General features: G+C 43.7%; 1 protein-coding gene across 1 annotated transcript; it reads right to left on the bottom strand.

Annotated features, from left to right (window-relative positions):
- Nucleotides 1-34683: 34683 nt before the first annotated feature.
- LOC126199078 (myrosinase 1-like) lies at nt 34684-94608 on the bottom strand. Its single transcript, XM_049935815.1, has 11 exons — nt 94460-94608; nt 85090-85223; nt 81576-81710; nt 72340-72462; nt 72077-72260; nt 61208-61302; nt 60074-60221; nt 49721-49836; nt 43745-43879; nt 43546-43652; nt 34684-34903 (listed from the first exon to the last, which is right to left on the bottom strand). Exons 1-11 carry the CDS (start codon nt 94593-94595, stop codon nt 34765-34767), a joined length of 1452 nt encoding a protein of 483 aa, XP_049791772.1. The 5' UTR covers nt 94596-94608; the 3' UTR covers nt 34684-34764.
- Between the last annotated feature and the right edge of the window lie 49571 nt (nt 94609-144179).

Here is a 144179-nt window from a genome sequence, read left to right as displayed (position 1 = left end):
GAATGTGATAGCGATAAAAGTGACTCTGGTGACAGAGAGGTTTGTACGGTCTTGTGAGGTCTAGGTTATTTCCTAATTCAACAATTTAGTTCTGAATTGACGAAGCCAACGAATATGATAGCAGGAGACAGAATGTTCATTCAAAACTAGCCAAGGTCTCGGAATATTACACCCTCTCACAATAGACCGGATTTTCGCTGTCACATTTGGTGGAATCACCACCCACAAAGAAATTCTTGCGTTCCAAACTATACTAGATCTCGGACGAAGATATAAACATCTGTCATCACAGTTTTTCGCTACTGCACTCCTTGGTTTCGAGAACTCGCAACCGAGCTGTTACATTTCGCCTTACCTATCCCTCAACCTACACTACAGACCAGTTACCCATCATAGACACACTTTCCGCAATCAGATTTGTATCTTTGCCAACTGACAACCAATTCCAAAATAGTCTAGGTACAGGGCTACGTTACAGACCATACCGTCACTACAGGCACATTTTTCGCTATCGTTTACGTTTGACTCACCAGCTCACAACGAAACTGTTGCATTCCAAACTATTTTCAACCTCGACTGACTTTCCGTTATCACATTCGTGGGCTTTATAAACTCACAACCAATTTGTAGCGTTCCAGTCTATACTAGAAGCAGAGCTGAGCTACAGATCAGTCTACCACACACAAACACACACGTCTTTCGATATCACTTTCGTTTGCTTTGGCATCTCGCAGGTTATCTGTTGCATCCCAAAGTAATGTGGACCTCAGCTACCAAACATATCACTCTGCGAGCATACTCACATTTGTCGCTATTAAATTCCTTCGACTCGCCTACTCACAGCAAAACTGTTGCAGTATAAACTAACCTAGACCTCGGGCTGTGATACAGACCATTCTTTCACCTCAGACACGTTATGCTACATTCGGTCGCCTCACAAAATCAGAACCATATTGCTATATTCCCAACTAACCTATACTTTGGGCTACGGCACTGAACAGTCTGTAACTACAAATACGTTTTCACTATCACATTCGTTGACTTCGCCAACACACCATCAACTGTTGAATGCCAAATAAACTTAGAGCTCGTGCAACGATACAAATTAGTCTGCAACCACAGACATGTTTTTCGCTATTACATTCGTTGCGGTCGCAAACTCACAGTCTGTTGCATTCAAAAAGAACCAAGACTTCGGGCTACGATACGGATCAATCAGTAACAACTGACAAGTCACATTACTAACTTCTCCACCTCACAACTTCTCCAACTCACACACAATTTGTTGTATTCCAGACTAAATTAGGCGTCGTGGCCCAATACAAACCAGTTTGTCACCACAGACACGATTTCCCTATCATATACATCGATTTCGGCAACTCACAAGACAGCTGCTGCATTCTTAACTAAGAACTCGGGCTATGATACAGACCTGTCTGTCACTGCAGTTACGTTTTCCGCTATCACATCCGTTCGTTACTCCAACACACTGAGAAAATTTTGCACAGCTACTAACCTAGACCTCAGTCTGCACCCGAGAGACGTTTTCCGCTATCTCGTCCACAGGCTTCGCCATCTCACAATGAAACTGTTGCGTTCAAAATTCACCAAGGACAGGGACTCAAATATCACAGATATATTTTCACTATCACATTAGCAAGCTTGGAGAATGGTGGAATTCCAGCTTAAACTATACCACAGGTTACGATACAAACAAATATCTCACAAGAGTCACCTATTTCACAAACACATTCTTTGCCTCTGCCAACTCGCAGTGAGTCATTTGCATTCCTAGATTTCGGACTACGTTACAGACCAGCCTGCCAGCACAGGTATGTTTTCCCTATCACAGAAATTGCCTTCGCCAACTATCAATCAAACGTTGCATTCCAAACTAACCAAGATCTCACACTGTCATACAGACCGGTCACCACAGACACGTTCTTGGCTATCGCATTCATTGGCTTCGCCAGCTCGCAACCAAACTGTTGCAATCCAAACTAATGAAGACCTGAGGTCCGATACGGGCCGTTCAGTCACCACACTCGCGGTTTTCGCTGTCAGATTCGATTTGCCAACTCACAACCACACTGCTGAGACCGAGCTAAGCAAGATCTTTGGATACGATACAGACAAGTCTGTCGCCACAGACCAGTTTTTAGCTATTACATTCACTGGCTTTGCCAACTCACAGCAGGGAAGGTGCATTAAAAACTAACCATGACTTTATTCTATGGTGCAGAACAATCTGTCATCACTGAAGAGTTTTTTGTATCGCGCCTGATGGATTCTCCAACTCACAAACAACCAGTTGCATTTCAGACTAATTTAGACCTGATGCTACGATATAGACCAGACTGTCATCACAGACACAATTTTCCCTACCAGATACATTGGCGTCGGCAACTCATAATCGAATTCTAACATTCCAAACTATCCTAGACCTAAGGCTACGATAGAGTAACGCCTAACACCATAGACTCGTTTCTCGCTGTGACATTAGCTATTTTCGTTAACTCTCAACCAAACTAGCTACTCTTTGGATAACGACACAGACCGATTTGTCACCACAGACAGATTTTTCACAATGACGTTTGTTCCATTCCCCAACCCACAACCAAAGTGTTGCATACCAAACTAACTTAGAACTCAGGATACGATACAGAACAGTCAAATGGACTTAATATCTGAGGTCATCAGCGCCCTAGAACTTAGAACTACTTAAACCTAACTAACCTAAGAACATCACACATATCCATGCCCGAGGCAGTTTTCGAACCTGCGACCGTAGCAGTCGCAGGGTTCCCGTCTGAAACGCCTAGAACCGCTCAGTCACCGCAGCCGGCCACAGGACAGTCATTCAGCACTGAAACGTTTTTCGCTATTACATTCGTGGGCTTCGCCATCTCACAACCATACAGTTGCATTCAGACTTAACCTAGATTTTTTTTTTTGTCATCAGTCTACTGACTGGTTTGATGCGGCCCGCCACGAATTCCTTTCCTGTGCTAACCTCTTCATCTCAGAGTAGCACTTGCAACCTGCGTCATCAGTTGTTTGCTTGACGTATTCCAGTCTCTGTCTTCCTCTACAGTTTTTGCGCTCTACAGCTCCCTCTGGTACCATGGAAGTCATTCCTTCACGTCTTAGCAGATGTCCTATCATCCCGTCCCTTCTCCTTATCAGTGTTTTCCACATATTCCTTTCCGATTCTGCGTAGGATCTCCTCATTCCTTACCTTATCAGTCCACCTAATTTTCAACATTCGTCTATAGCACCACATCTCAAATGCTTCGATTCTCTTCTCTTCCGGTTTTCCCACAGTCCATGTTTCACTACCATACAATGCTGTACTCCAGACGTACATCCTCAGAAATTTCTTCCTCAAATTAAGGCCGGTATTTGATATTAGTAGACTTCTCTTGGCCAGAAATGCCTTTTTTGCCATAGCGAGTCTGCTTTTGATGTCCTCCTTGCTCCGTCCGTCATTGGTTATTTTACTGCTTAGGTAGCAGAATTCCTTAACTTCATTGACTTCGTGACCATCAATCCTGATGTTAAGTTTATCGCTGTTCTCATTTCTACTACCTCTCATTACCTTCGTCTTTCTCCGATTTACTCTCAAACCATACCGTGTACTCATTAGACTGTTCATTCCGTTCAGCAGATCATTTAATTCTTCTTCACTTTCACTCAGGATAGCAATGTCGTCAGCGAATCGCATATTGATATCCTTTCACCTTGTATTTTACTTCCACTCCTGAACCTTTCTTTTATTTCCATCATTGCTTCCTCGATGTACAGATTGAAGAGTAGGGGCGAAAGGCTACAGCCTTGTCTTACACCCTTCTTAATACGATCACTTCGTTCTTGATCATCCACTCTTATTATTCCCACTTGGTTGTTGTACATATTGTATATGACCCGTCTCTACCTATAGCTTACCCCTACTTTTTTCAGAATCTCGAACAGCTTGCACCATTTTATATTGTCGAACGCTTTTTCCAGGTCGACAAATCCTATGAAAGTGTCTTGATTTTTCTTTAGCCTTGCTTCCATTATTAGCCGTAACGTCAGAATTGCCTCTCTCGTCCCTTTGCTTTTCCTAAAGCCAAACCGATCTTCACCTAGCGCATTCTCAATTTTCTTTTCCATTCTTCTGTCTATTATTCTTGTAAGAAGCTTCCATGCATGAGCTGTTAAGCTGATTGTACGATAATTCTCGCACTTGTCAGCTCTTGCCGTCTTCGGAATTGTGTGGATGATGTTTTTCCGAAAGACAGGTGGTATCTCTCCAGACTCATGTATTCTACACACCAACGTGAATAGTCGTTTTGTTGCCACCTCCCCCAATGATTTTAGAAATTCTGATGGAATGTTATCTATCCATTCTGCCTTATATGACCGTAAGTCCTCCAAAGCTCTTTTAAATTCCGATTCTAATACTGGATCCTCTATCTCTTCTAAATCGACTCCTGTTTTTTCTTCTATCACATCAGACAAATCTTCACCCTCATAGAGGCTTTGAATGTATTCTTTCCACCTATCTGCTCTCTCCTCTGCATTTAACAGTGGAATTCCCGTTGCACTCTTAATGTTACCACAGTTGCTTTTAATGTCACCAAAGGTTGTTTTGACTTTCCTATATGCTGAGTCTGTCCTTCCGACAATCATATCTTTTTCGATGTCTTCACATTTTTCCTGCACTTCCTATTTATTTCATTCCTCAGCGATTTGTATTTCTGTATTCCTGATTTTCCCGGAACATGGTTGTACTTCCTCCTTTCATCAATCAACTGAAGTATTTCTTCTGTTACCCATAGCTTCTTCGCAGCTACCTTCTTTGTACCTATGTTTTCCTTCCCAACTTCTGTGATGGCCCTTTTTAGAGATGTCCATTCCTCTTCAAATGTACTGCCTACTGCGCTATTCCTTATTGCTGTATCTATAGCGTTAGAGAACTTCAAACGTATCTCGTCATTCCTTAGTACTTCCGTATCCCACCTTTGCGTATTGATTCTTCCTGACTAATGTCTTGAACTTCAGCGTACTCTTCATCACTACTATATTGTGATCTGAGTCTATATCTGCTCCTGGGTACGCCTTACAATCCAGTATCTGATTTCGGAATCTCTGTCTGACCATGATGCAATCTAATTGAAATCTTCCCGTATCTCCCGGCATTTTCCAAGTATACCTCCTCCTCTTGTGATTCTTGAACAGGGTATTCGCTATTATAGCTGAAACTTACTACAGAACTCAATTAGTCTTTCTCCTCTTTCATTCCTTGTCCCAAGCCCATATTCTCCTGTAACCTTTTCTTCTACTCCTTCTCCTACAATTGCATTCCAGTCGCCGATGACTATTAGATTTTCGTCCCCCTTTACATACTGCATTACCCTTTCAATATCCTCATACACTTTCTCTATCTGTTCAGCTTGCGACGTCGGCATGTATACCTGAACTATCGTTGTCGGCGTTGGTCTGCTGTCTATTCTGATTAGAACAACCCGGTCACTGAACTGTTCACAGTAACACACCCTCTGCCCTACCTTCCTATTCATAACGAATCCTACACCTGTTATACCATTTTCTGCTGCTGTTGATATTACCCGATACTCATCTGACCAGAAATCCTTGTCTTCCATCCACTTCACTTCACTGAACCCTACTATATCTAGACTGAGCCTTTGCATTTCCCTTTTCAGATTTTCTAGTTTCCCTACCACGTTCAAGCTTCTGACATTCCACGCCCCGACTCGTAGAACGTTATCCTTTCGTTGATTATTCAATCTTTTTCTTATGGTAACCTCCCTCTTGGCAGTCCCCTCCCGGAAATCCGAATGGGGGACTATTCCGGAATCTTTTGCCAATGGAGAGATCATCATGACACTTCTTCAATTACAGGCCACCTGTCCTGTGGATACACGTTACGTGTCTTTAATGCAGTGGTTTCCATTTCCTTCTGCATCCTCATGTCGTTGATCATTGCTGATTCTTCCGCCTTTAGGGGCAATTTCCCACCCCTAGGACAAGAGAGTGCCCTGAACATCCATCCGCTCCTCCGCCCTCTTTGACAAGGCCGTTGGCAGAATGAGGCTGACTTCTTATGCCGGAAGTCTTCGGCCGCCAATGTTGATTATTTATCAAAATTTAGGCAGTGGCGGGGTTCGAACCCGGGACCGAAGACGTTTTGATTATGAATCAAAGACGCTACCCCTAGACCTATATGTATGAGAACGATTGAGAAGTCAGTGTCGACACAAACACGTTTTTCGCTGTCACATTCATTGGCTCCGCCAATTCACAAGATGTTCCAATACGATGTAACACAGACCTTGGGCTACGAAACAGAACGCATGAAGCAAAATCACCAACTCACAAACTCGTTTTCCCATTCCAAACTAACCAGCCCGAAATGCAGAACAGTCTCATACCTCAGACGCTTACTTTGCTATTGCATTTGCTGGCCTCACCAAACCACATCCAATCTTCTGGGCTACGGTTACAACAGAGAATTTGGTTACGATAGAGACAGAGCTGTCATCACAAACACCTTGTACACTATTGCATTCTTAGCATTTAGCAACTCACAACCCAACTGTTGCATCACAAACTAACCTAAACCTCGGCTGCGACACAGACAAGAATATGACCACACACATGATTTTTCGTTACCACATTCGTTGGATTCGCCATGTCACAAGCTATTTGCAGCATTTCAGACTAATATAGTCCTCATGGACTCGATACTGACCAGTCTCTTACCATAGACAAGCTTTTCGCTGTCTCATTCGTTCGCTTCACCAGCTCACTATGAAACCGCCGCATACAAAAGAACACAAGAACTAAGGCTTTGATAAAGACCAGTCTTTCACCAAAGACACGCTTTTCGTAATAATATACACTCCTGGAAATGGAAAAAAGAACACATTGACACCGGTGTGTCAGACCCACCATACTTGCTCCGGACACTGCGAGAGGGCTGTACAAGCAATGATCACACGCACGGCACAGCGGACACACCAGGAACCGCGGTGTTGGCCGTCGAATGGCGCTAGCTGCGCAGCATTTGTGCACCGCCGCCGTCAGTGTCAGCCAGTTTGCCGTGGCATACGGAGCTCCATCGCAGTCTTTAACACTGGTAGCATGCCGCGACAGCGTGGACGTGAACCGTATGTGCAGTTGACGGACTTTGAGCGAGGGCCTATAGTGGGCATGCGGGAGGCCGGGTGGACGTACCGCCGAATTGCTCAACACGTGGGGCGTGAGGTCTCCACAGTACATCGATGTTGTCGCCAGTGGTCGGCGGAAGGTGCACGTGCCCGTCGACCTGGGACCGGACCGCAGCGACGCACGGATGCACGCCAAGACCGTAGGATCCTACGCAGTGCCGTAGGGGACCGCACCGCCACTTCCCAACAAATTAGGGACACTGTTGCTCCTGGGGTATCGGCGAGGACCATTCGCAACCGTCTCCATGAAGCTGGGCTACGGTCCCGCACACCGTTAGGCCGTCTTCCGCTCACGCCCCAACATCGTGCAGCCCGCCTCCAGTGGTGTCGCGACAGGCGTGAATGGAGGGACGAATGGAGACGTGTCGTCTTCAGCGATGAAAGTCGCTTCTGCCTTGGTGCCAATGATGGTCGTATGCGTGTTTGGCGCCGTGCAGGTGAGCGCCACAATCAGGACTGCATACGACCGAGGCACACAGGGCCAACACCCGGCATCATGGTGTGGGGAGCGATCTCCTACACTGGCCGTACACCACTGGTGATCGTCGAGGGGACACTGAATAGTGCACGGTACATCCAAACCGTCATCGAACCCATCGTTCTACCATTCCTAGACCGGCAAGGGAACTTGCTGTTCCAACAGGACAATGCACGTCCGCATGTATCCCGTGCCACCCAACGTGCTCTAGAAGGTGTAAGTCAACTACCCTGGCCAGCAGGATCTCCGGATCTGTCCCCCATTGAGCATGTTTGGGACTGGATGAAGCGTCGTCTCACGCGGTCTGCACGTCCAGCACGAACGCTGGTCCAACTGAGGCGCCAGGTGGAAATGGCATGGCAAGCCGTTCCACAGGACTACATCCAGCATCTCTACGATCGTCTCCATGGGAGAATAGCAGCCTGCATTGCTGCGAAAGGTGGATATACACTGTACTAGTGCCGACATTGTGCATGCTCTGTTGCCTGTGTCTATGTGCCTGTGGTTCTGTCAGTGTGATCATGTGATGTATCTGACCCCAGGAATGTGTCAATAAAGTTTCCCCTTCCTGCGACAATGAATTCACGGTGTTCTTATTTCAATTTCCAGGAGTGTACATTGGACTCGCCAACTCACAAGGAAACTGTTGCATTAATAAATACACAAGATCTTGGGTAAGGGTAGTGACCAGACTGTCACCACAGACACGCTTGCGCTACAAAATTCCTTCGATTCCTCATCTCACAGACATATCCTTGCAACCGAACCTAACCTAGACTTCAGACTATAACAATGACATGTCTGGCGCCACAGACAGTTTTTATCCAAGACACACGCTGATTTCGAGAACTCACATCCGAAGTGTTGTGTTCCAACCCGACGTATACTTCGGCCAATAATAAAGACCAATCTGTCAGTACCGATCACATTCCTTGGCTTAGAGAACTCACTACCAAATTGTTGCTCTCTAAACTAAACTAACACTTGCCCACGATACAGACCAGTCTCTCACCTCACACACATTTTTCGCTATCACATTGCCCGACTTCGCTAACTCACAACCAAATTCTTTTATTCCAGACTAACCTACAACTCTGTGTACGATACAGATCTCTTTGTGGCCACGGACACATTTTCACAATCACGTCTTTTCCATTCGTCAATTCACTATCGTAGTGTTGCGTTCGAGACTAATATAGACCTCAGGCTATGATACAGACCAGTCCGTCACCATAGACACCTTTCCGCAATGACATTCTATGGCTCTGCCAACTCACCTGATCCCGATCGACCTTAGAACTTCGGCATTGATACTGGCAAGTCTGCTACCTCAGACGGATTTTTCGTTATCAGTTTGTTTACATCAACATCCGACGACAAAACTGTTGCAATCCAAAGTAAGCTACACTTCAGGCTACTCTGTCATCACAGACACATTCCTCTCTATCACATTCGTTGACTTCTCTACCCACACCAATTCCGTTGCATCCCAAACCAATTTAGACGTCGGTCTACGTTACAGACAGTCTCTCACCAGAGACACGTTTTTCCCTGTCACGTTTGTTGGCTTCACCGTTTCACAAGTGAACTGTTGCATTCCAAACTAACGCAGAATTCGGTCTACACTTTATACCATTCTGTCACCACAGACACGTTTTACACTAATACACTAACTGGCTTCGCTAACTCACAGCCAAGCTGTTGCTTTTAACCTAATACAGACTTAAGGCGACGATGCAGACGAGCTATGACATTTGATGGCTTCGCCATTTCACAAACTGTTGGTTTCCTATGTAACCTAGACACGTTTTTCCTTATCTTCGGCTACAAATAAGCTAACTGTGGCATGCCAAACTAATCTACGCCTCTGACAGCGATACAGGCACATCTGACACCAAAGACAAGTTGTTCTATCACATTCGTTGTCTGTACCACCTCACAATTAGACTGTTACCTATGATATCAACTAGTCTGTCATCTCAGAACCATTTTTCGCAGTGACATTAGTTGGCTTCGCCAAGACACGACCAAACCGTTGCATTCCAGCCTGACCTATACCTCGAGCAACGCTACAGATCAGTCTCTCGCCACACATCGGTTTCTCGCGTCCACATATATTGACTTTGCCAACAGACAATCAAACTGTTGCATTCGGAACTAAATAGCCTTCGAGATACAATACATATCAGTCTGTCACCGCAGACACATTTTTCACCACCACATCCGTTGCTAGGGAGAAATCACTAACTGTTACATTTCAAACTAAATTAGACTCTGGGCAACAACACACACCAGTCTATCACCACAGACATATATTCGCTATTATATACTTTGGGATTCACAACCAAACTTTTGCTTTCAAAAATAACAAAGACCTCAGGCGACGAAATAGTCTAGTTTGCTACTATAGACACTTTTATCGAAATCTCTATCATTGACTTTTTGAACTCACAATTAAACTATTGTGTTCCTAACTGACATATGTTCGAACTATGATGCAAATCTGTCTGTCACCAGAGACATGTTTTTCTCTACCAAATTCGTTGGCTTTGCGAGATCGTAACCAAACTGTTGCATATCTTACTCGTCAATCTGTCGTCAAATACACGCTTTTCACCTTCATATTCGGTTGCTACGGCAAATGGCAATCAAATAGTTTCACTCTAAGCTAACTTAGACCTCACGATCAGCAAATGTGTTGCATTCGAAGCTAACCTAGACCTCAGGCAACGATACAGACGAGTTTGTAGCCACAGAAACTGTTTTCGCTATCACAGTCGTTGGTTTCACTCACATACAACAAAACTGTTGCTTTCCTATTTAACCTAGATCTTGGGCAACGATACAGGCCGGTCTGCCACCATATACCAGTTTTTCACTATCGTATTCTTTGGCTTCGAGAACTCACAAGCAACCTGTTGCATTCTAGTCAACCTTAGAACCCGACTAAAATATAGACCAAACTTTCACTACAGACACGTTTTTCGCTATCACATTCGCTGGCTTCTCCAACTTTCAAACAATCTGTGGAATTACAAGCTAACCTAGGCCACAGGCTGTCGTCACAGACCCGCTTGTCACTATCACATCGTTGGTTTTGTCAACTAACAACCAAGCTGTTGCATTCTCAACTGTCCCAGAACTCGGGCTATGATGCAGCCCAGTCTGACAACAACGACGCGTTTTCCGATGTCACATTTGTTGCATTTCCCAACTCGCAACCCAATTGTTGCATTTCAATTTGTTGTAGATCGTGGGCTATGTAACAAATACTCGTAATCTGTTATCACCAACAAGATTTCCTCTATTATATTCGTTGGTTTTGCGAACTCACAACCAAGATTTTGCTTTTCAAAATAACGAAGACATCAGGTTTCGATACAGGTCATTGTGTCACCACAGACACGTTTTTCACAATCACATTTGGTGGATTATGCAACTCAGAAGAAAACTGTTGCATTCATAAATAAAGTTTGTGGCTATCACATTCGTTGGGATCGCCATATCACAACAAAGCTCTGCTCCTCAAACTGTTATAGCTCTCAGGCTACAATAAAGATCAGTCGTTCCCACTGACTGGTTTTTAATTAACACATTCGTTGACTTGGAAAACTCAAACACAAAATATTGCATTCCAAACTAATTTATACCTCGGGCCGCGATACACAATAATTTGTTACCACAGCCACGTTTTTCGCTATCGTATTCCTTGGATTCGCTAACGCACGACCAGACTGCTACATTCGCAACTTACCTACACCTTGGACTACTCTATAGACATGTCAATCAATACAGACAGGTTTTTCGCCATCACATGCGTTCGCTTCACCAACTGACAACCAGACAGTTGAATTCCAACCTAACGTAGACCTCTGGCTGTGATACGGGTCTGGCTGTCACAACAGATATGTTTTTCAATATCACGTAAGTTGGCTTCTGCAACTCTAAAAGAAATTGTTGCGTTCCTAACTAACAAGGACCTGGGGCTATAACACAGTCCAGTCTGTCCCCATACCATTCGTTGGATGCGATGTGCCAACTGACAACGAAACTGTTGCATTCCAAAGTAACCCGGAAATATGGCCACGATACAGACCACTCAGATGCCACAGACAAGTTTTTCATTATCACGTCCTATGGATTGAGGAACCTACAACCAGTCTGTTGCATTCCAAATAAAGGTAGATCTCGGCTACGGTACAAAGGAGTCTGTCACCATACACAAGTTTTGCACTATGACGTTCGTTGGATACGTTAACACACAACCAAACAGTTGCATTCCAAACCAGCCTACACCTCGGACTACGTTACATACCTTATTCGTTGGATTCGCAAGTTCAGAAAGAAACTGTTGCACTCGAAACTAACTTAGAACTCCAGCTACGTTACATTCTGTCTGTCACCGCAGACACGTTTTTCGCTATCACATTCGTTGAACTCTCCAACTCATTGACAAACCGTTGCACTCCAGACTGACTTAGAACTGGGGTTGCCATACGCAGTAGCGCATCACCACAGTCACGTATTTCGCTACCGTATTTGTTAGCTTTTCCTATGTACTACAAACTGTCATATTCCAAACCAACCGCCGGCCGGAGTGGCCGTGAGGTTCTAGGCGCTACAGTCTGGAACCGAGCGACCGCTACGGTCGCAGGTTCGAATCCTGCGCCGGCCGAAGTGGCCGTGCGGTTAAAGGCGCTGCAGTCTGGAACCGCAAGACCGCTACGGTCGCAGGTTCGAATCCTGCCTCGGGCATGGATGTGTGTGATGTCCTTAGGTTAGTTAGGTTTAAGTAGTTCTAAGTTCTAGGGGACTGATGACCTCAGCAGTTGCGTCCCATAGTGCTCAGAGCCATTTGAACCATTTTTCGAATCCTGCCTCGGGCATGGATGTGTATGATGTCCTTAGGTTAGTTAGGTTTAATTAGTTCTGAGTTCTAGGCGACTGATGACCTCGGAAGTTAAGTCGCATAGTACTCAGAGCCATTTGAAACATTTTTTCCAAACCAACCTAGAACGCTGGATGCGAGACAGATCAGTATGTCACGCGAGACGCTGTTTTCTCTAACAAATACGTTGGATTCGCCATCTGCCTGTCAATCTCTTGCATTCCAAACTCACCTGGACCACGGGCTCCGATTCAGACAATTCCGCCACCACAGACACATATTTCGCTGTCGCATCTGTTGACTTTGCAAACTCACAAGCTGCTGCAAATTGCAAACAACCTAGAACTCGGGCTACAACAGACAGCAGTCTGTCACCGCAGCCACGTTTATTCGCTGTTACATTCCTTAGTGAAGTGTACAGGTCGTCTGGGTAGGATGGCTCGCACACGTTGTATTAGGTTTAGGTGCTCTGAGGTGGATGGAGGAACTGTGACAGTGCAAAGAAATTAGTGACACCCAAATATATACTTAACTTGTACAGCAACTGGTTCGATGTCCTTTGCAGACAGATTCAGCTGAGCAGTGGACTGTCAAGGCGTTCGCTACTGAATACAAGACTATCTCCGTCCTGGGTACCATACAGTCAATTACTGTAGCAAACACTTGACCTTACGCGACAGCTATAGGCAACTTCACCTGTAGGCTAAATCCCGTAAGCTGGTCTTCACGACCAACTGTAGCTATGAACAGTTACCCTGGAACTCTGTACTACGAGGGGCGTTCAGAAAGTAAGCTCCGATCGGTCGCGAAATGGAAACGACTATGAAAATCCGATAAAGCTTTGCACAGATGTGTTGGGTAGTGTCTCTAGTATAACCCCAGTTAGCATCACGTCGCTCTTCTCATTTCTGAGCTCGCAGTGAGTGCGTAAAGATGTCTAGAAAATAGTGTCTGCCGCCAAGTACGAGGGCCTGGTGAGAAATTTCGCCTGAAGCTATGCAGCTAACATTACATAACTGTCGTGCTGTTTCTTCTTCAAGACAATTCTCAGCCGCATTCTGCAGGGGCAATGAAGATGCTCCTGCATCGTTTTCAAATGGAAATGTGAGATTACCCACAATACAGTCCGCAATTGTCTCCCCCTGAGTTTCATCTCTGGTCACATGAACTGCTGTCTTTGAAGACAACATTTTGACACAGACAACGAGGTGTAGGCCAGCGTGGAGAATTGGCGGAAAGCACTGGCGGCTGCCTTCTATGATGAGGCTATAGAAAAGTTGGTACAACGCTATGACAAAAGTCTAAGTCAGAACGGCGACTACGTAGAGAAGTAGCTGAAAGGTGTAGCTAATTGTTACAAGTAAAACATTTCTGATGTTCACTGTGGTTTCAATTTGGCAATCAATCGGAGCTTACTTTCTGAACAGGCCTCGTAGAACTGTGGTATTCCAACGCCGAACACGACCCTGTTGCCTGTCGCCGCCGTGAATCAGAACGCCGAAATCCGCCTCATTGGTGGCGGTGCGTGGTTTGCTGATTGGGCCGCGTTTGTAGCTGGCGGCGAACTTAAAAGCACCACCCGTGTAGCCCGTCGGAAACTGTCTCAGAGTGCCAGCTCCGGCTACACCCATTGGCGAGGACACAACACTCCTTGCTCCCAATCCTCCTTACTGCCATCGTGTACTGTCGGCAACTGCTACGAGGGTGGGAGGTGGGGGTGTGGAATCAAGGAACGGGAGCCGAGTCTGTAGCTGGTGCTGAGCCCCCACTCGTGGCCCGACATTCGCCTTGTGACCGCCCCCGGATGCCAGCCGAAAAACGAGGCGGAGGACGCACTCCAGCATCCGACAGTAGCGTGCAATCATCGTGGTGTTGACCTGCAATGGTGTTATCATGTTGGATGACGGCCCTTTGGTGGGCCACGGCGTGGAGTGGATCACCCCTGGAAGGCGTCTGTTGTCCACGTGGTGCTGGCTGAGGCGTTGGGTGCATCTCCGTGGGTTTGGGGCCTGGTAGTGGGGACCACGGGTCGCCAGCTGGAGTGCGGGCTGCATCATCTGGGCAGGCAAAGATCTGTAAACAGAGACTCTGCGGCAGGATCACGCAATTACGAGGACGAAGTTTGTTCCAGTGCCGCCATGCAAACTTCCTGGGGCTGCAAACCTCCTGGACCCTGTATAAATAACATGGATCTACCTAATGATTTTACAATTCTGCCACGCTTCCAGCGCTTGTGTCTGCCGCACAATCTGAAAAAAATTGTTGGCTAGTTCTATACATTGCCTGAGTGGGAGGACCAGGCATCAGCCGTCATGGGTGGTGCAGTAGCTTAATCAGTGTGCAGAGGCGCCATCCACGGAGTAACACCACTGGTGAAAAGCTGTTGTGGGACTGTTAGCAGCAACACGACAACAGCAGCAAAGCTTGTTCCTGCATGTTGTGGGTCCGTAGAGTGTCCATCTGCTTTTTGATAGAGGGTGAAAGGGCGCATGCCGCTGGGTGCAAGAAGTCCTCAAATGCTGCCGACAAAAAAAGAGGTCTCTCGTCAGTCACTAGAAAGAATTTCAATGCCAAATATGGACTGTTAAAACAGGGAAGTGCAACGTGTAGATTTTGAATTTATGGACATGACAAAGGAAAGCCTGCTATATATGCCGACGACAATCAGCCAACGAATGTTGCAGTAAAGCCCAGCAAAGTCCAAATGAACGTGCAGCCAAGGTGCTTCTCAAGAAACTTTGAGGAGGGGCTGCCTGATATTCAAAACAAGCACGGCACTGCGTCGTTATCTGTTCCATTTGGTCACCCATGCCGAACCAGATGTAGTATCTGTGAGCAAACTGTTTCGTGCGGACCACGCTGCAGTAGTCCTGGTGGAGCAAGCTGAGTACACGTCTCTGGTGAGCCTTTGGGATCTTCACACGCGATTGCTCTGATTCAGTGCGCAGCAAAATAACACCTTGAACTTCTGTAAAGTTTGGAAGGTAGGAGACGAGATACTGGCAGAACTAAAGCTGTGAGTACCGGGCGTGAGTCGTGCTTCGGTAGTTCAGATGGTAGAGCACTTGTCCGCGAAAGGCAAAGGTCCCGAGTTCGAGTCTCGGTCGGGCACACAGTTTTAATCTGCCAGGAAGTTTCATATCAGCGCACACTCCGCTGCAGAGTGAAAATCTCATTCTGGAAACATCCCCCAGGCTGTGGCTAAGCCATGTCTCCGCTATATCCTTTCTTTCAGGAGTGCTAGTTCTGCATGGTTCGCAGGAGAGCTTCTGTGAAGTTTGGAAGGTAGGAGACGAGATACTGGCAGAAGAAAAGCTGTGAGGACCGGGCGTGAGTCGTGCTTCGGTAGCTCAGATGGTAGAGCACTTGCCCACGAAAGGCAAAGGTCCCGAGTTCGAGTCTCGGTCGGGCACACAGTTTTAATCTGCCAGGAAGTTTCATATCAGCGCACACTCCGCTGCAGCGTGAAAATCTCATTCTGGAAACACCTTGAACCACTGACAGGGGATACCGATGTGCAAAGCATCGGCGAATCGCCGGGCTAATGATCTGTTTCACTGAGCAAGGCCAAACCGTGCAGATGTAGCACAAAGAAGTCCTCGAATCTGGGACCGCTGGCGTTGCCTGGGCGATCTTCCCGTGATTTAGTGGAAATTGGTCAAGAACATTTAACTCCTGTACATCCATGTGACATCACGATGCTTCCAATGTGTCCACGTCTGTATTCGGTCCACGGAAATATGCGAGAGCCTGTATGTATTGGCATACACGGATGTGGGCCTGTAAATTATCTCGTACTGATAATGCGAGAGAATAAGAGCCTGTCGTTGCAATTTTTGTGTAGTCCAATATGGAACAGGCTTGGTTGTGTTCAAAACTTCAAAAAATGGTTCAAATGGCTCTGAGCACTATGGGACTTAACTTCAGAGGTCATCAGTCCCCTAGAACTTAGTACTTAAACCTAACTAACCTTAGGACATCACACACATCCATGAGCGAGGCAGGATTCGAACCTGCGACCGTAGCGGTCACGCCGTCCCAGACTGTAGCGCCTAAAACCGCTCGGCCAATTCGGCCGGCTTGTTGAAAAGTGACTGCAGCGGTTTCTGGTCAGTGACCAAGTAGAATTCCCTTACATGCGTGTACTGCTGAAATTTAGTCACTCCATAAATGATTACATGAGCCTCCTTCTTTGTATGCGTCTTGTTAAGAAGTTTGTTGGTGGAGAGGAATCGGATTTTGTAGTGCAGATTTGGCTGCGCTGTCATACCGTTATGAGGGATTACCTGGGTTTGTGTGGGTGAGGAGGTTCAGACAAAGGTTGTGAGATGGGTGAAGATGAAATGAATCTGGTTGCAGGAGTGGGTAGCTTACGTGTCGAGATGGGAGATGGAGTGGGCAGCAAAGGAGATTTGTTGCTATGTGTATGGATACAGATGGACGTTTGGAGGACGACTGAAATGAATCTGTTACGATCTTCAGCAGTGGGAGCTGGACAGAAAATTACTAGGGTGAGTGGGAGTATCAATACATCACAGTGGGTCAGTGAGCACAGATTTGGTAGGTTGTGAGCAGTTCAGGTGTTGTAGGTAGGAGGGGATGCCAGGTTATGGCACTCTTTAAGAAAAGGGAAGCTTTGCAGTATGGAGAAGTAGAGAAGTAGGTGAGTTTTACAATTTGCAGTAATGTGGTCACTGTAATGGAGACAGTTTTGGCATAGATAGGACTAAGGATGGGATTTCAAAGGTTCGACTCTTTGATAGTGGTGGTATTATCCAGGCTCCCTCTTTAAGGAGGTCTGTGATGGCAGTGGTGTCAGAGAACACACTGATGAGTCAAACTGGGTCAAGGTCATTACTGACCTGAATAGCTTTTCAGACTTCTAAATCTAGATGGATGTTCAATTCAGTTGCAACTTCCCCATCTGTGATCTCAAGGTCAACCTTTAGGATCAATGTGGTGAGGTGGGTGGCAGAGAGGTTAGAGTTGTTTTGCCCTGGGTGTGGCGGTGAGAGGTGAGAGGGAAGCTTTGGGGCCAAGAGTAATACGAGGAATTTAAGAGAGGAGTGCAATACGAAAGTTGAGGTTCATGGACTTTAGTAATGTGGAATCTTTTCTTGGAATGATTTGTTGTATGTGGAGACTTGTTAATTATTTTTGTATTTTGAGGGTGATGGATTTGGCTTAAAGTAACTTTGGCTCAGGATTGGAGAGGATGAATGTGTGGATGGTAGGGGGAAGCTGGGGGATGAGGATTTGTGTCCATATGCTGAGTGTCGTTAGGTTCAGTTTACGATTTTTGAGGTGTGGGATAGGAGAGTCAGTGTTTCGTCGTTTTGGAGTTTCTTGATGGCTGCTGAAGGGAAAGTTATGGGATGGGGTGGCAGGATATGGAGTTGTTGATGGTTACCTGGGAGCTGTGCAGGTCCTTCAGCAGTGATGCTTGGTGAGGTGATGCTTGTGGAGTCATGTGCTGCAACTGTTACTCGGTGGGCTGTGACATGGGTGGCAGTGGTGGAGGTGTGTGGTCAGTCTAGGTTGAAAGAGATAAGGTAGAGGAAGCTGGGAACATAGAGAGATGCATGTGTAACTGCTGCAATAGGACAGGGTATGGTAGGTAATGGGGATGGACTGGAGGACACGCTCCATGTGGTGACAGTGGGAGCAGGAGATATTGCGTGGGATGTATTGACGGTATGCATATTGGAGTGATTAAAGTTGTTGGTGATGTCAATGTGTACTGCACAACTTTGTGAGGGAAAATTGTCGGTATAAATTTGAGGACACGTTATCGTGTCCTCTGGACAGAATTCTGATTTGAATTTGTGAGCCAACTTAACCTCGCTTCTTAACCAGAATAACTGACTTTTCCTTGTTACTATTTGTGCACTGAAACAACTAGTATGTATGAAGATCTTAATGTATGCATGAACAAGGTTTGTTGAATTTAATTATGAACTGACTGGACATAATGCACCTCCTCATTTCATAGAGTGCATTAACCTCCTTCCTCACCCAACTAGGTTTGAAAAAATATTGCAGACTGAGAGTCCTGCTAGAGGTAGGCTACCATCATGACAAATATTATAACAATACTCTAAAGATGTTGATTGCTAAAGAAATCTCGTTGCTGTTTTTGAAGATTTTATATTTACACACTCACAACATGTTTCGGGCGCAGTCCATCATCTGGTGACCTGTCAGTAATTAAAATTTGAGATTAAAAACTCTTTCCATTATACAAATGCAAATATAAAAAATTGCAAGCTTTAAAAAATTAAAAAATAATTAAGAAACTTTATTATACTTGTTATGATGATTGCCTACCTCTACCAGCATTTTTGGTCTGGAATAAATAACATGATAATTTCTCATGTTCCTGAGACACACTGATTTTCGCTGAAGATACGCCTTGGTGTGACAGAATGTATGATCTTGATGTAGACAAATCGCCACACTAGAGTCGTGAACGAACAGAGTGAGCCCTACCCACTTTAAGAACAACATGGTATTTGATAGGAACCTATCAGTTCATTCATAATTTCCGCTTAAAAATTCTGTATTTTGCTCATATTGTAGCATCTCGCAATTCAACACTGAATTTTGCTGTGTTGATCCACCTCTATGCAGTGTCGCGATTCTGTATTAGATAGATCAGACAGCACTTGATACGTTGAAAGGGAAGGAATACATGTCATCGTTATTCTGTCCTCAGAAAGAGCATAAGACATTCTCCAAAAGTAAACAGCCGACTAGCGCTAGCGATGTAGACGTTTGGTAGTATGAATCAACCTGATGGTATTCTTCACGGTTCATTTTACTTTTCTACAATAGTTTCAAACTCGCTGAACAGGTGTTGTGTTGACATATAGTAGTACTATCTATCGAATTATCATATTAAGGTATTCGCAGTCCTCTGCCCCCTGGTGTCTACCTCTCTACCTCCAGCCCACTGCCAGGCCTTTACCATTGTGTCCTGCCCTCTCTCCATGCTGTCCACCTCATTTCCCAACATACCTTCCAGGGCCTACCCCTCCTGGATGATGAGCTCCGCCCTGATATCTAACCCTCCTACCAACTGTAGCCCCGCCTTCCCCCTCCCCCTCCTCAGGGCCCCCTCTCCCCACCCCACCCCCTGAGCTGCTTTTTCCTCCCTCCTATGCCCACTCCCTTTCCAGAGCACCACTTCTGCGCCTCTGCACTCCCTCCTGACTTGCCTTTCCTCTCCCTCGCCCTCCCCACCCATATCCTACCCTTTAGTGCACCCCCTGACCCCATTTCTTCTCATTCCACCCCCTCCAGCCCTACTCTCTCGCTATCCCATCCTCTCCCCTCTCTTCCCTCCTCTCAGGCCTCCCTTCCCTCGGCAGGTTCCTCCCAGTAGTCTTTATACTTCGTCCTGTGTGCATCTCATGCAGTGGTTTATAGTTTCATCATTTTGGTGTGTTTTAATACTGTGACCAACTTGTTAACTTGTGTGTGTGTGTCTTCAGTGTACTTTACATGCTCTGCAAATCGCCAACTGTGTTTTTATCTTCATGTAAATTTCACTAACTCTCCTACAATGAATCTGTCCGTTCCATTGTCTAACCCACACTATTTACCGTTATTCTGCTCTTATGTCCCCCTTCATTATCGCCTATTATGTGTTTCATTCCATTCTTTTATTTGTACTGGCTGAAGAGAGGCGGACTGTGCCACTAACAGTCTTCCCCTGCCCATATCGGGCCGTGTAATGAAATTACAATAAAGAAAAAAATGGGGCACTCAGTCATTAGTGTAGTTTGTCTGATGCACACTATCCCCACCGTAATACTGACTATTCGGAGACGGTTTCAGTTGATATTTGCATTCCTCTTTAGTCTCTATTTGGATTGTGGGTGGCACTTGACCTATTGACAGCATTGTGTCGAATTCGTTGCACCTCGTTGTTGCATATGTTTCTATTGACCTGCTCTTGTTGTGTCGGGTCCAGTGTTTGGTCCACATTGTTGCTCGATTCCAGTGTGGGTTTTTCTGACGTGTGCACCAGTATCTGGCTACTCGCCGATACAACAATTTCATAAACAGTGATGTGTAATTACGTTCTCTTTCGCCATCGATGTTACATCTAACCCACTGTCCCAAAGTATTTTCTTTTCTAAGGCTAACATTTAAGTTCGGTTTACATAGCAACCTTTCAGTTTTATCAGAAGTTATGCTACGGTATGTCATGCTGAAAAAAAGCACATTTTTTCCTTAATTTAGTTTCGTGTTATCTACGCTTTACTTTATTGCATATACACGTAACTATAGAGGTGCTACATCCATTTACTCCCACAACTATGTGACTGACACCCTGAAATCTATGTCTGCTCTGTGCAATTCGTTCCTTGGGTCATTCTTTCAGCTACAAACAACGATTATTGTCGGAATATATGCCCATCCATTTATCTCTTAGTATCCGTATAGCACTCCGTCTTCAGGCCACGAGTTGCCTACCGGGACCATCCGACCGCCATGTCGTCCTCAGTAGAGGATGCGGATAGGAGGGGCGTGGGGTCAGCACACCACTCTCCCGGTCGTTATGATGGTATTCTTGACTGAAGCTGCTATTATTCGGTCGAGTAGTTCCTCAATTGGCATCACTAGGCTGAGTGCACCCCGAAAAATGGCAACAGTGCATGGCGGCCTGGATGGTCACCCATCCAAGTGCCGACCACGCCCGACAGCGCTTAACTTCTGTGATCTCAAGGGAACCGGTGTACCCACTGTGGCAAGGCCGATGCCCAGTTACCGTATAGCCCTTATTAGATATCTCTACTCATTTGCACATTGCAGTACATCGTTCCTTTCTCAATGAACCCATATGCTCTTCTGTTCCCACAACATTTAAGAGGCTTTTAATCATTACGTTTCTGACTGCCCCATTGCCCACGACTCGGATCATTACTATGTTGTTCTCCAATCGTAACTTTCAGTGATTTTTAGGGTCCCAGTGTTTATTTGATTGAGCCAAACGTAACTTTGTTACTCTTTAACTTCTTACTTGGCACACACAGAAACATTGTGAAGAAAAAATATTAAGATACTTAACTTAGATATTTACGGACTTGTGAACAATTTCACATATACGTTATTTCAATGTACAGTGTGTTACCTTTGTCATCGCCCACAAAAGTACCACAGCGTTGTTCCTGTGGATGAAAATGGTTCCATTTTATATTATTGCATGTGAAAGGTCTTAAAGCAATTCCTTTTTGCTACAAAGCACAGAACAGTTTCACATTTTCCGCATTTTATAGTCACCTACCCCTGAGGGCGAAGTCTGCATCTTTGCTTTTGGCCCATGCTCTGATCAGTGACCCAAATTGTCATATCTTATACCATTCACAGGAGATGCTGTTAACTTCTTCTTCTGGCCTTGTTGTCCATCCAACACTCAAAGCTAGACCTCCTCTTCCCCGGGAAGATAAGTCCATTTGCAAAGTAAAGGTAAGTATTTGCTAAAACATTTGTATAGTAACTCACCTTCAACACTTCATATTTTCGTTCAAGTGTGGTTTTCTTTGCACAGTTATAAACAGTGCCTCAAAACTGAATAAAACCGCTACACCGATCAATGATGCTCACATAATCTTGAAAGATGTCAGCAAAACATGCACTCTATCCCAAACTTCACACCAGAGCCAATAGAATATTGCTGTACACGAGAGCTTAAAGGTTGCTTGCAAGCACCATTACCCATCCAAGAACGAAATTTGTAACAAGTTACAGGAAACAATGGGCAATTTAGATGTTGCTTAACATCAACATTGCCAAATAAAGGGTTAGTGTATGACTCGGAACGTACCTGCGTTAAAATCATCACCTTATTCAAACAGGAACTGCCATGTGACGTAAGAGAATTGTTAAAGCATTATATTAGTATTTGTGTTAGACCTTACCAAATTCTTTTAAAACACTTCAGGTGAAGGTGAAAACGTTCTCTACAAGAAAGCTATTATCTGACTGCCTATTAACTTTGTACTCATTATGTATGACTGCCTATTAACTTTGTACTCATTATGAAGTAGTCCACTGGTCGTTAAACACCTCCATGTATTGACAGACATCTTGCTATTGCAGACATAGAAGTTGCCTCAGCGGCTGCCTCATTTTAGGGGCGCTACATTGCCCCAGAACGATAATGTAAAAAAAAGTAAAGTAAGAACTGCAAAAGTGTTTTCAGCAACAAGTCAGAGTAATATTATGATTCAGCATCGGTTACCTGATTCAACTGCACGTTATTTTCTATTGCCAGTCACTACGATATGTTCAGATTTTCAGTGCAGAGGTTGTGTGCTCATGCATGATAAGTAGCTAGCTTCTAAACAAAAAATTCAGAAATAATTGCACAATTGCTTCATTTTACTCTGGAGAAACCTAGATGATTCTTTCAGAATATTTATCCTACAGGCAAATACAAAGTAAAAAATTTACATTTGGACGAAGAATTTAGCTTCAGATTTACTGTCGAGAATATTAGACATCATTTTGTGATTTGACATTGCACTTCTGTTGAATCGACAAAGTGAACTGTGGAATATGTGTTGCTTAGTCATTCAAGTGACTGTGTCTGTTGCAGTTTATCTTTGAGGAATCATGATATACTAAATTACGATGTCAAAATCAGACGCATTAAGCGATTACTCATCTTGCACTTATCTGATGTGGTGTAGACCATATCGCTTCTCGCATGTACGTGATTTGATGTGGTAGCGTCGTAATGAGACATCTATTTGAAATTCTAGTACAATTTCTTTACTTTAAAGTACAATGGTATAGTGTTGGTAAGAGACCCGTCAATGTCAGTTCACACAAATCTTACGTTTCCTGCACTCTTTAAACTTCTTTCTTTCGTATGCATTTTAGTTTCTATGGACGAAATACCCATATCGCTACACCTATTCTTACACAAATACCTCTCAGTCACTAACTGGACTGGTGCGGTTTGTGTTCCATCACTTGCCAGCTCGGTACCTTCTTTCAGCGGCGTCTGGTGGGTGTTGATTGCAGCGACTGGTAGCTATGGCGCTGAATGCACCTCGTCTGAAGCCACCTTCATGTGTTCACAAGCTTGTCTGAACAACGATAACAGTGAGGTATCGGCCGCAAACCTGCCGGCCGCACTTCCCAATACGCTTGTCGCCAGTTCCGCAGTCGTGTTTCCTGCAGCCGCCGCGGTGCACGGGCGCGCTGCCTGCCACGAACGATTACACCGCTGTCAATGAGCTGCAGGCATCCCCTCTCCGGAGCTCCAGCGGCAGGTGTGCGTGAAGTTCGATCATTCATGCACAGAGCCCATATTGTTTGTCTGTCAGTTGAATAACATTTACACACTTTCATAGTGACCAGGACTCGACATCTTCCGAATACACATTATTCTGAAGAGTGACAGATTTATAAATGCTTGATATCTGTATATATTTCTACGTTCAGATTTACTTTTAGGAAATGATGCTGCCACTTCAGCAACAAAGTTATGTATTATTTTTACTATTTGATATGAGCTATAGGATAAATTAATATCTGAATTCTCTGTTCATGAACGACATAGGTCCTCACTCCTGTATCCACTAAAGAACCACTCAGCTGCAAAGGAAGACATAACAAATGCAAAGAGACAGAAACGTATTTCCTGTGGCCTCGTAGTTGGTGGGTCGTATGGTGGCGGCTCTTGTGGTGGGAAGTACTACATCTCACTCCCGCACAGTTTCATAAGCTTATAGTATCCTAACATCACCAATTTCCTGCCATTGGTTGTCCACATCTACGACCTCACGAAGTAAACATAATCGGCGAGTCACGTAAGACGTAATACAAATGTTCAAATGTGTGTGAAATGTTATGGGACTTAACCGCTAAGGTCATCAGTCCCTAAGCTTACACACTACTTAACCTAAATTATCCTAAGGGCAAACACACACACCCATGCCCGAGGGAGGACTCGAACCTCCGCCGGGACCAGCCGCACAGTCTATGACTGCAGCGTCTTAGACAGACGTAATATCCATTTTATTTCATGAACGGTTACAGATGTCGAAAGAACGGTTTTCGGCCAGTGTTCGAGGGTGGAAGGGCACGCATTTTATTTCCGATTAATGTTTTTAGTGTTGGCAGAGCAAGTACTTTTTCTTTTCTTTTTCATTTTTTTTTAAATTATGAATGGAACCGATACGTTTTATAACTGCATTCGATAGATTTTGAGAAGACAGTTATAGTGATACTGAGTTCGTTAAAGTTGACGTTGAAACCTGTCGTAAAAAAAAAAAAAATCGAGAATTGTCCTGGAATTTGAGAACACGATGGCCGGAATCGGCATTAGCGGTACAAACACCGTCAAACAGTTCAGGCGCTATGCTGTGTCAGAATGTCAACACATTTGCCTATTCTCTTGTCTGTACTGCAGGCCGCTCATTTCTTCTTCGACATTCGCTGCGTGCAGACTTGTAGACCAGTGAGGAGAAGTTGGGCATACTACTTTTATATGGTAAACGTAAAAGAAATGCCGTGAAAACAGTATAGGAGTGTCTAACCTGGTCGCCATTGTCAGGTGCGACAGGCAATTGCACGAATTATTAAACGCTAGTGCGGGCAGGCTGCTTGGACGTCAAATGGAGGACAAAGAAGAATACTGCAACTGACAGAGAACGTGAAGAAGCTGTTCTGGCTACGACGTTAATGAATCCGCACAGTGGTACGAGACATACTGCCAAGGAATGTGGAATCAGCCAGACGAATGTTATTCGCATCCTGCACCGACAGAATTTCCATCCCTATCATCTGTCAGTATAACATCCACTCGACTACCGTGATTTGGAACGTCATACCGAATTTTGTCGGTTTGTCCTTCAGCAACTGAGATACAACCCTGCGTTTCTCCAATTTGTGCTATTTACCTATGAAGCAACGTTTACTTACCATACAAATGTAAATTTGCATAACCTGCAATACTGGGCAGCCGAAAATCCACACTGGCTTCGTCAGGTGCAATATCAACGGCCGTGGAGAATAAACTTATGATGCGTCATCTAAGGAAATTACATTGTGGGACCTTACTTCATATCAGGCGTTCTAAATGGATATTCGTACTCAGTTTCTGACGAACATTCTTCCGGTTCTTTTCGTAGAGGTATCACTGGATATTCGTGTATGTGTCTGCAACACGCTACTGTCACCGGTTCGAATCCTGCCTCGGGCATGGATGTGTGTGATGTCCTTAGGTTAGTTATGTTTCGTAGTTCTACCTTATAAGGGACTGATGATCTCAGCAGTTAAGTTCAAAAATGTTCAAATGTGTGTGAAATCTTATGGAACTTAACTGCTAAGGTCATCAGTCCCTAAGCTTACACACTACTTAACCGAAATTATCCTAAGGACAAACACACACACCCATACCTGAGGGAGGACTCGAACCCCCGTCGGGACCAGCCACACAGGCCATGATCAGGAGTTAAGTCCCATAGTGCTCAGAGCCATTTGAACCATTTGTCTGCAACATGACGTTTGTTCAACTCACTCGTCCCGCGCTGCAATGCAAATACTAAATGAGAAATTCCCTGGATAGGCCGAAATTCGGTTGTCAAACGTCCCCAGATTTGGCTCCTCTGGATTTCTTTCTTTGGGGAGCACTCAAATACGCAGCCTATGACGAATCCCAAATTACGCCAGACGATATGTGTCGTCGAAACGCCAGTGCATTCTCTACCATATCATACACTGTACTCACATATTTTCACCGTTCTTTGCGATTTCAGTGGTTAAAAAACCTTCTTAGTAAATTATTTCTTTCATTCACGTGTGCATGAAATTGCACTGCAGTGTCAAATAAGTCGACAGCGTGTACTACTGGTAACACATTACGTTCAGCATGAAACGAGGTTTCGTTAAGAAGAATAATCATTTTGCGGTGTACTGATGGTCGCCAAATTATTTTTAACAAAATATTTAGTTGAACGAATGTACCCCATATTATATAATTTAGAGCAATGTAGTTGGAGACAACTGTCCGACAGCATGTATTTTACCTTTTAAGAAACACGGAGGGCCACGCGGAGTGGCCGCGCTGTTAGAGGTGCCATGTCACGGATTGCGCGGCCCCTCCCGCTGGAGGTTCGATTCCTCCCTCTGGCATATGTGTGTGTGTGTCTGTGTGTGTGTGTGTGTGCGTGTGTGTGTTGTTCTTAGCATAAGAACAAAGTTTTCCTCATAACCAAAGGTCGGAAACATACAGTTGTGGAGTTACAGCCACGAAACGGTGGAAGAAAGTTGAATGTCTGCTGCGAAAAATTATATTTCAGAAAATAGCGCTGTTTAAATGTTAGTTTCTGTGATAAATATCCTACACTGTCGTCCTGAGAACGATTTTACATAAGTTCTTTTTGTCGCACCCACAGAGAACGGGTTATGATCCCATGCTGTGCGGTAAACAGCACGTTCGTATTCGTCCCACGATTATAGACTGAGAGTTTGAAATATAACAAAGTTACCTTTACATGATTTATTATAGTAAATGTACAAATACCAATATATGCCTCATATAACATTACCTCATACTAAAAAGACAGCAGAACTTTAAAAATTACAGTTGTGTGTTCATGGTAAGGCAGAGTCATACAAGTGCGGTACATCAATAAATGCAGCATGTGTCTGTTTTCCCTGCCCACTACATGCTGCCGGATGACATTCAGGCTGACAGGGTAATACGGAGGAATAGCACCAGATGGCAGCAGTCTCTTTACTAACAATAATAAATATTGTGTACGATTTTTAAAAACGTATGTGTAACAGTATTTGAAAGAATGCTAAGGGAATCATATAAAATGGGAAATAGTACAATTTCAGTCATATAAAACGGAAGATAGACTATATAAAAATATTTCGCCAGTTTCTAAGACTGTAAAAATTATTTCCAATAAGGAGTACAGTCTGTAGCTTATATCTAGAAAAAGCTGCATTATAGACTGGATAATGCCCTTAAGTTTTATTAAAATATTGATGATAATTTTGTTCTTTTTTCATAACATTGGAATGCAATCATAGTAATTAGTAGTTCTGTACCTGCTTTCTTTCCACTCTTGTAATCAATTATATCTCTATTTATCTACATTTACATATCACTGTGTATTGCCTTATGAAGCCAGCAAGTGTGAAAGTATGTCTCTGTAAATTATTATAGTATCGCATCTCAGTAACACACTATTGCGCTATTACCAATGTAGCTGACTTTACAACTTACCGCTTTACTGCTTTAAGCGGTAAATATCAAAAATGAATGAAGTCCAGCGAAACTCAATGTGAATAAGATTTTAAGCTTGTATAGTTTTAGTTACAAATTCAACATATACGCATGGATAAATTAGCCAGTAACAGCGCTCTTCAGCACAAACTGTTTTAGGAGACTGACTGCCGCCTTACGGCAACACGCAGATCACCGAACTGTGCTTGTCCGGCAAATTTTACTGAACCCCCGATACCCTGCTCTGATCCCGTTAAAGGAATCTCTTCTTTTCTGCAGGCCGTTTAGAGTCACTACCGCCATCTAGGATCATCTCATGTCTGTCTCACGTAATCTTAGTGTATGTACGGGTCAGTGACAGACCTAAATTCTTTTTAATTCGGCCCCAGTTCAGTATAGGACTTCCATTTCTTGTACTTCACATGAATACATCGTTATTACTGATGTAATCATATGAAGAAGCAAAACTCCACTGACATTGAAAAGCTGGGTTAAATTGTTGGTCCTTGCAGAGGACGCTGGTGGAGAAAATTGGTAGAATGTCATTGCAAACCTCACTTCCGCGCGCCATAGACTTTAATGAAAAAGTCAGGAATTGTTTCACTGTGGCCGGCAAAGGGATCCCAAAGACATTGTCGCAGTGTTTGGACGAGATACGCAAAATGGCTTCGCGGCGACTGGCGAGAAACAGCGGAGAGTACACCCTTGACTGCGTGACTAGGCAAAGGCCAAACCCGGCAGCAGGACAGAGCTGCAAGACGCAATCAGATATGGTAATGGAAGAGCACTGTGTGCGTACCAGTGGATCGAAAAATTCGGGAAGCAAGCACACGAGCCATATGAATGGGGGTTCCTCAGTACCCAAGGTAGAGCAGGGCAGCACAGACACCAGTGGACGCCGTCTGCATATCGCAGGGCGCCGGTAGCTGGACTTTGTTATTTTCCACTACCTACGTGCCAATCAGCATTGGCGGCCGAAGACTTCCGGCATAAGAGCCTCATTCTGCCAATGGCCTTGTCAAAGAGGGCGGAGGAGCGGATAAGAGTTTCAGGGCACTCTCTTGTCCTAGGGGTGGGAAATTGCCCCTAAAGGCGGAAGAATCAGCAATGATCAACGACATGAGGATGCAGAAGGCAATGGAAACCACTGCATTAAAGACACGTAATGTGTACCCACAGGACATGTGGCCTGTAATTGAAGAAGTGTCATGATGATCTCTCCATTGGCATAAGATTCCGGAATAGTCCCCCATTCGGATCTCCGGGAGGGGATTGCCGAGGGGGAGGTTACCATGAGAAAAAGATTGAATAATCAACGATAGGACAACGTTCTACGAGTCGGGGCGTGGAATGTCAGAAGCTTGAACGTGGTAGGGAAACTAGAAAATCTGAAAAGGGAAATACAAAGGCTCAATCTAGATATAGTACGGGTCAGTGAAGTGAAGTGGAAGGGAGACAAGGATTCCTGGTCAGATGAGTATCGGGTAATATCAACAGCAGCAGAAAATGGTATAACAAGTGTAGGATTCGTTATGAATAGGAAGGTAGGGCGGAGGGTGTGTTACTGTGAACAGTTCAGTGACCGGGTTGTTCTAATCAGAATCGACAGCAGGCCAACACCGACAACGACAGTTCAGGTATACATGCCGACGTCGCAAGCTGAAGATGAACAGATAGAGAAAGTGTATGAGGATATTTAAAGGGTAATGAAGTATGTAAAGGGGGACGAAAATCTAATAGTCATGGGCGACTGGAATGCAGTTGAAGGGGAAGGAGTAGAAGAAAAGGTTACAGGAGAATATGGGTTTGGGACAAGGAATGAAAGAGGAGAAAGACTAATGGAGTTCTGTAACAAGTTTCAGCTAGTAATAGCGAATACCCTGTTCAAGAATCACAAGAGGAGGAGGTATACTTGGAAAAGGCCGGGAGATACGGGAAGATTTCAATTAGATTACATCATGGTCAGACAGAGATTCCGAAATCAGATACTGGATTGTAAGGCGTACCCAGGAGCAGATATAGACTCAGATCACAATATAGTAGTGATGAAGAGTAGGCTGAAGTTCAAGACATTAGTCAGGAAGAATCAATACGCAAAGAAGTGGGAAACGGAAGTACTAAGGAATGACGAGATACGTTTGAAGTTCTCTAACGATATACACTCCTGGAAATGGAAAAAAGAACACATTGACACCGGTGTGTCAGACCCACCATACTTGCTCCGGACACTGCGAGAGGGCTGTACAAGCAATGATCACACGCACGGCACAGCGGACACACCAGGACCCGCGGTGTTGGCCGTCGAATGGCGCTAGCTGCGCAGCAATTGTGCACCGCCGCCGTCAGTGTCAGCCAGTTTGCCGTGGCATACGGAGCTCCATCGCAGTCTTTAACACTGGTAGCATGCCGCGAAAGCGTGGACGTGAACCGTATGTGCAGTTGACGGACTTTGAGCGAGGGCGTATAGTGGGCATGCGGGAGGCCGGGTGGACGTACCGCCGAATTGCTCAACACGTGGGGCGTGAGGTCTCCACAGTACATCGATGTTGTCGCCAGTGGTCGGCGGAAGGTGCACGTGCCCGTCGACCTGGGACCGGACCGCAGCGACGCACGGATGCACGCCAAGACCGTAGGATCCTACGCAGTGCCGTAGGGGACCGCACCGCCACTTCCCAGCAAATTAGGGACACTGTTGCTCCTGGGGTATCGGCGAGGACCATTCGCAACCGTCTCCATGAAGCTGGGCTACGGTCCCGCACACCGTTAGGCCGTCTTCCGCTCACGCCCCAACATCGTGCAGCCCGCCTCCAGTGGTGTCGCGACAGGCGTGAATGGAGGGACGAATGGAGACGTGACGTCTTCAGCGATGAGAGTCGCTTCTGCCTTGGTGCCAATGATGGTCGTATGCGTGTTTGGCGCCGTGCAGGTGAGCGCCACAATCAGGACTGCATACGACCGAGGCACACAGGGCCAACACCCGGCATCATGGTGTGGGGAGCGATCTCCTACACTGGCCGTACACCACTGGTGATCGTCGAGGGGACACTGAATAGTGCACGGTACATCCAAACCGTCATCGAACCCATCGTTCTACCATTCCTAGACCGGCAAGGGAACTTGCTGTTCCAACAGGACAATGCACGTCCGCATGTATCCCGTGCCACCCAACGTGCTCTAGAAGGTGTAAGTCAGCTACCCTGGCCAGCAAGATCTCCGGATCTGTCCCCCATTGAGCATGTTTGGGACTGGATGAAGCGTCGTCTCACGCGGTCTGCACGTCCAGCACGAACGCTGGTCCAACTGAGGCGCCAGGTGGAAATCGCATGGCAAGCCGTTCCACAGGACTACATCCAGCACCTCTACGATCGTCTCCATGGGAGAATAGCAGCCTGCATTGCTGCGAAAGGTGGATATACACTGTACTAGTGCCGACATTGTGCATGCTCTGTTGCCTGTGTCTATGTGGCTGTGGTTCTGTCAGTGTGATCATGTGATGTATCTGACCCCAGGAATGTGTCAATAAAGTTTCCCCTTCCTGGGACAATGAATTCACGGTGTTCTTATTTCAATTTCCAGGAGTGTAGATACAGCAATAAGAAATAGCGCAGTAGGCAGTACAGTTGAAGAGGAATGGACATCTCTAAAAAGGGACATCACAGAAGTTGGGAAGGAAAATATAGGTACAAAGAAGGTAGCTGCGAAGAAACCATGGGTAACCGAAGAAATACTTCAGTTGATTGATGAAAGGAGGAAGTGCAAACATGTTCCGGGAAAATCAGGAATACAGAAATACAAGTCACTGAGGAATGAAATAAATAGGAAGTGCAGGGAAGCTAAGGCGCAATGGCTGCAGGAAAAATGTGAAGACATCGAAAAAGATATGATTGTCGGAAGGACAGACTCAGCATACAGGAAAGTCAAAACAACCTTTGGTGACATTAAAAGCAACGGTGGTAACATTAAGGGTGCAACGGGAATTCCACTGTTAAATGCGGAGGAGAGAGCAGATAGGTGGAAAGAATACATTGAAAGCCTCTATGAGGGTGAAGATTTGTCTGATGTGATAGAAGAAGAAACAGGAGTCGATTTAGAAGAGATAGGGGATCCAGTATTAGAATCGGAATTTAAAAGAGCTTTGGAGGACTTACGGTCAAATAAGGCAGAAGGGATAGATAACATTCCATCAGAATTTCTAAAATCATTGGGGGAAGTGGCAACAAAACGACTATTCACGTTGGTGTGTAGAATATATGGGTCTGGCGATATACCATCTGACTTTCGGAAAAGCATCATCCACACAATTCCGAAGACGGCAAGAGCTGACAAATGCGAGAATTATCGCACAATCAGCTTAACAGCTCTGGCATCGAAGCTGCTTACAAGAATAGTGTACAGAAGAATGGAAAAGAAAATTGAGAATGCGCTAGGTGTAGATCAGTTTGGCTTTAGGAAAAGCAAAGGGACGAGAGAGGCAATTCTGACGTTACGGCTAATAATGGAAGCAAGGGTAAAGAAAAATCAAGACACTTTCATACGATTTGTCGACCTGGAAAAAGCGTTCGACAATATAAAATGGTGCAAGCTGTTCGAGATTCTGAAAAAAGTAGGGATAAGCTATAGGGAGAGACGGGTCATATACAATATGTACAACAACCAAGAGGGAATAATAAGAGTGGACGATCAAGAACGAAGTGCTCGTATTAAGAAGGGTGTAAGACAAGGCTGTAGCCTTTCGCCCCTACTCGTCAATCTGTACATCGAGGAAGCAATGATGGAAATAAAAGAAAGGTTCAGGAGTGGAATTAAAATACAAGGTGAAAGGATATCAATGATACGATTCGCTGATGACATTGCTATCCTGAGTGAAAGTGAAGAAGAATTAAATGATCTGCTGAACGGAATGAACAGTCTAATGAGTACACAGTATGGTTTGAGAGTAAATCGGAGAAAGACGAAGGTAATGAGAAGTAGTAGAAATGAGAACAGCGAGAAACTTAACATCAGGATAGATGGTCACAAAGTGAATGAAGTTAAGGAATTCTGCTACCTAGGCAGTAAAATAACCAATGACGGACGGAGCAAGGAGGACATCAAAATCAGAATCGCTATGGCAAAAAAGGCATTTCTGGCCAAGAGAAGTCTACTAATATCAAATACCGGCCTTAATTTGAGGAAGAAATTTCTGAGAATGTACGTCTGGAGTACAGCATTGTATGGTAGTGAAACATGGACTGTGGGAAAACCGGAACAGAAGAGAATCGAAGCATTTGAGATGTGGTGCTATAGACGAATGTTGAAAATCAGGTGGACTGATAAGGTAAGGAATGAGGAGGTTCTACGCAGAATCGGAGAGGAAAGGAATATGTGGAAAACACTGATAAGGAGAAGGGACAGGATGATAGGACATCTGTTAAGACATGAGGGAATGACTTCCATGGTACTAGAGGGAGCTGTAGAGGGCAAAAACTGTAGAGGAAGACAGAGATTGGAATACGTCAAGCAAATAATTGAGGACGTAGGTTGCAAGTGCTACTCTGAGATGAAGAGGTTAGCACAGGAAAGGAATTCGTGGCGGGCCGCATCAAATCAGTCAGTAGACTGATGACCAAAAAGAAAGTGTGCCAGTCTTTGCTAAAAAATGGTTCAAATGGCTCTGAGCACTATGGGACTTAACATCTATGGTCATCAGTCCCCTAGAACTTAGAACTACTTAAACCTAACTAACCTAAGGACAGCACACAACACCCAGCCATCACGAGGCAGAGAAAATCCCTGACCCCGCCGGGAATCGAACCCGGGAACCCGGGCGTGGGAAGCGAGGACGCTACCGCACGACCACGAGATGCAGGCAGTCTTTGCTACCGAGATGTCTTCCAGAGCTGCAGAGCGGCTATTAATGAGCAGTTGTGTCGAGCATTAGTGCCAGAGCAGCCTTCTGAAGTTGTACGGCAGAGGGCACTTCTGCAGATTTCTACCCCGATTCCTTAATCAATCTCACCGTGTTCATACTCCGTAGCACTTACAGCCTGCAGGCCAGCATTAGTTGGAGGTCTACAGGCAGCCCTCATTATCTTCCACTCAGAGAATAGTGAGATAAGAACCCTGTAATCGCAGATATGTGTCCTTCACTCTCCCTCTCGGTGCACTTCACTGTGGCGTTCGAAGCAGCCTTAGCGTCCATGAGAAGCTGATGTTAACTTACTGGTTGCCAGGTAGTCTCTCCTTGCCAACTCGCTTCTTTATTTTTTCCTCATATTTCCTACCTGGTTGTAATTTAGGGCCGGCCGGCGTGGTTGAGCGGTTCTAGGCGCTACAGTTTGGAACCGCGCAACCGCTACGGTCCCAGGTTCTAATCCTGCCTCGGGCATGGATGTGTGTGATGTCCTTAGGTTAGTTAGGTTTAAGTAGTTCTAAGTTCTAGGGGACTGATGACTTCAGCAGTTAAGTCCCATAGTGCTCAGAGCCATTTTTGTAATTTAGGACGTGGAACTACTTCTGAATTTCGATGAGTAAACAATTAAAGGCAGGTCCATGCCAAATGAAATGGGCCATATCTAATTTCCGTAGAAGTGATTTAGTATAGATTCAAGAATCACCTACAAGATAAGGTAACTGGAATTAAAAACACTGTCGGATCTGTAACATATAAGCTGCTGAGTCTCGTCTTTAAACATCGATATGTCTTCGTGGATTGATGTGACACGTGTTTCTCGTTCTGGTTTGCTATACAAAGTACAAAAGGATATAAAAATCTGAATAACAAAGCATAGTGCTTTTGCATAATGCATTCATTAACACCCAAGGAAATAACTTCACTGATTAGTAGAGTGAGCCGAAGTGCTTTATTTCTTCATTACAGACATACAGTGTATAGCAGAGAACAAAGCAAGTTGTAGTAACAAATTCAAGAAACAATATAGCGGAAGTATTCCTCAGGCACTTCCCTGCTCCCGTAGATCTGCGATATGAGAGACACAGACTCCTTCGGCGTCCTGGTTCTGTTAGGGCTGTCGAAATCCACCTCGTATAGTCCGTATTTTACGCTGCAAACAGTGACAAACAGTAAGTCTTTGACATGCATGTATATTAGATCTACTGTCACTTCTGCAATCTTCACTGTAAGCTATGTACACACAGTACATAAATCAACAGGAATGTGTGATACAGGGAAAACGAAGATAACGGTTTTCAAGATCTTGTAGTCAGGGTCATAATTACGATTTGTTGCGGAACCGATTGAAGGAAATGTGTGAATTGTTTACAGAGAAATGTGTAGCCTGTGTGCAGTGATTACAACAATTTAAGAAGGCAACATCCTTGTATATGGTCTTGTCGGTGTATGTACCATGTCAAACCGAAGTTAAACTCGAGCTTTCGAAGGTAATCACAAATTCCTTCGTCAGAAGACGTTTGCTGGGAGCAAATTCAGCCTCCATAATAGTGGCGTTCAGGCTTGCCTTTCATCGGATGTTGTTGCCTGGAATTCTGACTTCCGATGGCGAAGCGACGTCACCTGAAGAGCAGGACTGTTATTACTGTTGTGGTCTTTAATCCAAAAACAATTTGATGCAGCCCTCCACGCTACTCTATCCAGCGCAAGCCTCTTAATCTCTGAATAACTACTGCAGCCAACAATCTGGTTGAACCTCCTTAATGGACTCGTCCCTCTGCAAATGGTCCTTCCTACACTTAGATCTAAAGCCAAACTGACAATTCATCGACGTTAAGAATGCCTTATTTTATTCAAGTTGTGCCACAGCGGGATTAGCATGCACAGATGCTGCAAATCGATAACATCAGGTGTATATTAGGTAAGTATAGCATTACACTAGTATTACAATCTCTGTGGAGAATTAAGACCTTTATACGTCCTGTCAAAGATAGCCTGGACGTGAAAGTAGCTGGTATGCACAATGTGACATGTGGAAGTGACGCAAATTACGTAGGACAGGCATTCCACTTCGTCTACGAGCACTGCATTGGACACAGCCAGCACACCCAGTACAGAAAACGAAAAATCAGCCATTGCAGAACACAGATTTACGGAAGTGCGTACGTTCAACTTTGTGAATACGAAGACTATCTCTAACGCATCGACCAACTGGGATTTCGTAATAAAAGAAGCGGTAGAAATTCTGATGCGCATCAACAAATTTTACAGAGACGGATTTTACAATGACAGCAGTGCCTGCTAAACTAGCACTTGACACGAAGCATCTTCAAGGAAATAAAACCAATCAGCACCCCTCACACTTGGCAGTTGGCGAAGGGTGGGGCCAGGTGCTACCTCCCTCATTTATGCACATGAATCCCGCCCTCCAGGTGAAGTTAGAATTCGAAGCAAAGGTACCCGACTCACGACAAGCTTTAACGCCACTACAAAGGTGGTGTACATTGCTCGCGACAGTCAGTCACGTCCTGATGACGAAGATGCTGATCTTCATAGAAAGACCGAGTTTTAACTCAGATTTGAAGTGGCCCGCACAGAGAGATAAGATTCTACACAAGTACAGTAATTAGTTTCGTGGGTGATGATGAGAAACAAAATCTCAAACGTACTGTCTGCTTCATTGGCGGCCACAAGTGTTAGATTGCTGTTTAAGTCAAAGTACTGGGCAGGCCTAGGGGCATACAAGAACATGGCGCCCTGTGTCTGACAGCGACAAAATGCTTTTCTTGGCTAAAAAAAGAAAAATGGCTAGTCGTTTTACATGTAGTTTCATACTAGGGCCAACGCACTTCACTGAAGTATTTAAATAAGGAGATTCTAGTACCCCCTTATGCCGCCAGATGGTTTTCGTTGAATACAAATCGTTGTGCACCCACAAAACATCTATGTAGATGTGGCAGTAATTGATCCTCAAAGGATGCAAATCTGGCGCATAGGATGAATGATCTTATAATTTGAACTTATAATCTCTGAATTTTCCAATCATCAAAGAAGCTTTTGTGGAGATGGCCACTGCCTTGTCCTAACTGAAACTTTTTGATATCAAAGCCAGGCTTCCCCTCACATTATTACTTATTTTCATCTTATTGGACCGTAACACATGCCTAAATTTCTGCAATTACATTTTTCCTTCTCCGCAGCAAGAAGAAATCATTTTGCATCCAGAAAAACAATGCACATGCCACTGCTGGTTGATGAGATCGACGTTTGCTTCTTCGCTGCATGGACCTATTTTTTTCCACGTTGTTTCATCGGTTTCTCGTTTCATACGGAAATTGACGGACCCGGATTGACAGTACAAAGCAGCAGACTAAATTAGTTTGTTCTTACAATAGTCCAAAAATTGCTCAGACTTCCGTTTTTATCATTCAAGAAGAGTTGTTGCCATCTTGAACCAAGCTGTCTCACAGCAATTACTCATATAAAACGTGCCATGGTATTTCCCCAGTAAATACTTTCGTGCCATTTCATACACTTTCATGCGCCTGACTTCCATTAGCACATATAGGCTATTTCTGGACCTCACCGACAAGCTTTCAGGAACGGCAGGCCACGTGACAGGATAATTCTGTGCGCTGGACCGTGCTTCTAACACGGAAAAGTATACAGGCAGAAAAGCTCACCCTGCGTGCAGTGCTGAATTAGTAGTTCTGAGGAAAGAGAGACTGGAAAGTATCCCTGTTCTAATGGACAATCAATTGTGGAGAAAGCGCGATGCCATACTCTTCAGCGCTGGCACACGATTGTTAAATTAATTAGGGATTAACAAGCGTTTGAGGCTAGCAATGATCGTCCAATATGAAATAATAAACTCTGACTACAGCCTTGATATGCGCATTACGAGAGTGAACGAAAAACAGGAAAAGGAAGCTTGGGATACAACGTCCCGTCGATATCGAGGTCATTAGAGATGGAGAGGCGGAGGAGGAATACCAAATAGACATAACCACAAACCCCCTGCCCCCCTTCCGCTGTCCAGTGATCTTAAATACTGGATGAGTATTCTCTTTGTAAACTGCACTCCGTTTTAAGAAAAGGTATTTTTTCTCGCATCTCAATATTTCTGGATATCACGTCGTTCGAAATCCCCTGCAGAAATACTGAGCTAAGCTGACTCTATAGCCACCTATATTTGCGAAAGTGTTGCCCGAGCAGGTTTTTGTGCACAAACTGAGATCTCCAGTATGTCTAATAAATGTTTGATGGGATTCATGACGGGCGATTCTCTCGAATTTCCCAGAACCAGTCGCGAACACTTGTGCCCCAGTGACATGACGTCTCTGTTTGGAAACATGAAGTCAATGAATGGCTGAAAATGGTCTACAGGTATCCGAACATAGCCATTTACAGTCAATGATCGGTTCAGTTGGAAGAGAGGACTCTGTCCATTGCAAGTAAACGCAGCCCTCACCGTTATGGAGCGATTACGAACTCGCACACTGCCTTGTTGACAACTTGGGTCCTTGGCTTCTTGATGTCTGTGCGACACTCGGAACCAACCATCAGCTCTTACCAACTGATTCGGGACCCATCCGACCAGGCCATGTTTTTCCAGTCGTCTGGGGCCCAACCGATGTGGTCTCGACCCTAGGAGAGGCACTGCAGGCGACGTCGCGCTGTCAGCAAAGGCAGTCGCGACCAAATGCCACCGCACTGTCCTAACGTACACGTTCGTCGTACGTCCCACATTGACATCTGTGGTTATTTCTCTCCGGCCGCTGTGGACGAGCGGTTCTGGGCGCTTCAGTCCGGAACCGTGCTGCTGCTACGGGCGCAGGTTCGAATCCTGCCTCGGGCATGAATGTACGTGATGTCCTTAGGTTAGTTAGGTTTAACTAGTTCTAAGTCTAGAGGACTGATGACCTCAGATGTTGTCCCATAGTGCTCAGAGCCATTTTTGGTTATTTCACGCAGTGTTTCTTGTCTGTTAGCACTGACATCTCTACTCACATTCCGCTGCTGTTGGTCTCTGAGTGAAGGTCGACGACCACTGAGTTGTCCGTGGTGAGGTACTGAGCGGTAACGCCTGATTTTGATTTTCTCGGCACGCTCTTGACGCTGTGGATCTTAAATGGTAAATTCCGGAATGGAATGTACGATGCTTCTAGCTCCAACTATTATTCCACGTTGAAAGTTTGTTAATTCCAGTCAAGCGGCTATAATCACATCGGAAACTTTTCACATGAACCAAGTTAGTAATTTCGTCCGGGTGCCGTTTTTCGGTGTAAAAGAGCTCTTTGTGCGAAATTCGACCGGTACTTTAAGCATGAAAACACAAGATAGGTGCCACAGATGAGGTTCTGGCCCTAAGACTTTAGTGTATTGTAACCAAAGTACACTACTGGTCATAAAAATTGCTACACCACGAAGATGACGTGCTACAGACGCGAAATTTAACCGACAGAGCATTTACACAAGGTTGGCGCAGGTGGCGATACCTACAACATGCTGGCATGAGAAATGTTTCCAGTCGATTTCTCACACACAAACAGCAGTTGACCGGCGTTGCCTGGTGAAACGTTGTTGTGATGCCTCGTGTAAGGAAGAGAAATGCGTACCATCACGTTTCCGTCCTTGATAAAGGTCGTGATTGCGGTTTATCGTATCGCGACATTGCTGCTGGATCCCAAAGGCCTCGAATCACTACGAGTCGAGATGACAGGCATCTTATCCGCATGGCTGTAACGGATCGTGCAGCCACGTCTCGATCTCTGAGTCAACAAATGGGGACGTTTGTAAGACAACAACCATCTGCACGAACAGTTCGACGACGTTTGCAGCAGCATGGACTACCAGCTCGGAGACCATGGCTGCATCACAGACAGGAGCGCCTGCGATGGTGTACTTAACGACGAACCTGGGTGCACGAATGGCAAAACGTCATTTTTTTGGATGAATCCAGGTTCTGTTTACAGCATCATGATGGTCGCATCCGTGTTTGGCGATATCCCGGTGAACGCACATTGGAAGCGTATATTCGTCATCGCCATACTGGCGTATCACCCGTGATGGTATGGGGTGCCATTGGTTACACGTCTCGGTCATCTCTTGTTCGCATTGACGGCACTTTGAACAGTGGACGTTACATTTCAGATCTGTTACGACCCGCGGCTCTACCCTTCATTCGATCCCTGCGAAACCCTACATTTCAGCAGGATAATGCACGACCGCATGTTGCAGGTCCTGTACGGGCCTTTCTGGATATAGAAAATATTCAACTGCTGCCCTGTCTAGCACAGATCCCTCACCAATTGAAAACGTCTGGTCAATGGTGGCCGAGCAACTGGCTCGTCACAATACGCCAGTTACTACTCTTGATGAACTGTGGTACCGTGTTGAAGCTGCATGGGCAGCTGTACCTGTACACGCCATCCAAGCTCTGTTTGACTCAATGCCCATGCGTATCAAGGCCGTTATTACGGCCAGAGGTGGTTGTTCTGGGTACTGATTTCTCAGGATCTATGCACCCAAACTGCGTGAAAATGTAATCACATGTCAGTTCTAGTATAATATTTTTGTCCAATGATTACCCGTTTATCATCTGCATTTCTTCTTGGTGTAGCAATTTTAATGGCCATTACGCTACACTGGCACTGCAACTGCCACCGCTGCATGGTCTACCGCAGGACACCTTCTTCCACAATACAAACTCCTGCTCACGCCTCAGTCCATTTCTGTTTCCCATCTAAGCTTGTTTCAGTATTGGGAAAACTCTCCAGTATTGGATAGTACCTTACCAACGAGCGAAATGGAGTTAATGCTGCCTGTATCTGAGATGTAGGGGATACATTAATCATATACAGTTGAAGTACAATATCGTGGACGCACTGCTGTGTCAAGACGGTCACCGTTTACAATCAAAGGGGCCTGCTTTGAAGTGAAGATCCCTCGGAACTCCTTATTGTCGGGGCGTACAGAGGCCGACGGTCAAGTTGGTATCCCACCACTGTGAAAGGCGCCTCGAGACATGTTTTCGCTGGTCAGCGGAGCTCAGTTCGAAGTGAGGCTATTCTGCTCCTGTCAATGAGATTCCACGCCGAAGGCTGGTCAGGAGACGCCTCGTACAGCGGTGAGGTACCAGTCTGACTGTAGCCTGCCACACGACCTGACAACCGAGAGTAATGGTCTGCGTTGCCATTCCTGCGTTTAGCAGGATCTCTTTGGTTGTCATCGGCGGCACCCTCACACCACAGCGGTACGCCGATGATATTCAGCGCCGTGTCTTGTTGCCCTCCATGACAAACAATCCTGGGTTTTCATTTCAGCAAGATAATTCCTACCCGCACATGGCGAGAGTTTCTTCTGCTCGTCTGTGTGTTCGCGGACCCTACACTGGCCAGCGAAAACGCCACATCTCTACTGAATGGAGAGCAATTGGAGCATTATGGACAGGACTCTCCAACCTCTTCTGGATTTTGATGACCTAACGCGCCAATTGTACGGAATTTGAACGATATTCATCAGGAGGTCATCCAATCGATTCCAAGCTGAATAACTACTTGCATAAGAGCCAGAAGTGCACCAAAGTGTTTTTGGCTTCTTGAGTTTGCGAAACTCGAGATCGTGAATAACTCATACAATTTTTATGAAATTTTTAGCATTTGTTTGTCTGTACATGAACATTATACCTACAGATTTCCGTCCCATTTGGATTACTCCTTCGTGGTGCGACGTTCTTTTCTTTGTCTTAGATTGTATTTTTGTATTTCAGGGCCTTTTTCTTTCTATGTTCAGTCGTGTAAAACTCATTATGTTTCCACAGTGTATTCCAAATTGCCCTTAGTCTTATAGTTTTCACTGTACGGTAAAGTGACATTTCCAGGCGCTTACTCAGTTGCCGATGTCTGTGGTGTTCATCCTGTGCCACTATGCCAGCACAACGTCGACCAGGGCTAGTCACTATACAACATGACAGAGCCCTTAGCGTATCTCCACATCACAAAGAAATCCAGTGAAGTCTGCTAGACGATCGTCTGCACAGCTTCGAGGTTACTGGGCAGTTGCAGTTTGCCTAAGAACCGTATATTAGAGGAGCTGACCTGGATTCCAGATTTTGTGTTTCGCTCGCATGCCTATAGTGAAATACCTGTTTAAGGTGGAGTCAGCAACGTCAATGAATGAAAGGAAATATGTTCTCTCACAGTACCCAGCTACAGTTTGCAAGTTCTCACTCGTCGCGCATTGTTATTTGGTCCTAGAAAGATGGAGGAATAACAGGGAACCGTCACTACCAAAATGAAAATTAGCATTAGACGAGATGGTGGAGGAAAGAAGCAAAACGGTATAGATGGGAAAGCTGAAATATTGTTACCTACAGCCGGCCGAAGTGGCCGTGCGGTTAAAGGCGCTGCAGTCTGGAACCGCAAGACCGCTACGGTCGCAGGTTCGAATCCTGCCTCGGGCATGGGTGTTTGTGATGTCCTTAGGTTAGTTAGGTTTAACTAGTTCTAAGTTCTAGGGGACTAATAACCTCAGCAGTTGAGTCCCATAGTGCTCAGAGCCATTTGAACCATTGTTACCTGCAAATTGTTGCACAAGAGGAATACCTAGGTGTTTTAATAAGGGAGCTACAATAATGAACCCAGGAGAAGTATTAGAATCGGGCTTCTGGTCAGAATGTTTCAAAAGACGTATGGCTGATATAAAAGAATATTTAGAGCTATACTTTGATTCGGCCAAGATGCTGGACGTATAAGTACTTGTGCTTCAGATTTGCAATAATTTCTGAAGAGGTATTGAGAAGAGGAGTTTCTACGAAACCGATAAACAAAACAGAACTAGTAAAAAAATCACATTGCTTTGCTGGTTGCCTCACACTATCTGACCACAAGGACAACATGACCAAATAACCGACCGTTACAAACACATGCAAGCATTTATTGCTAGCTGGAATCGGGTGTAGTTTGAGATCCAAATTTTGAACCAATCTTGATGTTGTTCGCAGGTGATACAAAAGAAGCAATTTTTTAAGTGTTAGCACTCTGCTGCAGTTGGATACAGTCAGGATTGAGATACATTTACAATAATATAACATAGTTAACGAATTGACAATTGGCCTACACAGGAAGAAAAGCGGAACCGTCTGTTAACTTCTAAAGCACCCTTGAGAAGACATTTTACCATGACAACTTTTCCAATCCTTAAATAACTGATTCGTTGTTTCTTTTTCACCTGTCTGTTGCACCCCGTAAGTGCACTATCTGAGAAATTCAACTGTTTAATTTTCGAACCTAATGTAACGAAACGATACGCCTCAAATACTGAGATGAGAGTAAGCAATGTTCTGTCAGTCCATGGGTTAAGATACTCAGTCACGTTAATTAATGTACTTGTTGTCGTAATGCGTTTTTGGAAGCCTGATTGACTTGTATCGCACTGGTAAATATTAAGATAATCCAGTGTCTGTTCCTGAACATGACACTAAGTCTTTGACAATGTTGACAATATTCTGATCAGCCAGTGAAAGCATGGTGATTTTCGGTTATTATTATTCGGCGTAGGTCGAATTAAGCATCGTTTCCACTCAAAGGAATTTGTGTGGCCAACAAGAGTGAAATAGAACGCCTCTTCAAGAACTGAAATAATTGTTTGGCCCATGGTTTCAATCCAGCTAATTTTCATTTCATCATTTCCTGTCGCCTCTGAAGAGATCCCCATGATGAATAAATCGCTTCAGATCTGTATCTCTTCAACAGGAATAAACAAAATGGAGCAAGAAAATACACAAAGACTCACGTGAAACCACTGTTCCATTCTAGGTTGTCCATGAGACTCCAGGCAGTGTAGCCAATCACTGGAACGCCATCGATGTTGACAGCTTGCAGAAGCGCCGTCAAGTAAGACTGCAATCAATATTTAACATATTTAAAGATCTGGCTTTATGGAGATAAGCTCCTAATGTTATCAATATTTGAAAGCAATGATCGGAACTCACCGTAAGGTAATTCATTCTATCTGTGTCATTGAGACCTCCACCATTTGCCAAGCCGTTTTCGGTCACAATAATAGGATAACCTGGGTATTCATTGGCAATCCAGTTCAGTAAGTTGCGAAACGCCCAAGGAAATTGCTGGAACAGGAAAAAATGACGATGCATATGTAACGTAGGATTGAGTATAAGAAAACGGAAGCAAAGTTATCTTAAAAGATCAGAAAAGAATGCTCACGACGAGTGAGGCATGGCTACAAACTGGTTTCAGAATTGTGGAATCTCTCTTTCCCTTGCCGTCTTGGAAAACTGAATGCAAAATGCAGAGAAAGTTCATATGTCTCCTGATGACAAATCTTTAGTGAAACCATTGCAAGCCAAAGAACAGACAAATACAGGTGTCTTTCAGGGTAGTGTACTGGGTCCAGTTCTGTTCTAAACACATACATCAATGGCTATCCAGAAAGTATAGGACACGCTGGAAAAGTTCTCATTGCTGATATCATTAACATCATACTCAGTGATAAACTCTTGTTAGAGAAAACAAATGTAACTCTCATATATGTTTACGATTGGGTAGTATTTAATAAATTGAATCGTTTATTTCACTTATGGACATTCCATAAGTTATTCATATTGTCGTGATTATAAATAGCTATAGTTTTATGTAGAAAGAAGATGTCTACTATATATCCCTGGCCTACGGATCGACACTTCTCCTGGAGAAGTGCTGTTTCTGCTTTAAATATGTGCACTAGATGTCAGTACAAGAAGCATTCTACAGTAGACAACTCACCACTAATTTAGTTAGTATTTACTACATGAGGGGCAATACCGCAAAATATACATGGGCGCCAAAAAAATATTTTCATACTCTGAGGAGAAACTTGGTGACTCTGTATTCAAAACGTGCACTCACACCAAGTGCTCTTTTCTCTTGGCAATAATCAGGTTTCTTTTACACATGAACCAAACTGTTGTCAGAAGCTGCAAATAATGTCGTTTCCGCTTCACAAAAATGCAACTAGTCCATACGACATACTCCCCCGACAGTCGTGTGCCTGCAGAACACGTTCAACAACAAAAAACGCAGACAACACCAGTTACTACTTCGTTCGAATTTTATTAGTGGAATTTTTGTGTATTCTGTTTTCTATTACACACTGAGCCAGAACTATCTACCAGCACATGTTCTCCGCTAACACTGGAGCTCTTACAGTCGTACATAATAAATTTGAATTTTGAATCCTACACACTCCTTGCGATGGAAATATACCTGAGAACTTCGGAAGGTAAGTTACACAGTTCGTATCACGGTAAGAGCATTGCGAAATTAGAGTGAGAATTGTCAATACAAGGTACACTTTCCGGGTTTCCTGCAGATAACTTTGGTGTAGTGTGGATAAAAGGATCATCTCAGTGCCCGCCTGAAATGGTGCAACAACTAGAAATGTACTTCAAAGCTGAAGTACGCGTGACAGTAACATCCTTGTTGGAAAAAAATGGAAATGAGCATATGACATCGTTGGCCGGGAGGCTCCTATGCGCGGAAATGCAAGTCTCACTTCATTCAAATGGCTCTGAGCACTATGGGACTAAACATCTATGGTCATCAGTCCCCTAGAACTTAGAACTACTTAAACCTAACTAATCTAAGGACATCACACAACACCCAGCCATCACGAGGCAGAGAAAATCCCTGACCCCGCCGGGAATCGAACCCGTGAACCCGAGCGTGGGAAGCGAGAACGCTACCGCACGACCACGAGATGCGGCCTCATTTCATTCGACGCCACATTGGGCAACTCGTGCTCTGGTAATGACGATGAAATGATAATGACGACAACATAACACCCAGTCCACGAGCGGAGAAAATCTCCAACCCGGTCGGGAATCGAACCTGGGCCCGCTTGCATGAGAGGCAACTACGTTACCACCCACCTGAGGGGCCGGACTACTATTGCTGGGGAGACGTCCAAATTGCACGTAGATTCGCCACGATGTCTGCGCCGGATCGCTGATTGCCATCAGCTATCGGCTAGTTTATCTTTCCTATTTACGGTTAATGATCTTTCTCAGAGAGGTTAGTGAGCGCACGGGGAGAGTCTTAGGAGGGATGTGGAGTAGAGAGCCGCGTCTCGGCTGTCAGTGCGAACAGTCTTGCAGTGAGTTCTGCATAGGCTTGACACTTGTTAGCGTACGGCGTGTGCTTTTAGCGGGAAGTAGTGGCCTGTATGAGGAAGTAAACACGCCCGGCCTTGCAGGAGAGGAAAGAGTACGCCGTATGCCGCTACTTGCGAAGGTTTCAGTACGAGCTGTTGGCACGGTACAACGTGCTAGTTGCAACCCGTAAGGAATTAGGGAATGACGGCCTCGGTGTTTCTGTGAGACGCACGGGCGAGATTCGTTAGAGGCTATCCATTCCGATTTTGCTAAATCAGCATTGAAATCAGCAGCCTGGTGCAAAGTTGAGCATTATTATTTGCTTGTGCAGACTACTACGAAAGTGAGTGCCACCTCCTCAAGACTCTTCCACTATCGCCAGCTGTTCTAGTTAGTCGTTACGGAATTTGAATTGCCTGACTGTACATCTTGATTTGATCTCTGTGTCGGCTCAATCTACTCCTCCCTATATTAATAAATATTTTATGCTCTGTTTCGTTAAAAACTTCACGGAGAGAGTGTTTGCGATTTGTGTGTACGATTTGTCTGGTGTGTTGGTATCTCACGTGCGTTTGTTTAACTGTCGGCTAGGGCCCTCGAATTGTATTCAGTAACAAAATGTTTCCTTGCGCTGCCAGCTTATTAACGTAGGGCCAGCATAATTCAGTTTGGTTCTAATTTCTGTTATTATTGTATTTAATTGCCAGTACCGGCCGGTAATTGAATGTTTTAGTCTGTTGTAGAATTGTGGACACTCCCACTCTAAACTAGTGGTTCGCGAGCCGGCTGTAGCGTACCGGCAAAGTCATGTATGAGCGAAAAAGCATCTCCCTCTAATTTAGAGTTGGCAAACAAATCTTCAGTTATTTTATTGCCGAATGTAATTATAATCTGTGGAAATTTTGATGTCTACCTATTTCAGTGATTCGTTTCGTAAACCTTTTGCTTCTGTTTAAAGTGTCTAAGTGTCTTGTTAATTATTCAGTCAAATATCTTGTTGTTAAATATCGTATGTTTGAGATAGACCTTCAGGCCTGTTCCAAAATTAACTTTTCAAATATCAGTTAATTATTGAATTTTTAATCGCACTTCTTAAATTACCCCGTCAGGTGTTAAAAATGGTTCAGATGGCTCTGAGCACTATGAGACTTAACATCTGAGGTCTTCAGTCCCATAGAACTTAGAACTACTTAAACTTAAGGACATCACACACATCCATGCCCGAAGCAGGATTCGAAACTGCGACCGTAGCAACAGCGCGGTTCTGGACTGAAGCGCCTAGAACCGCTAGGCCACCGCGGCCGGCCCTTCAGGTGTTATTGGGTGTTGTTTGCTGTTCTTTAAAATCAGCCCTTCTGACGTTTGCTTTGGGAATTTGTTGTATTTCGCCGGCCGGTGTGGCCGTGCGGTTAAAGGCGCTTCAGTCTGGAACCGCGTGACCGCTACGGTCGCAGGTTCGAATCCTGCCTCGGGCATGGATGTGTGTGATGTCCTTAGGTTAGTTAGGTTTAATTAGTTCTAAGTTCTAGGCGACTGATGACCTCAGAAGTTGAGTCGCATAGTGCTCAGAGCCATTTTGTTGTATTTCCGTCTTAGTTTGTTTTTTATATTAGCTGTGTGGGAAAAAATTTATGTGGCTAGGTTGTTACCAGTGTTGTTAAGATAATTTATAAATTGTTAAAGACCACTTGCATATGCTGTCAAGGCTAACTTGATGTTAAATAAAGTTTGTGTTACCTACCCATCAACTATGTGCAAATGAACAAAACCCGGCCCAGTCCTTCCTTTTGTTATTTGGACTCCTGGCACCGGTTTCGATACCTGTCTGGGTCTATCAATGTTCTTGCCTTATATAGCCCCTATGGAATGTAGCCCCGAGCCGGCGTGAAATGGTGCCAACAATTAAATCACGGACGCTCATCGGAGGGTACAAACCCTGCGTCATACGATCTTTTATTCGAGCTGAAAGGACACCTAGGGGCAAAAAGAATTTCTAACCTTCACACAGAGGTTCTCCAATGGCTTCGTCACCAAGGAGTGGAATCCTGTCGTCGAGGAACTGAATGATTGGTAGGACGTTACGACCCTTGTTTACACAAAATCGGTAACTGTATTGATGAAAAGTGTCGTGCACCTGTGTCACTTTTAAGTGTAGTTCATCATTCAGTAAAAGTTACTCGGCCTACCATAATAATGTGTGACATACAGGGGACAGGCGAAATAATGTGAATAGTTGTAGAAATGGGATGGCTATGTTTGACAGTCAGCAACACAGGTAAGGCACGTATCACGCTAGACTATGCGTGTTCAGTACGGACTAGGCATCAGTGTAGGTTAGTGCCGACTTCGTATTTGCATTCAGAGACCGAGATGCCGGCCGGGATGGCCAAGCGGTTATAGGCGCTACAGTCTGGAACCGCACGACCGCTACGGTCGCAGGTTCGAATCCTGCCTCGGGCATGGATGTGTGTGATGTCCTTAGGTTAGTTAGGTTTAAGTAGTTCTAAGTTCTAGGGGACTGATGACCTCAGAAGTTAAGCCCCATAGTTCTCAGAGCCATTTGAACCATTTTTGAGACGGAGATCCACGTGCGATGAAAAACCTAACAGAGTTCCAAACAGGGTAGATGGTGGGCGCCCGATTAGCTGGAGCATCAGTAACCAAGTAAGCCAACTTACCGAACGTTTCAAGAGCACCTTTTTCAACAGTCATGAGAGCCTTCAATAAATATGGAAAGATATAATCGTGTAAACGTAATAGTGGGCGCAAATCAAAACTAAATGACAGAGATAGACGTACGCTAACACGAATTGTGCCAAAACAACACAAAACTACGGCGGTTTAAGTGACTGTAGAGCTCCATAGCCATCTTCGAGGCCCCGTATCTATCGAGTCCATAAAGCTGCTATACCAAAACCATTAGTGACAACAACCAACGCAAAAAAGCGCATAACATGGTGTCAGGAACATAAATACTGGACGGTTGATCAGTGGAAAGACGAGTCAGCGTCGGGCAGGGCTTACGTCTGGAGAACGCCTAAGTAAGCCTACAACCCTGATTGCTTGATTCCATCGGTTAAGCATGGAGGTGGAAGTGTGATGGTGTGGCCAGCCATATCATCGTATTCTACTGCTGCAATCATTACTCTCAAAGGCCGTGTTACAGCTAAATATTATGTGAACATTATAGGTGATCAGGTGCACCCCATGATTCAAATTTCCATATTTCAGGACGATAATGCACCAATTCTCACAGCCAGGACAGTACAATCGTGGTATGAGGAGCATGCAACTCAACTGCTGCGTCTTCTTTGGCCAGCACAGTTCTCGGATTTGAGCATTTTCGAACCCTTGTAGGTAGTATTGGAGGGCAGACTCCGGAGCAGATTTCCGCCTCCCTCGTTACTACAGGAGTTAGAAGAGATTCTGATCGAAGAGTGGCATAATATTCCACTAGAAGCTATACAATCACTGTACACCACTATTCCAAGAAGAATCGCAGCTGCATTGTGAGCAAAAGGGAGTCCAACGTCTTATTGATAAACCATTCCCAAGTACAGGTATTCACATTATTTCACCTATCCTCTCTACTTGGTGAGGTCCTTCGTACTTGACTATAGCAGTAAATAAGAAATGTGTGCCCTATCTACCATACTGAATTATGTGATATGTCATCAATGCATATTGATGGCAAGCAGCGTCTACACAGTAATTGCTGTCGTGTATAAAGTACTTCAACTGATCTAAATACCACTTTAAATTATTTATCGTCGCGCATTTAGCTGAATACTTAGTGTCAGACTTCCACAGCTAACGTACCCCAACGTTGACACTGACGACGCCGGAATCTCTTTTCTTGGATGGAGATATTCCAGATTCACCTGACGTCACCATGGTTGTGAAATAATGGTTAACTCCGAAAAAGTCAGACGAACCTGTAACAGAGGTTTGTTGCTGTCAAATGTATACATTACGGAAGAAATAATTACGCGAAAAGTATAACGAATTAATCTACGGATAATTACAGAGCCTAAAACATTGCAGGTAATGCTTGTAAATAACAAATAGTTTCAAAACCGTGGAATGAAGCCGCATAAAAAACACATAGGTACAATTCAAATGAAACTTTACTGACGTAGTAAAGTCGTGGGATAGCGGAACGCACATATACAGATGGCAGTAGCGTCCCGTACACAACGAATAAAAGTGTAGCTCAATGGCGGCGCTACTTTTTGTACTCAATTGATTCATGTAAAAAGGTTTTCGACGTGATTATGGAAGCACGACAGGAATTAACAAATCTTTACTGCGGGATGGTAGTTGGAGCTAGACGCATAGGGCATTCAGTTTCCTAAATCGTCAGGGAATTCATTATTCTGAGGTCCACAGTAGCAAGAGAGTGTGGAGAATAACAAATTTCAGGCCCTACCTCTCACCACGGTAAGCATACTGGCCAACGGTCTTCACTTACCGACCGAGAGCAGAGGCGTTTGCGTAGTGTTGTCAGTGCTAAAAGATAAGCAACGCTGCGTGAAATAGCCACAGAAACCAATGTGAGACGTACGAAGAACGTATACGTTAGGACAGTCGGCGAAATTTGGCGTTTATAGGCCATGGCGTCAGACGATCGACGCGAGTGTCATTGCTAACAGCACGATATGGTCTGCAGCGCCTCTCCTGGGGTCTTGATCATATCGGTTGGATCATAGACGACTGGAAAACGCTGTCCTGGTGTGATAAGTCCAGATTTCAGTTGGTAAGAGTTGATGGTAAGGTTTCAGTGTGACGCAGATTCCACAAAGCAATGGACCCCTGTTGTCAACAAGATACTGTGCAAGCTGCTAGTGGCTCCACAGTATTGTGGGATGATTTTACATGGGATGGTCTGGGTCCTCTCGTCCAACAGAATCAATGATTGACTGTTTTATGTTCGGCTGCTTGGCTACCGTTTGCAACCACTCATGGACTTCATTTTGCCAAACAACAACGGAATTTTTATGGATGACAATGCGACATATTACAGGGCCACAATTGTTCGCGATTGATTCGATGAACATTCTGGACAATTCGAGCGAATGATTTCGCCACCCATATCGTTCAACATGAATCCCATCGAAAATTTATGGGACATAAACGAGAGGTCAGTTCGTGCACAAAATCATGCACAGGCAACACTTTCGCAATTACGGATATTATAGAGGCAGCATGGCTCATTATTTCTGCAGGGGACTTGGAACGAGTTGTTGAGTCCATGCCACGTCGAGTTGGTGCACTAAGCTGGGCAATCGGAGGTCAGACACGAAATTAGTAGGTATGTCATGGCTTTTGTCACCTTAGTGTAAATGGTTCCAAAGACCTTTTCAAGTTCAAACATTATGATGTAAATATCCAGGCGCACTGACCACTGGGCTCCACTGGCACAGTGGCTTTGTGAAACTGCACCGACTCCTCGATTCCAATTCCCATTCACGCCTCAGCCCACTTGGTTTTCCCTTTAAGCTTGAACAGCACAGCACGATCTCTGCAACTAACTATATTGGAACAGTACCTCTCCTTTGAACGAAACGGGGGACCCTGCCCGAAACCCAGGCATATCTACTTTAATGAGATGAAACTTTATGGCTCCAGCGAGCTTTGCTACTCTTAAACTATGATGTGTACATACAGCCTGAAGCGACGAATGAAAATTTGTGCGAAGGATTCGAACGAAGGTCCCTGTTCACTAGGCAGATGCGCTAACCACTACTCCACCCTGGCACGATGACTTTCCAAGTACACTAGCATGCCTCCCTTCTTAACCCATTCATTCCTTGCTTCAGTCTGCATGCATACGTTATAGACGTTTGAGACTTGAAAAGGTCTCTGGGACCATGTACTGCAATTGGTTAAAGCACCTATCTCTGAGTTTTAGGCAGGATCCCCGTTTCGTTCATCTACATCTACGTTTATACTCCGCAAGCCACCCAACGGTCTGTGGCAGAGGGCACTTTACGTGCCACTGTCATTACCTCCCTTTCCTGTTCCAGTCGCGTATGGTTCGCAGGAAGAACAACTGCCGGAAAGCCTCCGTGCGCGCTCGAATCTCTCTAATTTGACATTCGTGATCTCCTCGGAAGGTATAAGTAGAGGGAAGCAATATATTCGATACGTCATCCAGAAACGCACCCTCTCGAAACCTGGCCAACAAGCTACATCGCCATGCAGAGTCTGCCACTTGAGTTTGCTAAACATATCCGTAACGCTATCACGCTTACCAGATAACCCTGTGACGAAACGCGCCGCTCTTCTTTCGATCTTCTCTATCTCCTCTGTCAACCCGACCTAGTATGGATCCCACACTGATGAGCAATACTCAAGTATACGACGAACGAGTGATTTGTAAGGCACCTCCTTTGTCGTCGACTACATTTTCTAAGGACTCTCCCAATGAATCTCAACCTGGCACCCGCCTTACCAACAATTAATTTTATATGATCATTCCACTTCAAATCGTTCCGTACGCATACTCCCAGATATTTTACATAAGTAACTGCTACTAGTGTTTGTTCTGCTATCATATAATCATACAATAAAGGATCCCTCTTTCTATGTATTCGCAATACATTACATTTGTCTATCTTAAGGGTCAGTTGTCACTCCCTGCACCAAGTGCCTATCCGCTGCAGATCTTCCTGCATTTTGCTGCAGTTTTCTAATGCTGTAACTTCTCTGTATACTACAGCATCATCCGCGAAAAGCCGCATGGAACATCCGACACTATCTACTACGTAATTTATATATATTATGAAAACAAATGGTTCCATAACACTCCCCTGCGGCACGACAGAGGTTACTTCAACGTCTGTAGACGTCTCTCCATTGAGAACAACATGCTGTGTTTTGTTTGCTAAAAACTCTCCACCTAAGACTATAAAATACTGAGGAAATTTATGTGAAATTTATTCCAGATTTTCTCTCAGTTGTTTTGCCACTAATGCTGCTGAGTCGGGAGGTCGGTAAAAGGAGCCAATTATTAACCTAGCCCGGTTGTTGAGTGTAATCTCCACCCATAATAATTCACAGGAACTATCCACTTCTGTTTCACTACAGGATAAGCTACTACTAACAGCGACGAACACGCCACCACCGATTGCATGCAATCTATCGTTTCTAAACACCGTCTGTGCCTTTGTAAAAATTTCGGCTGAATTTATCTCTGGCTTCAGCCAGCTTTCCGTACCTATAACGATTTCAGCTTCGGTGCTTTCTATCAGCGCTTGAAGTTCCGGTACATTACCAATGCAGCTTCGACAGTTTACAATTACAATACCGATTGCTGCTTGGTACCCGCATGTCCTAACTTTGCCCCACACCCTTTGAGGCTGTTGCCCTTTCTGTACTTGCCCGAGGCCATCTAACCTAAAAAAAACCGCCCAGTCCACGCCACACAACCCCTGCTACCCGTGTAGCCGCTTGCTGCGTGTATTGGACTCCTGACCTATCCAGCAGAACCCGAAACCCCACCACCCTATGGCGCAAGTCGAGGAATCTGCAGCCCCCACGGTCGCAGAACCGTCTCAGCCTCTGATTCAGACCCTCCACTCGGCTCTGTACCAAAGGTCCTCAGTCAGTCCTGTCGACGATGCTGCAGATGGTGAGCTCTGCTTTCATCCCGCTAGCGAGACTGGCAGACTTCACCAAATCAGATAGCCGTCAGAAGCCAGAGAAGATTTCCTCCGATCCATAGCGACACACATCATTGGTGCCGACATGAGCGACCACCTGCAGATGGGTGCACCCTGTACCCTTCATGGCATCAGGAAGGACCTTTTCCACATCTGGAATGACTCCCCCCGGTATGCACACGGAGTGCACATTGGTTTTCTTCCCCTCTCTTGCTGCCATATCCCTGAGGGGCCCGATTACGCGCCTGACGTTGGAGCTCCAAACTACCAGTAAGCTCACACCGCCCGGATCTTGCAGACTGGAACAGGACAAGCAGCCATGTCCGGCCGAAGATCACTATCAGCCTGAGACAGAGTCTGAAACCGGTTCTTCAGACAAACTGGAGAGGCCTTCCGTTCAGCCCTCTGGAATGTCTTTCGCCCCCTGCCACACCTCGAGACGACCTCCCACTCTACCACAGGTGAGGGATCAGCCTCAATGTGGGCAGTATCCCGGGCAGCCACAGCTGTAGTCCGATCGGGGGATGCGTGGGACGAGCTGGCCGTCCCCAACAAACCCCTGTCCGGACCCCCACAGTAATGCCCATTGGCAACAGCCTCAAGCTGTGTGACCGAAGCCAACACTGCCGGAAGCTGGGAGTGAAGGGATGCCAACTCAGCCTGCATCCGAACACAGCAGTCGCAGTCCCTATCCATGCTAAATGCTGTTGTGCAAAGAACGTCTAAACTAATCTACAGAGAGCACAAACAATTCGACACAAAATTTAAACGGTTATTAAAATACAAGACTACCTAGTAAATGCAGTAATGCTGCTACCTGCGCACTGCTGACACACTGCTCGGCGGCAGAAGGCTAACTGTTGGGGTGCATTTCCAGTACAGCTGGAGAGCCTCTGCAATGATTTTTGGGTTTAAGGGGAACGAGAAGAGGGCTGAGGCGTGAAAGGCGTGAATGGGAACTTTGATTGTGGAGGAAATCGTGCTAGGGTAGTCCATGCAGTTATGCAAAGGCACTGTGTCAGGGTGACGTAGTGGTTAGCGCATCTGCCTTGTAAGCAGAATACCCTGGTTCGAATCCTGGCCTAGGTATAAATTTTCATTCGTCGCCTCAGTCTGCATATGTGCATAATCTTAAAGTAACATGTAATAATTCTGACTGTTGATCAAAAATATGTACGAGGACCACTATTAGCAAAAATCTTTTACATGTAAAGATATTTGATATCTTAATATTCATATTATTTGACGACAGTGCTTTTAACTTATTTTGGTGGGACCTAAATAAACTTTATTATAGTGGATTGGAAACGCATTTGGACTGACTTAAACAGCATTGCAAAAAAAATCACGTCTCAAAATCATCACAATGGTGCAAAAAGCTTTCTACTAGTGCACTGTGCTTATTACGAAATGTGATTTTCCATTGTATTTCTCTTCAATGCTTAATTTAAATATGTGTATTTCTTTGAAAGTAAGGCAACCATTCAATAACTGGTAAACTTCGTAACTCTGTCGTCTTTCGGATTATCGTTGGCAATTCGCTTTTTACGCCAAAATTCGGACAGATTTTATGAAACACCCATTTGAAGAAGATTGCATACGCTGTTCAATCTATCAGTAGACCTAATAGGGTCATTTCAAGGATATACTACCGGCGCATCGTCACCAGCGGCAGGAAGAATGGTCTGTGTGGGAAGCTGACCATCAAGTTGGCGAACACCACTGCGACGTCCTTTGTACATTTAGCTTCTCCGCTGTAGTGATACGCTTGACAATGAACTTAATTATATACCTCTTTCTTGTCGTGCTTGGAACAGCACCAGTTCATGGCCGCTACCAGAACTTACACACTCCGAGGTGTGCTCCATCCTTTTGGAAAGGAATGGAATTGCTAAGCCGTTTCACATAGTAAGCAATCGTCTCTACACGATGAATTTGTCCTCCAGGCACTCACTACGAAACAGAATTAAAAAACAACCGCAGAACCACGTCGAGTGAAGAATGTAAGCAAGAGAAAACCTGAAATCGAATCTGGATCAGTGGTATCAGAATCACAGGCGATTGTGTGGTTCGTGCGGTGCCTGACCATCGTCGTAAAGAGGATGGAGGCGACCGTGTTCCAACGAATGTGTCAGACATTCAGTGCCACTTGTTCAGTTGGGAGGCAGGTCAGCCATGTTTTTGGTCAGTATAATGCTGATCGGTAAGTTGATAGCCATGTAGCACAGCTGTCTACGCATAACATACGCAAAACCTACAAGTTATGGGCCAACAGTATTTGTCATATCGGGTTCATTTCAGTTGGGTTGGTGGACAAGACATAAACGCAAGTTCTCTGTCATGCTCCTTAAACCTCAGTTGCACGATTATGACCTAATGAAATGGCAGATATCCTGCTGGAGATTTTGTCGCTTTCAGGAAAAACATCACGCATGCAAGGATGTGTGTAGTCTGTAATAACGTTCACGCAGTACACAACTGTTATGCTGCCTTCAATTACTATCACATGTCCCACGGAAGCCCCGGTAAATGTCCTCGATAGTACGAGGTGCATTCAAGTTCTAAGGCCTCCGATTTTTTTTTCTCCAGACTGGAAAGAGATAGAAACATGCGCATTGTTTTAAAATGAGGCCGCGTTCATTGTAAATACATCCCAGAGATGGCAGCACCGTACGGCAGATGGAATTTTAGCGCCAGCGGCGAGAATGAGAACTGTTTTAAATACTTAAAATGGCGACGTTTTCCTTACTTGAACAGCGTGCAATCATTCGTTTTCTGAATTTGCGTGGTGTGAAACCAACTGAAATTCATCAACAGTTGAAGGAGACATGTGGTGATAGAGTTATAGATGTGTCGAAAGTGCGTTCATGGGTGCGACAGTTTAATGAAGGCAGAACATCGTGTGACAACAAACCGAAACAACCTCGGGCTCGCACAAGCCGGTCTGACGACATGATCGAGAAAGTAGAGAATTGTTTTGGGGGATCGCCGAATGACTGTTGAACAGATCGCCTCCAGAGTTGGCATTTCTGTGGGTTCTGTGCACACAATCCTGCATGACGACCTGAAAATGCGAAAAGTGTCATCTAGGTGGGTGCCACGAATGCTGACGGACGACCACGTGGCTGCCCGTGTCGCATGTTGCCAAGCAATGTTGACGCGCAACGACAGCATGAATGGGAGTTTCTTTTCGTCGGTTGTGACAATGGATGAGACGTGGATGCCATTTTTCAATCCAGAAACAAAGCACCAGTCAGCTCAATGGAAGCACACAGATTCACCGCCACCAAAAAAATTTCGGGTAACTGCCAGTGCTGAAAAAATGATGGTGTCCATGTTCTGGGACAGCGAGGGCGTAATCCTTACCCATTGCGTTCCAAAGGGCACTACGGTAACAGGTGCATCCTACGAAAATGTTTTGAAGAACAAATTCCTTCCTGCACTGCAACAAAAACGTCCGGGAAGGTCTGCGCGTGTGCTGTTTCACCAAGACAACGCACCCGCACATCGAGCTAACGTTACGCAATAGTTTCTTCGTGATAACAACTTTGAAGTGATTCATCATGCTCCCTACTCACCTGACCTGGCTCCTAGTGACTTTTGGCTTTTTCCAACAATGAAATACACTCTCCGTGGCCGCACATTTACCAGCCGTGCTACTATTACCTCAGCGATTTTCCAGTGGTCAAAACAGACTCCTAAAGAAGCCTTCGCCGCTGCCATGGAATCATGGCGTCAGCGTTGTGAGAAATGTGTACGTCTGCAGGGCGATTACGTTGAGAAGTAACGCCAGTTTCATCGATTTCGGGTGAGTAGTTAATTAGAAAAAAAATCGGAGGCCTTAGAACTTGAATGCACCTCGTATAATAAGACTGTCCCCAGCAGCCTGCATCTGTAGCGCAGTTCACGTTTCGAGTGGCTTTTCATATGGACAGTGACGTATCCAGACACGACCATCGACCTGGTGTAACGATAAACTTGATTCTTCAGAGCAAAGGGAGACATTTCTCTTTATCCACGGTCCAGTCCCGATGAGCCGTCGCTCAGTGCCATCGTAACTGACTATGTCGACGCTTCAAAATGGGAACACGGAAGTGTCATCTCCTGTGGAAGCCCAAACTGAACAATGTGTGCTGCAGAGTGTATTCCAAAACACTACTGTCTGAAACAGCAATTTACTTTGCCACCAAAGCTGCCACAGCCCACCACCTATTCTACTTTATAGAGGAGGCAAGCCCTTCGTCTTCTACATTCTGTGACGAGGCAGGCACGTCCAGACCTCTCTCGTCTATTACTGGTTTCACCATACTCCAACCACTTTCCACAGATTCCAGATCGCAAACTGTCGACGAGCTTCGCTGTTTACGAGATCCTCGTTTCTAGGCACCAGGCCATAGCTTTCTGCCCTTTTCCACAGTCGCTTACGACAGAGAATTTTGTAGACCGTATCACCGCTGTAGTTATTCGTCCCTACCGTTTTGTATTTTTTCCTTACCATATCACGTACCCACAGCGCACCAGGCGGCATTCGATCTCGCGGTCGCCGGTGATCATATCTTCGCTCATCAGTCTATAACTACTGTAGCTCAAATGGTCTTATAAATTCACATTTGGCTGTCACCAATCCGTATAACATTTTCTTGTGGCCTTCTACCATGTCCGTAGCAAAAGTTCCGAGACTGACGCACAAGCAAAGTCCGCATAGTAGTGGATGCTTGAACTAACAACGTTAAAGAGTCCACTAGTGCGTTTTTAACAGGCAGTGTTAAGTAGTGAACATGCAGCGATTATGTGTGAGTGTTCTTGACTTACAAAGCACAACAGAGCAACTTAAGAAAAGTGCGCGTGAAATCTGTCCCACACATCTTACCCCTGAACAAAAACAACGATGCCTTGACGTCTGCCGCTACATTGTTGAAATGCAAAATTCGGAAAAAAATTTCTGGAAAAAAAAGGCTCATCACATGTGATGAGAATTGGTGTTACAAATGCGAATCTACCACAGAACGACAAAGTGGAAAACGTCTCACGAACCGTCACCGCTCTCGCAACATAACGGGCATTCCAGCCAGTGTGACCTTCGAGTTGGAAAACATCCTAAAGAAGGACTTTGCTGATAACTTCACGTCGCTGTATGGACGGTTTTTGCGTTGTACCCACTTGAGACTATGTAGAAGACCTGAAGTATTAAAATCACCATCTTAACTTTCCTCCATTTTACTGATCCCGTTTGGACTAACAGGGGTATATACTGCTCGTAAATCACAATTTTTCTGAATATTACTCGTAATATTCCATGAGACAATGAAAAAGTTTGAAAATTACCGTGTGATAACGTGCCGGCATGCAATCGGGAAATATTTGCGCTTACCCCACTTTCCGTTCGCCGCTGGTAGCTGAGTGGTCAGCGTGATGGAATGTCATACCTAATGACCTGGGTTCGATCCCCGGCATGGGCGGCAGATTTTCTCCGCTCAGGGACTGGGTGTTATGTTCTCCTTATCATCGTCATTTCATCCCCATCGACACCCAAGTCGCCGAAGTGGCGTCAGCTAGAAAGACTTGCACCAGGCGAACGGGAGGCCCTAGTCACACAGCATTTTCATTTTTTTACCCCACTTTCCTATATTTTCCAACCAAATTCTAGGGTGAGGGATGGGGTGAGTTTTCTTCCATTGAAAAGTCTCACACCTCGAAATGCAGATTTATGTTTATCCCATCAATAATTAGTTGATTGGAAATGGAGCAAAGGGGTAGGGATGGAAATGTCTTTTCCGATGATATATCTATCTTCAATTCAGGTGATTTAGGTAACCCTTGGAACATCTACCACCTGGATGAGGATGTGTCCCTCCTTGACCCATGGACTGACATGGGGAAGTACAGATAGCAACAACAAATACAGAGACAGGTAGTATATAAGGTAGGACAGCAGTGCAGATGTGGCAAATCACCTTAGGAGCATTCAAGATATGTTTGCTACAATGTGAAGCGTGTACAGGCAGATACATAGCATCACATGAATTAAGTCTCTGAATGAGAGTGGTCGTGCCAGTAGTGACACATTACAATGTGGCTTACAAGTTAGTAGATCGAAATGTATTTTACATTTGAGGTATTATTTAGGAGTATTTTACCCCATACTTGGATCGTTAGAGAACTGAAAACTAGTAATCATATCCTAGTGTGGTCGGTGAGTGACATTTTAAGAAACTTAAACGAAGCACATGTCTCATGAACAGGAATGAAGAAAGGGGGCGTTCGAATTTAGCATACAAATATAGACTAATTGGAAGAGTGCATACTCTGGAAGGGAAAGCAGCTGGTTCTTTTGGCACTGCTGTTGAAGTATATGAAGAAGAAGCAAGGAACAAGAATTTGAACAAGAAGACAAAATGTACAAATAAAAGATTATTTTAAACTTGCTAAATCTGGCATTATGTTGGAAATATCATGGCATGTACTCTGCACTGATGAATGTAAAGGCGGTAGGACGACATAAGCTTACCTCTGAGGTATGCTATCTCTTCCTCAGTGAAAGTTGGCAACCGTGAGCGGGGTCGTCCCTCAGCTGCACTGTTGGCATCTACCCTCTGACGCACTATGGTCGGGTAATCCCCATCTTGGCTGAAGATAGGGTGTGCGTAGAGTCCAGCCTAATCAACAACAGATAAAAATAATCAGTACTTTTCCCTTATAATCAGATTATCGATGTTCGCGGCGACATTTTGACCAGAAAACTGGTGACTGTATAATCGAAAAGTATGCAAACTGGATTTTAAATATATCTAGAGATATCAGACATAGACACAGTGCCATATTGTCGACTGTTTAACGAAGGTCCGAGTGTATTTCATCGGCTCCTAGATAAGTGAGTGGCTCCAAGACTGTTTAAGTCATACACCCCAGTGCGTTGCTCTAGACGATGAGTGTTGATCAGAGACAAAGGAATTGCCAGGAGTGCCTTTGGGAAATGTGACAGGACTGCTCTAGTCCTTTAAATACATTAACTAAATCAGGGATTGGGTGAGAGCATTCTGCAACTGTTTGCTAATGACACTGCAGTGTATGGGAAAGTGTCTCAAAGCTGAGTGCCTGCAGCTTGCTCTAAAGGTGGGGAAATGAAGAGAAGTAGGAAAACATACCTGTAATGCTTGTGTACAATAGTACAATGTACCAATGTAGTGAACCCTCTTAGTACTGCATTTAGTCTTGTAGGCAACAAATAATGTGAGCGTTACCTCTCCAAATTCACGCGACAAATATCAATTAGCAAAATTATTTATCAATAATAAACGGTCGTCCGTGTGCGTAACAAATGTTCTTTCACGTATTGCTCATCTGGACATTAATATGATCCACTTATAGGTTTCTAGGTTCACAGTGAAAACAATGTAATCCATTAAAAGTAACCAGTAAATAAAATCTTTGCATAACTGTAGACTCTAATCCTCAACGACTATAAGAACTTTGAAGGATGTATAGCTCAGTTTTTCACAAATAATGCATGTACACTGGAGACAGGGATTTATACTTCCTCCCACAAGGTCTAAACCATACCAGTAGCTTCCTCTAGTATTCACTCCAGCATCACAGCAACTGAATGACATGAACGGAACTATGTGGCAGTTACAGTACTTACATCGAACTGAAGCCTTCTCTCTGCAGCTTCCAAGTCTTCAGTCGAATTTGAAGCTGGCTCTCTTCCCGAAATATTCAACGTGATTCCTACGCTGCCTGTAACAGATTTTCATTCGGAAAATTAATAAAATACACTACTAATGTTAGGCATTATTAAGTTACACAGGAGTTTACTGTGCATTGTTTCTTCGTCGTAGCCAATAACTCCATGATCATCTACTGAAGCATACTGGCAAATGCCTCTAATATCACAAGAAGAGCAAGAGGGTTAATTTACTACCATAAATTAGTGAGGGATGAAAGCTGATGAAATAGCTAGTTATCAGTTATCAGTAACTTGTAAAAGCATTGTACTGTCAGACAGGATAGATCACTCCTGCTAAATAAATGGAAAAATGATTTAACGTGGAAACCTGTTCGAGACAAAAGAAAATAGGACACTGATATTCACTAGCAACCTACTGAATACACAATTGTGGCGATGACAGTTGTAGTTAATATATTCTACATTCCAATCAAACTGGAAGGTGACGTTACTGGAAGAGAATTGCACTCTTGTCAACATATTACTTATATTGTTTTTCAACATTACATGAGAGCCATGTAAATGAATTGCTTTTGTTATTGTTTTTGCTAGCATGGAGTTATATACTCGCCGCATTTGAAGTTTCTGTACTGCAAAGTTACATAAATATGTTCTGGAAATACGTGAAAAATTTAAATGCTGTACTCTCTTGTTAATTAATGGCAATCAATCAAAAAATCTTGTTGCTGTATATGCAGTATTCCGCGTTTTGTGAAATGTGCAGTCACTTTGAAAATCGCGTCGTCAAATGACTGTTAGGAAGACAATAGTTACAGAAGCGAGGGTCACTCTCTTTGGGAGAGAAAAGTGTCAGTTCTTCAAGAATACACAATATCAAGAATTTGTCAACCATACAAATTGTAACTGAGATACAATAAAATTTAGTAGGTACATAAGGGATACAGTGTTGATCAACATCTCATACTCCACTGATGAATTTTTTAGCAGAACAGAATACTGTATGTCTTATTATCTATGTCCTACAACACACATGCCACGTAATGCCTGATGCTGGGACAGGTCCAGTACAATACTGCGATTAATTTAAGGAAGCATCGTAAACAGTTATTCTTTGCGATGCTTGTCTACAACGGTCCAGTAATTATATTATGAACTTTGGTTGGTATAAACTAGAATTAAATATTTGCCATAAGGGGCACTGGAAAGGTTCAAAATCACAAAATGTTCAATTTTTATTTTTATGCATTTTAAAACTGTAGAGACTTTCCCTTTCAACAGATATTAATTTATTCAGTTCAGAACACTACAGCTTTTTTAAAAGTATTTTTGAAATATATTCCACATGGGCGTGACCCATTGTGGTACTGTTAAACTGCTGTCAAATGTTGTGCTCATGAATTTACATACTCATCACGCACATTTTAGTGATGTGAGAGAAAATCAGTGTTACAAAATAAGTGTTGCGACTAACATGTGATAGTTCGATATATATATATATATATATATATATATATATATATATATATATCGCTCGCTCGAGTGTTGTGTGCTTAATGTTTATTTACTCTTTTGTAGTCCTGCAAATATTCATAGTGAGTTCTGTTCATTGAATCTCTGTTTTATTGAAGAATAACCATGGTTGTACGTAAAGTGGCTAGAAATCCTATCAAGGCTTTTAAGAAAATGAGAAATGTTGGAAATCCAAAGGTAGATGTAAACAGTAAAGGTGATAACCAAGTGTGTGAACCTAACTTTGCTGGTACACCTGCCCATTGCAATGAAAGTGAGTAAGAAAGTACTTCGCAGAGGAAATTTGGTTCAGTATGAATCTTTTATAAGCGAAACTAGTGGATGAAATATTTGATCTCAGCTCTCAATGGAAGTTTTGCAAACTGCGTAAGACATAGTCAGTGTAGTGAAGTCGGTCTGGAACTCCTTGTAAAAATCACGTAGGACTTGCCGGTGACATGGAAGTGAAGTGTGGTAAAAGTTCATACATGACCACCTTTTGAACAGTGTTGCAGTATCTCCAAATGAAGATAATGACAGCAAAATCCATGAACACAACATTAGGTTTGTTTTGCCTTGCGTACAATTGGTAAGGGTGCTACTGCAGGTGCAATTTTTTGTGGCACGATGTATCTTCCAAATCCCCCAACCAAGTTTACGAACTAAAATACATTTATACAGACTTGACTGCAGATTTCGATAGTACCTGACATAAATGGGACACACATCTCTTCATAATGTAGTATCTGCCACCAGTATGTATTAAGAGGAAGTTGTAGATATAGCAGTAATATCTAAATATTGTAGGTACCTACAAAAAAATAAAGATAAACATGAAAATAATTGCACAGCTAACTATAGTGGCAGTAGTGGAGGAATGGAAGTGGCTGGTGTTGCTAGCATATTTCAACGTTCTGTTGTGTGTGATATGGTGCGATATGTGAAGTACCTTCGTGTGTAGAAATGTGAGTGTACTGGACATGTACAGAAACGAATGGGATCAAGACTTCGGCGACAAATCGTCGTACAAAAAACAAAAACTCAGTGATGGTAAAGGGTTGGATGGAAAGGGAAGGTACTTGGCAAAATACAGAACGATTATGAGATGGCTATTAGGCAAAACACACGCGGTGCCGATGAAATAAATAATGCTGTTTGGGTTCTTTTTTTTTCATACTTTTTCAACCGATGAAAGTCCCCGTCATTACTTGTGTCTCAAAGGGGAAAACAGTTGGTGCAAGTACAAAAAGGGATTGTTAACTGGTGAACTGTACACTCATAAACATAGTATGCCTCATGCTGTAGTAGAAGTGATAAAACCTATTTTCAGAGACTGAACAGCACCTAAACTGTGGAAAAAGTGTGTTCACGGAAAAACGCAAAACCCCAATGAAAGTGTAAATAGTGTCACATGGTCAAGAATCCTGAAGACCTTGTTTGTTGGAACAGAGACACTTCACTGTGGTGTTTATGATGCTGTTGCTACTGTCAATGGCGGCAGCGTTGTAAGGTGCAAAGTATTTCGAAATGTGGGAATGAAGATAGGTTTCATCATGGTACGAACGATGCTTGCTTTAGACAAGCAACGACTTCGGGCTGCTGACAGGGTTTTGAGGAGCCTATAAATACAAGCCAGGGTAAACAGGAGGAGGACAAAGAGGAAGCTGGAGGAGGAGGCTGCAGAAACTAATCCATCCTATGGACCTGGAATGCACTATAAAAGTATTCCAAACTTTGTCGCCCGATTCCCAATATTTTTATTTTTTCATAAAAATTAAGTGTTTTCGCAGGATCTACCAAACAATTTGCTTCAAATTATCGGGAAATGTTACGCAGTCCCATCTGAGTCACTTAACGCAGCCTTTTCCCAAAAACCTCTATATTGTTGAATTTCAACAAAAAATGGCACGAAAAGTAGTGAATTTTCATAGAAAATTTTCATAGAAAAAATTAATCTCTAACAAGTGAATTCAAAATTTTAAAAATGCCTGTTTTGCACAGTAGCCAACACTAATAAATAACCTGCAAAAATTTCAACTTCCTAACTCAAATACTTTCTGAGAAAACATGTAGTTTATAAGCGCTACTTAAAAGACAGGGGTTTCCAGAGCCCCATAAAACAAAGTAAACTAGTTTTTCTAAACTTTTTTACGTCCTTGAGAGTATGATACAGAGGATGAGAGGAATGAACACCAGCATATTAGATCTTTTGTAAATATGTTTTTTCCTTACGTCTTCAAAAAAATGGTTCAAATGGCTCTGAGCACTATGGGACTCAACTGCTGTGGTCATAAGTCCCCTAGAACTTAGAACTACTTAAACCTAACTAACCTAAGGACATCACACACATCCATGCCCGAGGCAGGATTCGAACCTGCGACCGTAGCAGTCGCACGGTTCCGGACTGCGCGCCTAGAACCGCGAGACCACCGCGGCCGGCCTTACGTCTTCCAAACACTTCTGGATCTCCTCACAAGTAAACAGTAACTGAAACTAAACTATAGTCTAGGGGAAGAAAGAGATGTAAAACATGATAATACCGTATAGTTTTCGTATGATCGAAGAAAAAATGAATTATTCACAGCGAAAGAGATCTTCGTTTTTGTTAGGGATTTGTGGAATGTGTTAACTATCACTTTCTGATGATTCTTGCAAAGAAAATTTCCGTTGGTGGTTCTCCGTATTTGGACTTTTTCAGTGCGGTAGGGTACCTAAATATTTATCGAAGAAGAGTGAAGTGTACAGAGTGTTCTGAATGCAGTGGTGTCCGAATATACAGGGTGGAGAAAAACTGTGGCACGAAATTTTAACCCTGGATAACTGATGCCAGTAGGAACCAAAATTACTGATCTTGTGTAGGTCGACAACGCACCATTTTCAAACTACGGAAACTTGCCACCACGCGCTCCGATTGGCCGTGGGATTGTGCTGTTGCCGTTCGTCGGTTGATGGGCAGCGCTACGGTTGTCGGTTCACACATACAAACGTCAATCGTGGCGTCACTGTGTAAGTAGGCTGTTTCTGTTTTCTTATTGGTAACGCCACGTAGCGCTATGTATGACAACCACTGGCTGTGCTGTGTGCAGTCTGTGGCTAGTTTGCATTGTTGTCTGCCATTGTAGTGTTGGGCAGCGGCAGCTGGATGTGAAAAGCGCGTAGCATTGCGCAGTTGGAGGTGAGCCGCTAGCAGTGGTGGATGTGGGGAGAGAGATGGCGGAGTTTTGTAATTTCTCATGAACTGCTATATATATTATGACTATTAAGGTAAATACATTGTTTGTTCTCTATTAATATCTTTCATTTGCTAACTATCCCTATCAGTAGTTAGTGCCTTCTGTAGTTTGAATCTTTTATTTAGCTGGCAGTAGTGGCGCTCGCTTTATTGCAGTAGCTCGAGTAACCAAGATTTTTGTGAGGTAAGTGATTTGTGAAACGTATAGGTTAATGTTAGTCAGGGCCATTCTTTTGTAGGCATTTTTGAAAGTCAGATTGCGTTGCGCTAAAAATATTGTGTCAGTTTAAGCACAGTCTTGTATAATTGTTAAAAGGGGACGTTTCATATGGCGACCCTGCCAGGATACCTCACTGGAATCTTCTGATTTTTTCTTGTAGTTTGTGTAATTAGTGTAGATTTTGTTTATTGCTAGCGCATAATTGTAGAGAGAATCTCCTTTGTAGTTGCAGTCTTTCATTGTTGTACAGTAAAACAGTTGTGGCATGCATGTAGATTTGCACCAAGTATTTCGTAGCTGCAATTAACTAGATATTATTTTAAGTGCTATGTTAATGTGTTCTCTTATTTTTGCTCTTCAAATTGTGCTTTTCTGTGTTATCGTGTGAAATATTGTGACAATAATGGCGTGTGAAAAACGTAACACTAGGCTCCAAAGTAAACTGAGAAATAATAGTGACGACGAGCGTAACTTGCCAGCACCACTGTGTAATGAATTAACAGACGTTCAAAGTAGTAATTTGGTAATTGTGCATAGGGAAATGGAGTGGGCTGCAAACAATGGCGTAGACAGTGAAACAATTAGTGAAGAGGGAAGCATTATCGATCGATTGGTCGGCAACAGCTCGCCTCAGGAATCGGGAATGACAGAACACAATATTGCAACTACTGTAGACTCAGGTTTTGGGTTCTCACCGTTTTCTTAAATGAGTCAAGACACATTTTCCGCTTGTCAAAATGTGAATGTTGCCGGTGCAAATTCACTGCCGAAAAGCACTGAGGAACATGTTTCAGACACCAGTGCATTGTTATTACAGTTAATGCAACATATGAGACAATAGCTTGAAAAGTTAGACACAATGGAACAACACCAGAGACAAACACAGCAACAGTTAGACACAGTGGAACAAAATCTTAAAAAGTTAGACACAGTGGAACAAAATGAGAGACAAACACAGCAACAGTTAGACACAATGGAACAAAATCAGAGACAAACACAGCAAAAGCTTCAAAAGTTAGACACCACACTTGAACAAACACGTGAAGATTTAACTAGTGAGTTACATAACATTGAATCGAAATGTCAAAAAGTCTGTAATGACGTAAAAACACAAATTTGTGAGCATTTTCAACCCATTTTTTCGCGGCATGAAAATGCATTACAGAATCACGAAGCAGCCATAAAAGAACTGCAAACCATTGTTCATGAAAATCACGACACCTTGCAAGCTAAAATTGACTCAGTTGCATCTACCGATTCGGTTACGCAACTTGCAAAAACTCAGGAAAACTTAAAGGACACAGTAGATACTCTGAAACTTGGTTCACAAAAACACACTGAGGAAATAAGTACACTATCGGAGAAAGTAGCTGATCTTTCGGATCAGTTCACTAACTTATCTACAAAGGTAGATGATGATCTGAATGACACAAGACCTGTAGCCATCACTGACACAGAAGAGTATGAACAAATTAAGAAATTCAAACAAAATCAGAATCAAATTAATACGCAATACAAAAGAGAAATCCGGGAAGTACAAGATCAGTTGGCGCAAGTAATACAAAAATTTCATATTTCAGAGGACACTCGCGCTCCAACACGGGAAGAGGGACTTAGAAATACTGGACACCCACAAAATAATAACACAGGACACTTCGGAAATTATGAAAGAAATTGGCAAGGTACACCGAATTATGAGATGGAACCGCCGAAACGACGTAACAATGACCGACATGCGACTCGCCGACATGATGATTTTGACTATAAGCTGTTCATTACTACACGTAAATTCAAAACATTTAAGAATTCTGCCAACGACATTCATCCACAAGCGTGGCTCCATCAATTCTCTCATTGTTTTCCTCCCAACTGGTCATTGGAGCACAGGTTAGAATTTATGTGTGGCTATTTAGAGAATGAACCAGCTGTAAGAATGCGATCGATCATTCACGATTGCCACAGTGAAGGAGAATTTTACGATGCCTTCCTCTCAGGATATTGGTCTCAAGCTACACAAGACCGAGTAAAACATAGCATCATAATGATGAAACATTTCGAACAATCTGAATTTTCCAGTCTTGTGAAATATTTTGAAGACATGTTGCACAAGAATCAGTACCTGTCAAACCCATACAGCCCCTCAGAACTCATCCGCATTTGCTTAATCAAATTACCTGAACATTTACGACATATTATTTTAGCAGGACGTTGCAAAGACGACACTGAAGCTTTTCAGGGAAAGTTACAAGAACTGGAAATTGACACTGACAATCGGGGAACGCGGAAACAGGAGCACAACAATTACAGGTCACATCTGTCACAATTCCGCGATGAAAGACATAATAACTGGACACGACAAGGCTATTCTTACAACGCAAATCGTGACCAAAACAGACACCAACCATATGACAACCACTGGCAGAGTAATAATAGTTACAGAGAAAGATCGCATTTCCGTAGCAATGAATATGACAGAGATTACCATAGAAACAGACAATATGGGTACCAAAACAATTATTATCAAGGGAGACAGAATAACTTCAGACGCAACAGTTCAGCGCGCAGTTACGATTCAGGAAGAAATTCTCCACCACATGACCGACAAGAAAGAAATTATGAAATCTACCGACATGACGACAGACGAGATAATCATAACGACAGACCTGAATTTCATCAGAACTGGCGGGATTCAAACAGAGCAGGGCACTTTCGACAATGTGAATTTGTAGAAGCTAGGTCTCCTAATCCCAATAACGACGCGCGCCAACAAAGGGACAGACAATGACCCGCACAGCAGGCAGCCGCGTGTGTGCAGTCTGTGGCTAGTTTGCATTGTTGTCTGCCATTGTAGTGTTGGGCAGCGGCAGCTGGATGTGAAAAGCGCGTAGCGTTGCGCAGTTGGAGGTGAGCCGCCAGCAGTGGTGGATGTGGGGAGAGAGATGGCGGAGTTTTGTAATTTGTCATGAACTGCTATATATATTATGACTATTAAGGTAAATACATTGTTTGTTCTCTATTAATATCTTTCATTTGCTAACTATCCCTATCAGTAGTTAGTGCCTTCTGTAGTTTGAATCTTTTATTTAGCTGGCAGTAGTGGCGCTCGCTTTATTGCAGTAGCTCGAGTAACCAAGATTTTTGTGAGGTAAGTGATTTGTGAAACGTATAGGTTAATGTTAGTCAGGGCCATTCTTTTGTAGGGATTTTTGAAAGTCAGATTGCGTTGCGCTAAAAATATTGTGTGTCAGTTTAAGCACAGTCTTGTATAATTGTTAAAAGGGGACGTTTCAACTGCCCCAATGTGAGGCGCACACGTGTCGTATAGGTCTTGCTGTTTCTCTCCACCTCACGTCAGAGGCATTCACACATAAGCGTCGCTTCAGAGCGTACACACGTCACCTGTGATTTAGTCATACAGTAAGCATGGCGGCACAGTATTCGTTTCAAGGACAACGAGATACGGTTTTTGTTTACGAACTTCCCGAGGGAAATGCGCATGAAGCTCGACGGTTGTATGAGGAACGGTACCCAGCAAGACGCCACCCACACCCACAAACGTTTACAGAAATTCATCGGCGACTTGGCGAAACAGGCTCGTTGGTGGGGTATCATGGTGAGGTTGGAAGGCCTCGAACACGACGGGATGCTGCGTTTGAAGAAACTGTTCTCGAGCGTTGTCCAGTGCAACCGACAACAGGGAAATCCCGCGGCCAATTGAAGCGCGTGGCGCCAAGTTTCCGCAGTTTACAAATTTTGCGGTGTGGACCTACACAACATTAGTAATTTTGGTTCCTACTGCCATCCTCTATCCAGGGTTAAAATTTCGTGACACAATTTTTCTCTATCCTGCATTTGATTGTAGAAAAGATGAGGAAAGTGGGAGGTTTATCAGAGATGTAAATTTTTTTATGAATTTATGCATATGGAAGTTATACACTACTGGCCATTAAAATTGCTACACAACGAAGATGACGTGCTACAGACGTAAAATTTAACCGACATGAAGATGATGCTGTGATATGCAATTGATTAGCTTTTCAGAGCATTCACACAGGGTTGGCGCCAGTGGCGACACCTACAACGTGCTGACATGATGGAAGTTTCCAACCGATTTCTCATACACAAACATCAGTTGATCGGGGTTGCCTGGTGAAACGTTGTTGGGATGCTTCGTGTACGGAGGAGAAATGCGTACCATCACGTTTCCGACTTCGATAAAGGTCAAAATGGTTCAAATGGCTCTGAGCACTATGGGACTCAACTGCTGAGGTCATTAGTCCCCTAGAACTTAGAACTAGTTAAACCTAACTAACCTAAGGACATCACAAACATCCATGTCCGAGGCAGGATTCGAACCTGCGACCGTGGAGGTCTTGCGGTTCCAGACTGCAGCGCCTTTAACCGCACGGCCACTTTGGCCGGCGATAAAGGTCAGATTGTGGGCAATCGCGATTGCGGTTTATCGTATAGCGACATTGCTCCTCGTGTTGGTCGAGATCCAATGACTGTTAGCAGAATATTGAATCTGTGGGTTCAGGAGGGTAATACGGAACGCCGTGCTGGATCCCAGTGGCCCCGTATCACTAGCAGTCGAGATGACAGGCATCTTATCGGCATGGCTGTAACGGATCGTGCAGCCACGTCTCGATCTCTGAGTCAACAGATGGGGACGTTTGCAAGACAACAACTATCTGCACTAACAGTTCGACGACATTTGCAGCAGCTTGGACTATCAGCTCGGAGACCATCGCTGAGATTACCCTTGACGCTGCATTACAGACAGGAGCGCCTGCAATGGTGTACTCAACGAGGAACCTGGGTGCACGAATGGCAAAACGTCATGTTTTCGAATGAATCCACGTTCTGTTTACAGCATCATGACGGTCGCATCCGTGTTTGGCGACATCGAGGTGAACGCACATTGGAAGCGTGTATTCGTCATCGCCATACTGTCTTATCACCCGTGATGGTATGGGGTGCCATTGGTTACACGTCTCGGTCACCTCTTGTTCGCATTGACGGCACTTTAAACAGTGAACGTTACATTTCAGATGTGTTACGACCCGTGGCTCTACCCTTCATTCGATGCCTGCGAAATCTTACATTTCTGCAGGATAATGCACGACCGCATGTTGCAGGTCCTGCACGGGCCTTTCTGGACACAGAAATGGTTCGACTGCTGCCCTGGTCAGCACATTCTCCAGATCTTTCACCAACTGAAAACGTCTGGTCAAAGGTGGACGAGCAACTGGCTCGTCACAATACGCCAGGCACTACTCTTGATGAACTGTGGTATCGTGTTGGAGATGCATGGGCAGCTGTACCTGTACACGCCATCCAAGCTGTATTTGACTCAATGGCCAGACGTATCAAGGCCGTTATTACGGCCAGAGGTGGTTGTTCTGGGTACTGATTTCTCAGGATCTATGCACCCAAATTGCGTGAAAATGTAATCACATGTCAGTTCTAGTATAATATATTAATCCAATGAATACCCGTTTACTGCAGTCTGGAACCGCGAGACCGCTACGGTCGCAGGTTCGAATCCTGCCTCGGGCATGGATGTGTGTGATGTCCTTAGGTTAGTTAGGTTTAACTAGTTCTAAGTTCTAGGGGACTAATGACCTCAGCAGTTGAGTCCCATAGTGCTCAGAGCCATTTGAACCAATACCCGTTTATCATCCGCATTTCTTCTTGGTGTAGTAATTTTAATGGCCAGTAGTGTATTTGCTCCGTCCTCTGTGGTATACTGTATACTTGTGACGAAAATGGTTAGGTTAATTATGTACAATGACTAAATGTATAATAATAATAAAATAATACCGATCAATTGGAAACTCAGTACTAGGGACGTTTAACGCACCGTTCTGTGTTGCCCTGTACTGTTCGTCGTAGAGGCGATACACTAGTCCATGGGCCCTGATCACAGTGTGGGAGGCCAGGTAGTCGCCAATGCCAGACGCGTTCTGCGAGGGCGCCTGGCCGCCAGAAGAGGCGTAGCCACCGGTGAAGACCTCCGGCTCGTTGAACGTGATCCACCACTTCACCTGAAGAACAACGGCTGTCAGAGGTGTGTCACAACAGGTAGAAACCCGCGTAGGAAACAGTGTAACTGTCGCTACTCACTCTGTCTCCAAAGTTGTCAAACAGCACTCTGGCGTACTCCACGAAGTAGTCGGCGAGGAGCGGGTTTGGCCATCCACCGATGTATTGCAATGCTTGCGGTAGGTCCCAGTGGTACATCGTCACCTGTACAGCATACACTTTATCATTAAATTTGTATTTCGAAACCCACTCCATATCGTATTCTGACTACCTTCCTCAGTTTTATGTTTAGAGGTTCTTATTAAATCTGAAATCAGTTTCTTTCTGTACATATATTATATTGACAGACATGAAAAATACATTCATTGGAAATTTCCAAATTAATCGTGTTGCAAGACTGACTCCTTTACGATTGACTAAAAATGTATTGCACCAGCACTGTGTAGATAGTCCCTTCAACTGGACGCTCCCAGAGAAATCACTCATGTGGGCTGCTGCAGAGACGCGAAAATGGGCCATCTCTTCGCATTTGCCTCACTTCTTTACCTGCCACATATTCGCCTACAGAATTCTACGGAATTACTGAGAACTTATCGTGAAAATAGAATTCGCATATAATTATCTACTATGGACTGAGTGGATTGGGCACGGCCGACTTCCTTCCCCATCCTTCCCTAATCCGATGAGACCGATGACCTCGCTGTTTAGTCTCTTCCCCCAAACAATCCAATCCTACTGAGTGGATTGCTGCGTTTAAATGCCTGTGTTGTGCTTCTACATCTACATCTACATTTATACTCCGCAAGCCACCCAACGGTGTGTGCAGAGAGCACTCTACGTGCCACTGTCATTACCTCCCTTTCCTGTTCCAGTCGCGTATGGTTCGCAGGAAGAACGACTGTCTGAAAGCCTCCGTGCGCGCCCGAATCTCTCTAATTTTATATTCGTGATGCCCTCGGGAGGTATAAGTAGGGGGAAGCAATATATTCGATACCTCATCCAGAAACGCACCCTCTCGAAACCTGGACAGCAAGCTACACCGCGATGCAGAGCGCCTCTCTTGCAGAGTCTGCCACTTGAGTTTGCTAAACATCTCCGTAACGCTATCACGCTTGCCAAATAACCCTGTGACGAAACGCGCCGCTCTTCTTTGGATCTTCTCTATCTCCTCTGTCAATCCGACCTGGTATGGATCCCACACTGATGAGCAATACTCAAGTATAGGTCGAACTAGTGTTTTGTAAACCACCTCCTTTGTTGATGGACTACATTTTCTAAGGACTTTCCCAATGAATCTCAACCTGGCACCCGCCTTACCAAAAATTAAATCTGTATGGTCATTCCACTTCAAGTCGTCCCGTACGCATACTACCAGATATTTTACAGAAGTAACTGCTACCAGTGTTTGTTCCGCTATCATATAATCATACAATGAAGGATCCTTCTTTCTATGTATTCGCAATACATTACATTTGTCTATGTTAAGGGTCAGTTGCCAATCCCTGCTCCAAGTGCCTATCCGCGGCAGATCTTCCTGCATTTCGCTGCAATTTTCTAATGCTGCAACTTCTCTGTATACTACAGCATCATCCGCGAAAAGCTGCATGGAACTTCCGACACTATCTACTAGGTCATTTATATACGTATATTGTGAAAAGCAATGCGCTCAGTCCGGAACCGCGCGACTGCTACGGTCGCAGGTTCGAATCCTGCCTCGGGCATGAATGTGTGTGATGTCCTTAGGTTAGTTAGGTTTAAGTAGTTCTAAATTCTAGGGGACTGTTGACCGCCGGCCGAAGTGGCCGTGCGGTTAAAGGCGCTGCAGTCTGGAACCGCAAGACCACTACGGTCGCAGGTTCGAATCCTGCCTCGGGCATGGATGTGTGTGATGTCCTTAGGTTAGTTAGATTTAACTAGTTCTAAGTTCTAGGGGACTAATGACGTCAGCAGTTGAGTCCCATAGTGCTCAGAGCCATTTGAACCATTTGACTGTTGACCACAGATGTTAAGTCCCATAGTGCTCAGAGCCATTTTTGAAAAGCAATGGTCCCATAACACTCCCCTGTGGCACGCCTCTGGACTTCATTCCTAGAGCGTTTGAGAACTAGGATGCGCCCTTGGTCCTTTATCTGGTTTATATGTACTTAAGTTGTAGTGTCACAGATCTATGACACAAACAAAGGCTAGCCTCTATTGCAAAGATCAACACCATTCGCAATGATCGAGGTGAACCTACATCTGTTCTTCACTAGTAACAGGAGTTCCACTCCGCTGCAACTTTTTTTCCAGATTCTAAAAGCCCTTTGGCTTCACATACGCTGTTGTCCCAAAGTATAATCATGAAATCACGAAAATGAAACGAAAAAAGTAAGCTATCACCCAACATCGCAGTAAATATTAGTATTTGTCTACTTGTTCGTTCAGTGTAGGTAAGGAGTACATCGTGCTGTGAACAGCGACGTAACCGAAATGTAGGCACAGACAGTGCATGATACCACTCATGCCTCAGTGAGGGGAGTGTAATCTCTTCGTGAAGCTGACAGGGTAGAATACTCGGCTGCCTGAAAGCAGTGCAGACGCAGTCCGAAGTTCAGTATCCTTGGATATTCCGCAGAGTGTCATTTCGAGGCTTTGTCGACGATTTCGAGATGCAGGAGATATTCGTCGTACGCTTGCGCAATGTCGAGCAAGAACAACCACCCTCCAGCAGGACCGATATCTGGCCGTAATTGCCCGGCAGAATTGGAGTACACTTGCAACACAAATGGCTGCAGTGCTTGTAGCTGCCTCAGGACTTGCTGTTTCCCGACAAACCCGGTACCGAAGGCTCAGAACAGCAGGGCTGTTTGCCAGACGTCCGGTCGCGTGCATTTGGCTCACTCCAACACAGAGACGGGCCCGTGTATTGTGGAGTCGCAACGTCAAAATTGGACCGTGAATGGATGGAGGACAGTGCTATTCGCAGATGACTCCCGCTTCAGTTTGCAATATGAGTCTCGTCGCACGTATGTCTGGAGACCACCTGATAGGCGATACAACTTTAGGAACATAGTGAAAAGAGAACGGTTTGGTGGTGATGGCATCATGGTGTGGGGAGGCATCGTGTTGAATGGGCATACTGAGATGTACAACTTCGCTCGTGGTCGGAGGAATACTGTACACGTTCAGAGGTACAAAGATGAAGTGCAGCTACGACATGTTTGCCTTTTGACAGTTGGTCCAGATTTCCTATTTATGGACGTTAATGCCCGCCCACACTGAGTTGCTGCTGGCCAGCGACATCCCTGGATCCGAATACTATAGAAGATGCCTGGGATGCATTCGGCAGGCGGACTGCATCCTATCAGTCTCCACCAAGGACGCTTTCAGACCCCCACACCGCTCTTGCTGGGGAATGGGATCGACTGCCAAGGTAACTTTTGAACCATCTCGTACAGAGCATGCCACGTCACTGTGCAGTGTCTAGGGGTAAGCATGTCCCCTATTAACAGCTTCTATTGTCGTGGAAGAGATTTCCCATTTGTGTCATTTCCTTACAAATGCGTATCTTAACATTCAAAACTTTTCTAACATCGTGTTTCGGGCACTATTGTACGCCACATATCTTGTAATTAAACTGTAGCTTGTTCAATAATCCTTCAGACATCTTGATAACGCAATATGTACAAATTCTTCCAATCCATCTATGGCATGAATCAGCAAACCAGAGTTAAATAGTACTAGCTGAAAACAGTCTTGTTTTTTTTATTTATCAACTACGCGTTTTACCTTATTTAGGCATCTTCAGGCAGACCTTAATTTGGTGTTTCTTAGGACGATCCATTAGACAGTGTAGCTAAAGGGCATCGTCAAATACATCAGGCCAACATCGCCATCGTTAACCTCTGTTTTACCGAGACTGTTTCAAACTAATACAATAAAATGCAATATGTCCTCTTTTCGTGATTATGCTTAACTTTCTGACGATATTGTTCATTTCGGGACCAAGTCAAACGTACCATGTTTATCGTATGCTATAAGTGTATGAGCGCTTCTTGCATTGTTTGGGAGTATCGGTAATGATTTTATTACGATATCTGACTACGTTGCCTATACCAGTAGATGGTGCATTACGAAATGAAGCTTGCGTGGTGCACTTGTATATTCACTAATGTGCAACAAGAGGACGAGACAGTTTATTCCAGTCACTCACTTTCCACAACACATAGACTGAAAACGTTCACTGTCAACGCTGTAACAGATCTACCTGAAAATTAGGTAGCAGAGCAAGTTCCGAATAACATAGCCCAAACGCGAAAACACACTCACATATTATTTGAAAATACCCGAATGGAAATAACCAGTTACATTTTACATTTGTTAATAGTTAATCACACGTGTGTGGCCAAAGGTATTTACTGTTGTTAATTATTGTACGATGAAGTTCAGATTACTTTCTTTGGAATTTAATAATTCCAGGTCCCAACACAGCAGGTGTTGTCAGATGTGAATGTTACTGAACTATCAGTTTAATAAGTCATAGTGACAAAACACTGACACAAGTTATGTACATAAGAACGGAAAAACTGTTAAAAGCCACCTCAGGGAAGATCAGTTTGGGTGCCAGGGAAATACTCAAAGCGATAGAGCCTACGACTTTTCTTAGGAGATAGGTTAAAGAAAAGCAGAAATATGTCTAGACATTTTGTGTACTTAGAGAAAGCTTTTGACAATGTTGGCTAGAATTCTTGTTCGTAATTCTGAAAGTAACAGGGCTAAGATATAGAAAGCAGAAGGTTATATACAACTTGCACAGAAACCAGATGGCAATTATAAGAGTCAAAGTACATGAATGGGAATCAGTGTTGGAGAAGGAGGGGCTGTCGCCTGTCCTGGACGCTATTCATTCAGTATATTGAGCAAAAAGTAAAGGATACCAAAGAAAAATCAGGAGGAGAACGTATAGTTCTGGGAGAATAAATAAAATCTTCGAGGTTTACCGTTGACGATGTAATTCTGTCAGGGTCAGCAGAGCAATTGGAAGAGCAGTTGAACGGAATGGACAGTGTCTTCAAACGTGGCTACAAGATGAAAATTAGTAAAAGCAAAATAATGGTAATGAAATTTAATCAAATTAAATCAGGTGCGCTGGGGAATTTGATTAGGAAATGAAACACTAGAACTAGTATATGAGCTCTGCAGCATGTGCAGTAAAATGACTGACGTTGGCCGAAGTAGAGAACATATAAAATGTAGAATGGTAATGGAAAAGAAAACGTTTCTAAAGAAGAGAAACTTTTTAACATCAAAAATAAATTTCAGTTTCAGCAAATCATTTCTGAAGGCTGGAGTGTAGCCTTGTACAAAACTGAAACATCGATGATAAGCATTTCATACAACAGGAGAATGGAAGATTATGAAATGTATAGTGATACAGAAGAATGCTGTGGTTTGGGGATGGTGGAGAGGGGGGGGGGGCTTAGGTCAGGTAACTAATGAAGAGATACTGAATAGAATTGAAGAAGAAAGGAATTTGTGGTATATGGTAACTAAACGATGGGATCAGTTGGCAGGGCACATTCTCGTAGACCACGAAATCGTCAGTTTAGTATTGGAGGGGAGAGCGTGAGAAAAATATTTCACAGAGAGTCAAAGAGACGAGTACAGCAAGCAGATATTCAAATGTATGTGGATTGCAGCAGTTGTTCGGAGAGGAAGAGCCTTGCACAGGATGGAGTAGCGTGGAGAGCTGCATCAAACCACGCTTCGGACTGAAAATCGAAACAACAATAACAAGTTAAGGATATTTTTGCGGCTTCTTACCATCGGTAAAAGCATTGATACACAAGAACCACAGGTAAGTTTCCTAACGATACAGAAGTTTCGCAGTGATACGTACACAAATATCTTAATATCACGTTCAGATGTATATAAACACTGTGTGAAAATAATACTTTCCACTCGTTTGCAAGTATAGTACTTCTATAAAAATACTTCTGTCCGATTGTTCCCAGTAATCAAACCACACTGCAATAGAGCATTATTTGAAAATTGACCACTTTTCCCATAGCGGTTTTAACTTTACTTTTCGGCAGTGCCCACCTGGTGGGAAATTCGTTGACTTATCATATTATGTGGACGATATGTACGTATTCGAATAAAGATTAATGATATTCCTTGAGAGCAGGTAGAGTTACTTACTCTGGGATCTCGTTTGTCGGCTTGTCTATATGTGATGGTATTAGAAGCTCCACTACTAAGATAACTGTCTGCACTGACGGCATGCTGTCTCTATGGGGTGAGGGTCAAAGGAAATACTCACAAAGGTGATCTTGGACTCACTTTAAACTATGAGCATGATGAGGACAGCGCGAACAACGTGCTCATCGACTATCGAAGATCGAGGTGAGACACAGTTTGCTTCGATAAATCAGTTTGACTTGACCCAGGCCGAAATTTTACTCTGGGCGACACCCATGGCTCCAAACATTCGATAAAAAAAAATCACCTTTTGCCCAGATCTTCACGGCGCATCCCACGCACATTTTATAGCTCAATTGATAGGAGGAGATCCTTCAAAAAGGCGTTAAACGGTCAGAATTTCTAGGCATAGATAGACGACAAATACACATATTTTCGAAGCCAAATCATGCAGATGTTGTCCTACCTATATCTGAATAGTATGCCAGCACTGGATAATGATATTCATCAAACAGCCTAGCAATATATTCATGGAAGGGTCAACGAATGTTACAGAAACGATCTTCCAAATGTATCAACGTTCGGACTTACGGCAGCCAATTTACATCAGGCGAGTTATATAAAAGTTACATATATGCCTGCATCTATTATATTGAAGTCAGCCACATAACAGAGGACACGTTAAGGCAGTCCGCAAGAGACCGTCAACTTTTAATGCAATGCGCTACTAAATTTCCTAGGGCTGTCAAATGTCGACACACATATTAGTCACAAGTGCCAAGATTTATCTAGGTGAAGATTTTACCCCTAACACTAGAGCTGTTTGGTTAAACGTCATAACAGGAACTACCCAAACCTTGCTAAACCGTACATAAGTAAACTGAACCCCTCATCATTATATGAAGAATGTATTGTTGAACCGAATGTGGTAAACATACACCTACACAAGAATATGATCAACATGAGAACTGCGATAAATTTCGTCAACTATATTTTACCGTCTGAATAGATTTTTGTTTATTGACGGTAAACAATACTAGCAAGTCTCCTCTTTGATGTGTAAATAGGCTACATTTAGTCCGAACATTGACAGATTTCGAAGATAGCTTCTGTAACATTTTTCTTTTTTTCTTGACGCTAAACAATTGTATGTGATATGTATGTTGATGCATTGAAGCCTAAGTAGAGATTTTGTGATCTGAGTATGTCAATGACTAGCTAGCCTCATGTTTTCACAAGGCTTCTTCCTCTCCCTTCCAATAAGATTTAGGCATCGTTCCCAGAATATGTGAAAGCATACTACTCGATAGACCATACCATCCAGACGATGTTGTGCAGGAAATGTTGGGGAATTGTAAAAACGAGACTTAAATACTTGCTCTAGACGTAAGTTCACATTTGCTAGAAGAGGTAGATTGTTTTAATTTGCTAGATACAAGGGATAGGCAAAATAATGTAAACACCTGTACTTACTTTGGAATGGCTTATTAATAACGGGTTGAGCCCTCATTAGCCCATAATACAGCTGCGATTCTTGTTGAAATATTGGCATATAATGATCGTATAGTCTCCAGTGGAATGTTATGCCACTCTTCGATCAGAACCTCTTCTAACTGCTGTTGTGACGAGGGAGACGGAAATCTGCTCCGGAGTCGGCGCTCTGATACTACCCACAAAGGTTCTACAAAGTTCAAGTCCGGGGACTGTGCTCAGGGAAGACGCTGCAGTTGTGTTGCATGTTCGTCATACCACAATTGTGCTGTTCTGGCAGTGTGAATGCGTACATTATCGTCCGGAAATATGGTATCATTGTTGGGGAGCAACATTTGAATCATAGGGTGCGCCTGATCGCCTACAATGTTCACGTAATCGTTCACTGTAACACGGCCTTTGAGAGTAATGATGGGAGCAGTAAAATACGATGATATGGCTGCCCACACCATCACACTTCCACCTCCATGCTTAACTGTTCGAATGAAGCAATCAGGATTGTAGGCTTCTTTTACGTTCTCCAGACGTAATCCCGGCCCGACGTTGTCGCGTCGGACCATATGACGTGTTTCCATTGATCAACCGTCCAGGATTTATGCTCCTGACACCATGTTTTACGCTTCTTTGCGTTGGTTGTCGTCGCTAATGGTTTCGGTTAGCAGCTTGTACACGAATATTCGCTTTATGGAGTTCTTGGCGCACAGTGTCGATAGATACGAGGTGTCGAAGGTGGTTATTGAGCTCTGCAGTCACTTTCGTCGCCGTAGTTTCGTGTTGTTTTGACACAACTCATGTTAGCGTACGATGATCTCGTCAGTTAGTTTTGATTTGCGCCCACTATTACATTTACACGCTGATGTGTTTCCATGTTTTGTGTGGGCTGTTATGACTCTTGAAACATTAAATAAGTTGGCTTCCTTGGTTACTGATGCTCTAGCTAATCGGGCACCGACAATCTACCCTCTTTGGAACTCTGTTAGGTTTTCCATTGCACGTAGACCTCGGGGTCTGAATGCAAATACAAAGTGTGCACTACTCGTAAACAACCTGTACTGATGCCAAGTTCATACCGAACACGAGCAGTCCAGAGCGACAAAGACTTATCTGCATTGTTGACTGTCAAACACAACCATCTCATTACTATCACTGTTCACATTATTTTGGCTATCAAATGGCTCTGAGCACTATGGGACTTAACTTCTGAGGTCATCAGTCCCTTAGAACTTAGAACTACTTAAACCTAACTAACCTAAGGACATCACACACATCATGCCCGAGGCAGGATTCTAACCTGCAACCGTAGCGGTCGCGCGGTTCCAGACTGTAGCGTTTTGGCTATCCCCTGTATGTCTGACCAGTGAATTACCAAAGGAAGCTGAGAGAACAACGTGCGGGGGCAACGACGAAGTAAACTAGCAAGTGGCCCACAGGCGTGGCTGTCTCTATGCAAGAGGCCGACTATAGCGCTACTTTCACAACACCGTAACGTGCTGCTGCCTGCCGGCTCGTCCTACAACTATTCACTGAGCCCAGCCACCAACTGGGTCGAGGTATTCTTTCCCCTCCTAACTCTCACATATTCCTGAGGAATTGATCTATGCCGGAACTGATGATGACGAACACGTATATGTATGTGTCACTCTTACCATGGGCTGGATGCCGTTTGCTAGCAGCTCGTCGATGAGGTTGTTGTAGTAGTCGATGCCTGGCTGGTTGATGACGTCAAGGTCTCCAGTGGGCAGGATGCGCGCCCAGGAGATGGAGAAGCGGTACACGTCCGCCTGTTCATAAATGAGGAGAATAACATGCTTTATGAAACTAGTAAGTCTGTTCGTGTGGAAGACAACACTGTAAGAATGTGAGACGAATATCATTAGGATTGTTTAAATTACAAACGACAGATGACACATACAATTGAACAGGAATTGATGGTACACTTTTGTAAATGTAAGATTTCAGCTGAAGGTACGTTTTGTAATTTCTTATTCGACAGGAAGAGATTCCTCAGGAGGATTTTGTTACGAAGCACAAAGGCCTCTCCCATACTAATTTTCCACCCAGCATTGTTTAATGATACTTTATTTACCGCATTATCTACATCATTTAGGCGCAGCTATAGAAATGATATAAATCTACATACGCAGATGTGGTAAACGTAAAGGGGATACATTCAAGCCACGACACTTTGGGTTACAACGCGAGACGTACCCATGAACAGAAAGTGTCAACGTTTTAAAAGAAACGCCAGAAAAAATTAAAACGGGTATAAAAAGTGAATTGAGGTAAGGATACTTGTGGGCCTACTTACACTACCTGATGCAAAATACACTACTGGCCATTAAAATTGCTACACCACGAAGATGACGTGCTACAGACGCGAAATTTAACCGACAGGATGAGGATGCTGTGATATGCAAATGATTAACTTTTCAGAGCATTCACACAAGGTTCGTGCCAGTAGCGTGGCGACACCTACAACGTGCTAACATGAGGAAAGTTTCCAACCGACTTCTCATACACAAACAGCAGTTGACCGGGGGTTGCCTGGTGAAACGTTGTTGTGATGCCTCGCATTGACGGCGCTCTGAACAGTGGACGTTACATTTCAGGTGTGTTAACGACCCGTGGCTCTACCCTTCATTCGATCCCTGCGAAACCCTACATTTCAGCAGGATAACGCACGTCCGCATGTTGCACGTCCTGCACGGGCCTTTCTGGATACAGAAAATATTCGACTGCTGCCCTGGCCAGCACATTCTCCAACTCTCACACCAACTGAAAGCGTCTGGTCAATGGTGGCCGAGCAACTGGCTCGTCTGAATACGCCAGTCTTGATCAACTGTGGTATCGTGTTGAAGCTGCATGGGCAGCTTACCTGTACACGCCATCCAAGCTCTGTTTGACTCAATGCCCAGGCGTCAGTTCTAGTATAATATATTTGTCGAATGGATACTCGTTTATCATCTGCATTTCTTCTTGGTTTGGCAATTTTAATGGCCAGTATTTTTTTTTTTTTTTTTTTTTTTTTTGGGTCATCAGTCTACTGACTGGTTTGATGCGGCTCGCCACGAATTCCTTTCCTGTGCTAACCTCTTCATCTCAGAGTAGCACTTGCAACCTACGTCCTCAATTATTTGCTTGACGTATTCCAATCTCTGTCTTCCTCTACTGTTTTTGCCCTCTACAGCTCCCTCTAGTACCATGGAAGTCATTCCCTCATGTCTTAGCAGATGTCCTATCATCCTGTCCCTTCTCCTTATCAGTGTTTTCCACATATTCCTTTCCTCTCCGATTCTGCGTAGGACCTCCTCATTCCTTACCTTATCAGTCCACCCATTTTTCAACATTCGTCTATAGCACCACATCTCAAATTCTTCGATTCTCTTCTGTTCCGGTTTTCCCACAGTCCATGTTTCACTACCATACAATGCTGTACTCCAGACGTACATCCTCAGAAACTTCTTCCTCAAATTAAGGCCGGTATTTGATATTAGTAGACTTCTCTTGACCAGAAATGCCTTTTTTGCCATAGCGAGTCTGCTTTTGATGTCCTCGTTGCTCCGTCCGTCATTGGTTATTTTACTGCCTAGGTAGCAGAAATCCTTAACTTCATTGACTTCGTGACCATCTATCCTGATGTTAAGTTTCTCGCTGTTCTCATTTCTACTACTTCTCATTACCTTCATCTTTCTCCGATTTACTCTCAAAACATACTGTGTACTCATTAGACTGTTCATTCCGTTCAGCAGATCATTTAATTCTTCTTCACTTTCACTCAGGATAGCAATGTCATCAGCGAATCGTATCGTTGATATCCTTTCACCTTGTATTTTAATTCCACTCCTGAACCTTTCTTTTATTTCCATCATTGCTTCCTCGATACACAGATTGAAGAGTAGGGGCGAAAGGCTACAGCCTTGTCTTACACCCTTCTTAATACGAGCACTTCGTTCTTGATCGTCCACTCTTATTATTCCCTCTTGGTTGTTGTACATATTGTATATGACCCGTCTCTACCTACAGCTTACCCCTACTTTTTTCAGATTCTCGGACAGCTTGCACCATTCTATATTGTCGAACGCTTTTTCCAAGTCGACAAATCCTATGAAAGTGTCTTGATTTTTCTTTAGCCTTGCTTCCGTTATTAGCCGTAACGTCAGAATTGCCTCTCTCGTCCCTTTACTTTTCCTAAAGCCAAACTGATCGTCACCTAGCGCATTCTCAATTTTCTTTTCCATTCTTCTGTATATTATTCTTGTAAGCAGCTTCGATGCCTGAGCTGTTAAGCTGATTGTGCGATAATTCTCGCACTTGTCAGCTCTTGCCGTCTTCGGAATTGTGTGGATGATGTTTTTCCGTAAGTCAGATGGTATATCGCCAGACTCATATATTCTACACACCATCGTGAATAGTCGTTTTCTTGCCACTTCCCCCAATGATTTTAGAAATTCTGATGAAAGGTTATCTATCCCTTCTGCATTATTTGACCGTAAGTCCTCCGAAGCTCTTTTAAATTCCGATTCTAATACGGGATCCCCTATCTCTTCTAAATCGACTCCTGTTTCTTCTTCTATCACATCAGACAAATCTTCACCCTCATAGAGGCTTTGAATGTATTCTTTCCACCTATCTGCTCTCTCCTCTGCATTTAACAGTGGAATTCCCGTTGCGCTCTTAATGCCACCACCGTTGCTTTTAATGTCACCAAAGGTTGTTTTGACTTTCCTGTATGCTGAGTCTGTCCGTCCGACAATCATATCTTTTTCGATGTCTTCACATTTTTCCTGCAGCCATTTCGTCTTAGCTTCCCTGCACTTCCTATTTATTTCATTCCTCAGCGACTTGTATTTCTGTATTCCTGATTTTCCCGGAACGTGTTTGTACTTCCTCCTTTCATCAATCAACTGAAGTATTTCTTCTGTTACCCGTGGTTTGTAAAATGCTATAATACACGTCGATGAAACAGTGTTACATTAATTTTTGTCTGAGTACAACAAAAGACGAAAACAGTTGAATCAGATACTGTTGACAGTATAGATTGCTAGAAATCTGGGAAAATATATTAATGTGTAGATAGGGTCTCTTTGCTGCAATTGAAACGCATCAAAACAGTGTAGATTCACCGAGTACCACACCTGCGTAACGCCAGCTAGTACTCACGTTGAGAGCCTTCAGCATCTGCACGTCCTCCTGGTACTTGTGGTACGAGTCGCAGGCCACGTCACCGTTGTCGCCATTCGTGCCGTACTCCGGGTGTTCGTGGAGCATGTAGTCCCAGATGTTCTCTCCCTTGCCTGCGTACACGAATAGGTATCGTTGCAGAGTGGGTAATATTTCTATCGAATGACAGGAGCTATACATAATACATGTCATTTCCGAGAAGTAGCTAGTATGAAACAATTATTTTACGAGTACCAAGAGATTATCAGCAGGACGCTCTCAATACCGGTTCTTCAATCATCTTTCAATCAAACATAAATCCATACTGTAATGAATTGCCCTGCGAACAGTCGCATACAACTGATCTATTGGTTTATTGTCATTATCAGCTGCCAAGGTGGTTACGATTCTTCAACACAGGCAACACAATGACCTATGATGCTACAAATCTTCTGAAGTTCAGTACTGAATTTTGAAATCACATATATAGCATTTTTAAGCATCTGAATATGGGCTTGTCGAAATATTGTCACATAGCAAACGGATGCTTGTCCGTCCTTTTCTGCTGCGCGCGTGGGATCCTTACCAGATTGGATCGATTGGATCGACGGGGTACATCGAAAGAGTTCAAAGAAGGGCAGCACGTTTTTTATTATCGCGAAATAGGGAGGACGGTGTCACTGAAATGATAGACTTGGGGTGGACATGATTAAAACAAAGGCGTTTATCGTTGTGGCAGAATCTTGTGCAGTTCAGAGGGAGTTCAAAGAAGGGCAGCACGTTTTTTATTATCGCGAAATAGGGAGGACGGTGTCACTGAAATGATACAGGACTGGAGGAGGACATCATTAAAACAAAGGTGTTTATCGTTGTGGCAGAATCTTGTGCACACCATCTTTCTCCCCGAATGCGAAAATATTTTGTTGACACCGACCTACATAGGGAGAAACGATCACCATAATAAAATAAGGGAAATCAGATCTAGCACTTAAAGAAATACGTGTTCGTTTTTTTGGCGCGCTATACGAGATTGCAATAAGAGAGAATTGTGAAGGTGGTTCGATGAATCCTCTGCCAGGTACTTACATGCAGAGTATCGATGTAGGTGTAGAACTGGATGTACCAGGAACGATACACAGGCAACACAGGCAGTCTTGGTCTGAATGACGCTTCACAGAGAGGATGTCACATGTTGGCCATGAAACGAAACCAGCGTCTGCTACCAATCTGTAACCCTCACTATCGTTTCTCCGCGGGAAAGTGACTGGCTACAGTGGTAAGGCAGAGCCTAAATGTACAACAGCTGCATGAGAGCAGGGGAATATATGAAATATTCTATACAATTTGGCAGTATGAAAGATAAAATAACTGCTCGACCAAGTAATGGCATCTGAGAAAGGAGGGGCAAACATTTAAAAAAAGAAAAAACGTTCGTGCCAGTGGGGGAGAACGCTGAAGTATGCAAATTATACTGAAAACTGCAGACATTGTTAAAGAAGGAACGACGAGGTAGTCTATTTACAACTGTCCAAGTCGTTAATTTCCAATCTCTGATGCAGGCCGTCGCTCTGATGATTCATGTGTCGGCAGTAAAACTGTGTCTGGACTCCGGCCACAACACAGTTCCATTCGTGAGTGTGTGTAGTGTTCATCACGTCAGAGCATTCATCGTAGTCACTCCAGATGCGATTATTTTCAGTTGAGCGACATTTTTGGCAGCAGAGACAACGATCGATAAGCGCATGACTTCACAGTTTCTCCCAGCGCATCGACAGTGCACAAATCCTACGCGATTACAGCTACACAAGTACACTGTACAGTCAAGAATAGGCACTACGTTCAGCTGCTCAAAAATGGTTCAAATGGCTCTGAGCACTATGGGACTTAACATCTGAGATCATCAGTCCCCTAGACTTAGAACTACTTAAACCTAACTAACCTAACTACATCACACACATCAATGTCCGAGGTAGGATTCGAACCTGCGACCGTAGCTGAAACGCGATTCAGGACTGAAGCCCCTAGATCCGCTCGGCCACAGCAGCCGGCTCAGCTGCTCAGTGTTACATTAAAACTGAGAAGAAAAATATTTTCTTATTATACACTCCTGGAAATGGAGTCAGACCCACCATACTTGCTCCGGACACTGCGAGAGGGCTGTACAAGCAATGATCACACGCACGGCACAGCGGACACACCAGGAACCGCGGTGTTGGCCGTCGAATGGCGCTAGCTGCGCAGCATTTGTGCACCGCCGCCGTCAGTGTCAGCCAGTTTGCCGTGGCATACGGAGCTCCATCGCAGTCTTTAACACTGGTAGCATGCCGCGACAGCGTGGACGTGAACTGTATGTGCAGTTGACGGACTTTGAGCGAGGGCGTATAGTGGGCATGCGGGAGGCCGGGTGGACGTACCGCCGAATTGCTCAACACGTGGGGCGTGAGGTCTCCACAGCACATCGATGTTGTCGCCAGTGGTCGGCGGAAGGTGCACGTGCTCGTCGACCTGGGACCGGACCGCAGCGACGCACGGATGCACGCCAAGACCGTAGGATCCTACGCAGTGCCGTAGGGGACCGCACCGCCACTTCCCAGCAAATTAGGGACACTGTTGCTCCTGGGGTATCGGCGAGGACCATTCGCAACCGTCTCCATGAAGCTGGGCTACGGTCCCGCACACCGTTAGGCCGTCTTCCGCTCACGCCCCAACATCGTGCAGCCCGCCTCCAGTGGTGTCGCGACAGGCGTGAATGGAGGGACGAATGGAGACGTGTCGTCTTCAGCGATGAGAGTCGCTTCTGCCTTGGTGCCAATGATGGTCGTATGCGTGTTTGGCGCCGTGCAGGTGAGCGCCACAATCAGGACTGCATACGACCGAGGCACACAGGGCCAACACCCGGCATCATGGTGTGGGGAGCGAACTCCTACACTGGCCGTACACCACTGGTGATCGTCGAGGGGACACTGAATAGTGCACGGTACATCCAAACCGTCATCGAACCCATCGTTCTACCATTCCTAGACCGGCAGGACAATGCACGTCCGCATGTATCCCGTGCCACTCAACGTGCTCTAGAAGGTGTAAGTCAACTACCCTGGCCAGCAATATCTCCGGATCTGTCCCCCATTGAGCATGTTTGGGACTGGATGAAGCGTCGTCTCACGCGGTCTGCACGTCCAGCACGAACGCTGGTCCAACTGAGGCGCCAGGTGGAAATGGCATGGCAAGCCGTTCCACAGGACTGCATCCAGCATCTCTACGATCGTCTCCATGGGAGAATAGCAGCCTGCATTGCTGCGAAAGGTGGATATACACTGTACTAGTGCCGACATTGTGCATGCTCTGTTGCCTGTGTCTATGTGCCTGTGGTTCTGTCAGTGTGATCATGTGATGTATCTGACCCCAGGAATGTGTCAATAAAGTTTCCCCTTCCTGGGACAATGAATTCACGGTGTTCTTATTTCAATTTCCAGGAGTGTATTATACTTATGTGGGTTTTTCAAATAAAATCTTTGGGAATTTTTTTTCACACTGAATTCTATTTCTCTCATGCGTAGACCTGTAAGCTAATGTACCAGAGTAAAAATCATTTGAACAAACTGGTAGCCGAACGATGTTGAAAAAAAACATATCCATGTCAGCAGATGCTGCGACTCTGCAGTCGATTATTCACAAATCATTACACTACCTGACAAATAGATGCCAGGAGTGAACATAGAAATACAGAATGTAAGACGCCTTCAGTGTTTGCACAATTTGGAGAGGAAGGCGCTTACCGTCAGTTGCAAGGAAAATATCGTCCGCCATACTGCGCTGACACATTCGGAAAACAAGAAGGACGACAGGAAGGACACCCTTGGAATGATTTCATGTGTATCTAACGGCAAATCACTGCACAGATTTCAGCAGACCCAGATAGGTACCAGATTAATCTTAATCTACGAAAACGTGTTTAAAAAATATTAATTGCTCGTACAATGATGTCACAGACTACTGCTCACATGTAAATGGATACTTATAAGATGGCATACTAGAGTATATCGTCTGTATGAAGAGTGAAGCGTGTAACTTGTATACGACTCTGAAAAACAATTCGTGACCACTGTAAGATATTTCTATTAACAGCTGTCTGGTACCGCGCGTCGCGGAATTTGAATCCCCGCTAGACGTCATGGACGTTGGAGACCCCTAGAGGTCTCTGCACCATCGCGCCTCCTGGCCCGCATATTAGTGTGGGGGCGCCACAGTGGAACACGTGGTTCCAGCGACCAATAGCAGAGCCCCCGATAGAGTACTTAAGCGTCTGCCTCTCGCTCAGCCAGTCCCGGTCTCCTGTTTAAACTCCAGACCTACGCCCTTCCTATCAACTACATCCGTCTGATGGCCTCCTTCCTCTCCCACTGCCCCTCCTATGTTACCATCCATAATGCCACTTCCCACACCTTCTACCCCTCTGCAGGTGTGCCCCAGGGCTCTGTCCTCTCCCTTCTCTTCTACCTCCTGTACACGGCAGATATGCCCCCCCCCCTCCAGTACACCTCTTGCAATATGCTGATGACACCGCATTCCTCGCCCTCGCTCCTACCCTCCAACGGTCCCAACGCCTTCTCCAGAATCACATTGACCTTTTTGCTGCATTGTGTAACCAGTGGCTCCTGAAAATCAATCCTTCCAAGACCCAGGCAATCATCGTAGGTCGTACCACTCACTCCTTCCGGCTCCTGGATTTCTCCCTTACTGTCTGCGCCCGTCCTGTCCGCCTCACCCCCACCCTCACCATACCTTGGCCTCACCATTGACCGTCACCTCACTGGATCCTCAAACTCCTCTCTGGCCGGACATGGGGGTTGCACCCCTCTACCATGCTCCACACCTACAAATCCTTAATCTGTCCCATCCTCTGTTATGCCAGTCCTGCCTGGATATCTGCCCCCCCCCCCTCCAGAGCCTTGAGCGTCATGCACCCCGCCTCGCCTTCCATATACGCCTCCCGTCCCTCACGCGGATCCTCTATGATCTCATTCCTTTCCCCCATCTGCTCCTATTCCTCGAACATATCCACATCCTCTGCACCTCCCGCCGCCTTGAACCCCCTCACCCCCTGGTTCCTCCTCTCCTCTCCCATACCCGCCCCCTGCCACGTCTTCATTGTTGTGTCCCCCCTACCCTCCATCTCTACACCCTACATCTCCTTTCCCAAGGTGGCTTCCATCAACTCCCCCTCCGAGATGATACCCTCTCTCCCTCCATTTATCCCTCCTATCAACTCTGATCCTCACTCCCCCTCCTTTCCTCTGTCCTTTTCCCGGGCTCCCTCTCCCTCCCTTCCATCCTCTTTCTTCCCCACCTCCCCTCTCTTTGCCCCCTTCTCTCCCCCAAGTCCTTTCACATTTCCCTCCTCTGCCTCCTCTCATTCCCTCTCGCGTCTGCCCTTCTCCCCCTTTATTAGTCCTCTCCCTACTTGGTTCCCCCCCTCTTTTTCGTTTTTTTCCTTCCTCCCTCCTTGTTCTTCCCCCTCCTCCAGGCCCCCCCACCTCCCCCAACTGCCTTTGGCTCGGGAGTGTCATCTTTGTGCCGCCACTTTCGTGCAGTGTTCTACAGTGAGTGTTCTACAGTGAGTGTTCCGTGTTGTGTTTTTTGGGAAGTGTTGCGAACGGCCATCATACTGTCGCTGGGTGTGCCTTTTATCTCTTGCAAACAGAAACCAGACTGTCGCCGTGTTTTTTAATTGTATGTGTACTATGTTACTTGTCTGATTCCTGTGTCTTTTATTAACGTTGCCAACCGCTTTTGCTTTCTGTTTTAACTTTCCGCATTTTTTCCGCCATTTTACACTTGACGTCACCGTTTTATCGCCTGTTTTATCGCCAAGAAAAGCTCAGCCAGCGAGTCTAACCTTGCGTACGTCTCTGGACATACCACCTAGCCTTAGGCAGCTTATTTATTTTCCTGTTCCGTGTACGAGTGGACGTTGTTGTTAAGTTTTCTTGTGACTCCGTTGTTTCGAACTTGTCGTTGTTCGTTCTGTCCTTCGTTGGTCGTGTCCGTCCTCTCCCTGTGTTGTTGTTCGCGGGCCGCTCCGCGGGTCCCGCCGCGCTTTCCGTCACATCAACCCCGCGACTGTTCCGGTCGCCGTTACAACAAGCTCAGTATCCGGTGTTGCCCAGGTGTGTGTTTATGCCAGTCTTGTATTATATGACCTCTCTCTATTCCACCCACTACACTCCATCTCTCTGTCCACCTCTTCCACACTACACTCACTCTCGCTCTCCTTCTGTTCCCCCCTCCGGACATCTCCTGCTACACTTCCCTGTGTCTATCGGCTCTTAACCCCTCCCTCTGTCCATCTGTTCGTGTTCCTCTGTTCATGTGCTCCTTCCGCGTCTGTCAATCTCCTCCTATCCCCTCATAATCAATCTTCTCCTCCCCTCTTTTCGTTCACTTCGTTCTCCCCCACTCTGCCCATCCCTTCCTTTCTCCCTGTCCACTGCCTCCACCTCTCGCTGTTCATCTCCTCAGTACTCTACTGTCCCCTCTTTTTGTCAATCAAGTCCTCTTCCCTTTCTCTGTCCATTTCCTCCTCTCCCTATCGCTATCTACTTCCTTCTTCTCCTTCTCAGTGCCCATCTCTTCCTATCCCCTATTTCTCTTTTCTTTCTTTGTCTACTTCTTCCACCCCTCGAACTCTGTCCATCTCACCGTTACTCTGTCCATCTACGTCTGCATCTACATAGATACTCCGCAAACCATCTCCTATCTATGCCCATCTCCTTTTCTCCCCTCTTTGCTCGTCCACCCCCTCTCTTCTTCTTTCTTCACGTTATCAAATCTACCCCAGTCGGCTTCTGGCGGTTTTCACATTTTATTCCAGTTCGGAACTAATATGTGCACGAAATTTCGCTGAAGTCGCACCAGGCATTTAACATGAGCTACAGACACGTGACTTTGATCGCGTACGTACATGCCAAATACATTTCGCACATATTTAACACATTCACACGTATTTGTGTACATATTTCCCCCGTATCTCTAATTAATTTCGCATTGCAATGTCATTTTGAGGCAGCTCAATGTTTATGGTGTCGTATCTCCTGAACTATTGTAGGTGCATTCAGCGGAACATGTGGATACTGCTGCGAAATATTTTACGAATAGATTTAGTAACAAAGAAGTAATAAAGCTAAACGTCATCCACGATGCGGCAGTTTTTCACGCATCTCAGTGTTTACGACGTCATATTTCCTGAACTAAGCGTTATGCAAAGCCATAAATTTGTTGGTACTTTCTGTGGTATATGTGAATACTGTCTGGAAAATTTGTCGCGAATGCAGTTATTAGTAAAGAAGTACTAAATGAAAACGTCATGCTTAACGCTGCATGCGTCAAACCTTTTTCCTTTCGTCATTTTTCTGGGGGTTGATAGCTAGGAAATGTTTCTTAATGGTTTGACATTATGTCTAATGTTTTCTGCAAGTCACTAAGCGCTATCTCAAATACAGGATGAATGAAGTATGGAATTCGCACGTCGCGGCCTACACTGCTTTTTTACCCCCATCCCCTCCCACCTGATAGGCAGGTGGTTCTTATCTTTTTAGAGATTAACTTCTGACAATAGGTGATATGTGTACCAAGTTTGTTTGAAGTCGGTCGAGTGGTTTAGGGCAAACATACGTACATAACTGAGGTGACAAACGTCGTGGGAGACCTAATATCGTGCTGGACCTCCTTTTGCCCCGAGCAGTGCAACAACTCCATGTGGCACAGGCTCAACAAGTCGATGGAAGTCCCCTGCAGAAATACTGAGCCACGTGGCCTCTAATGCCGTCCATAATTGTGAAAGTGTTGCCGGTGTATGATTTTGTGCACAAACGGACCTCTCTATTAGGTTCCATAAATTTTCGATGGGTTTCTTGTCGGGCAATCTGCGTGGCCAAACCATTCACTCGAATTATCCGCAATGTTCTTCAGACCAATCGCAAACAATTATGGGCCTGAGACATGGCACATTGCCATCCACAAAAATTCCACCATCGTTTGTGGACATGAAGTGCATGAATGGATGCAAATCCTCTCCAAGTAGCCGAACATAAGCATTTCCAGTGAATGACCGGTTCAGTTGTTTCAGAGGCCCCCGCCCGTTCCAGTAAACACATCCCACACCGTTATGGAGCCACCAGCAGCTTGCACAGTGGTTTGTTGACAACTTGGGTCCATGGCTTCCTGGGGTCTGCGCACCACTCGAACCCCACCATCAGGTCCTAGCAACTGAAAATGGAGACGTATCTGACGAGGCCACTGTTTTTCAATTGTCTAGGGTCCATCTGATATGGTCACGAGGCCTGGAGAGGCGCTGCAGGCGGTGTCGTGTTATTAGCAAAGGCACTCGAGTTCGGTCGTCTGCTGCCATAGTTCATTAACACCCAATTTTGCCGCACTGTTGTAACAGATACGTACGTCGTACGCCGCACATTGATTTCTATGGTTATTTAATGATATAATGTGTGTGAAATCTTATGGGACTTAACTACTAAGGCCATCAGTCCCTAAGCTTACACACTACTTAACCTAAATTATCCTAAGGACAAACACACACACCCATGCCCGAGGGAGGACTCGAACCTCCGCCGGGATCAGCCGCACATACCATGACTGCTGCGCCCTAGACCGCTCGGCTAATCCCGCGCGGCTCTATGGTTATTTCACGCAGTTTTGTTTATCTGTTAGCAGTGACTATGCAAATGTCGCTACTCTGTGTCGTCAAAGTGACTTTTGTCACCTCAATGTACACGCGTTCACACACATAAATACATAAATCCATTTTTATAATTAGTATAGGTTATCCACAAAATTCAAGTAACAACTTTGCTATAAATATTCGGATTTCCGTACTGTTGCGATTTTCTCTTAGCTATATACCTCCATTGTTACAAGATCAACACAAAAGCTTTTACACACAATGAAGATTTATAGACCATTAATTTTTACAGAATCTCGATAATAATGTAGATACAGTACTCTAAAACATGTCGTGCAGTTACAAATGAAGTGATCAATTGTTGGCATATTTTATCTCCATCGATATTCGTAAAACAAACCACTGTAAAGGATAATCTAAAATGTATGCCATTCAAAGTTACACGGAATTACTACATCACATCATTTTGAGTTTGTTTAAATATTAGCAAATGACAGGTTTATAATACTGGAAGTGAACATATGTGTAGTGAAAGGTCTATGCAGGTTACTCTTTTAAGCTATTATCAAGTTCCAAATGGAAAAGACTGTTTGCAGATATTATGCTAATAGCAGCGGTACATCGATGTTGGCAGCCTGACGGTACAGAATTCATTGACGTCTGTGATACACTCACCATCTTCATTCCAGCCTCCTTCGATCTGGTAAGCAGCTGTGGCGGTCCCTAGAAGGAAACCTTCCGGAAACTGGTTGACTGCTGTCTGTGCCGCAGCAACAGCTAACACGGCTGCCAACAGTGCCGGTTTCAGCATTTTGAGAGGTAAGTGTCGCCACAAAGCGTTTACGGTCGGTATCTTATATATACGCTGTAAACCACTTCATAACATTACTCATCGCGAAAGAGACAAAGCGATAAACCTCGGCTATCGCTGATTATTACCGTGGGAATATGATTACTACTTGGTTCTTGTGCAACAACGATTTCCGGATGGTACAGCAGGTTATCAGTAAGTGATAGAGGAAAAATACTAGTACGTTTGAGTAGCAATAGTGCGGTTGGTAAAAACTATTACTAAATGGTAGGCATCAGACAATTTCACAATGGGTAAAGACTTCGATAAGTAATATGTCTGCTACGATGTAACATCCCGTCAATACTACTTGAGAAGCGAACATCGAATCCTTGTGCAGTCGTCGTGACTTAGCTGCTTATTGTTCTCCTTGAACAAGTTGAGACCACTTCTCAGTACTGTGTTTGTGTTTACGGAACGTTACACCCTATCCTAATTTCCTTTTATAGAACGCCGTTTCCCTTTCGGCCACGTCAGATTAGCAAATGTTGTACAGTAGCTTTGAGCGCCTGGTGTCGTATGTTAAGTCTTTTACGAAGCTTGAGAGCACGCTTGTGCTCTGATAGAATAATATCTGCGAGCTCATTTGACCGGTGGGAGGAATAGCAGGAAGAGAAGGAAAATAAGCTGCAGAAGCAGGAAGATTATGGTCTGCCATGTTATTCCATCTTACCGTCAATGAGATGGGATATAGAAGTGTTGTGACTCAACTCTGTTAGGTTATTGTACCTTATGAGGCGTTTTCCTCCGACGAAAAGTTATATCCCCTTTCTGCGCTGGGCGTGAATGTAACTTTTTTTCTGTTTCAGTCAATATCGATTCATCTTCTGAGAAGCAGGAACTGGTACAGTTAACTAGCGACCTGTTGTGTATTTTAACTAACGGCAGTACGATACAGATGGCCGTACCGTAGGTGCAACCACAACGGAGGGGTATCTGTTGAGAGGCCAGACAAACATGTGCTTCCTGAAGAGGGGCAGCAGCCTTTTCAGTAGTTGCAGGGGCAACAGTCTGGATGATTGACTGATCTGGCCTTGCAACATTAACCAAAACGGCCTTGCTGTGCTGGTACTGCGAACGGCTGAAAGCAAGGGAAAACTACAGCCGTAATTTTTCACGAGGACATGCAGCTTTACTGTATGATTAAATGATGATGGCGTCCTCTTGGGTAAAATATTCCGCAGGCAAAATAGTGCCCCATTCGGATCTCCGGGCGGGGACTACTCAAGAGGACGTCGTTATCAGGAGAAAGAAAACTGGCATTCTACGGATCGGAGCGTGGAATGTCAGATCCCTTAATCGGGCAGGTGGGTTAGAAAATTTAAAAAGGGAAATGGATAGGTTAAAGTTAGATATAGTGGGAATTAGTGAAGTTCGGTGGCAGGAGGAACAAGACTTTTGGTCAGGTGATTACAGGGTTATAAATACAAAATCAAATAGGGGTAATGCAGGAGTAGGTTTAATAATGAATAAAAAAATAGGAGTGCGGGTTAGCTACTACAAACAGCATAGTGAACGCATTATTGTGGCCAAGATAGACACAAAGCCCATGCCTACTACAGTAGTACAAGTTTATATGCCAACTAGCTCTGCAGATGATGAAGAAATTGATGAAATGTATGACGAGATAAAAGAAATTATTCAGGTAGTGAAGGGAGACGAAAATTTAATAGTCATGGGTGACTGGAATTCGTCAGTAGGAAAAGGGAGAGAAGGAAACATAGTAGGTGAATATGGATTGGGGGGAAGAAATGAAAGAGGAAGCCGCCTTGTAGAATTTTGCACAGAGCATAACTTAATCATAGCTAACACTTGGTTCAAGAATCATAAAAGAAGGTTGTATACCTGGAAATGAAACAGGCGAAATACCCTCAGACTTCAAGAAGAATATAATAATTCCAATCCCAAAGAAAGCAGGTGTTGACAGATGTGAAAATTACCGAACTATCAGTTTAATAAGTCACAGCTGCAAAATACTAACGCGAATTCTTTACAGACGAATGGAAAAACTGGTAGAAGCGGACCTCGGGGAAGATCAGTTTGGATTCCGTAGAAATGTTGGAACACGTGAGGCAATACTAACCTTACGACTTATCTTAGAAGAAAGATTAAGAAAAGGCAAACCTACGCATTTGTAGACTTAGAGAAAGCTTTTGACAACGTTAACTGAAATACTCTCTTTCAAATTCTGAAGGTGGCAGGGGTAAAATACAGGGAGCGAAAGGCTATTTACAATTTGTACAGAAACCAGATGGCAGTTATAAGAATCGAGGGGCATGAAAGGGAAGCAGTGGTTGGGAAGGGAGTGAGACAGGGTTGTAGCCTCTCCCCGATGTTATTCAATCTGTATATTGAGCAAGCAGTAAAGGAAACAAAAGAAAAATTCGGAGTAGGTATTAAAATTCATGGAGAAGAAATAAAAACTTTGAGGTTCGCCGATGACATTGTAATTCTGTCAGAGACAGCAAAGGACTTGAAAGAGCAGTTGAACGGAATGGACAGTGTCTTGAAAGGAGGATATAAGATGAACATCAACAAAAGCAAAACGAGGATAATGGAATGTAGTCAAATTAAACCGGGTGATGCTGAGGGGATTAGATTAGGAAATGAGACACTTAAAGTAGTAAAGGAGTTTTGCTATTTGGGGAGCAAAACAACTGATGATGGTCGAAGTAGAGAGGATATAAAATGTAGACTGGCAATGGCAAGGAAATCGTTTCTGAAGAAGAGAAATTTGTTAACATCGAGTATAGATTTAAGTGTCAGGAAGTCGTTTCTGAAAGTATTTGTATGGAGTGTAGCCATGTATGGAAGTGAAACATGGACGATAACCAGTTTGGACAAGAAGAGAATAGAAGATTTCGAAATGTGGTGCTACAGAAGAATGCTGAAGATAAGGTGGGTAGATCACGTAACTAATGAGGAGGTATTGAATAGGATTGGGGAGAAGAGAAGTTTGTGGCACGACTAGAAGAAGGGATCGGTTGGTAGGACATGTGGCTCAAATGGTTCAAATGGCTCTGAGCACTATGGGACTCAACATCTTAGGTCATAAGTCCCCTAGAACTTAGAACTACTTAAACCTAACTAACCTAAGGACATCACACACACCCATGCCCGAAGCAGGATTCGAACCTGCGACCGTAGCAGTCCCGCGGATCCGGACTGCAGCGCCAGAACCGCTAGACCACCGCGGCCGGCGGTAGGACATGTTTTGAGGCATCAAGGGATCACGAATTTAGCATTGGAGGGCAGCGTGGAGGGTAAAAATCGTAGAGGGAGACCAAGAGATCAATACACTAAGCAGATTCAGAAGGATGTAGGTTGCAGTAGGTACTGGGAGATGAAGAAGCTTGCACAGGATAGAGTAGCATGGAGAGCTGCATCAAACCAGTCTCAGGACTGAAGACCACAACAACAACAACAGTACGACTACAGTACAGACGTTAGTATTATTTCTGTGACTGAGCGAGGTGGAACAAGAGTTTATTACGTAGATTGTCGTTGCCGAATAAATCGTTTACAGATTAACGACTCGCTGTGCTGCTTTTTTCTAAACCTTACGAGACAGCTCAACCTTGTGCTCACAAGGGAAACTCCTCATCCCATCCCCGTCATAACTAGTGGTAAAGTAGCTAAGTCGACATCCCGCCAAAAACTGAACGCAAATCAAGCATAAAAACAGGAAGAAGGTCTACTGAACTGTGAACAAAGAAGCAAAATCGAAACCGTGAACAGTTCAAGCTCAAGATGTGCAGTATCGTGCGATTTAGAATAACCGTGTCGCCGTAGTAGTGTGGCTTCGGTGTTAGACTGTGTAACAGAAGATCCGTGTTCAAATCTCCTTTCTACCCCCAAATAATTTCTTTTTTTTTTTTTTTTCAGAAAATTCTGAACCGCCCGTCCGGTCATTGACGTGTTTCTTTGCTTCACTTAAATCTGTATTTGTGTCGTGGTGTAACGACCGTTAGCAGTTGCGAGGTGTTAGGAAGGTATTCCAAACGCACGTGCCTCCTGTTTTTTCTACACAAGTCATGACTCCTGCGTTCCGTCTTGGAATTTTGACTGTTAAATTCCTTTGTTGTAACAACGTCAGATCCGGTTTTTTGTTATTTCTGTGAGACGTCTATGGGTCGTCTCACTTCCTCTTAATATTCGTCATATTTACTTGCGACGGTAATATATTCTCACCGCATGACTCAAGTTCAGTAATCTATGTATACTATGACAATTGTCAAGACTGCAGAAGAAGACCGCATTCGTCAACGGCCGGTAAAAAAAAAGGAAAGAAAGAAAGAGGCTCTGGGGAGATTCGAACACAGATCTCCCCCTTTACAGTCCCACACGGTCACCACGCAACAACGGTCCCGGGATTCTTGCAATTCGCTCGATGTTGCACATTTTGAGCTTCGGCGGTTCACTGTTGATACCTTGTTTACTTTTTCACATTTTTCCTGTTCTGAATGCTAGACCTGTGTTCAGTTTTTGACGGACTGTTCAATGGGCCATTTTACCACTATATCTGAGAGGGGTAAGGCGGGCAGTTTCCCTTGTTAATGTTCCCTGTCGTCATTCTTCCTACACTATGTCAGTCATAATTAGTCATTTGACACCGTATATCCTTTACGAAATACTCTCCATTGTTGTTGCTGCGATCTTCAGTCCTAGACTGATCTGGTGGAGTTCCCTACATTATTATATCCTATGCAAGCCTCTTCATCTTTGAATAACTACTGCAACTTCCACCCATTATAAACTAATAACCGTATTCATACCTATGTCTCCCCTTTTAGAATTTTTACCTTTCACACTTCCTAGGCAGCTGCTTACTCCGTGACGGAGCTGATCCTCCTTGGTACACGAAACGGGTTAGAACACAGTTGCAGAAACAACGAAACAAACACTCCAAATTTAAACAGATGCAAAATCCCCAAGATTGGCGATCATTTACAGAAGCTCAAAATTTAGCGTTGACTTCAGTGCGAGATGCTTATAACAGTTTCTACAACGAAACTTTATCTCGAAACCTGGCAGAAAATCCAAAGATATTCTGATCGTATGTGACGTTTGTTAGCGGCAAGAAACAATCAATGCCTTCTCTGCGCGATAGTAATGGAGATACTATCGAAGACAGTGCTGCCAAAGCAGAGTTACTGAACACAGCCTTCCGAATGCTTTCACAAAAGAAGACGAATAAATATTCCAGAATTTGAACCAAGAACAGCTGAAAACTTGGGTAAATTAGAAGTTAATATCCTCGGAGTAGTGAAGCAAATTAAATCACTTAATAAAAGCAAGTCTTCTGGTCCAGACTGTATACCAATTAGATTCCTTTCAGATTATGCTGATGCATTAGCTGCATACTTGACAATCAATCGTTCGCTCGACGAAAGATCCGTACCCAAAGACCGGAAAGTTGCACAGGTCACACCAACATTCAAGAAAGGTAGTAGGAGTAATCCACTTAATTACAAGCCCATATTATTAACGTCGATATGCGGCAGGATTCTGGAACATATATTGTGTTCGAACATTATGAATTACCTCGAAGTAAACGGTCTATTGACACACAGTCAACATGGGTTTAGAAAACATCGTTCTTGTGAAACACTAGCTCTTCATTTACATGAAGTGTTGAGTGCTACTGGCAAGGGCTTTCAGGTCGATTCTGTATTTCTGGATTTCCAGAGGGCTTTTGACACTGTACCATAAAAGCGGCTTATAGTGAGATTTTGTGCTTATGGAATATCGTCTCAGTTATGTGACTGTGAGGTCACAGTTCGTATTAATTGACGGAAAGTCATCGAGTAAAACAGAAGTGATTTCTGGCGTTCCCCAAGGTAGTGTTAAAGGCCCTTTGCTGTTCCTTATCTATATACACGGTTTGAGAGACAATCTGAGCAGCCGTCTTAGGTTGTTTGCAGATGACGCTGTCGTTCATCGACTAATAAAGTCATCAGAAGATCAAAACAAACTGCAGAACGATTTAGAAAATATATCTGAATGGTGGGAAAACTGGCAGTTGACCCTAAATAACGAAAAGTGTGAGGTTATCCAAATGAGTGCTAAAAGGATTACTCGATAAATCAGTCAACTACAAAGGCCGTAAATTCAACTAAATACCTATGAATTACAATTACGAACAACTTAAATCTGAAGGAACACATAGAAAATGTTGTGGGGAAGCCTAACCAAAGACAGAGTTTTATTGGCAGGACACTTAGAAAAGGTAACAAATCTATCAAGAAAACTGCCTACACTACGCTTGTCCGTCCTCTTTTAGAATATTGCTGCACGGTGTGGGATCCTTATCAGACAGGACTGACGGAGTACATCGAAAAAGTTCAGAGAGGGGCAGCACATTTTGTAATATCGCGAAATATGGGAGAGAGTGTCACAGAAATGATACAAGATTTAGGCTGGACATCATTAAAAGAAAGGCGTTTTTCGTTGCGACGGAATCTTCTCACGAAATACCAGTCACCAACTTTCTCCTTCGAATGTGAAAATATTTTGTTGGCACTGACCTACATAGGGAGGAACGATCACCACGATAAAATAAGGGAAATGTATGGAAAGATATAAGTGTTCGGCGCGCTCTATGAGATTAAAATAATAGAGAAATGTGAAGGTGGTCGATGAACCCTCTGCCAGGCGCTTAAATGTGATTTGCAGAGTATCCATGTAGATGTAGATGTAGATGCTTCAGGATGTGTCCGAAAAACCGAACCTTCTTTTTCCGATTCCATTCAGTAGATCCCCGTTAGTTTTTCGATCCTACCATGTAATTTTCAACTTTCTTCTGTGACATCGCATTTTGAAACCTGCTACTCTTTTCGTCCATGGTTCACCTATGTAGAAGACAAATAACTGTAAAAAAACGTCTTCCTAACACTTAAATGTATATAGGATGTTAACGTACTCCCAGAAATCCTTTTTTCCCCACAGTATACACTATATATTCCCTCTACATTGGCATTATCGGTTACATCGCTGCCCAAATAGCAAAACTCCACCACTTGTTTTAGTGCATGTTTTCCAATCTAACTGCCTCAGTATCGACTCAATTAATTGAACTACGTTTTATCACCATTGTTTTTCTTTTGTTGATGTTCATTTTATAATCTCTTGTCAAGACACTATCCATTTCGAAGAACTATTCTTTTAAGTCCCTTATGCTCTCTGACAGAATTACAATTTCATCAGAAATCCTCGAAGTTTTCAATTATATTCCTTGAATTTTAGTTTTCTTTCTAAATTTCTCCTTGATTTGCTTTACTGGTTGCTGACTGTACAGACTGAATAACATGGGGAACAGGTTACAACCTGTCCGACTCCCTTTTCAACTATTGCTTCCGTATCATATATTCCACTCTTCCAATAGCAGTCTGGTTTCTGTACAAGTGTAAACAACCTATTATCTCTGCTACCCTCAAAATTTCGAAGAGTGTAGTCCATTAAAGATTTTCAAAAGATTTATGGAAATCTACACATGCTACAGACGTACGTTTTCTTTCCTTTGGCCTATCTTTTAAGATAAGATCCAACATCAGAATGTTTCACTTGTGCCTGTATTCCTCCGACACTCGAATTTATCTCCTCAGAGGCCGGTTGCTATCAGTTTTTCCATTGTAAAAAATTCGTATCAACGATTTGCACCCTTGACTTATTAAACTTATGGTTCTACAGCATTCATACCTGTCAGCAACTGCCTTCTTTGGAATTGGGCTCATTGCATTTCTCTTCAAGTCTCAAAGTATTTCTCCTGTCTCATATATTTGCCACGACGGATATTGGTGACGCTACTAGAACGAATGTGTCACTGTCTTCACAGAAAACACAGTCACGCATGCAACTTATTTGGATTATGAAATTTTGCCCAATGACGCGTGACAATACAGTGACGGACTAACAGTACCATTTGGATGTAGTGTTCTGCTTCATGTGACCTCGCCAAATTCCTGTGCAGACAACCTTTCTTGCCAAAGCGTGTACATCTTAAGCTAAAAATTTTCCGTCGAGGCAGGTTGATAGATTGAACTGTTGCACGTGTTTATTTTAAACTGTGCAGCATCATCTGACTCCCTAGTGTCTATTGCAAGTGAGGGACACTAATGTCAGTTCGCTTGTATACTCTCAGGTACCCCTCCTGTTTTTTGTACAATGTGACTGGTAGACAGGACCCTGACGAGCTGTTCTCCTTTGAGTTTCGCAAACAACGGCTTCACATAAGGCCACAAGACAAATGTTCTGGGAGTGTGATACAACGATTGTATCCAGCGATCAGGATATGTGTTGTTCGGGTTGTGACAGATGTTCTTCCCGAAGTCGGTTGGTGCACTGTCGTGTTCTCTCGCGGTCAACGACGGGTACAGTACCCAAGACCGGTGGCGAGCACATCTCGAATGAACACAAAGCAACACGAGCATGTCCTACAGGGTCGCAGGTAACAAACTCCTGTTGCTTGAACTCTTACAACTGCAGTCGAAAAGTCGCTAGACAATATTTCCTGGTTTTCTTACACGGGTGCGGTGTGTGGATTTTCTGCAGTCCAGGACATGGCTTTTGGGGCAGCACCAGCATAGAGTAGTGGAACAGGACTCAGTCGTACACAATACAAACTGTAGAGAGTTTGGACTGCAGTACCTCGCTGGATATTTCACTGAGAAGATTAAAATTCGGGTTCAAAATCATTTGGCTCATTTGTTACACATGCTTTCTCTACACACTACATTCTTGTAAGTGTATACTTTAAGGGCAAGTTAGCTGATATTTTTTGATAAAGCTTTTCCAATACGATACAACAGCATTTAATCCAATTCTTCTACGTGAACAACTCTTCGTGGAGACGTTGTTTAATATTACTGGTATTTAAAAAAAGTAATAATGCAATATTAAATTTATTGCTGTTACTGGCGGCAAGCTTCTAAAATAATATAATGGTGCATAGAAAATTTTTACTTGTGGATGATGAAATTCCCCATCCAGCATCAGATTCCCATCAGACCGACGAGAACGTTAACCGATGGCATTGTTTAGAGGCCGGTGAGATCTAAAAATTGCGCATTTTGCGTAATTACATTGCCAGGATACTGATAGAAAAGACCGGTAAACGATATCAGGGACGCAGAAATAAAAGTTTGATAAAGTAATAGCCGTTTGAACACTAGTACCGTTCGGCTGTGGCCACCATACAATTCGTCAGCAACTTCCCTTCACTGCAGCCTGGAAAATTTCTGAAATGTAGCATAATAATTTGATATGTGGAATTAATGAAAAAGGAAAGTATAGTCTTTTAAAATTAAATTAGCGTAATTATTTGCCAAACGTTACAGAGAGGTACTTACATTTGTGAAACAGGCAACTAAAACAAACGAGAGAGAGAGACAGAGAGCTCACAGCTCATACTTGTATATAATCCAAAAACAAATTACGGCGAGTGTCTTCAACTTGCTTCAAAGTTTTGATAGATGAACATTTCTCTGGAACATTCGTTAGCAGAACCGCAATAAAAAATACATTCCTTACTTTAAATCGTGACTCTTTTCCTTACTTTACAGAGTTATTTACACAGAAAAAATAAATTCTTAATGTATTTTAGCCTTAATTAAAAACTTGGAACATATTCTATTAATAATTCAAACAAGTAACATTTTAGTTGGCCCAGATTTCTGTGATCTGAATTGTACAGTTTCTCGTAAGACAGACGTCGTTCTGTAAAAGTGTTGCCTATAGCGAAATATTTCTCCGTACATACGTCCGGCTTTCGGGGACTGTTATTCTGATGCTTCATCTTAAAATTCTGAGATCAGAATCCTCAACTACAAACACCGTTTTACCACGGAAGGCTTGAGACACCACGTATGCGGAGGAACAAAATGAAATGATGGTATTGCACTATTGGCGAGAAGACCGCACATGGGGTTGTTTCGGCCGCCTTTCTGTTTGTCGCCACTCCAGAGATTTGCGCGTCTTTGTGACGAAGATGAGATGAAATGATTAAGACAACACACCTTGTTCCAAATGGCTCAAATGGCTCTGAGCACTATGGGACTTAACATCTGAGGTCATGAGTCTCCTAGAACTTAGAACTACTTAAACCTAACTAAAGACATCAGACACATCCATGCCCGAGACAGGATTCGAACCTGCGATCGTAGCGGTCGCACATTTCCAGACTGAAGCGCCTAGAACCGCTCAGGCACACTTTGTTCCATAGCGAAGAAAATCTTCTACCTGACCGGAAGCTGAAGTATTAATCCTGCAATCTAGAGGCAGTTTTGCTAACCAGTAGACCACGAACTGTAGGCTCTGGAGGAATAGTGCGTCAGAAAGATTCAGAGGAGTGATTTCTAAAAGGCAAGAGTGTTGACGCCCACAAATATGGGTCATAGAGAATTCACGAGAGCTTCACGTGCCTGGGTACACCGTTTGCGATATGACTGCAAAGCGGTAATGTCAAGAGAGTGGTAAGGTAAAACCATGTTTCTTTTTTTTTAAAGTATTAACGTATAAATGCTGCTGACCTGTAACAGTAAAACATACGAAATTTTTGTGAGAGATCCTTGCAGGCCGCAGGTAGTAGGGGTTACACTGAAGGTGAGAGAGAAATCAGTGAGAGAATCTTTAGTGGAGAGACGTTGTAGCTCTGTTTTAATCTCGAGGGAGGAGGTGCAGTGGTTAAGACACTGACATCGCTTGCGGGAAGGCCGGAGATCCGGTCGAGGCCTGGTTTTCAGTGGCTTTAATAAACCATCAGCCGGCCGCTGTGGCCGAGCGGTTCTAGGCGCTTCAGCATGGAACCGCGCGACCGCCACGGTCGCAGGTTCGAATCCTGCCTCGGGCATGGATGTGTGTGATGTCCTTAGGTTCGTTAGGTTTAAGTAGTTCTAAGTTCTAGGGGACTGATGACATATGTTGTCCCATAGTGCTTAGAGCCATTTGAACCGTTTGAATAAACCATTTAAGTCGAATATCGGGATACTTCCTCTAACAACTACACGGTAGATGTCCTCCACCATCCTTGTTAAATAAGGGTCCGTGATCTGCCTACAGCGAACACTTTAACGATACATTAGTCTTTAGTTTTCCGTTATTATCTTGTTTTGGTTTTCGTAGTTCCTCTTCTGCCGATATGTTAATGAGGAGAGGAGCAGTGCGTGGTACGGTGAATCAGAGAACGTCTTGGTTGGGTCTTGAGTCGTGCAAAAAGGATGTTCGGTGTGAGAAAACAGGTACCTTACCTGGCACCCAGACAGGCGTGCGTAGTTCTAACGGATGGTGCGTGAACGGTAATATCCAACAGTATCGTGGCGACAGTGGAATGGAATGATGGTCTGGAGGTGTTTCTCCAGTTACTCGGTGGGACCTTTAGTTTTAGTTGGTAAAAATACGCATGCATACAGTTACGAAATAATTTTAAACCGTACCTTTCCTTCCGGACGGCGATGTGAAGCGGAAATTTTATTATAGAAACAAAATGATGTTCATATTCAGAATGAGGAACCGTTGTACTGGTATTTCCATGAAATTCAGTGGACGTACAGGAACATCCTGCATAATGTGCCGACCTTAAGCCTAGTCAAAGTTTTTCAGATGACGTTTAACCATTGCTGTACCATATCGTTTCCCACCAACACTCGGGAACTACAGCTGGTCTGTAATTACGAAGTAACTGACAACTGGTGGTTAACAGAACAGCTACCTTAGCGACAACCAATCACAGTCTGTGTCTGGCCGTGAACTTCCGTTCTGTTCACCGTTGTCGTACCGCTCTGCTCCCTCAGGTGATAAACTTCCACACAAAATTGCAGACGACGGTATGGAGCGGTAACGGAGAAACTGTGGGTCTTCGTTAACATTGTCTCTCTGTGTGGTGTGTTAGTTTCACGCGAAAGGATGTCGACAACTATTTGTGAAAGCGCGCAGTAGAGTGATACGGCTGTCGGTACCATGCTGAACAGAAGCCACTACTACACGCCACAGTGTGAATGTATCGAACCGACAGTATCAATCCCTCCCAAGCTCAACTGTCAATTATTTTATTTTGAACGAAGTATATTATTCACAACGATTCGGAATTATTGGGAACTCATACCGACATTACTGTATCGGAACACTAGCATAAGTGGCCTGCCAACACCAACTCTTGCGACAGTAAAGGTGAAAGAAAACTATACGGGTGTCGCGTTTGAAAATCACAGCAGTCGGTTTCTGGAGACTCTTGATCAAGTACCGAATGTGTCATGGAGATCTCGCCATCCAGCTGTCATTTATCTCGGATGTTCACCAACAGTTGTCTTCATTTAAGAGCATAACATTTCTGACCCGCTTGTGCCAATGCGTTTGTATATCTTTATTGAAGCGTGAGGCATTGGACGATCGCTGCTTGGAACAACAGAACCTCCCTTCCGCAAATTTCAGCGCCATATCTACGAAACCTGTCTTACTACAACTGACATCTTGATTGAAATAATGTGTAACGAATGTATTGAGATGAAAATATTACAAATTGTTAATGAATTCATTGAACTAGTCGAACCAAAATTTATACAGGGTGTTTCTTATTAACGTTTAAAATCCTCCCTAGCGACGTAGATGATGCTGAGACAAATAATTTAATATAAAACATGTGGGGCCGCAAATATCGGGAAATACCTCAAAGGGGATGACATCCAAAATGCGGAGGATATTTTCTAGCGTGTGCTTGAAGGGTGATGGAGCAATGCAATACTAGCGTTCAAGCAAATGGTGCAATTTCGAACACCTTTTGTGTATGTGGTCTGTTGTAAATGTAGAAGTTACAAAAGTATTGTCCTCGCTGAACAAAGAAAAAGCTGCTGTTATTGTGTGTTTCTTTCTTTTTCTCTCATTTTTTTAGCCATTATGCAGTAAGGAAAACGTAGGTTATTTACTGTTAATGAAGCAATTCGGCAGCGTCTACTCATTTACTTCTGACGCAGTACTAGAGAAATGTTCAAATGTGTGTGAAGTCTTATGGGACTTAACTGCTAAGGTCAGTCCCTAAGCGTACACACTACTTAACCTAAATTATCCTAAGGAAAAACACACACCCATGCCCGAGGGAGGACTCGAACTTCCGCCTGGACCAGCCGCACAGTCCATGACTGCCGCGCCTTAGACCGCTCGGCTAATCCCGCGCGGCGCAATACTGGAGATTGTTGTTGTACTGTACTTTGCAATAAACCAACGGAGACCGCGAGACAGGTAAAAAGATCAGTAGATTAATACGTCTATGTACACACATAATTGTCTCCCGCAATGAAAGGAGCCGTGACTGCTATACGCAAGACTCGAACCCTGAACCCCACGCGTCAAAGTCGCACGTGGTGACCACTAGTCTTCGGGTGGGATGGTCAGGTGTGACGGACCGATGGCTCAAACGCTGTGTGTGTGCGTAGTAAGCCAGCTGGTGTCGTCACATGTTCAATATTTGTCTTACATTTTGCGGCTCCATGTGTCTCATATTAAATTACTTGTCTCAACGTCGTCTACGTCGCTTCGAAGGTTTTAAATATGAATAAGAACCATCCTGTATAGAGAAGTTGGAGACAGAGACTGGATGGGCAACTAATGAAATAAAAAGGTGAGTAACACCAGTTCCTTGTACGTCTGATAAATTAAATAGAGTTTTCAAAACGAATCTTTCGACAAGCATGAGAAAGAAAGTTTACAAGCAGTGTGTGTTACCAGTATTGATATTTGAAGGCAAGTCGTAGACTTTAGATCTGAAAACAAGTTAGAGGCAGGTGGTCTGATTGCCGCAGGACGGACAATCTGACAGGTCGGCAGCGGACACCGGGGTTTTTCCAGGCAGGAAGAGGGGTGTGTTCCGGCAACATGGTTGCGGGACGAGCTAATATGGAGGAACCTTTGACTTCAAATGTCGTCACTAATGCTGTTTTAACATTCGACTGCTTAGCTGAGCGGTAACGTGTTTGCCTACCATGCAGGGGGCGCAGGTTCATTTTCTGGCAGGGTAGGAGATTTTCTCCGCTCACGGACTGGATGTTCTGTTGTCCACATTATCCTCTCAGCATCACCGACACGCAGGTCGCCCTTATGTGGCGTCACCTGAAAAACGACTTGCAACCGGGCGACCGAACGTCCCTGGATGGGGTCTCCCGGCCATCAGTGCCACACCGACCATTCCTTTTTTATGCTTTTAATGAAAATACTTACAACTTGTCACAAGCTTGCTATAGAAAATCAAAAGACAGTTTTGGAGCCGTGGCAGTGGGAAGGACTCACTGAACATAAATCCATGTACAGGGTGTTTCAAAAATGACCGGTATATTTGAAACGGCAATAAAAACTAAACGAGCAGCGATAGAAATACACCGTTTGTTGCAATATGCTTGGGACAACAGTACATTTTCAGGCGGACAAACTTTCGAAATTACAGTAGTTACAATTTTCAACAACAGATGGCGCTGCAAGTGATGTGAAAGATATAGAAGACAACGCAGTCTGTGGGTGCGCCATTCTGTACGTCGTCTTTCTGCTGTAAGCGTGTGCTGTTCACAACGTGCAAGTGTGCTGTAGACAACATGGTTTATTCCTTACAACAGAGGATTTTTCTGGTGTTGGAATTCCACCGCCTAGAACACAGTGTTGTTGCAACAAGAAGTTTTCAACGGAGGTTTAATGTAACCAAAGGACCGAAAAGCGATACAATAAAGGATCTGTTTGAAAAATTTCAACAGACTGGGAACGTGACGGATGAATGTGTTGGAAAGGTAGGGCTACCGTGTACGGCAACCACAGAGGGCAACGCGCAGCTAGTGCAGCAGGTGATCCAACAGCGGCCTCGGGTTTCCGTTCGCCGTGTTGCAGCTGCGGTCCAAATGACGCCAACGTCCACCTATCGTCTCATGCGCCAGAGTTTACACCTCTATCCATACAAAATTCAAACGCGGCAACCCCTCAGCGCCGCTACCATTGCTGCACGAGAGACATTCGCTAACGATATAGTGCACAGGATTGAAGACGGCGATATGCATGTGGGCAGCATTTGGTTTACTGACGAAGCTTATTTTTACCTGGATGGCTTCGTCAATAAACAGAACTGGCGCATATGGGCAACCGAAAAGCCCCATGTTGCAGTCCCATCGTCCCTGCATCCTCAAAAAGTACTGGTCTGGGCCGCCATTTCTTCCAAAGGAATCATTGGCCAATTTTTCAGATCCGAAACGATTACTGCATCACGCTATCTGGACGTTCTTCGTGAATTTGTGGCGGTACAAACTGCCTTAGACGACACTGCGAACACCTCGTGGTTTATGCAAGATGGTGCCTGGCCACATCGCACGGCCGACGTCTTTAATTTCCTGAATGAATATTTCGATGATCGTGTGATTGCTTTGGGCTATCCGAAACATACAGGAGGCGGCGTGGATTGGCCTCCCTATTCGCCAGACATGAACCCCTGTGACTTCTTTCTGTGGGGACACTTGAAAGACCAGGTGAACCGCCAGAATCCAGAAACAATTGAACAGCTGAAGCAGTACATCTCATCTGCATGTGAAGCCATTCCGCCAGACACGTTGTCAAAGGCTTCGGGTAATTTCATTCAGAGACTACGCCATATTATTGCTACGCATGGTGGATATGTGGAAAATATCGTACTATAGAGTTTCCCAGACCGCAGCGCCATCTGTTGTTGAAAATTGTAAGTACTGTAATTTCGAAAGTTTGTCTGCCTGAAAATGTACTGTTGTCCCAAGCATATTGCAACAAACGGTGTATTTCTATCGCTGCTCGTTTAGTTTTTATTGCCGTTTCAAATATACCGGTCATTTTGAAACACCCTGTATGAAGCTTTAATAGCTAGAAAGTTATTGAAATTATTGCCATTATCGTTTATAGTAAATTGTAACAACCGAATCCATCACGAAAGTCATACTCGTGATACACCAGCTGAAAGAGGATAATGCCTTCAATATAATGAACAGATTATTTTTCGAATAAAATAACTATAAAAAAATGTTATAAAGAATTTGCTTTATTTACGTAACTATGAACTACTCCACAGGGACACAAATGATCTTATCAGCATGAGTTTCTTACCTTAATTTTCCAGTAGCTTTCGACGTGTGTTGAATTGTAGTTGTGGTTTATAAAATAGGTGAAGTTACTGTTCTGACTGGAATGTCGAATGTGGTGACTTATGTGTTTTAGATTTGTTTAAAATTGTTAAAATAATGTATAAATTAGTTCGTTAAGACATTGGAAAATACTGCAAAGGTTTTCATGTGTTTTATCGTAATTAATGATATTAAATTGTTGTGGAAATTACGAGTGGTGGTCAGGACGAAACTATCTGCACTGAATCGGGGAGTGGTCAGAGCCAGAGTTCGTGATATTTCGCCTGTCGTCTTGCGTCTGGAGTGTTGCTGAGGTATTTCGTCTGGAGGCTCTAATACTGCGGGTGGTCCGTATGCCGCGAATGTTTATTTACGTGTACCGGGACTTGTACCCTGTGATTTAGCGCATGCCCTTGGGTGTAATCCTACGTCTGCACGAAGTGATACCAAAATTTGCACTAGCTGTAGACACTGTTCAGTTATTCAGTCAGTTATGGTTTGTGGCCAACATTCGCATACGCCGTGCTTCTCCAAAATTGATTAAAAGAGATTTATATAAAACTTAAAATCAATTTCGAGAAATATTATTATACTTCGGGTATTCGACCAAAAGGTCCAACCTCAGTACATCTTTTATTAAAATATTCTACAATTTCTCACTGTTAATTTAAGGCTGTGGTATTAATAATATCATGTTGTGTTGCTGGGCTAAAGAGAGACTGTGTGTTGATACTAGCGAGCCACGCTCGAAGTTGAAGACCGTACATTGCGCACACCATGGGAAACAGGAGATAACGTTGCACGGTGAGCAACACAGAGAAGAATGTCGGGGATTACAAGGAGGGACAGGGCAACAATCAAAGGTATCAGGGAACAGACAATGGAAGAAGACGGAGTGATTTCTTTAATGGGAAGTAAATGGATGTCAGCGGGAGAGGTAGCAAGGCGAGTGAGTGATGACTGGACCAAAGAAGTTCCTTCCAGCACTTCTAGAGATAAGGGAAAATCGGAAGCACGTATTAATGAGAGGCAGATGCTTGCAACTACAAAAAAGCAACAGACTACGATGCATGGACAAGTCCATGGGAGACAAGGAGTTAATGACTGACACTGATAATTCTGATGGATCAGTCTAAGGTGACAGGAAATGTCATTATTCAAAAGATATGAGGATTGAAATAGCAGTTTTCCATGGAAAGCTTCCCCATGAAACCACAAACAACATTTTCGCTAGAACTAAAAACACAGCTAAAATCCATTCTTAAACTCTGCCACCTCGACATAACTTCGACTTTTTGTTTAGGATACTAGGATCATGTTTTATGGAGATTCCCGTTCTTAAATTTAATCTGTATATGTCGGCTGGGTATTGTCTTAATCTATTCTGTGTTTCGTGTTAAAAGGGCCAGACATCATCACCTAAGTCATATTTGTTCGTGGACTAACAAACTAGCAGTATCACAAACTTCTGCGAAATTAACTTGTCACTCTACTTGTTGAACACATCGTATCAGCTGATAAGTACGAAAGTCAAGTGCTTATTTATCGAACACTTTTTTCGGGAAAAGTATCGAGTTTGTGTTTCCTGTATAGATTAGTAAGAGATATAGAATGGGAAGATGACCTTGCGTAATCTACAGGAAACGTGTCTGTGTCTCGTACAGGGCAGTCGCAGAATACCGATTCAAATACTGTGACTAGTTTGTTACTCAAACTAAGAAATATGTCTAGGAAATAACGCATAAAGTGAACTGTAAATATAGTAACCATGGTTGACTCTTGGTACTATAAACGACTCTTACTTGCAGCCTGCTTCAGCTGAAATAACAATCCTATGAAGAAGTGGTACAACGCGGAAGCTCTAAGTATTCCAAATGTAGAGATCAACGCGAATAGCTGTCACGTTTGAGCGAGAGAGGTACTGTGTTTTCGTCGAGTGCAGAGGAAGAACAATTGCAAATTACGCCTTCTTTTCAGCACAATTTACAGATACTTCGCCCATGTTTTTGTTTATTTGTGTCGGGATTCTATGCTTAGTAGAGATTCGCAGGTGAGCACTTCGGAATCTGCATGATGACTGTAATTGTTCTTCAGAATGAAGCAACATTCAAATACAACGGCATTTATTTTGTGGAATAGATAGAATACGCCGACTGAAGTCACAACGGTTAGTTGAAAGCGTACCACTGCCTCACTGGAGTACAACTGCCGGTGGACGCTGCCAGTATAAAACCTGTGACTTGTGTCAGTCGTCACACAAACTGTTGGTATCAATAGACTCATATTAACACTGTAAGATTATAAAATATTATTAGTTCCTATTAGTAAGTGGTCTTGCAGTCAAATAAATATATATTATTGACTCTACACGCTAGATATACTTTTCTCCGGCTGATCGATGACGTTTGATTCTAACAGAGTAATTTAAAATCCTTTAGTCAGGAAATCAGTTTTGGCTATAACGTACACAGGTGACAGATCAACTCTGGTTGGTTGGTTGGTTTGGGGAAGGAGACCAGACAGCGAGGTCATCGGTCTCATCGGATTAGGGAAGGATGGGGAAGGAAGTCGGCCGTGCCCTTTGAAAGGAACCATCCCGGCATTTGCCTGGAGCGATTTAGGGAAATCACGGAAAACCTAAATCAGGATGGCCGGACGCGGGATTGAACCGTCGTCCTCCCGAACGCGAGTCCAGTGTCTAACCACTGCGCCACCTCGCTCGGTGATCAACTCTACAGAGACACAATTGTCATATAGAAGATGACAACTGAATAATTGGTGTTACACATATTGATTTTCTGCAATTTGTGAGAAATAGAAATGCTGTTTAGTGAAGAATGGTAGGCACCACAGGTCATTCTAAAAACGCGTACTTTGATAAGCTTACCTAGAAAAGACCAGCCGACAAAATGCTAGGTTACTTTGCGTTATTTCACTATGTATCGGGAAATGGAATTGTTGTTGTGTACCGTACTGAAGGGTACACAACAACGGACGCGAGAGGCTGCTACTACACAGGCGTAACCACTTGACTGGCCTGCAGATGGTGGCCAAAAATTCGGGGAATTTTCTGCTTCTGCGTCACGTCTGTATGCACGTCGTATTCCTCAACCAATAGCGTAGACAGTCGCCAAAGTGAGCGCTCTCAACCGTGGACTACACTGCTTCCACCTTGTACTGATAGAGGTGGAAATTCTTCTGCCAAAACAAGACGAGCCGCTGAAGCATACAAGTTTCCAAACAAGCAGTTCCACACTTCAGTTCAGTGCCTCTGTACGGTACAGTGCTGACTACATTCCGACATAGCAGTCATTGTTTACGGAATAATAGGACTATCAAGAGTTCAGTCACTGCCATTAGTACGCTACTGGCCACTAAAATTGCTACACCAAGAAGAAAGAGGATAAACGGGTGTTCAATGGACAGATATATTATACTAGAACTGACATGTTATTACATTTTCACGCAATTTGGGTGCATAGATCCTGAGAAATCAGTACCCAGAACATACACCTCTGTCCGTAATAACGGCCTTGATACGCCTGGGCATTGAGTCAAACAGAGATTGGATGGCGTGTATAGGTACAGATGCCCATGTAGCTTCAACACGATACCACAGTTTATCAAGAGTAGTGACTGGCGTATTGTGACGAGCCAGTTGCTCCGCCACGATTGACCAGACGTTTTCAGTTGGTGAGAGATTTGGAGAATGTGCTGGCCAGGGCAGCAGTCGAACATTTTCTGTATCCAGAAAGGCCCGTACAAGACCTGCAACAGAGCCTGGATTCATCAGAAAAAATGACGTTTTGGCATTCGTGCACCCAGGTTCGTCGTTGAGTACACCATCGCAGGCGCTCGTGTCTGTGATGCAGCGTCAAGGGTAACCGCAGCCATGGTCTCCGAGCTGATAGTCGATGCTGCTGCAAACGTCGTCGAACTGTTCGTGCAGATGGTTCTTGTCTTGCACACGTCCCCATCTGTTGACGCAGGGACCCAGACGTGGCTGCGCGATCCGTTACAGCCATGCGAATAAGATGCCTGTCATCTCGAATGCTAGATACGAGGTCGTGAGGATCCAGCATGGCGTTGGGTATTAGCCTCCTGAACCCTCCGATTCCATATTCTTTGTCATCGGATCTCGACCAACGCGAGCAGCAATGTCGGGATACAATAAACAGCAATCGCGATAGGCTACAATCCGACCTTTATCAAAGTCGGAAACATGATGGTACGCATTTCTCCTCCTTACACGAGGAATCACAACAACTTTTCACCAGACAATGCCGGTCAACTGCTGTTTTTGTATGTGAAATCAGTTGGAAACTTTGCTCATGTCAGCACGTTGCAGGTGTCGCCACCGGCGCCAATTTTGTGTGAATGCTCTGAAAAGCTAATCATATATATATCATAGCTGATGTGTCGGCAGAAGAGCCAACACCGTGTTGCTAGAGGAGGCCGAAATGCACGCGTTTAAGCTCACGCAGACTGGCGTGAGGTCTGGAACAGTTAAAGGAGTTATAGTAGCCAAAAATAGTACATAGCTTCTGGAATACTTAACTTTAATCCATAATTGGAGAACATCGCTCTTGATGATACATGAAATATAAACTGGTAATGACGCCTTGCTAGGTCGTAGCAAATGACGTAGCTGAAGGCTATGCTAACTATCGTCTCGGCAAATGAGAGCGTATTTGTCATTGTGAAAGGTGGCTACACTGAGCCACAGCGCCAGAGATCGCGCTAGAGAGTATTGTTCCGCCGCCTCCACTGGCAGTGATTATTGAGATGTCGTAGTGGGCAGTGCTTGGGGAGAGCTCGTGGTAGTCAGTGCTTGTTAAGAACTCGTAGCAGAGAGTGTTTGTTGAGATGTGCTAGTAGAGAGTGCTTGCTGAGATGTGATACTGAAAAGTTCTTGTTGAGATGTGGTAATAGCGAGTCGGTATGGAGATATATTGTAATGATTAGAGTGATTTTGGTCAATATATGAAGGTAACGAAACTTGATTTATTTTTCATTATTTAATGTCGTAAATAATGCTTCATTACAGGTTCAGTCAACAAAGCATCTGGCTTGTGTTCTGGGATTAGAGTGTAATTCTGGTTTTCTTGAGTAATTATGGTATTTCTATTTCCTTTAATTAATTCAGTATAAATGATATTTAAAATTTCTTGTGTTGTTGAAGAAGAACCGTGCCAGATGCGTACGTTGAGTCATACTCCCACAAACAGAACAGTTACACTTGTGCTTTGGTTTCGTAGGTTTTATAGTTGCTGGGGACTTAATTAATTAATTGTGTTAATGAAAATTTCCATTTCATTCTTTGTTGTTGTTCTATGCAGTCAGATTGCGTAATAATACTAGTCAGGGCCAACCGTTACGAGACTTCGTAACCGAACAGACAGCTACTAAAACAAAAAATTAAAATTATTTGCATTCTATTTTAATTAAGCCCCCATGCACGTGGCGACCGCTGCTTCGGATCGTCCCTTGGAATTCTTCTGATTGTGTAGACAGTAGTATTGTTGTAGTAATTTGTAGTTTAGTAATTGTAGTCTATATTGCATGTGTAGATTTGGTAATTGTCATTCTTCTAATGGTATTTATTTTGCAAAATTTCATTTCTGTTGTCTTGTCTACGGGTTTGACAATTAGTGCAATTATTTCAATTGTTCGATTAATCGTGTTTGAGGGAAACATTTCGTGTGAAGGGTATTGTTGGAGATAAAGTGTCATTGTGTTTAATTTTCATATAGTGACGAGTTTTGTATATTTTTTGTAAATGATTACGCGATCGATGAAACAGGCAAAAATGATGAATAGTCAGAATAACGAAATTGTTGACATGGCGAACTCGCCAACACAGGACAACAGTATGATGAATAATGGAGTTGAAAACAATGTAATACGTCGCGAAAATAATCCGGAAACAGTTCAAAATTTTTCACAGTCGAAAAATTCTCAGATTACGAGATTAACGACAGAAGAAATGGAGCAGTTGATGGGTGCTATATTAAATTTGGGATCACAAATAGAAACATTTGGAACTGAGATGAAAGCAATGACAACACAGTTAAGCTCAAAAATAGGAACAATTGTAACCGAGATAAAAACAGTGGGATCACAGTTACGATCTGAAATTAGAACTAAGATGGAAGCCATGCTCACGAATAGGGACATGTTTCAAAAATACGAATGATGAATCAAAGAAAGAAATTAGAGAAGAAGTACAACCGATTTTGAAGGCTCACAATAATAGCTTAATTTCAACAGAAATCAGAAAAGAGGAACAGGACAGAGAACGGGAAGAAAAAGATCGGGTGATAGTACAAAATTTTTCAGAGTTAAATTTACAAAGTGCACACGATAAGGAAGAAATATTTGAGAAAATTGAGGAATCCATACCAAATGACAGAATAAATAACTTAACGCAACAGTGTGAACAGTTAACTACTAAATGTGACAATACCGAAAACCGAGTCGCGACATTTACGGAAGACGTAAATAATCAGAAAGAACAATTAGGTGACTCATCGGAAAGAGTTGAGGAGATTTCAGATAAACTGACAAGTCTTAGTTTAAATGGGGATAGAGATTCAGATGATACAGCCCCATTGCCATTTGCGGAAACTGAAGAGTACCAGAACATAAATAAGCATGTTGAAAATCCGGTAAAATTTAATGAACGCGTTAAAAAGGAATTTGAGGCATTACGAATGCAAGTCAAACAAATTGAAGGCGAAATCGTAGGAAAAGATAGCAAAAGAAATTTAGAATCACAGATAGCAGAAGGGTTTGAAGAAAGTAATTTATTTCATTTACGGGATGCAACAAGAGAGCGCCAGGCGCGCGAACTTGACAATAATCGACATTCGGACTGGGACAGACGCGGTAGATCTTTGTCGCCACGAGGCGAAAACTTTGACTATAAACACCTTTTGACTGTTCGGAAATTTAAGATCTTTCGTAATTCTAAGAATGACATACATCCATGTTCATGGTTTGATCAATTTACGTACGCACTTCCGCCAAATTTGCCACTAAGTCACAAACTGAAATTTATGTGCAGCTATTAACGTCCTCAGGGGATTCACTATACTAAGTGAATATGTGCCGTAGCGTTCACAGGGCCCCGAGCTGTAGTGGTGCTATTTCCCTTTTAGTTTTCTGCACCGCTGCCTACTCTTATACTATTCTTTGTATCTATAAAAACAGTTCTTCTACTATCCATCTATCTAGACAGTAGGTAAACAATAACCGTATTTGACTGTTTTACCCAAAAGTGACTTTAGAAATTACTATTTGGACTTACTGTACTTTCAGCAGCATTCATTCGTAGTTTAAAAGAAATTTTACCTGTTTATCTTCGTGACAATATTACTTCATATGTTGACGACATTCTTATTGCTAAACGTTCTTGGAGTGGGCACAAAAACATTTTGGATTCATTATTACGTATTTTTGCAAGAGTTGGCATTACAGAGAACTTGGAAAAATCTGAATTTGGTCGTTCTCAGGTGAAATTTCTCGGTCACATTATTTCTACAGAAGGTATTCTTCCTGATCCAGAGAAACTAGACGCTATTCGTAATTATGCTGTTCCTTCCACAAAACGTGCTGTTCGTAGTTTCCTTGGTGTCTGTAATTTTCTTAGACGCTTTGTTAGATTGGATGATTTGGCCACACCTCGTTTACACATTTCAGTTATGCACACTTTGGTCCCAGAAAATGCTTTCATAAATTACGAGAAAATTGCTACTTCAGTAATATGGAAAAACGTATTCGATCTGTTCTTGCCAAATGCAAATTATGTCAAAAGGCTAAGCCGCCAACTGTTCCTCACAGAGCACCGTTGTTTCCTATCATTCCAGCGAAATTAAAGGACATGGCTGCAGTCGATTTGTTCGGTCCAGTGGTTCGTTCTACTAATGGTTTTGCGTACATTTTCGTAGCAGTGGAATTGACATCAAAATATGTGTGTTTTACACCTTTACGCAAAGCAACAGCTCGTTCAGTATCTAATGCTTTCATCAAACATTTTCTTAAAGAAGTGGGTCATGTTGATAAGGTTATATCAGATAATGGATCACAGTTTCGCTCTAAAATTTGGCTTCGTACTCTACGGCGTCGTAAGATTAAACCAATTTTCATTTCACTTTTTCACCCTCAGTCTAACGCTTCAGAAAGATGGATGAAAGAAATTAATAAATTGTGTCGACTTTATTGTCATCAGAATCACAGAACTTGGGATCAGTATCTTCATATTTTTCAAAACATTCTGAATGAACTTCCTAATGATTCAACTTCTTTACCGCCTCTATTGATATTAAAAAATAGAGTACCAACAAATCGCATTTCTGAAATCGTTCCTTTTCCGCCTTCACGGAAACTGCGGCATTCTGAAGTTGTCAACCTGGCTCTACAAAATATTGCATCTGCGGCTGCTAGAAGAGAGAAATCAGCTAAACGTCCTGGTCGTTTAAAAATTTTGTCAGTTGGTCAAAAGGTGTTAATTAAGTCTCACCGTTTGTCTCATAAAGGAAAAGGCTTATGTCGCAAATTTTTTCTGCTTTATAACGGTCCATATAGAATTCGCAAAATTATCCATGATAACACTGTTGAAGTAGAAACTCTTAAATCTCGACGCTCTAAGGGAATACATCACATATCTAACGTTAAAATTTTTGTGGAATGACATACTTTTGAGAAACCAACAGTTATACGTAGACATGCGGAGAGTACAAGGATACCGCGCCGTGTTCCGGCGGCGGCAGATACTCAAAGCAACAATGAAGTCTGCGCGCCGCACAAAGCAGTCGTTGACCGCAAACAATCACTTTCTACGTCACGCGTCTACAGCTGATCGAGCGCTCAGTGCGAATGCACTGACAGACGTAAACAAATACACAGTCTAATTTCTCCGACTAAATTCTGTATAAAGCTATGGTGACTTTATAAATTATGTTATTAACGTTCAGTATTTTTCAGGATACGGTTGTATAAAATATTTAAGAACTTCAGGTAAATTCTGTGTGTGTCCGACGCTAAGACGACTTGCTATGGAGAAAATTTCAGGAAGAATGTAATTTCAAAAAAAAAAAAAGTAATAAACTAAAAAAGGGTAACTATTAATTGAGTTTATTTTTCAGGTAACATATTTCCACTTAGGTACGTACTTTAGACGTAATTTGCTGCTTGCGATTACGTGACTCATACTTTGTGCTAAATTTCATGTTCTATGAATTTACTTGTGAAGCGACGTGCTTGTGTACATTTACTGATTTTGACAATTATTGATTAATGAACAGTGTTATTACTTATGTATATTATGCATCGCTTGGCTGCTATGCTTTTTCACTGATGTCATATTCTTTTATTATGTGCCTGCTGTGCTTATTTATTTAAATTAGAATTGTCACCTGATTAATTGTGCTGACTGTAATTAGGTATGTAGGTTACACTTTGTGATTTATCTGCTTGCGCCTTCATGTTTACTTATTAAGATTACATATGAACATTTATTTGCTTATGCTGATATGATGCTAATGACTTGTTTATTACGTAAGATATATGTTTGCTGCTGTGCGTATGGATTGCATATTTACACATTTCTGTTTGTTGTCACAACTACTCTTCAATTTAGAATATAGCAATGCTGATATACTGTGTACGTACATAGAGTTTAGGTTACACTGTGGTATTAATTATAGATTGTTTGCTTGGCAGAGCCTCGTTGTAGGGATTGTGCTGCATCCACTTGTTGACATTCTGTTCTCTACTGGTATATTTACTCGCTATTGCATGTTTTGCTTACGCTCAGTGCTTTATATTTTTAAGATAAGAAAATGAACTGCTATAATTCGACGAACGACATTAGTACGAGAAACTTCATAGAAGTCACATGAGCTGGAGGTTTTGTGGAAGCTGTATAAATTTATGCTAATAGGAAGGAAGATAACGACATGACATACCAACACTAGGTTTAGACCATCGACAGTTATTACACTGCATTTTTCGTGAGTAATTGAAATAGGAAGTGACACTTGACACAAGAAATACTCCACATGTCTGCTGCTGTTTGCCATAATTCTTGAAGTGGTGTACACACTGTGAAATATTATGATCATTAACACTTCGTAATCGTACTTACTTACTGAAAGTTATTCAAACTAAAGGCTGTTAGAGGTCATGTATGCATTTCTTTTATTTAATGATGGACAAGGAACCAAAATGTATCTTATAATTTATAATGAGTAGAAAATTTGGGTCAGATGGATTACACAGAGGTTGTGTGTGGACACTGTGTCTTCGGATTGTATGGGATGCTGAATTGATGTTTGCACTAGGATTTTGTCAGTACTTGTTCGAGGAGACTGACTAGAGGAAAGAGTTGTTATGGAAGTGAAATGATATTGGTGCTGAGGTTTATATATATCGACGTATTGAAGAGGTATGATTGAGGTATTGAGATTATGTGAAGTTGATGATTATTGGAGTTTTCGTGGACAAGAGGTAAGGTAAATGATATTGATGATCGACGTATTGAAGAGGTATTATTGAAGTATTGAGATTATGTGATGCTGATGATTATTGGAGTTTTGGTGGATAAGAGGTGAAGTAAGTGAGGAGCATATTTTTTTTTTCGTTGGTCTATATGGAACAAGGAGGATAAAGATGGCAGACTAGAACACTAAAGTAGCAGGAAGATTGTCTACACACACACTTTGTCAAATCACTAAGCAGTATATACTTTTTTTTGGAGAGAGGAAGTAATTGCATATCTTGGCTCACTGACAGTTGTTCAGCAACCGTACAATTTGATCTGGCTTGGCAAACATTGGTCTTGACATGATGACTATGACGCTGACTAACTATTATTGACTGTTATACATTGCTGCCACTACTACTTGATACACATGATGAACATAAAATTTTGACAGAATTGCATTTACACAGTTAACACTATTCAATTACACAGTAGCACTAATGTGGATGAAAGATGAGTGAGTGTTTTTTGTGTGTTTTCCTTTCCCTATCCCAAATTGGTACCAACCTATCTCCTAAATATTATTTTACTTGTTGTGGCTTGCACTGACACCCATAAAAATTATAGGTTTACTGATATTTGTGTATTTGTAATATTTAATATGACAATTATCTGATATCATTTGTGTGTTTATTATGATTTGTATGTTTAGTGTAAAAGCATTGTATGTGTATTCAAACTATTGTTCATGCCTGAACTGTCTGATTAGTGATGGCGCTGCACTTTTCAACATGATGTGTGACATTTAGTCATGTTTAATTTCTGCTGATGAACAGTGTGATTGGTGAAAGTGAATATTATGGACTGTGGTCAGCACCTGTTCAACATTGCTGGGTGCCACTGATGGACTGCTTCTACTGAAATGATGTCACTTGTTGGTGTCTGCACCTGCTCAACATTGCTGGTGCCACTAATGGAACTGCTTATACTGAAATGGTGTTACTTGTTGATGTCTGCACCTGCTCAACATTGCTGGGTGCCACTGATGGACTGCTTCTACTGAAAAGATGTCACCTGTTGATGTCTGCACCTGCTCAACATTGCTGGGTGCCACTGATGGACTGCTTCTACTGAAATGGTGTTACTTGTTGGTGTCTGCACCTGCTCAACATTGCTGGGTGCCACTGATGGACTGCTTCTACTGAAAAGATGTCACCTGTTGGTGTCTGCACCTGCTCAACATTGCTGGGTGCCACTGATGGACTGCTTCTACCGAAATGATGTCACTTGTTGGTGTCGGCACCTGCTCAACATTGCTGGGTGCCACTGATGGACTGCTTCTACTGAAAAGATGTCACATGTTGCTGTGTGCACCTGCTCAACATTGCTGGTGCCACTAATGGAACTGCTTATACTGAAATGGTGTTACTTGTTGGTGTCTGCACCTATTTAACATTGCTGGGTGCCACTGATGGACTGCTTCTATTGAAATAATGTTACTTGTTGGTATTTGCACCTGTTGACCATTGCTGGGTGCTACTGCTGGAACTGTCAACTACTTGTTTCTTGGGCTATGGAAAGCGTTTATGTGAATATTTGTATAAACTGATTTTTGTGTATTACTGTTGTGGAAAGTTATGAGACTCTTACCTGCACATATTCGTCATTGCTGACGCTATTGATTGAACTGTTTAACCACATAATACATGTATAAACTGTTATGTAAAGTCACATGTATGAAAGAATTTGTATTGCTTACTGTATTTTATATATTAGGTTATTGAAAGGTCAGTGCAAAGCCAAAATTTTATCTAGTTATATGATATTTACGCATGAATATTGTCTTTTATTTTTGTCTGTATTTTTTTTTGACGAATTTGGTGGTATTTTCACCACCAATGCTGGCAAAAATACCATCAAATTCTAGCCCGTGGAGGAAGGGCATATGAAAGGTGGCTACACTGAGCCACAGCGCCAGAGATCGCGCTAGAGAGTATTGTTCCGCCGCCTCCACTGGCAGTGATTATTGAGATGTCGTAGTGGGCAGTGCTTAGGGAGAGCTCGTGGTAGTCAGTGCTTGTTAAGAACTCGTAGCAGAGAGTGTTTGTTGAGATGTGCTAGTAGAGAGTGCTTGCTGAGATGTGATACTGAAAAGTTCTTGTTGAGATGTGGTAATAGCGAGTCGGTATGGAGATATATTGTAATGATTAGAGTGATTTTGGTCAATATATGAAGGTAACGAAACTTGATTTATTTTTCATTATTTAATGTCGTAAATAATGCTTCATTACAGGTTCAGTCAACAAAGCATCTGGCTTGTGTTCTGGGATTAGAGTGTACTTCTGGTTTTCTTGAGTAATTATGGTATTTCTATTTCCTTTAATTAATTCAGTATAAATGATATTTAAAATTTCTTGTGTTGTTGAAGAAGAACCGTGCCAGATGCGTACGTTGAGTCATACTCCCACAAACAGAACAGTTACACTTGTGCTTTGGTTTCGTAGGTTTTATAGTTGCTGGGGACTTAATTAATTAATTGTGTTAATGAAAATTTCCATTTCATTCTTTGTTGTTGTTCTATGCAGTCAGATTGCGTAATAATACTAGTCAGGGCCAACCGTTACGAGACTTCGTAACCGAACAGACAGCTACTAAAACAAAAAATTCAAATTATTTGCATACTATTTTAATTAAGCCCCCATGCAATTGATCCATCTGTGGCAAAGTCTGCTGTACAACTGGGGCGACTGCTAGGACGTCTCTCTAGACCTGCCGTGTGGCGGCGCTCGGTCTGCAATCACTGACGGTGGCGACACGCGGGTCCGACGAATACTAGCGGACCGCGGCCGATTTAAAGACTACCACCTAGCAAGTGTGGTGTCTGGCGGTGACACCACAATAGCATCTTCTTCCTGTCAATTAAATTTCGCGTCTGTAGCACGTCATCTTCATGGTGTAGCAAATTTAATGGCCAGTAGTGTATAGTGTCAGTATCAAAGATCCCAAAGAGATAGCGAAGTTACTCTGACAGGAAAAAAATATCGTAACACAAAAAAATAAGTAGTGTAAAGTAAGGAAATCCGGGAATATATTTATCTAGGTAACATATTTAAGGGATTAACATGGCAAGATCACAGGATAATGTGAGCACCAGAAAAACTATTGCGAATATAAACTGTTGGTACCTTAATAGCCACTGTAACCGCCAGAATGCTAAATGCTAACATGCAGACGTGCATGCTTTGTGTAGGACTCATGTCAGTTTGTGGGATGGAGTTCCACGCCTCCTGCACTTTGTCGGTCAGTACAGGGACGGTTAATGCTGGTAATGGATGACGCTGGAGTTCTCGTCCGATGATGTCCCCTATGTGCTCGATTGGTGATCGAGCAGGCCAAGGCAACGTGTGGACACTCTATAGAGCATGTTCGGTTACAACAGCGGTACGTGAGCGAGCATTATCCTGTTGTGAAACACCCCCTGAAATGCTATTCATGAATGGCACTACAAAACGTCGGATCACCAGATGCCGTACAGATTTGTAGTCATGTTGCGTGGGATAACAACGTGAGTTTTCCTGCTGTCATACAAAATCACACACCAGACCATAACTCGAGGTGTAAGTACAGCGTGTCTACCACAAGTACAGGTTGGTTGCAGGCCCTCAACTGGTCTCTTTCTAACCAACATACAGCCACCACTGGCACCGAGATGGAACTGGATTTCATCAGAAAACACAACAGACCTCCACCCTGCCTTCCAGTGTGCTCTCGCTTGACACAACTGAAGTCGTTAATGACAGTAGTTTGTGGTCAGTGGAATGCACGCTACAGGGCGTCTGTCTCAGAGCTGTCCTTGAAGTAAATGATCTGTAACAGTTCGTCGTGTCACTGTGGTGCCAATTGGCGCTCAGATTGCCGCTGGAGATGCAGAACGATGCGCCAGAGCCGTACACCGAACACGATGGTGTCACCGCTTCGTAGTGCCACGTGGCTATCCGCAGCCCGGCCTTCTTGCCACCGTACATTCCCGTTGACCACCGCTGTCAACACTCACGCACAGTGGCTACATTCTTGCCAAGTCTTTCAGCAGTATAGCAGAAGGAGAAGCCGGCTTCTCTTAGTCCTGTCGCATGACCTCGTTTAAACTTAGTGAGTTGCTGAATAATAGCGTCTTTGTCGCCTTAGATGCATTGTTGACTAACATGAACTCGCCACTTCCAAGCTCAGAGGCAGCTAACGCTCACGACCCTTACAGCGTGCATTTAAAACATACCTGATTTGCATCTTCATAATGGCGGTACTAAAGCCTCTTACGCGACTGGCAGTAAATTTAAATAGACATCATCTTTCAGATGCAGAAACAAGCCCACCATCTTTCGCTTATCTAACTCCTTGTTGGTGCTGCAATTTTTGTTCCGTCAGTGTATTTAGATTTCACTGTATTAGGTATAGGGTATCAAGTGCCACTCATGAAATCGCACCAAAGTACAGTTCTGCAAGATACACTTAGTGTTATTGGTTACTTCATACCCTGTTGCAAGGCTTCTGTTCTAATGCCATTCTAACAATGTAAATGTTTAGTTAATAATCATAGAGTGCGATACCTACCGTTAATGAACTGTAGCAGTTTCTGCTACTGTGAATTTTTGGGGTAAATTAATAGTAATATTCGGTAACAACATTCACAACAATTAGCATCTGTGTCGCAGCAGATGATGTCAGAAGAAATATTTATTCTGCTCAGTCGTGAAGTAGGAACAATGCCTAAAGTACATAACTGCTCATTTTGCACAATTCGCTTCAAAGATTTTAGTAATTTATGTTTCTCTTTTGCCCAAGTCGAAGAAAGACTGAGGGCACAAACGTCTTCAACAATCTGTCTGCCGATCCAAGAAAATATTTTGGGAATCCGAATAAACTGAAAACACAATTCTTCTCGAGATTATATCACTATTTGTATAAGAAGTAGATAACTATCACCTTTTGCCAGATTCGTATCAGTGACATAGCAAACAAGCACACGTAGATAAATAGGTGTTCAGTGTCTGGGGAAATGCCGCAGATTATCAGATTGGTAAAGGTTAAAAGTTAATCGCACACGTGAAGTCTGACACCTGTTAATGCAAACATCGTCGCACTATTGGCCCCTGACAGATTTATTCGTGTAAAGATAAAACACTGGCAGTCAAGAGTTGACAGTTGGGTTCAGTTGTCACTATGGCATTAATACAAGCAGATTATCTGACGCATTCGTACAGTTTCAGTTAACGTTATTATCATCATTTTTCCAAAATTAAGTTCTCTACCACTTTTGTTGAAAACTTTGTGCAATTGTCTGGAACTTAAAAAACAAGCTGGGCCAAGTAGTTAATAAAACAAATTTACGATATTACTTATTTGTTTCTCTGGATGTTCTGGAAAACTACTGGAGACACACATTTGGGACATGTTTTATTAGATTACTGATGAAGATGATGCTGAAGAGAACGCAGTGAAGAAGAAGAGGGTGGCTGCAGTGAGGAAGACGATCTCCAATGAATCATTGCCAGATATCGACTATGTCCATTGGAATAACGCAAATTAAATGGTACAGTGATTAGTTTTCCTGGTACGTTGAAAAGTAGTAGGCAATAAGTCACATGGTAATGAAATAATATCTACTGAAGAGGAACTTCAAGAAGCATCGAATATTGCTTGAAGATTACAATAGCAATATACGAAATGCTGAAATGTCATGTAGTCCACTGTGACAGAACGTGTTAGCATTAACAGCAGAAAATGACCAAAGTTTTGTACTGCAAAACAAAGTTAATACCCTTGCATGGGGTCATTATATTGTTACACTAACTCTGAAAGTGAGTAGTTGAAAGTATAGAAACCATCATATCTTATCTATATGTATGTATATTAACAATGTTCACCAAGGTTAGTTCACTGAAATCATACTTAGAAAAATGAAGGACATAGATAAACAATGATGAATTTTACTTCTTTGAACCAGATCCTAGATAAGTTGTCTCTTTCACCAAAACTGGGTAAGACAGTAGTATTGAGGAAAATTATTTCGACAGTTCCTCCTTCCCAAAGATTTCAGTTTTGGTATGCACAATCAGTCTCCAACGTTTATACAAGGGTTGGAACATTAATAGTGGCAACTATTTATTTACAGCTCGTACGAAATAAGTACATGTGTCAAAGTTTTACTGACCTTCAAAGTAGTCACTAACATTGTGTATAGCTCATTGCCAGCGATGTGGAAGTCGTAGGATACTCTTAGCAGTGCCAGTTGTGTTGACAGTTTGAGGGGCGCCGTCTATTGCCCGGCGAACTTGTAGCAGTTCTGAAGCGAATGCCGTGAAGTGTTTCCTTCAGTTTAGAAATCGAGTTGAACTCAGGAGGGCTTAAGTCAGGGGAGTGCAGTAGGTGTTATAGCACTTAGCAGCCCCATCAGTCAAACAAATGAGTAACAGCCTGCATTGTACGTGCTTGTACATTGTCCTGCAAAATCATGGTCAGGTCCTGCAGAAAGTGTCATCACTTCTGTCTCTAAGCTGGTCGTAAGTTGTGTTCCAAAAGCGAACAGCATAAAGACAGAAGTGATGACCCTGGCCTGCAGCAGGTGCGGGGAGGCGGTCCCATTCACCGGGGTGCCCCCCACCCCCCCATCGCCCCCAAACACCGGTTTAGCCCGCTGCCAGTCAGCCTGTGCCAGGTGTCCCACTGCCAGTGCACGAGGCCTGTCCTACCGAGTCTTCACCAAGTGGAGAAGCTGCCGACGCTGTTTGACTACTGCAGATGGGGATTGCACCCTCAGTCATCTAGGGTGGGCCCCCAACGTGTTTAGCTGTTTGTATGCAACGCCCCTGGAGCCCCCGCCCCCCCTCCCTCCCCTCTCCACAAGTTACCTCGCTTATTTGGAAAAAATTCTGCAATTTTGCGGAATGAACTCCTGAATACATCATGTGGATTTTCAGAAGAACTTTCGAGATTGGTTAGAGACAATGCGCACTACTCATAAGCAGTTAATAAACATGTTTAGAGAGCATTTAAACTCCGAATTGACCTTGTACTGGCAGATCACAGGTCGCTATTATATGCATTTTGAACAATTAAGCCATGAGTTTTCTCACGTAACACTGGAACATGGAAACATCTTAGTTGACTTTGTAAATTATTGGGATCTGTTGGAATCTGTTACACACCGACATCGGTATTCACGAGTGAAAATATGTTTCCTCTATTTTTCTTTTTCTCGAGTTTTTTCACGTAAAGATCTTCACAGATGGGTAAGTTTCTAGTTTTGGGTTTCTAGAGAAATAATTTCTGATCCATATCATCAGAGTTATGTTGCGCAAGCAATACTGCTAAGTGCTTGATATCTAGAAATCGCGATAATGGTATGATATTCTGGCAAACCATACTAAATTACATATTTCCTTGTAATTCCAGAGTCTGGAGATGGATGTAGAAAAGCAAGCAAGCACGTTGGTGCCAGAAGCAGTTACGCTTTTGTGCCTAGGGGAGTCAACTCTGAATATGCAGAACCATTCTAATAGTGACTTCAGTCTGCTGAGGGCACTCTGGTCACGGGTGTGGAGTGGATGACTGCCCAACCTTGTGGGAAATATCTAGTACAGCTTATGCTTATGCTGTCTGCCTTCATCATAAATGTACGAGTTTCTGGCGATTGCCAGCCGGAGTGGCTGAGCGGTTCTAGATGCTACAGTCTGGAACAGCGCGTCCGCTACAGTTGCAGGCTCGAATCCTGCCTCAGGCATGGATGTGTGTGATGTTCTTAGGTTAGTTAGGTTTAAGTAGTTCTAAGTTCTAGGGGACTTACGACCTCAGAAGTTGAGTCCCCTAGTGCTCAGAACCATTTGAACCATTTTTCTGGCGATCAATAGCTATACCAATGATGTAAAAGGGGTGATTTCGTATGGCACAGGATACAAATTGTATGTTTACTAGATCGAGACGGTATGTGGTGATATATTGCTGGGTTAGAGATCGGTTTCATGCTCTAATACTCAAGCTCCTTTCCTATGTGGGAGAGCAGTGTAATTGAGTAAGAGTGTTTCCATATTTGACGATATGTAGGCCACTTTGCAAGGTTTAATTGTTGGTGCACTATGGTGATCTGTTCTAAACAGTTTTTGCCACTGAAAGACTCATCTGCAGAAAGAAAAAAGTAAAGCGGACGATGCTTCGACACTGGCGGCATAAGTAATTCAGCGGGTAAATTCTGTAACAGTCAATCATAATTCTCCATTCATTCACAAGACATCCTTTGTGCTGGGATATAGGAGTCTCTACAAAGCAGTGGAGAACGTTTGTGTATGTTGAAAACAGGAAGGGTAATACGTGATGGATTGGATGCCACATTAGGACTGTGAGGAAGAACGCATTCAATGTTATTCTGCGCTATTTTCGTAAACATGTTCTGTTAGGGCAAGAATTTCAATGCAGACAAGCTGAGGCATCACGAAAGCTCCTACAAAAGCTAGCATTAACTATTTCTGGGACACTATACAATTTCTGAGAGGTCACCTTGGTTCTTATTTTACTTAGCCATGTGACATCAGTATAACATTGAGAACCTTTTTAGATGCGCTTGTGATGGGCAGGTAAGCACGGCTAGATGCAGCTCGAATGTATCGTTAGGATCGTGAGGAAGAGAAAATGGCCTGTGCTATTCTGGGAAGCAATTGAACTGATTTCTGCAGTGTCTTCAAGGGTGGGTCGCTCTGCAAATAGGCCTCACTCCCGTTTAGTTGCGTCAGCAACAGTGCATAGGTGACCACGTATTTCGAGAGGAATTTCTCAGGTGTCAAGTATTAAAGGGATGCCACCACCTAATGCTTGCAGGAGCCAAACGGACACCTGTATGTGGGTGTGGCTCAGAAACTGATGGTTACGTTGACACTTTGCAGGGGCTGCCAGTGCATCCCGACTTCTGGGAGCGTGTGCGATAGTGTTCTGTGGCGTCCAGTGGACAGGGGGGCGGCGGGTGTGCGTGTGCATAGTTTTTGTGTCTGTTGCATTATTTTGTGAGCACGTGTGTAGGCTGTGCTGTGCATTATTTGGACAGTCTACTCCTAGTGAGTGTGTCTGCAGAGGGTTTTGCATGTGTTATTTTGATAATTTACGAGTTGTTTTCGTGTCTGCACCTCAGTTACTGCATTATTTCTGTGATCTACGAGTAGTTTAGAGGTCTGTATGCTGTTTGCTGTAGTATTTTGGTAATTTACGAGTGTGTGTACATCAGTGTACTGCATTATTTACGAGTAGTTTTCAGGTCTGCAGACTGTGTATTGGGACCCTAAGCACATCAGAGTGAGTGTTTTGTATCAGTGTAATAAATGAACTACATGAAATGCGTCCCTAAATGAATTGATCCAAAACAAATTAAGTACACTCCCTCCTCTCTACAGCAGCCCTGCACAGGCTAAGTCACTTCCCATGATTTTCCCCCCACCTGAAACCGCCATCTTGGATTACATCACAGGAGGGATGACAGTGCCGGCTGTGGCAGTACTGTGTACTATGTCAGTTGGACTCCAGACCCCATGGTGAACGCACTGGATAGAGGTACTGTCTAATTGTTTAAATAAAGATATGTCCAGCACAGGCTGACTCCTTTTCCCACCATTTTCTCCCACCCCATACCGTGATCTTGGATTACATCATGGGAGGAATGACAGTGCCCTCTGGTGGCAGTACTGTGTAGTAGGTCAGTTCTGCTCCAGACCCCATTGCGAACACATTTGATGGTGGTGTTGCCTATTCCTAGGAAGAGGTGGTGGTTGGATGTCTTATGTTAGTGGAGGTAGCCCAAGTGACCTTTTTTCCCTCCATTTTCTTCGGTTAGTGGAGGTAGCCATGGTGTGTTGCAGTGTCCTGATGGAAATTGAACTTCCCACCAGGGGGCATGGCAGGAGGGCGTGGCACTTTCCCACCAAAAGACGCCTTCTCAGATAATGGTACTCGTGTCATCATCTGACGTCACGGCCGCCATTTTCGATGACGTCATGTGCTGTTGCCAAGTCTACAGGCCACCATCTTGGATGACGTCATCACCGCCATCTTGGATACATGTGGCAACAATGGAGAGGTGTGTGGTACATAGTTTGTTCCACTACTTTGGGCTTCTTGGAGATCATTTGCAGTCATTCATGGACTTCATGTTCCCAAAGAGAGATGCAATTTTTACGGACGTCAATGTGTCATGTGCCCGAGCCATAACTATTTGTGATAGTTCAAAGAACATTCTGGACATTTGGAGCAAATGATTTGGGTACCTAAATCGCCAGATATGGATCCCATCAAACATTTATGGAACATAATCGAGAGGTCAGTTCGTGCACAAGATCCTGCACTGGCTACATATTTGTTGCTACGGACGACTATAGAGGCAGCATGGTTCAATATTTCTGCAGAAGACTTCCAACGACTATGAGTCGTAACTTATCTCTGAAACAGTTAGTGTGTCGGCTCTTTCTCCTGCCCGATGTTTACCGCGGTACAACTGGTCACGATCGCCTATTTAGGCACGCGCGGAACGATTCAGAGGAGATCGGTTTCCAGCAGTGTTGGAGGGAGTTATGAGCTCGTCCAGGAGAGGGCAGTACTGTACTGTGCCGAGGGCGGTAGGGCTATGGCGGTCGTAGGGAGCAGTCAGCCATGGAACAGTGCTGGGCCGCTGTTGGTTTGGCGTGACGCGGAGGAGCGGCACAGCTGAGTGGGTAGGCGCAGTGGGGCCACGGTGGCGTAGCAGCGTCTGCAGTGGAAGCTGCTGCTGTCCGTTGCCGATTTAGGCTTGGGCGCGGTTTCCAGTGGCGTCACGCAGTATCTTAAGCAGTATCTCTAGTGGGGTGCAGCTCGTTGTGTTAAGGCTGCCTCAGGTGCTGCCGCCGTCGGACGCAGTCAGTGTGGCTGACGCTCTCTCAAGGGTGCCCTGGTGCAACAATACAATGTCGATGAGAAAGTGCTTTCTTTACAAAAAAAAAGGTGGTTGTAATATGCTAGTTAAAGTAAGAGGAAGTAGAGCTTACTGATTCTGCTTGGCCCTTCATGCTTCGGAAGAGACAAACTAAAACTGCTGTTTGAAATTTTTTCTGTTTTCCTGTAAAATAAGTTTGTTTAATGCTGTAAAATTATGTATTGCTTAAAGTCCCCTTGACGAGGGATCGGTCAATTAATTTTTTATGGAATTGCTGTATTTCATTTGAAATATAAATTCACTCACCGTACCTAGGATTCATTTTGTTTCATATTGAGGCATTCATATACAAACATTATATTTTTTGAGACTTCCTGGTAGATTAAAACCGTGTGCCCGACCGAGACTCGAACTCGGGACCTTGGCCTTTCGCGGGCAAGTGCTCTACCATCTGAGCTACCGAAGCACGACTCACGCCCGGTACTCACAGCTTTACCTCTGCCAGTAGCTCGTCTCCTACCCTCCAAACTTTACAGAAGCTCTCCTGCGAACCTTGCAGAACTAGCACTCCTGAAAGAAAGGATATGGCTAAGTCCTGTCTCCGCTATATCCTTTCTTTCAGGAGTGCTAGTTCTGCAAGGTTCGCAGGAGAGCTTCTGTAAAGTTTGGAAGGTAGGAGATGAGTTACTGGCAGAAGTAAAGCTGTGAGTACCGGGCGTGATTCGTGCTTCGGTAGTTCAGATGGTAGAGCACTTGCCCGCGAAAGGCAAAGGTCCCGAGTTCGAGTCTTGGTCGGGCACACGGTTTTAATCTGCCAGGAAGTTTCATATCAGCGCACACTCCGCTGCAGAGTGAAAATCTCATTCTGGAAACATCCCCTAGGCTGTGGCTAAGCCATGTCTCGGCTATATCCTTTCTTTCAGGAGTGCTAGTTCTGCAAGGTTCGCAGGAGAGCTTCTGTAAAGTTTGGAAGGTAGGAGACGAGCTACTGGCAGAAGTAAAGATGTGAGTACTGGGCGTGAGTCATGCTTCAGTAGCTCAGATGGTAGAGCACTTGCGCGCGAAAGACAAAGGTCCCGAGTTCGAGTCTCGGTCGGACACACGGTTTAAATCTGCCAGTAAGTTTCATATCAGCACACACTCCACTGCAGAGTGAAAATCTCATTCTGGATTCTATTTTTTTCTTGAATGCTTATTTTTTATTTATTGTGTGTGTTATATTTTACAGGCTAATATCTGGTGGCTCCAATCTAATAATTCAATACATTGTCAGTTTTAGTTTATCATTTTATTGTTATATTTTATTTGAATAAAGTTTACTGACTAAGAACCGGTTACAGCAGCCTGAATACCTATACTGATACCAGTCTGCCACGCTATTATGCTATTGCTTTGTTGAGAACCTCTATCAACTTGGTCCCTTCACTCCCCACAGCCTTGAGACTTGCTGAGTTCATGCCACCTCGAGCTGCTTCGTCACGCGGGCAAAAAGGATGTCCGACTCTATATTATGAGGTGCCCTATGACTTTTGTCACCTCAGTGTAGTTTTTGACGGAGCCTGCTTGACGGCTTCGAGCAGATTGTCTAGTGTCTACACCAGTAAACTGGTACCATAGAAACGTGAATCCACAGTCAATTCTGAAAGCAAAGCAATGCTTTGAAAACTTTATTGAGTGACTATATATTATATATTTTACAGAAAGAAAAGAAACCCGAAAGAAATTAGTATTTGCGTAAAATAATGTAGGTATTATGAAGTCAGCAGAGCGAGCGCTCTGAGGCAGAGTTGTGATGCCAGTAGGGTGGTGTGGTAGCATTGGGTATGAATACTACACTCCTGGAAATGGAAAAAAGAACACATTGACACCGGTGTGTCAGACCCACCATACTTGCTCCGGACACTGCGAGAGGGCTGTACAAGCAATGATCACACGCACAGCACAGCGGACACACCAGGAACCGCGGTGTTGGCCGTCGAATGGCGCTAGCTGCGCAGCATTTGTGCACCGCCGCCGTCAGTGTCAGCCAGTTTGCCATGGCATACGGAGCTCCATCGCAGTCTTTAACACTGGTAGCATGCCGCGACAGCGTGGACGTGAACCGTATGTGCAGTTGACGGACTTTGAGCGAGGGCGTATAGTGGGCATGCGGGAGGCCGGGTGGACGTACCGCCGAATTGCTCAACACGTGGGGCGTGAGGTCTCCACAGTACATCGATGTTGTCGCCAGTGGTCGGCGGAAGGTGCACGTGCCCGTCGACCTGGGACCAGACCGCAGCGACGCACGGATGCACGCCAAGACCGTAGGATCCTACACAGTGCCGTAGGGGACCGCACCGCCACTTCCCAGCAAATTAGGGACACTGTTGCTCCTGGGGTATCGGCGAGGACCATTCGCAACCGTCTCCATGAAGCTGGGCTACGGTCCCGCACACCGTTAGGCCGTCTTCCGCACACGCCCCAACATCGTGCAGCCCGCCTCCAGTGGTGTCGCGACAGGCGTGAATGGAGGGACGAATGGAGACATATCGTCTTCAGCGATGAGAGTCGCTTCTGCCTTGGTGCCAACGATGGTCGTATGCGTGTTTGGCGCCGTGCAGGTGAGCGCCACAATCAGGACTGCATATGACCGAGGCACACAGGGCCAACACCCGGCATCATGGTGTGGGGAGCGATCTCCTACACTGGCCGTACACCACTGGTGATCGTCGAGGGGACACTGAATAGTGCACGGTACATCCAAACCATCATCGAACCCATCGTTCTACCATTCCTAGACCGGCAAGGGAACTTGCTGTTCCAACAGGACAATGCACGTCCGCATGTATCTCGTGCCACCCAACGTGCTCTAGAAGGTGTAAGTCAACTACCCTGGCCAGCAAGATCTCCGGATCTGTCCCCCATTGAGCATGTTTGGGACTGGATGAAGCGTCGTCTCACACGGTCTGCACGTCCAGCACGAACGCTGGTCCAACTGAGGCGCCAGGTGGAAATGGCATGGCAAGCCGTTCCACAGGACTACATCCAGCACCTCTACGATCGTCTCCATGGGAGAATATCAGCCTGCATTGCTGCGAAAGGTGGATATACACTGTACTAGTGCCGACATTGTGCATGCTCTGTTGCCTGTGTCTATGTGCCTGTGGTTCTGTCAGTGTGATCATGTGATGTATCTGACCCCAGGAATGTGTCAATAAAGTTTCCCCTTCCTGGGACAATGAATTCACGGTGTTCTTATTTCAATTTCCAGGAGTGTATTTACTATTCTTCCAGTTCTAAAACATAGATTACTCAATTACACTGTTCTCCCACTGAGGACAGGAACTTGAATATTAGAGCATGAAACTAATCTCCAACCCAGAAATATATCACCACGTACTGTCTCGATTTAGTAAACATACAATTCGTATGCCACATTATTTGTGTGTGTGTGTGTGTGTGTGTGTGTGTGTGTGTGTGTGTGTGTATGAAGTGTTAAGATTTATGCATTTGCCCTGAGGGCCTGAGGATCTCACTTGCAGCAAATTCAATCTGATGTTCGACTGCACTGCCCCAGCAACAGCAATGCCATGCTGCTGACAGCTGGTTGCGTAGCGAAGTTGCTGAGGGTCCCAGGGAAACACCAGAGTGTTCGCTCGTACATTGGGACCAGTTCCGCTCGTCATCCCACCAACCCTTCGTCCCGTCCCCCTCCCTCCCACCCCTTCCCTCCCCCACCTACTCTTCACTACCGAGTGTACGTGGCAGCCGCCAATAGTTGTCGCCGTCCACCGTTGACACTTTCCACAATTCACTGTTTCGGAATCTAGCAAGAAAACCAAAGAGATTGTAAGAAACCAGAAAGATACTTGTCATATGTATGGCACACCAGCGGAAATATGCAGTCAATACTTCCACTGCTTGGTAACAACGGTGATGTCACTGATTACAATGGTAATATAACACATTTACTAAACACTGTTTTCCGAACCCCTTCACCAAAGAAGACAAAGTAAACATTACAGGATTCCAACCTAGAACAACTGGCAACATGAATAATTTAGAAGTAGATGTCCCAGGTGTAGCGAATCAACTTAATTCACTTAATAAAGGCAAGTACTCTAGTCCAGATTATATAGCAATCAGGTTCCTTTTAGAGTATACTGATACAAAAGCTCCATGCTTAGCAATCATATACAACCGCTCGCTCTTCGAAAGATACGTATCTGAAGACTGGAAAGTTGCACAAGTCATGCAAATATCCAAGAAACGAAATATGGGTAATCCACTGAATTACAGACTGATATCACTAAATTCGATTTACAGTAGGGTTTTGGAACATCCACTGTCTTCCAACATTGTGAATTAGCTCGAGGAAAACGTTTAATTGACAAATAGTCAGCACACCTGTTGATTATTCTTACGAAGTTATAAGTGCTATTGATAAGGCTTACGACACCGTTCCTGACAAGCATCTTCTAATCAGATAGCGTGACTATGGAGTATCGCCTCAGTTGTGTCACTGCATTCGTGATTTCCTGTCAGAAAGGTCACAGTTCGTAGTAATTGACAGAAGGTCATCGAGTAAAACAGAATTAATATCTGGCATTCCCCAATGACTTGTTACAGTCCCTCACTTGTTCCTGAGAAACATAAACGATACAGGAAACAGTCTGAGCAATCGCCTTAAATAGTTTGCAGGTTATGCAGTCACTTACCGTCTTGTAAAGTCATCAGCTGATCAAAACCAATTACAAAATGATTTTGACATCTGTATCATGCGAAAAGTGACAATTGACTCTAAATAATGAAAAAAACTAAAAGAAATCCGCTAAATTTCGGTTACACGTACAAATCACACAAATCTATAGGTTGTAAATTCAACTAACCACTTCGTGATTACAATTATGCGTAGCTTAAATTGGAACGATCATATAGATAATGTTGTGGGGAAAGAAAACCAAAGACTGCGATTTATTGGCAAAGAATATGCAACAGGTCTACTAAAGGAACTCCTTATACCATCTTTGCCCACCCACTTCTAGAGTATTGCTGTGTGGTGTAGAATCCGCACGAGGTAGGACTGATGGAGAGTATCGAAAAAGTTCAGAGAAGGGCAGCTCGTTTTGCATTATAGAGAAGTAGTGAAGAGAGTGCCAGGGACATTATGCGTGAGATGGGAGGCAACATTAAAGCAAAGGCGTTTTTTGCAATCATTAAAGCAAAGGCGTTTTTCGTTGCGACGGGATCTTCTCGTAAAATTTCAATCACCATCTTTCTCCACCGACTGCGAAAATAGTCTTTTGGCGCCCATCTGCGTAGCGAGAAATGATCATCATAATAAAGTAAGAGAAATCAGAGGTCTCACAGAAAGATTCAAGTGCTAATTTTTCCAGTGCGCTGTTCGAGAGTGGAAAGGTAGGGAAATAACTTTGTTCACTGAAGCCTCTGCCATGCACTTAATTGTGAATTGCAGAGTAACGACGTGGATGTAAATGTAGAGGAGTGAAACTACGGAGTAGGATAGTGAACGGGAAAGCTTCCAGCGCAGGACCATACCTATGCAGTTGACGGTGATAGCCCATGACACTGGGCGGTATCGGGGTTTGTGAAAGAGAAGGGGAGCAGGTATTCAAGTTGATTGGTTGGTTGGTTGGTTTAAAAGAGGGAGGACGGGCCAGGAACTCAGGGTGGGCTTTAAAAACGTTCTTGAGATCTCTGATAAGGGGTATCATGTTACACATCCGGACTCAGGTTACCCAGCTGGACTCCTTGCTTCCCTCACTCCCTCTCCCCCGAGGAACCAGCGGGAAAGAATCACTCAGGCAATTTTCTCTGTGACAAAAATCGCGAGAGCCCTCCTCCCCCACATCTCCCTTTGACCAATAAGGATCATGCACCCCTTCCACACCATCTATTATGACTGAGACAGTTGTGTGGGAGTGGTTACTGACGAGCAGGAGAGCATAGGGAAAGGATGTGTGTATTTGTTAATTACAAATTTCGTTAAGTCAAGGCACTTGAGTTCTATTTGTTAGTAACAATATTATGTGTCACCATTAGAGACCACACTTAGGCAGTTATGTACATACTCTCTATTTTACATATTTTTCCCATTTTTTCGTAGTTTTTCCAATTTTTCGTAGTTTTTCCACTTTTAGTTTTTCCACTTTATCGTAGTTTTCCCCTTTTTCGTAGTTTTCCCACTTTTTCGTAGTTTCCCCTGCGTTTTCGTAGTTTCCACATTTTGTGGTTTTATAACTGGAGGCGCTCTGAGGCTGCGTAGCAGAGGGAGGGATTGTCTATTCGTTTGTAACAAATTACTTTACCCTAGGTTTATTTGTTAATAACTATATTACGTGGCACCAGCAGAAACCTCACCTCTCCAGATTTCTAACTTGTCTCATTTTTGCATATTTTCCCATATTTTTCACCGTTTTACCAATTTTACATGTTTTTCAACCATTTCCATATTTTATAACTAGATGTACTCTAGACAGGGCTTAACAACTGGCCGGTTTTGAGCGCGAGTACTCGCGTCTGCTCAGGCACGTGCTCATGAGCAGGTGTAAGGTCGCGGAGTAGGGAGGGAGGGGAGGGAGGGGAAATGCGCGCGCACGTTTGAATGTGATCTCGCGTTCTTGGCAGATTTAACTAGCCATCTGAATGCTTTGAACATTTTACTACAAGGTAAAGATCTGCTAATTACTCATTTCATAGATCGAATACGAGCTTTTAAAATGAAATTGACACTTTGTGTGAGTCAGCTGGAAACAGGAAACCTAGCTCATTTTCCTAAATTACCATCCATGCAAGATGTTCACAAAGACTGTGAACGTTATTCACATAGTTTAGTTGCTCTGCGCTTTCAAGATCTGACAGCACTAGACAGTGATTTTGATCTGTTCTCTCCATATTCAGCGAATATTGAAGAGATTCGTCCTGAGCTGCAACTAGAAATTATTGACCTGCAGTGTGACAGAGAATACAGAGACAAATTTCAGAACAAGAAAAGCATTTTGGAATTCTACAGACACTTCCCTCAGGATAGATTTCCTCGTTTTCACAAACTGGCAGCTACAATAATATCAGTGTTCGGTTCCACGTATGTTTGTGAACAACTGTTCTCTGCAATGAAATGTAACAAGACGCGCCTGAGAAACGCATTGTCTGATCGAAATTTAAACTGCACGCTGCGCCTACAATGCACAAGAACAATTACTCCGAACATAGACGCAATTGTAAAGGGCAAAAAGTACAAGATAACCGAGAATCCCACACTTCAGTGACACCTTTTATTGTGTAACAGTTCACAAATTAATGCGAATGTAGAGGCATACACTAAGCTAATAAAATTATTTGGCATGTGTACATTCTCCTTTATTTGTTTCGTTTGTCGCAGTAATAATTCGTGAGTGATATCCCTGCAGGTGACCGCGGATTTACATTGACTGGCGGCAGCTGTTGTGTGCCCCACGTGACTCTCCCCACTCTCCGCTCTGGTCCGATAGTGGGGATAGCGTGCTCGCGCTGCTCCGTGCTCACGCCTTGCTGCTCACAGCTTGCTCCGTGAGCACGTATGTTCTGAAGCCCTGCTCTAGAGCATAGGAGCAGGTTGAGTCTACTTGTTTATAACACGTTACATCAGTCACATTCTATTTGTTAATAAGGACATTACGTGGCACCAGCAGAAAACTCACCTACGCAGGTATGTAAGTACTTCCAGTTTTACGTAATATATTTTGACGTATTTTCCTCAACTTTACGTATTTTTACTGGGTTTTCCACAATGCAACGTATATTCTCCAATGAAGTAATACTGTCGATCTCACTATGTTGTCAGCTTTGGTCTCGATCTATGTATCATTACGTTGGTAGAAATAGTTAAGCTGGTGCGTTTCTGGCGCAACGCCGATCCATTGCCCATGGTAATTTGGTTTTCCTAGAGGTTGGAAGGACAAGTTCCTTCGAGTCTGTTACAAGCTACACAGGCCGAATGAATTGGAGTCGTCGAGCTGCTTCGGTGGGTTGCGTGCATCTTAACTGAACATGCCAGTGTACTAAAAACTATTTGGAATTGTTTAGTTGTTTATCACGCAACTCGGTGTCGTGACTTGATACTTGACGGCAGTTAAGGAAGTGTGGCTACGTCCAACAAACCGACATGAAACATGGCTAAATACGTAGCTAGAAATGCAACGAGTAGTGGGTAAGTCGGTATCTGGCGTTCCAAGCCATGCCGAGATATTTCTTCCATTCTACGTTGTAGTTCATTATTGTAGTTTGGCGTTTGTCATTTTAACTTAAGGACATTATTTTAGTGGTCCTGTTGCGAATTGGTTAATCACATTTTAAGGGCCGTGACTGGCCAAGTAACTCACGGAAGCTGATTTCATTGAAAGTATTGCTCACCTGTTCTCTAGACATTGTGTATCTCATGCCTCAGAATATTGCCCGCCGCTGATGTGTTTTGTGTTGCAGATGACTGACAGTGGTCGACGCGAGCAAACTGGGAGCAGAGTACCACGGTAGCAGAGTGATATTTAAGCGCCCCCCCCCCCCCCCTTTACATCTCGGGTTATGTTGTTACTGTCTGGTGATTCCATCCTTCCCGTGAAGAGTTATGGTGTCTGAAGTTCAATTGCAGTGCAAAGTTGAGTACATTTTTATTTCATTTGCTGTCTCGTGGATGTCTTGTATTGATTAAAATCCTATGGTGTGCTCGCATCTATCATGCAGTATTGAAGCGGCCTCATTTTAGGGGCTATTGACATATCGTCATGTTCCAGTAGTAATGATTTTAGCAACATTGTTGATGAATCTACTCAGTTAAGTAAACTTGAAAATTTGTTTGGTCAAACTGAAGCACCTCCTTAGTCGTGGAAGTGATTTTATTGTAATAAAGCTTTTAAGAATAGTGTTTTATTTAGGAAAGTTGGCTAGCCAAATCTTAAAAGATCTGTGTTCTGTTACTTAATGTATTCTTTAGGTGATTGTAAGTAATTATAGTTCTGATAGGAATCGTGTGGATATTAGTTCCATCTAAGTAATGAAGTTTATCTTAGTCTAACTAGTTATATTCAATTTTCAAGTTTTTATGGGTCTTGTTCCAGTTAAAGAAATTTGTTCGTCATTTATCCAAGTGATCTGGCCTTATAAGGCAATCGCCTTTACTATTGTGATTGTGATTTGATTATGCTTTATGACTGAATAAAGTGTGTGGCAACTACAACGGATTACTATTGTAATTTCGGTGTGTCCTTATGATCCATACCTCAATAGTGATATCATAGAAAACTGGGATATTGTATAAAAACACCATTACTATACAGGGTGTCCTATTTATCTTGACCACCCTAAATAACTGTTTGGCCAGATGTAAATTACAAAATTTTTCAAGCAAATGTTCTTTAGCCGTCAGGGGGACATCAATCAGCATGATTGCTTTCGTGGCAGTTTTGTTTTTTACAAAAAATGGTTCAAATGGCTCTGAGCACTATGGGACTTAACTTCTGAGGTCATTAGTCCCCTAGACCTTAGAACTACTTAAACCTAACTAACCTAAGTACATCACACACACCCATGCCCGAGGCAGGATTCGAACCTGCGACCGTAGCGGTCGCGCGGTTCCAGACTGTAGTGCCTAGAACCGCTCGGCCACCCCGGCCGGCTTTTTTACAAAGATATGAACAACGGTATGACTTCTTTAAATGGTGCCCTGTATTTTTTATTCGGTAATGCATTTCTTCTCCTAAGGACCTATTCAAAAATTTATCACGGTGTACCATTCACTGAAACACAACGTTATTAATTACATAACACAACATTGACGTTGACGCTCCCAGCGCTTAGTGCAGGTACTCGGGGTAATGGAACACATCCACGTGCTGACGTTGACAGAGAACAAATGTAAACATAATTAGAATGCTCACCTATCATTCCGTCAACCATCATCAGTTGAAGAGTTGTGTGAGTAGGGTGTACACCAAAGAAGAGAAGGTGGAAATGCTACTCACTATGGGGAACGTAAGTTATCAGAACAGTGTTTGCAATACTGTTTTCTTAGTACGGGTACATTTAGTACAGTAGTTTAGTCCTTTTAAATACTGTTGTGCAGAGTAGGCATACAGTAAAAGCTGTCCTTCCTACAAACTACATCGACAAAACGTTTCTTTTATTGTTGTTGTTGTTGAAGGTAGGTGAAATGCTACGCAGGCAGCGGAACAGTACAGAGAGCGATATCCTGACAAGAACCCACCTTCCCGTCGGATGTTTCCTCGTCTTGTTGCGAGGTTTCAGGAAACGGGAAGTTTCAACCCACGACAACGCAATCGTCGTAGCACTCGCACAATCGAAGCTGTCGAAGTTACTGTTCTCGCTTCCGTTGCTGTGAATGCACACGTGAGCACACGACAGCTTGAACACGTGACTGGCATTCCTAAAACCAATGTACATCGTATTCTTATACGTCACCGGTTCCATCCTTACCATGTACAACTACATCAAGAATTGCATGGGAATGATTCCCAGAATCGTGTGCAGTTCTGTCAGTGTGCAAAGCAGCAAATCCTCGCTTATTCGAACTTCTTCTCAAATGTTCTATTTACCGATGAATGTTCCTTCTCAAACAAACGACAGGTAAATACAAGGAACATGCATTATTGGTCCAGCGACAACCCACCATGGCTTACACAGGTGGAACATCAATGACAATGGAGAGTTAACGTCTGGTGTGGGATGCTTGGTACTACAATTATTGGTCCTTATTTCATCAATGGTAGTCTAAACAGCACAGCGTATACCAACTTCCTCAGACGAATTCTTCCTCCTCTTCTGGATGAAGTGCCGCTAAGAACCAGTATTCTTATGTGGTATCGACACGATGGGTGTCCAGCGCATAATACCTTGCGTGCAGGTCGTGCTCTGAAGCGAAGGTGTCCTGCCAGATGGATTGGTCAACAATTTCTTGGCCTGCTACGTCTCCTGATTTAAATCCTCTGAACTTTTTTCTTTGGGGATGCATTAAAGACGTTGTTTATTGCGATATTCCAAAATCTACAGAGGACATGCAGGAACGTATCGTACTTGTTTGTAATTCTCTTCAGCAGGCAACACTGCAAGCAGTAAATAATTTTTTTCATTCAACTAATATACCAGTGTATCCCTGTCCAGGGTCACCACTTTGAGTATCTTTGAATGTTCTACTCCTGAGCAATGGTACAGGGGATGTAATATTATTGGGATTCCTGTAGTATGAAAGCTGTGAGTACTCTTGGAAAGGCATTCACCTATCTGTATATTAAATGATCATCTTATGAGATGGGACCTATTCTTTGAAAGACATTTGTTTTATATAATTTACGTAACTGTAAAGATGCGCATCTAGCGCGGACGCTAATACATCGATTGCGCAGTCAAAGAAACATTTTAACAGAAGTTGAACTGACGTTCCGCTTCGATCTAAATAAAATATGACAGTAAAAAACTTTTGTAGATCTTCAGATTTTAATGTACTTCTGCTTGTAATGTGAAAACGTAAAGAAGGTCGACTTTAAGCTATAAAAGTGAGCGGTCTTGCCAGTGTGCAGACAACATTATTAATTAATAAAATTCAAGTAATTTATGTTCGAAACAGTAAATCGGCAAGTTATTGTTATGAAGGTGTTGAAGAGTGCAAGAATTGTCTTTAACGAAGAAGAAAAGTAATGACTAATTTGTGACAAAAACGTGAACCAAGGAGACAGCACAGGACAGGCTGAAATCTGATCGCACCATACAGTTAGCAAAGTACTTATGTAAGTTATACTGTTTATAAATAAGCCCTAATTTGCTAGTGAGAATTGTTTGAATATATTTAGTGTTTACCAGATTTCTTATTCTGTTCTTTTCCTTTATTTATTTTTTTTACCTCCATGTCATATTATTTTTGTAAATATCAAACAGCCTTTACTACAGCAGAGAATACTGCGGCATCCTGGTCGTAGACAGAAGGCCGCTCCTTGTCTTCTATACAACTCATAGCTGCCCCATTTATTAAT

Source organism: Schistocerca nitens, chromosome 8 (assembly GCF_023898315.1).
Source record: "Schistocerca nitens isolate TAMUIC-IGC-003100 chromosome 8, iqSchNite1.1, whole genome shotgun sequence".
Lineage (NCBI taxonomy): Eukaryota > Metazoa > Arthropoda > Insecta > Orthoptera > Acrididae > Schistocerca > Schistocerca nitens.
This window is presented reverse-complemented; position numbering and strand designations above follow the sequence as displayed.

Excerpts from the sequence above, each read along its gene's own strand:
- LOC126199078 (XM_049935815.1), bottom strand. The coding sequence starts at position 94,595 with ATGCTGAAACCGGCACTGTTGGCAGCCGTGTTAGCTGTTGCTGCGGCA. Across the intron at positions 61,303-72,076 it reads GTACAGGGCAACACAGAACG|GCAGCGTAGGAATCACGTTG; the intron begins GTGCGTTAAACG and ends AATCTGTTACAG. Across the intron at positions 43,880-49,720 it reads TCGTCAGTGTCAACGTTGGG|CAATTTCCTTGGGCGTTTCG; the intron begins GTACGTTAGCTG and ends TTCCTGTTCCAG.